The following is a 124,078-nucleotide window of genomic DNA, read 5'->3' on the forward strand; positions in this document are numbered from 1 at the left end:
AAAATTCCATTTCCAAGGAAAAAATTCCAAACCGACAAGATTTGAACCCATGCGTGCAGAACACAATGGATTAGCAGTCCATCGCCTTAACCACTCGGCCACCTCGTCTTTCTGGCACAAATAAAGATGAGTTGTCTGACACCACTTGTCATATTTTAAATCATTTCTTTATACATTGTTGGTTGTGTTCTCAGCAATATCACAGGCTTGTTAGCAAGTCCTCTTTCAAGTGAGCCTTTGCTTAAAGAACATTTATTTTACTTTAAACGTAACCTATATTTGTGAACTACTACACCATCATGTTGATCCATCACAAACGACAAAAAATCATAACACACACATTTGGCTTCGATTTTCACTAAATGACATGACTTCTACTATAACAGTAATGGTAGATTTTCACTAAATGTGTTCTATGTATGTCTTTAATGAAAAGCATTGTTCATTGAAGTAGATTTCTTAATTGAAATAGTTTATTTTTGACATTTGAGTGTCAGCTTCACTTATGAAGCATTATTTGCAAAAATTCCATTTCCAAGCAAACAATTCCAAACCGACGAGGATGGGATTGGAACCCATGAATGCAGAGCACAATGGATTGTGCTCTGCATGCATGGGTTCAAATCCAATCCTTGTCAGTTTGGAATTGTTTGCTTGGAAAAGGAATTTTTACAAATAATGCTTCATAAGTAAAGTGAAGTGAAGTGAAGTTCATCGCCTTAACCACTCGGCCACCTCATCTTTCTGGCACAAATAAAGAAGGGTTTTCTAACACCAGTTGTCATATTTTAAATCAATTCTTTATACATCGTAGGTTGTGTTCTCAGCAATATCACTGGCTTGTCAGCAAGTCCACTTTCAAGTGAGCTTTTGCTTAAAGAACATTTATTTTACTTTAAACGTAACCTATATTTGTGAACTACTACACCATCATGTTGATCCAGCACAAATGACAAAAAATCATAACTTACAGATCTGGCCAATGACATCACTTCTACTATAACAGTAATGGTAGATTTCACTAAATGTGTGCTATGTATGTCTTTAATGAAAAGCATTGTTCTTTGATGTAGATTTCTTAATTGAATTAGTTTATTTTTGACATTTGAGTGTTGGCTTCACTTATGAAGCATTATTTGCAAAAATTCCATTTCCAAGCAAACAACTCCAAACCGACGAGGATGGGATTTAAACCCATGCGTGCAGAGCACAATGGATTAGCAGTCCATCGCCTTATCCACTCGGCCACCTCATCTTTCTGGCACAAACAAAGAAGGGTTTTCTAACACCACTTGTCTTGTTTTAAATCAATTCTTTATACATTATTGGTTGTGTTCTCATCAATATCACAGGCTTGTTAGCATGTCCCCTTTCAAGTGAGCCTTAGCTTAAAGAACATTTATTTTACTTTAGACATAACCTATATTTGTGAACTAATACACCATCATGTTGATCCATCACAAACGACAAAAAATCATAACATACACATTTGGCCAATGACATGACTTCTACTATAACAGTAATGGTAGATTTTCCTTAAATGTGTTCTATGTATGTCTTTAATGAAAAGCATTGTTCATTGACGTAGATTTCTTAATTGAATTAGTTTATTTTTGACATTTGAGTGTCAGCTTCACTTATGAAGCATTATTTGCAAAATTCCATTTCCAAGGAAAAAATTCCAAACCGACAAGATTTGAACCAATGCGTGCAGAACACAATGGATTAGCAGTCCATCGCCTTAACCACTCGGCCACCTCGTCTTTCTGGCACAAATAAAGATGAGTTGTCTGACACCACTTGTCATATTTTAAATCATTTCTTTATACATTGTTGGTTGTGTTCTCAGCAATATCACAGGCTTGTTAGCAAGTCCTCTTTCAAGTGAGCCTTTGCTTAAAGAACATTTATTTTACTTTAAACGTAACCTATATTTGTGAACTACTACACCATCATGTTGATCCATCACAAATGACAAAAAATCATAACACACACATTTGGCTTAGATTTTCACTAAATGACATGACTTCTACGACTTCTACTATAACAGTAATGGTAGATTTTCACTAAATGTGTTCTATGTATGTCTTTAATGAAAAGCATTGTTCATTGAAGTAGATTTCTTAATTGAAATAGTTTATTTTTGACATTTGAGTGTCAGCTTCACTTATGAAGCATTATTTGCAAAAATTCCATTTCCAAGCAAACAATTCCAAACCGACGAGGATGGGATTGGAACCCATGAATGCAGAGCACAATGGATTGTGCTCTGCACGCATGGGTTCAAATCCAATCCTCGTTGGTTTGGAATTGTTTGCTTGGAAAAGGAATTTTTACAAATAATGCTTCATAAGTAAAGTGAAGTGAAGTGAAGTCCATCGCCTTAACCACTCGGCCACCTCATCTTTCTGGCACAAATAAAGAAGGGTTTTCTAACACCAGTTGTCATATTTTAAATCAATTCTTTATACATCGTAGGTTGTGTTCTCAGCAATATCACTGGCTTGTCAGCAAGTCCACTTTCAAGTGAGCTTTTGCTTAAAGAACATTTATTTTACTTTAAACGTAACCTATATTTGTGAACTACTACACCATCATGTTGATCCAGCACAAATGACAAAAAATCATAACTTACAGATCTGGCCAATGACATCACTTCTACTATAACAGTAATGGTAGATTTCACTAAATGTGTGCTATGTATGTCTTTAATGAAAAGCATTGTTCTTTGATGTAGATTTCTTAATTGAATTAGTTTTTTTTTGTCATTTGAGTGTTGGCTTCACTTATGAAGCATTATTTGCAAAAATTCCATTTCCAAGCAAACAACTCCAAACCGACGAGGATGGGATTTGAACCCATGCGCGCGGAGCACAATGGATTAGCAGTCCATCACCTTAACCACTCGGCCACCTCGTCTTTCTGGCACAAACAAAGATGGGTTTTCTAACACCACTTGTCTTGTTTTCAATCAATTCTTTATACATTATTGGTTGTGTTCTAATCAATATCACAGGCTTGTTAGCATGTCCCCTTTCAAGTGAGCCTTTGCTTAAAGAACATTTATTTTACTTTAGACATAACCTATATTTGTGAACTACTACACCATCATGTTGATCCATCACAAATGACAAAAAATCATAACATACACATTAGGCCAATGACATGACTTCTACTATAACAGTAATGGTAGATTTTCCTTAAATGTGTTCTATGTATGTCTTTAATGAAAAGCATTGTTCATTGACGTAGATTTCTTAATTGAATTAGTTTATTTTTGACATTTGAGTGTCAGCTTCACTTATGAAGCATTATTTGCAAAATTCCATTTCCAAGGAAAAAATTCCAAACCAACAAGATTTGAACCCATGCGTGCAGAACACAATGGATTAGCAGTCCATCGCCTTAACCACTCGGCCACCTCGTCTTCCTGGCACAAATAAAGATGAGTTGTCTGACACCACTTGTCATATTTTAAATCATTTCTTTATACATTGTTGGTTGTGTTCTCAGCAATATCACAGGCTTGTTAGCAAGTCCTCTTTCAAGTGAGCCTTTGCTTAAAGAACATTTATTTTACTTTAAACGTAACCTATATTTGTGAACTACTACACCATCATGTTGATCCATCACAAACGACAAAAAATCATAACACACACATTTGGCTTAGATTTTCACTAAATTACATGACTTCTACGACTTCTACTATAACAGTAATGGTAGATTTTCACTAAATGTGTTCTATGTATGTATTTAATGAAAAGCATTGTTCATTGAAGTAGATTTCTTAATTGAAATAGTTTATTTTTGACATTTGAGTGTCAGCTTCACTTATGAAGCATTATTTGCAAAAATTCCACTTCCAAGCAAACAATTCCAAACCGACGAGGATGGGATTGGAACCCATGAATGCAGAGCACAATGGATTGTGCTCTGCACGCATGGGTTCAAATCCAATCCTTGTCGGTTTGGAATTGTTTGCTTGGAAAAGGAATTTTTACAAATAATGCTTCATAAGTAAAGTGAAGTGAAGTGAAGTCAATCGCCTTAACCACTCGGCCACCTCATCTTTCTGGCACAAATAAAGAAGGATTTTCTGACACCACTTGTCTTGTTTTAAATCAATTCTTTATACATTATTGGTTGTGTTCTCATCAATATCACAGGCTTGTTAGCACGTCCACTTTCAAGTGAGCCTTTGCTTAAAGAACATTTATTTTACTTTAGAAGTAAACTATATTTGTGAACTACTACACCATCTTGTTGATCCATCACAAATGACAAAAAATCATAACATACACATTTGGCCAATGACATGACTTCTACTATAACAGTAATGGTAGATTTTCACTAAATGTGTTCTATGTATGTCTTTAATGAAAAGCATTGTTCATTGAAGTAGATTTCTTAATTGAATTAGTTTATTTTTGACATTTGAGTGTTAGCTTCACTTATGAAGCATTATTTGCAAAAATTCAATTTCCAAGCAAACAACTCCAAACCGACAAGGATGGGATTTGAACCCATGCGTGCAGAGCACAATGGATTAGCAGTCCATCGCCTTAACCTCTCGGCCACCTCGTCTTTCTGGCACAAATAAAGAAGGGTTTTCTAACACCACTTGTCTTGTTTTAAATCAATTCTTTATACATTATTGGTTGTGTTCTCATCAATATCACAGGCTTGTTAGCATGTCCGCTTTCAAGTGAGCCTTTGCTTAAAGAACATTTATTTTACTTTAGACATAACCAATATTTGTGAACTACTACACCATCATGTTGATCCATCACAAACGACAAAAAATCATAACATACACATTTGGCCAATGACATGACTTCTACTATAACAGTAATGGTAGATTTTCCTTAAATGTGTTCTATGTATGTCTTTAATGAAAAGCATTGTTCATTGACGTAGATTTCTTAATTGAATTAGTTTATTTTTGACATTTGAGTGTCAGCTTCACTTATGAAGCATTATTTGCAAAATTCCATTTCCAAGGAAAAAATTCCAAACCGACAAGATTTGAACCCATGCGTGCAGAACACAATGGATTAGCAGTCCATCGCCTTAACCACTCGGCCACCTCGTCTTTCTGGCACAAATAAAGATGAGTTGTCTGACACCACTTGTCATATTTTAAATCATTTCTTTATACATTGTTGGTTGTGTTCTCAGCAATATCACAGGCTTGTTAGCAAGTCCTCTTTCAAGTGATCCTTTGCTTAAAGAACATTTATTTTACTTTAAAAGTAACCTATATTTGTGAACTACTACACCATCATGTTGATCCATCACAAACGACAAAAAATCATAACACACACATTTGGCTTAGATTTTCACTAAATGACATGACTTCTACGACTTCTACTATAACAGTAATGGTAGATTTTCACTAAATGTGTTCTATGTATGTCTTTAATGAAAAGCATTGTTCATTGAAGTAAATTTCTTAATTGAAATAGTTTATTTTTGACATTTGAGTGTCAGCTTCACTTATGAAGCATTATTTGCAAAAATTCCATTTCCAAGCAAACAATTCCAAACCGACGAGGATGGGATTGGAACCCATGAATGCAGAGCACAATGGATTGTGCTCTGCACGCATGGGTTCAAATCCCATCCTCGTCGGTTTGGAATTGTTTGCTTGGAAAAGGAATTTTTACAAATAATGCTTCATAAGTAAAGTGAAGTGAAGTGAAGTCAATCGCCTTAACCACTCGGCCACCTCATCTTTCTGGCACAAATAAAGAAGGATTTTCTGACACCACTTGTCTTGTTTTAAATCAATTCTTTATACATTATTGGTTGTGTTCTCATCAATATCACAGGCTTGTTAGCATGTCCACTTTCAAGTGAGCCTTTGCTTAAAGAACATTTATTTTACTTTAGACATAAACTATATTTGTGAACTACTACACCATCTTGTTGATCCATCACAAACGACAAAAAATCATAACATACACATTTGGCCAATGACATGACTTCTACTATAACAGTAATGGTAGATTTTCACTAAATGTGTTCTATGTATGTCTTTAATGAAAAGCATTGTTCATTGAAGTAGATTTCTTAATTGAAATAGTTTATTTTTGACATTTGAGTGTCAGCTTCACTTATGAAGCATTATTTGCAAAAATTCCATTTCCAAGCAAACAATTCCAAACCGACGAGGATGGGATTGGAACCCATGAATGCAGAGCACAATGGATTGTGCTCTGCACGCATGGGTTCAAATCCAATCCTCATCGGTTTGGAATTGTTTGCTTGGAAAAGGAATTTTTACAAATAATGCTTCATAAGTAAAGTGAAGTGAAGTGAAGTCCATCGCCTTAACCACTCGGCCACCTCTTCTTTCTGGCACAAATAAAGAAGGGTTTTCTAACACCAGTTGTCATATTTTAAATCAATTCTTTATACATTGTAGGTTGTGTTCTCAGCAATATCACAGGCTTGTTAGCAAGTCCACTTTCAAGTGAGCTTTTGCTTAAAGAACATTTATTTTACTTTAAACGTAACCTATATTTGTGAACTACTACACCATCATGTTGATCCATCACAAACGACAAAAAATCATAACACACACATTTGGCTTCGATTTTCACTAAATGACATGACTTCTACGACTTCTACTATAACAGTAATGGTAGATTTTCACTAAATGTGTTCTATGTATGTCTTTATTGAAAAGCATTGTTCATTGAAGTAGATTTCTTAATTGAAATAGTTTATTTTTGACATTTGAGTGTCAGCTTCACTTATGAAGCATTATTTGCAAAAATTCCATTTCCAAGCAAACAATTCCAAACCGACGAGGATGGGATTGGAACCCATGAATGCAGAGCACAATGGATTGTGCTCTGCACGCATGGGTTCAAATCCAATCCTCGTCGGTTTGGAATTGTTTGCTTGGAAAAGGAATTTTTACAAATAATGCTTCATAAGTAAAGTGAAGTGAAGTGAAGTTCATCGCCTTAACCACTCGGCCACCTCATCTTTCTGGCACAAATAAAGAAGGGTTTTCTAACACCAGTTGTCATATTTTAAATCAATTCTTTATACATCGTAGGTTGTGTTCTCAGCAATATCACTGGCTTGTCAGCAAGTCCACTTTCAAGTGAGCTTTTGCTTAAAGAACATTTATTTTACTTTAAACGTAACCTATATTTGTGAACTACTACACCATCATGTTGATCCAGCACAAATGACAAAAAATCATAACTTACAGATCTGGCCAATGACATCACTTCTACTATAACAGTAATGGTAGATTTCACTAAATGTGTGCTATGTATGTCTTTAATGAAAAGCATTGTTCTTTGATGTAGATTTCTTAATTGAATTAGTTTATTTTTGACATTTGAGTGTTGGCTTCACTTATGAAGCATTATTTGCAAAAATTCCATTTCCAAGCAAACAACTCCAAACCGACGAGGATGGGATTTGAACCCATGCGTGCAGAGCACAATGGATTAGCAGTCCATCGCCTTAACCACTCGGCCACCTCATCTTTCTGGCGCAAACAAAGAAGGGTTTTCTAACACCACTTGTCTTGTTTTAAATCAATTCTTTATACATTATTGGTTGTGTTCTCATCAATATCACAGGCTTGTTAGCATGTCCCCTTTCAAGTGAGCCTTAGCTTAAAGAACATTTATTTTACTTTAGACATAACCTATATTTGTGAACTAATACACCATCATGTTGATCCATCACAAACGACAAAAAATCATAACATACACATTTGGCCAATGACATGACTTCTACTATAACAGTAATGGTAGATTTTCCTTAAATGTGTTCTATGTATGTCTTTAATGAAAAGCATTGTTCATTGACGTAGATTTCTTAATTGAATTAGTTTATTTTTGACATTTGAGTGTCAGCTTCACTTATGAAGCATTATTTGCAAAATTCCATTTCCAAGGAAAAAATTCCAAACCGACAAGATTTGAACCCATGCGTGCAGAACACAATGGATTAGCAGTCCATCGCCTTAACCACTCGGCCACATCGTCTTTCTGGCACAAATAAAGATGAGTTGTCTGACACCACTTGTCATATTTTAAATCATTTCTTTATACATTGTTGGTTGTGTTCTCAGCAATATCACAGGCTTGTTAGCAAGTCCTCTTTCAAGTGAGCCTTTGCTTAAAGAACATTTATTTTACTTTAAACGTAACCTATATTTGTGAACTACTACACCATCATGTTGATCCATCACAAACGACAAAAAATCATAACACACACATTTGGCTTAGATTTTCACTAAATGACATGACTTCTACGACTTCTACTATAACAGTAATGGTAGATTTTCACTAAATGTGTTCTATGTATGTCTTTAATGAAAAGCATTGTTCATTGAAGTAGATTTCTTAATTGAAATAGTTTATTTTTGACATTTGAGTGTCAGCTTCACTTATGAAGCATTATTTGCAAAAATTCCATTTCCAAGCAAACAATTCCAAACCGACGAGGATGGGATTGGAACCCATGAATGCAGAGCACAATGGATTGTGCTCTGCACGCATGGGTTCAAATCCAATCCTCGTCGGTTTGGAATTGTTTGCTTGGAAAAGGAATTTTTACAAATAATGCTTCATAAGTAAAGTGAAGTGAAGTGAAGTCCATCGCCTTAACCACTCGGCCACCTCATCTTTCTGGCACAAATAAAGAAGGGTTTTCTAACACCAGTTGTCATATTTTAAATCAATTCTTTATACATCGTAGGTTGTGTTCTCAGCAATATCACTGGCTTGTCAGCAAGTCCACTTTCAAGTGAGCTTTTGCTTAAAGAACATTTATTTTACTTTAAACGTAACCTATATTTGTGAACTACTACACCATCATGTTGATCCAGCACAAATGACAAAAAATCATAACTTACAGATCTGGCCAATGACATCACTTCTACTATAACAGTAATGGTAGATTTCACTAAATGTGTGCTATGTATGTCTTTAATGAAAAGCATTGTTCTTTGATGTAGATTTCTTAATTGAATTAGTTTATTTTTGACATTTGAGTGTTGGCTTCACTTATGAAGCATTATTTGCAAAAATTCCATTTCCAAGCAAACAACTCCAAACCGACGAGGATGGGATTTGAACCCATGCGTGCGGAGCACAATGGATTAGCAGTCCATCGCCTTAACCACTCGGCCACCTCGTCTTTCTGGCACAAACAAAGATGGGTTTTCTAACACCACTTGTCTTGTTTTCAATCAATTCTTTATACATTATTGGTTGTGTTCTAATCAATATCACAGGCTTGTTAGCATGTCCCCTTTCAAGTGAGCCTTTGCTTAAAGAAAATTTATTTTACTTTAGACATAACCTATATTTGTGAACTACAACACCATCATGTTGATCCATCACAAATGACAAAAAATCATAACATACACATTAGGCCAATGACATGACTTCTACTATAACAGTAATGGTAGATTTTCCTTAAATGTGTTCTATGTATGTCTTTAATGAAAAGCATTGTTCATTGACGTAGATTTCTTAATTGAATTAGTTTATTTTTGACATTTGAGTGTCAGCTTCACTTATGAAGCATTATTTGCAAAATTCCATTTCCAAGGAAAAAATTCCAAACTGACAAGATTTGAACCCATGCGTGCAGAACACAATGGATTAGCAGTCCATCGCCTTAACCACTCGGCCACCTCGTCTTCCTGGCACAAATAAAGATGAGTTGTCTGACACCACTTGTCATATTTTAAATCATTTCTTTATACATTGTTGGTTGTGTTCTCAGCAATATCACAGGCTTGTTAGCAAGTCCTCTTTCAAGTGAGCCTTTGCTTAAAGAACATTTATTTTACTTTAAACGTAACCTATATTTGTGAACTACTACACCATCATGTTGATCCATCACAAACGACAAAAAATCATAACACACACATTTGGCTTAGATTTTCACTAAATGACATGACTTCTACGACTTCTACTATAACAGTAATGGTAGATTTTCACTAAATGTGTTCTATGTATGTCTTTAATGAAAAGCATTGTTCATTGAAGTAGATTTCTTAATTGAAATAGTTTATTTTTGACATTTGAGTGTCAGCTTCACTTATGAAGCATTATTTGCAAAAATTCCATTTCCAAGCAAACAATTATAAAACCGACGAGGATGGGATTGGAACCCATGAATGCAGAGCACAATGGATTGTGCTCTGCACGCATGGGTTCAAATCCAATCCTCGTCGGTTTGGAATTGTTTGCTTGGAAAAAGAATTTTTACAAATAATGCTTCATAAGTAAAGTGAAGTGAAGTGAAGTCAATCGCCTTAACCACTCGGCCACCTCATCTTTCTGGCACAAATAAAGAAGGATTTTCTGACACCACTTGTCTTGTTTTAAATCAATTCTTTATACATTATTGGTTGTGTTCTCATCAATATCACATGCTTGTTAGCATGTCCCCTTTCAAGTGAGCCTTTGCTTAAAGAACATTTATTTTACTTTAGACATAACCTATATTTGTGAACTACTACACCATCATGTTGATCCATCACAAATGACAAAAAATCATAACATACACATTAGGCCAATGACATGACTTCTACTATAACAGTAATGGTAGATTTTCCTTAAATGTGTTCTATGTATGTCTTTAATGAAAAGCATTGTTCATTGACGTAGATTTCTTAATTGAATTAGTTTATTTTTGACATTTGAGTGTCAGCTTCACTTATGAAGCATTATTTGCAAAATTCCATTTCCAAGGAAAAAATTCCAAACCGACAAGATTTGAACCCATGCGTGCAGAACACAATAGATTAGCAGTCCATCGCCTTAACCACTCGGCCACCTCGTCTTTCTGGCACAAATAAAGATGAGTTGTCTGACACCACTTGTCATATTTTAAATCATTTCTTTATACATTGTTGGTTGTGTTCTCAGCAATATCACAGGCTTGTTAGCAAGTCCTCTTTCAAGTGAGCCTTTGCTTAAAGAACATTTATTTTACTTTAAACGTAACCTATATTTGTGAACTACTACACCATCATGTTGATCCATCACAAACGACAAAAAATCATAACACACACATTTGGCTTAGATTTTCACTAAATGACATGACTTCTACGACTTCTACTATAACAGTAATGGTAGATTTTCACTAAATGTGTTCTATGTATGTCTTTAATGAAAAGCATTGTTCATTGAAGTAGATTTCTTAATTGAAATAGTTTATTTTTGACATTTGAGTGTCAGCTTCACTTATGAAGCATTATTTGCAAAAATTCCATTTCCAAGCAAACAATTCCAAACCGACGAGGATGGGATTGGAACCCATGAATGCAGAGCACAATGCATTGTGCTCTGCACGCATGGGTTCAAATCCAATCCTCGTCGGTTTGGAATTGTTTGCTTGGAAAAGGAATTTTTACAAATAATGCTTCATAAGTAAAGTGAAGTGAAGTGAAGTCCATCGCCTTAACCACTCGGCCACCTCTTCTTTCTGGCACAAATAAAGAAGGGTTTTCTAACACCAGTTGTCATATTTTAAATCAATTCTTTATACATTGTAGGTTGTGTTCTCAGCAATATCACAGGCTTGTTAGCAAGTCCACTTTCAAGTGAGCTTTTGCTTAAAGAACATTTATTTTACTTTAAACGTAACCTATATTTGTGAACTACTACACCATCATGTTGATCCATCACAAATGACAAAAAATCATAACTTACAGTTCTGGCCAATGACATCACTTCTACTATAACAGTAATGGTAGATTTCACTAAATGTGTGCTATGTATGTCTTTAATGAAAAGCATTGTTCTTTGAAGTAGATTTCTTAATTGAATTAGTGTATTTTTGACATTTGAGTGTTGGCTTCACTTATGAAGCATTATTTGCAAAAATTCCATTTCCAAGCAAACAACTCCAAACCGACGAGGATGGGATTTGAACCCATGCGTGCAGATCACAATGGATTAGCAGTCCATCGCCTTAACCACTCGGCCACCTCGTCTTTCTGGCACAAACAAAGAAGGGTTTTCTAACACCACTTGTCTTGTTTTCAATCAATTCTTTATACATTATTGGTTGTGTTCTCATCAATATCACAGGCTTGTTAGCATTTCTGCTTTCAAGTGAGCCTTTGCTTAAAGAACATTTATTTTACTTTAGACATAACCTATATTTGTGAACTACTACACCATCATGTTGATCCATCACAAACGACAAAAAATCATAACATACACATTTGGCCAATGACATGACTTCTACTATAACAGTAATGGTAGATTTTCCTTAAATGTGTTCTATGTATGTCTTTAATGAAAAGCATTGTTCATTGACGTAGATTTCTTAATTGAATTAGTTTATTTTTGACATTTGAGTGTCAGCTTCACTTATGAAGCATTATTTGCAAAATTCCATTTCCAAGGAAAAAATTCCAAACCGACAAGATTTGAACCCATGCGTGCAGAACACAACGGATTAGCAGTCCATCGCCTTAACCACTCGGCCACCTCGTCTTTCTGGCACAAATAAAGATGAGATGTCTGACACCACTTGTCATATTTTAAATCATTTCTTTATACATTGTTGGTTGTGTTCTCAGCAATATCACAGGCTTGTTAGCAAGTCCTCTTTCAAGTGAGCCTTTGCTTAAAGAACATTTATTTTACTTTAAACGTAACCTATATTTGTGAACTACTACACCATCATGTTGATCCATCTCAAACGACAAAAAAGCATAACACACACATTTGGCTTCGATTTTCACTAAATGACATGACTTCTACGACTTCTACTATAACAGTAATGGTAGATTTTCACTAAATGTGTTCTATGTATGTCTTTAATGAAAAGCATTGTTCATTGAAGTAGATTTCTTAATTGAAATAGTTTATTTTTGACATTTGAGTGTCAGCTTCACTTATGAAGCATTATTTGCCAAAATTCCATTTCCAAGCAAACAATTCCAAACCGACGAGGATGGGATTGGAACCCATGAATGCAGAGCACAATGGATTGTGCTCTGCACGCATGGGTTCAAATCCAATCCTCGTCGGTTTGGAATTGTTTGCTTGGAAAAGGAATTTTTACAAATAATGCTTCATAAGTAAAGTGAAGTGAAGTGAAGTCAATCGCCTTAACCACTCGGCCACCTCATCTTTCTGGCACAAATAAAGAAGGATTTTCTGACACCACTTGTCTTGTTTTAAATCAATTCTTTATACATTATTGGTTGTGTTCTCATCAATATCACAGGCTTGTTAGCATGTCCCCTTTCAAGTGAGCCTTTGCTTAAAGAACATTTATTTTACTTTAGACATAACCTATATTTGTGAACTACTACACCATCATGTTGATCCATCACAAATGACAAAAAATCATAACATACACATTAGGCCAATGACATGACTTCTACTATAACAGTAATGGTAGATTTTCCTTAAATGTGTTCTATGTATGTCTTTAATGAAAAGCATTGTTCATTGACGTAGATTTCTTAATTGAATTAGTTTATTTTTGACATTTGAGTGTCAGCTTCACTTATGAAGCATTATTTGCAAAATTCCATTTCCAAGGAAAAAATTCCAAACCGACAAGATTTGAACCCATGCGTGCAGAACACAATGGATTAGCAGTCCATCGCCTTAACCACTCGGCCACCTCGTCTTTCTGGCACAAATAAAGATGAGATGTCTGACACCACTTGTCATATTTTAAATCATTTCTTTATACATTGTTGGTTGTGTTCTCAGCAATATCACAGGCTTGTTAGCAAGTCCTCTTTCAAGTGAGCCTTTGCTTAAAGAACATTTATTTTACTTTAAACGTAACCTATATTTGTGAACTACTACACCATCATGTTGATCCATCACAAACGACAAAAAATCATAACACACACATTTGGCTTCGATTTTCACTAAATGACATGACTTCTACGACTTCTACTATAACAGTAATGGTAGATTTTCACTAAATGTGTTCTATGTATGTCTTTAATGAAAAGCATTGTTCATTGAAGTAGATTTCTTAATTGAAATAGTTTATTTTTGACATTTGAGTGTCAGCTTCACTTATGAAGCATTATTTGCCAAAATTCCATTTCCAAGCAAACAATTCCAAACCGACGAGGATGGGATTGGAACCCATGAATGCAGAGCACAATGGATTGTGCTCTGCACGCATGGGTTCAAATCCAATCCTCGTCGGTTTGGAATTGTTTGCTTGGAAAAGGAATTTTTACAAATAATGCTTCATAAGTAAAGTGAAGTGAAGTGAAGTCAATCGCCTTAACCACTCGGCCACCTCATCTTTCTGGCACAAATAAAGAAGGATTTTCTGACACCACTTGTCTTGTTTTAAATCAATTCTTTATACATTATTGGTTGTGTTCTCATCAATATCACAGGCTTGTTAGCATGTCCCCTTTCAAGTGAGCCTTTGCTTAAAGAACATTTATTTTACTTTAGACATAACCTATATTTGTGAACTACTACACCATCATGTTGATCCATCACAAATGACAAAAAATCATAACATACACATTAGGCCAATGACATGACTTCTACTATAACAGTAATGGTAGATTTTCCTTAAATGTGTTCTATGTATGTCTTTAATGAAAAGCATTGTTCATTGACGTAGATTTCTTAATTGAATTAGTTTATTTTTGACATTTGAGTGTCAGCTTCACTTATGAAGCATTATTTGCAAAATTCCATTTCCAAGGAAAAAATTCCAAACCGACAAGATTTGAACCCATGCGTGCAGAACACAATGGATTAGCAGTCCATCGCCTTAACCACTCGGCCACCTCGTCTTTCTGGCACAAATAAAGATGAGATGTCTGACACCACTTGTCATATTTTAAATCATTTCTTTATACATTGTTGGTTGTGTTCTCAGCAATATCACAGGCTTGTTAGCAAGTCCTCTTTCAAGTGAGCCTTTGCTTAAAGAACATTTATTTTACTTTAAACGTAACCTATATTTGTGAACTACTACACCATCATGTTGATCCATCACAAACGACAAAAAATCATAACACACACATTTGGCTTCGATTTTCACTAAATGACATGACTTCTACGACTTCTACTATAACAGTAATGGTAGATTTTCACTAAATGTGTTCTATGTATGTCTTTAATGAAAAGCATTGTTCATTGAAGTAGATTTCTTAATTGAAATAGTTTATTTTTGACATTTGAGTGTCAGCTTCACTTATGAAGCATTATTTGCCAAAATTCCATTTCCAAGCAAACAATTCCAAACCGACGAGGATGGGATTGGAACCCATGAATGCAGAGCACAATGGATTGTGCTCTGCACGCATGGGTTCAAATCCAATCCTCGTCGGTTTGGAATTGTTTGCTTGGAAAAGGAATTTTTACAAATAATGCTTCATAAGTAAAGTGAAGTGAAGTGAAGTCAATCGCCTTAACCACTCGGCCACCTCATCTTTCTGGCACAAATAAAGAAGGATTTTCTGACACCACTTGTCTTGTTTTAAATCAATTCTTTATACATTATTGGTTGTGTTCTCATCAATATCACAGGCTTGTTAGCATGTCCCCTTTCAAGTGAGCCTTTGCTTAAAGAACATTTATTTTACTTTAGACATAACCTATATTTGTGAACTACTACACCATCATGTTGATCCATCACAAATGACAAAAAATCATAACATACACATTAGGCCAATGACATGACTTCTACTATAACAGTAATGGTAGATTTTCCTTAAATGTGTTCTATGTATGTCTTTAATGAAAAGCATTGTTCATTGACGTAGATTTCTTAATTGAATTAGTTTATTTTTGACATTTGAGTGTCAGCTTCACTTATGAAGCATTATTTGCAAAATTCCATTTCCAAGGAAAAAATTCCAAACCGACAAGATTTGAACCCATGCGTGCAGAACACAATGGATTAGCAGTCCATTGCCTTAACCACTCGGCCACCTCGTCTTTCTGGCACAAATAAAGATGAGTTGTCTGACACCACTTGTCATATTTTAAATCATTTCTTTATACATTGTTGGTTGTGTTCTCAGCAATATCACAGGCTTGTTAGCAAGTCCTCTTTCAAGTGAGCCTTTGCTTAAAGAACATTTATTTTACTTTAAACGTAACCTATATTTGTGAACTACTACACCATCATGTTGATCCATCACAAACGACAAAAAATCATAACACACACATTTGGCTTAGATTTTCACTAAATGACATGACTTCTACGACTTCTACTATAACAGTAATGGTAGATTTTCACTAAATGTGTTCTATGTATGTCTTTAATGAAAAGCATTGTTCATTGAAGTAGATTTCTTAATTGAAATAGTTTATTTTTGACATTTGAGTGTCAGCTTCACTTATGAAGCATTATTTGCAAAAATTCCATTTCCAAGCAAACAATTCCAAACCGACGAGGATGGGATTGGAACCCATGAATGCAGAGCACAATGCATTGTGCTCTGCACGCATGGGTTCAAATCCAATCCTCGTCGGTTTGGAATTGTTTGCTTGGAAAAGGAATTTTTACAAATAATGCTTCATAAGTAAAGTGAAGTGAAGTGAAGTCCATCGCCTTAACCACTCGGCCACCTCTTCTTTCTGGCACAAATAAAGAAGGGTTTTCTAACACCAGTTGTCATATTTTAAATCAATTCTTTATACATTGTAGGTTGTGTTCTCAGCAATATCACAGGCTTGTTAGCAAGTCCACTTTCAAGTGAGCTTTTGCTTAAAGAACATTTATTTTACTTTAAACGTAACCTATATTTGTGAACTACTACACCATCATGTTGATCCATCACAAATGACAAAAAATCATAACTTACAGTTCTGACCAATGACATCACTTCTACTATAACAGTAATGGTAGATTTCACTAAATGTGTGCTATGTATGTCTTTAATGAAAAGCATTGTTCTTTGAAGTAGATTTCTTAATTGAATTAGTTTAGTTTTGACATTTGAGTGTTGGCTTCACTTATGAAGCATTATTTGCAAAAATTCCATTTCCAAGCAAACAACTCCAAACCGACGAGGATGGGATTTGAACCCATGCGTGCAGAGCACAATGGATTAGCAGTCCATCGCCTTAACCACTCGGCCACCTCGTCTTTCTGGCACAAACAAAGAAGGGTTTTCTAACACCACTTGTCTTGTTTTCAATCAATTCTTTATACATTATTGGTTGTGTTCTCATCAATATCACAGGCTTGTTAGCATTTCCGCTTTCAAGTGAGCCTTTGCTTAAAGAACATTTATTTTACTTTAGACATAACCTATATTTGTGAACTACTACACCATCATGTTGATCCATCACAAACGACAAAAAATCATAACATACACATTTGGCCAATGACATGACTTCTACTATAACAGTAATGGTAGATTTTCCTTAAATGTGTTCTATGTATGTCTTTAATGAAAAGCATTGTTCATTGACGTAGATTTCTTAATTGAATTAGTTTATTTTTGACATTTGAGTGTCAGCTTCACTTATGAAGCATTATTTGCAAAATTCCATTTCCAAGGAAAAAATTCCAAAGCGACAAGATTTGAACCCATGCGTGCAGAACACAATGGATTAGCAGTCCATCGCCTTAACCACTCGGCCACCTCGTCTTTCTGGCACAAATAAAGATGAGATGTCTGACACCACTTGTCATATTTTAAATCATTTCTTTATACATTGTTGGTTGTGTTCTCAGCAATATCACAGGCTTGTTAGCAAGTCCTTTTTCAAGTGAGCCTTTGCTTAAAGAACATTTATTTTACTTTAAACGTAACCTATATTTGTGAACTACTACACCATCATGTTGATCCATCACAAACGACAAAAAATCATAACACACACATTTGGCTTCGATTTTCACTAAATGACATGACTTCTACGACTTCTACTATAACAGTAATGGTAGATTTTCACTAAATGTGTTCTATGTATGTCTTTAATGAAAAGCATTGTTCATTGAAGTAGATTTCTTAATTGAAATAGTTTATTTTTGACATTTGAGTGTCAGCTTCACTTATGAAGCATTATTTGCAAAAATTCCATTTCCAAGCAAACAATTCCAAACCGACGAGGATGGGATTGGAACCCATGAATGCAGAGCACAATGGATTGTGCTCTGCACGCATGGGTTCAAATCCAATCCTCGTCGGTTTGGAATTGTTTGCTTGGAAAAGGAATTTTTACAAATAATGCTTCATAAGTAAAGTGAAGTGAAGTGAAGTCAATTGCCTTAACCACTCGGCCACCTCATCTTTCTGGCACAAATAAAGAAGGATTTTCTGACACCACTTGTCTTGTTTTAAATCAATTCTTTATACATTATTGGTTGTGTTCTCATCAATATCACAGGCTTGTTAGCATGTCCCCTTTCAAGTGAGCCTTTGCTTAAAGAACATTTATTTTACTTTAGACATAACCTATATTTGTGAACTACTACACCATCATGTTGATCCATCACAAATGACAAAAAATCATAACATACACATTAGGCCAATGACATGACTTCTACTATAACAGTAATGGTAGATTTTCCTTAAATGTGTTCTATGTATGTCTTTAATGAAAAGCATTGTTCATTGACGTAGATTTCTTAATTGAATTAGTTTATTTTTGACATTTGAGTGTCAGCTTCACTTATGAAGCATTATTTGCAAAATTCCATTTCCAAGGAAAAAATTCCAAACCGACAAGATTTGAACCCATGCGTGCAGAACACAATGGATTAGCAGTCCATCGCCTTAACCACTCGGCCACCTCGTCTTTCTGGCACAAATAAAGATGAGTTGTCTGACACCACTTGTCATATTTTAAATCATTTCTTTATACATTGTTGGTTGTGTTCTCAGCAATATCACAGGCTTGTTAGCAAGTCCTCTTTCAAGTGAGCCTTTGCTTAAAGAACATTTATTTTACTTTAAACGTAACCTATATTTGTGAACTACTACACCATCATGTTGATCCATCACAAACGACAAAAAATCATAACACACACATTTGGCTTAGATTTTCACTAAATGACATGACTTCTACGACTTCTACTATAACAGTAATGGTAGATTTTCACTAAATGTGTTCTATGTATGTCTTTAATGAAAAGCATTGTTCATTGAAGTAGATTTCTTAATTGAAATAGTTTATTTTTGACATTTGAGTGTCAGCTTCACTTATGAAGCATTATTTGCAAAAATTCCATTTCCAAGCAAACAATTCCAAACCGACGAGGATGGGATTGGAACCCATGAATGCAGAGCACAATGCATTGTGCTCTGCACGCATGGGTTCAAATCCAATCCTCGTCGGTTTGGAATTGTTTGCTTGGAAAAGGAATTTTTACAAATAATGCTTCATAAGTAAAGTGAAGTGAAGTGAAGTCCATCGCCTTAACCACTCGGCCACCTCTTCTTTCTGGCACAAATAAAGAAGGGTTTTCTAACACCAGTTGTCATATTTTAAATCAATTCTTTATACATTGTAGGTTGTGTTCTCATCAATATCACAGGCTTGTTAGCAAGTCCACTTTCAAGTGAGCTTTTGCTTAAAGAACATTTATTTTACTTTAAACGTAACCTATATTTGTGAACTACTACACCATCATGTTGATCCATCACAAATGACAAAAAATCATAACTTACAGTTCTGGCCAATGACATCACTTCTACTATAACAGTAATGGTAGATTTCACTAAATGTGTGCTATGTATGTCTTTAATGAAAAGCATTGTTCTTTGAAGTAGATTTCTTAATTGAATTAGTGTATTTTTGACATTTGAGTGTTGGCTTCACTTATGAAGCATTATTTGCAAAAATTCCATTTCCAAGCAAACAACTCCAAACCGACGAGGATGGGATTTGAACCCATGCGTGCAGATCACAATGGATTAGCAGTCCATCGCCTTAACCACTCGGCCACCTCGTCTTTCTGGCACAAACAAAGAAGGGTTTTCTAACACCACTTGTCTTGTTTTCAATCAATTCTTTATACATTATTGGTTGTGTTCTCATCAATATCACAGGCTTGTTAGCATTTCTGCTTTCAAGTGAGCCTTTGCTTAAAGAACATTTATTTTACTTTAGACATAACCTATATTTGTGAACTACTACACCATCATGTTGATCCATCACAAACGACAAAAAATCATAACATACACATTTGGCCAATGACATGACTTCTACTATAACAGTAATGGTAGATTTTCCTTAAATGTGTTCTATGTATGTCTTTAATGAAAAGCATTGTTCATTGACGTAGATTTCTTAATTGAATTAGTTTATTTTTGACATTTGAGTGTCAGCTTCACTTATGAAGCAATATTTGCAAAATTCCATTTCCAAGGAAAAAATTCCAAACCGACAAGATTTGAACCCATGCGTGCAGAACACAATGGATTAGCAGTCCATCGCCTTAACCACTCGGCCACCTCGTCTTTCTGGCACAAATAAAGATGAGATGTCTGACACCACTTGTCATATTTTAAATCATTTCTTTATACATTGTTGGTTGTGTTCTCAGCAATATCACAGGCTTGTTAGCAAGTCCTCTTTCAAGTGAGCCTTTGCTTAAAGAACATTTATTTTACTTTAAACGTAACCTATATTTGTGAACTACTACACCATCATGTTGATCCATCACAAACGACAAAAAATCATAACACACACATTTGGCTTCGATTTTCACTAAATGACATGACTTCTACGACTTCTACTATAACAGTAATGGTAGATTTTCACTAAATGTGTTCTATGTATGTCTTTAATGAAAAGCATTGTTCATTGAAGTAGATTTCTTAATTGAAATAGTTTATTTTTGACATTTGAGTGTCAGCTTCACTTATGAAGCATTATTTGCCAAAATTCCATTTCCAAGCAAACAATTCCAAACCGACGAGGATGGGATTGGAACCCATGAATGCAGAGCACAATGGATTGTGCTCTGCACGCATGGGTTCAAATCCAATCCTCGTCGGTTTGGAATTGTTTGCTTGGAAAAGGAATTTTTACAAATAATGCTTCATAAGTAAAGTGAAGTGAAGTGAAGTCAATCGCCTTAACCACTCGGCCACCTCATCTTTCTGGCACAAATAAAGAAGGATTTTCTGACACCACTTGTCTTGTTTTAAATCAATTCTTTATACATTATTGGTTGTGTTCTCATCAATATCACAGGCTTGTTAGCATGTCCCCTTTCAAGTGAGCCTTTGCTTAAAGAACATTTATTTTACTTTAGACATAACCTATATTTGTGAACTACTACACCATCATGTTGATCCATCACAAATGACAAAAAATCATAACATACACATTAGGCCAATGACATGACTTCTACTATAACAGTAATGGTAGATTTTCCTTAAATGTGTTCTATGTATGTCTTTAATGAAAAGCATTGTTCATTGACGTAGATTTCTTAATTGAATTAGTTTATTTTTGACATTTGAGTGTCAGCTTCACTTATGAAGCATTATTTGCAAAATTCCATTTCCAAGGAAAAAATTCCAAACTGACAAGATTTGAACCCATGCGTGCAGAACACAATGGATTAGCAGTCCATCGCCTTAACCACTCGGCCACCTCGTCTTTCTGGCACAAATAAAGATGAGTTGTCTGACACCACTTGTCATATTTTAAATCATTTCTTTATACATTGTTGGTTGTGTTCTCAGCAATATCACAGGCTTGTTAGCAAGTCCTCTTTCAAGTGAGCCTTTGCTTAAAGAACATTTATTTTACTTTAAACGTAACCTATATTTGTGAACTACTACACCATCATGTTGATCCATCACAAACGACAAAAAATCATAACACACACATTTGGCTTAGATTTTCACTAAATGACATGACTTCTACGACTTCTACTATAACAGTAATGGTAGATTTTCACTAAATGTGTTCTATGTATGTCTTTAATGAAAAGCATTGTTCATTGAAGTAGATTTCTTAATTGAAATAGTTTATTTTTGACATTTGAGTGTCAGCTTCACTTATGAAGCATTATTTGCAAAAATTCCATTTCCAAGCAAACAATTCCAAACCAACGAGGATGGGATTGGAACCCATGAATGCAGAGCACAATGGATTGTGCTCTGCACGCATGGGTTCAAATCCAATCCTCGTCGGTTTGGAATTGTTTGCTTGGAAAAGGAATTTTTACAAATAATGCTTCATAAGTAAAGTGAAGTGAAGTGAAGTCAATCGCCTTAACCACTCGGCCACCTCATCTTTCTGGCACAAATAAAGAAGGATTTTCTGACACCACTTGTCTTGTTTTAAATCAATTCTTTATACATTATTGGTTGTGTTCTCATCAATATCACAGGCTTGTTAGCATGTCCCCTTTCAAGTGAGCCTTTGCTTAAAGAACATTTATTTTACTTTAGACATAACCTATATTTGTGAACTACTACACCATCATGTTGATCCATCACAAATGACAAAAAATCATAACATACACATTAGGCAAATGACATGACTTCTACTATAACAGTAATGGTAGATTTTCCTTAAATGTGTTCTATGTATGTCTTTAATGAAAAGCATTGTTCATTGACGTAGATTTCTTAATTGAATTAGTTTATTTTTGACATTTGAGTGTCAGCTTCACTTATGAAGCATTATTTGCAAAATTCCATTTCCAAGGAAAAAATTCCAAACCGACAAGATTTGAACCCATGCGTGCAGAACACAATAGATTAGCAGTCCATCGCCTTAACCACTCGGCCACCTCGTCTTTCTGGCACAACTAAAGATGAGTTGTCTGACACCACTTGTCATATTTTAAATCATTTCTTTATACATTGTTGGTTGTGTTCTCAGCAATATCACAGGCTTGTTAGCAAGTCCTCTTTCAAGTGAGCCTTTGCTTAAAGAACATTTATTTTACTTTAAACGTAACCTATATTTGTGAACTACTACACCATCATGTTGATCCATCACAAACGACAAAAAATCATAACACACACATTTGGCTTAGATTTTCACTAAATGACATGACTTCTACGACTTCTACTATAACAGTAATGGTAGATTTTCACTAAATGTGTTCTATGTATGTCTTTAATGAAAAGCATTGTTCATTGAAGTAGATTTCTTAATTGAAATAGTTTATTTTTGACATTTGAGTGTCAGCTTCACTTATGAAGCATTATTTGCAAAAATTCCATTTCCAAGCAAACAATTCCAAACCGACGAGGATGGGATTGGAACCCATGAATGCAGAGCACAATGCATTGTGCTCTGCACGCATGGGTTCAAATCCAATCCTCGTCGGTTTGGAATTGTTTGCTTGGAAAAGGAATTTTTACAAATAATGCTTCATAAGTAAAGTGAAGTGAAGTGAAGTCCATCGCCTTAACCACTCGGCCACCTCTTCTTTCTGGCACAAATAAAGAAGGGTTTTCTAACACCAGTTGTCATATTTTAAATCAATTCTTTATACATTGTAGGTTGTGTTCTCAGCAATATCACAGGCTTGTTAGCAAGTCCACTTTCAAGTGAGCTTTTGCTTAAAGAACATTTATTTTACTTTAAACGTAACCTATATTTGTGAACTACTACACCATCATGTTGATCCATCACAAATGACAAAAAATCATAACTTACAGTTCTGGCCAATGACATCACTTCTACTATAACAGTAATGGTAGATTTCACTAAATGTGTGCTATGTATGTCTTTAATGAAAAGCATTGTTCTTTGAAGTAGATTTCTTAATTGAATTAGTTTATTTTTGACATTTGAGTGTTGGCTTCACTTATGAAGCATTATTTGCAAAAATTCCATTTCCAAGCAAACAACTCCAAACTGACGAGGATGGGATTTGAACCCATGCGTGCAGAGCACAATGGATTAGCAGTCCATCGCCTTAACCACTCGGCCACCTCGTCTTTCTGGCACAAACAAAGAAGGGTTTTTTAACACCACTTGTCTTGTTTTCAATCAATTCTTTATACATTATTGGTTGTGTTCTCATCAATATCACAGGCTTGTTAGCATTTCCGCTTTCAAGTGAGCCTTTGCTTAAAGAACATTTATTTTACTTTAGACATAACCTATATTTGTGAACTACTACACCATCATGTTGATCCATCACAAACGACAAAAAATCATAACATACACATTTGGCCAATGACATGACTTCTACTATAACAGTAATGGTAGATTTTCCTTAAATGTGTTCTATGTATGTCTTTAATGAAAAGCATTGTTCATTGACGTAGATTTCTTAATTGAATTAGTTTATTTTTGACATTTGAGTGTCAGCTTCACTTATGAAGCATTATTTGCAAAATTCCATTTCCAAGGAAAAAATTCCAAAGCGACAAGATTTGAACCCATGCGTGCAGAACACAATGGATTAGCAGTCCATCGCCTTAACCACTCGGCCACCTCGTCTTTCTGGCACAAATAAAGATGAGATGTCTGACACCACTTGTCATATTTTAAATCATTTCTTTATACATTGTTGGTTGTGTTCTCAGCAATATCACAGGCTTGTTAGCAAGTCCTTTTTCAAGTGAGCCTTTGCTTAAAGAACATTTATTTTACTTTAAACGTAACCTATATTTGTGAACTACTACACCATCATGTTGATCCATCACAAACGACAAAAAATCATAACACACACATTTGGCTTCGATTTTCACTAAATGACATGACTTCTACGACTTCTACTATAACAGTAATGGTAGATTTTCACTAAATGTGTTCTATGTATGTCTTTAATGAAAAGCATTGTTCATTGAAGTAGATTTCTTAATTGAAATAGTTTATTTTTGACATTTGAGTGTCAGCTTCACTTATGAAGCATTATTTGCAAAAATTCCATTTCCAAGCAAACAATTCCAAACCGACGAGGATGGGATTGGAACCCATGAATGCAGAGCACAATGGATTGTGCTCTGCACGCATGGGTTCAAATCCAATCCTCGTCGGTTTGGAATTGTTTGCTTGGAAAAGGAATTTTTACAAATAATGCTTCATAAGTAAAGTGAAGTGAAGTGAAGTCAATTGCCTTAACCACTCGGCCACCTCATCTTTCTGGCACAAATAAAGAAGGATTTTCTGACACCACTTGTCTTGTTTTAAATCAATTCTTTATACATTATTGGTTGTGTTCTCATCAATATCACAGGCTTGTTAGCATGTCCCCTTTCAAGTGAGCCTTTGCTTAAAGAACATTTATTTTACTTTAGACATAACCTATATTTGTGAACTACTACACCATCATGTTGATCCATCACAAATGACAAAAAATCATAACATACACATTAGGCCAATGACATGACTTCTACTATAACAGTAATGGTAGATTTTCCTTAAATGTGTTCTATGTATGTCTTTAATGAAAAGCATTGTTCATTGACGTAGATTTCTTAATTGAATTAGTTTATTTTTGACATTTGAGTGTCAGCTTCACTTATGAAGCATTATTTGCAAAATTCCATTTCCAAGGAAAAAATTCCAAACCGACAAGATTTGAACCCATGCGTGCAGAACACAATGGATTAGCAGTCCATCGCCTTAACCACTCGGCCACCTCGTCTTTCTGGCACAAATAAAGATGAGTTGTCTGACACCACTTGTCATATTTTAAATCATTTCTTTATACATTGTTGGTTGTGTTCTCAGCAATATCACAGGCTTGTTAGCAAGTCCTCTTTCAAGTGAGCCTTTGCTTAAAGAACATTTATTTTACTTTAAACGTAACCTATATTTGTGAACTACTACACCATCATGTTGATCCATCACAAACGACAAAAAATCATAACACACACATTTGGCTTAGATTTTCACTAAATGACATGACTTCTACGACTTCTACTATAACAGTAATGGTAGACTTTCACTAAATGTGTTCTATGTATGTCTTTAATGAAAAGCATTGTTCATTGAAGTAGATTTCTTAATTGAAATAGTTTATTTTTGACATTTGAGTGTCAGCTTCACTTATGAAGCATTATTTGCAAAAATTCCATTTCCAAGCAAACAATTCCAAACCGACGAGGATGGGATTGGAACCCATGAATGCAGAGCACAATGCATTGTGCTCTGCACGCATGGGTTCAAATCCAATCCTCGTCGGTTTGGAATTGTTTGCTTGGAAAAGGAATTTTTACAAATAATGCTTCATAAGTAAAGTGAAGTGAAGTGAAGTCCATCGCCTTAACCACTCGGCCACCTCTTCTTTCTGGCACAAATAAAGAAGGGTTTTCTAACACCAGTTGTCATATTTTAAATCAATTCTTTATACATTGTAGGTTGTGTTCTCATCAATATCACAGGCTTGTTAGCAAGTCCACTTTCAAGTGAGCTTTTGCTTAAAGAACATTTATTTTACTTTAAACGTAACCTATATTTGTGAACTACTACACCATCATGTTGATCCATCACAAATGACAAAAAATCATAACTTACAGTTCTGGCCAATGACATCACTTCTACTATAACAGTAATGGTAGATTTCACTAAATGTGTGCTATGTATGTCTTTAATGAAAAGCATTGTTCTTTGAAGTAGATTTCTTAATTGAATTAGTGTATTTTTGACATTTGAGTGTTGGCTTCACTTATGAAGCATTATTTGCAAAAATTCCATTTCCAAGCAAACAACTCCAAACCGACGAGGATGGGATTTGAACCCATGCGTGCAGATCACAATGGATTAGCAGTCCATCGCCTTAACCACTCGGCCACCTCGTCTTTCTGGCACAAACAAAGAAGGGTTTTCTAACACCACTTGTCTTGTTTTCAATCAATTCTTTATACATTATTGGTTGTGTTCTCATCAATATCACAGGCTTGTTAGCATTTCTGCTTTCAAGTGAGCCTTTGCTTAAAGAACATTTATTTTACTTTAGACATAACCTATATTTGTGAACTACTACACCATCATGTTGATCCATCACAAACGACAAAAAATCATAACATACACATTTGGCCAATGACATGACTTCTACTATAACAGTAATGGTAGATTTTCCTTAAATGTGTTCTATGTATGTCTTTAATGAAAAGCATTGTTCATTGACGTAGATTTCTTAATTGAATTAGTTTATTTTTGACATTTGAGTGTCAGCTTCACTTATGAAGCAATATTTGCAAAATTCCATTTCCAAGGAAAAAATTCCAAACCGACAAGATTTGAACCCATGCGTGCAGAACACAATGGATTAGCAGTCCATCGCCTTAACCACTCGGCCACCTCGTCTTTCTGGCACAAATAAAGATGAGATGTCTGACACCACTTGTCATATTTTAAATCATTTCTTTATACATTGTTGGTTGTGTTCTCAGCAATATCACAGGCTTGTTAGCAAGTCCTCTTTCAAGTGAGCCTTTGCTTAAAGAACATTTATTTTACTTTAAACGTAACCTATATTTGTGAACTACTACACCATCATGTTGATCCATCACAAACGACAAAAAATCATAACACACACATTTGGCTTCGATTTTCACTAAATGACATGACTTCTACGACTTCTACCATAACAGTAATGGTAGATTTTCACTAAATGTGTTCTATGTATGTCTTTAATGAAAAGCATTGTTCATTGAAGTAGATTTCTTAATTGAAATAGTTTATTTTTGACATTTGAGTGTCAGCTTCACTTATGAAGCATTATTTGCCAAAATTCCATTTCCAAGCAAACAATTCCAAACCGACGAGGATGGGATTGGAACCCATGAATGCAGAGCACAATGGATTGTGCTCTGCACGCATGGGTTCAAATCCAATCCTCGTCGGTTTGGAATTGTTTGCTTGGAAAAGGAATTTTTACAAATAATGCTTCATAAGTAAAGTGAAGTGAAGTGAAGTCAATCGCCTTAACCACTCGGCCACCTCATCTTTCTGGCACAAATAAAGAAGGATTTTCTGACACCACTTGTCTTGTTTTAAATCAATTCTTTATACATTATTGGTTGTGTTCTCATCAATATCACAGGCTTGTTAGCATGTCCCCTTTCAAGTGAGCCTTTGCTTAAAGAACATTTATTTTACTTTAGACATAACCTATATTTGTGAACTACTACACCATCATGTTGATCCATCACAAATGACAAAAAATCATAACATACACATTAGGCCAATGACATGACTTCTACTATAACAGTAATGGTAGATTTTCCTTAAATGTGTTCTATGTATGTCTTTAATGAAAAGCATTGTTCATTGACGTAGATTTCTTAATTGAATTAGTTTATTTTTGACATTTGAGTGTCAGCTTCACTTATGAAGCATTATTTGCAAAATTCCATTTCCAAGGAAAAAATTCCAAACTGACAAGATTTGAACCCATGCGTGCAGAACACAATGGATTAGCAGTCCATCGCCTTAACCACTCGGCCACCTCGTCTTTCTGGCACAAATAAAGATGAGTTGTCTGACACCACTTGTCATATTTTAAATCATTTCTTTATACATTGTTGGTTGTGTTCTCAGCAATATCACAGGCTTGTTAGCAAGTCCTCTTTCAAGTGAGCCTTTGCTTAAAGAACATTTATTTTACTTTAAACGTAACCTATATTTGTGAACTACTACACCATCATGTTGATCCATCACAAACGACAAAAAATCATAACACACACATTTGGCTTAGATTTTCACTAAATGACATGACTTCTACGACTTCTACTATAACAGTAATGGTAGATTTTCACTAAATGTGTTCTATGTATGTCTTTAATGAAAAGCATTGTTCATTGAAGTAGATTTCTTAATTGAAATAGTTTATTTTTGACATTTGAGTGTCAGCTTCACTTATGAAGCATTATTTGCAAAAATTCCATTTCCAAGCAAACAATTCCAAACCAACGAGGATGGGATTGGAACCCATGAATGCAGAGCACAATGGATTGTGCTCTGCACGCATGGGTTCAAATCCAATCCTCGTCGGTTTGGAATTGTTTGCTTGGAAAAGGAATTTTTACAAATAATGCTTCATAAGTAAAGTGAAGTGAAGTGAAGTCAATCGCCTTAACCACTCGGCCACCTCATCTTTCTGGCACAAATAAAGAAGGATTTTCTGACACCACTTGTCTTGTTTTAAATCAATTCTTTATACATTATTGGTTGTGTTCTCATCAATATCACAGGCTTGTTAGCATGTCCCCTTTCAAGTGAGCCTTTGCTTAAAGAACATTTATTTTACTTTAGACATAACCTATATTTGTGAACTACTACACCATCATGTTGATCCATCACAAATGACAAAAAATCATAACATACACATTAGGCAAATGACATGACTTCTACTATAACAGTAATGGTAGATTTTCCTTAAATGTGTTCTATGTATGTCTTTAATGAAAAGCATTGTTCATTGACGTAGATTTCTTAATTGAATTAGTTTATTTTTGACATTTGAGTGTCAGCTTCACTTATGAAGCATTATTTGCAAAATTCCATTTCCAAGGAAAAAATTCCAAACCGACAAGATTTGAACCCATGCGTGCAGAACACAATAGATTAGCAGTCCATCGCCTTAACCACTCGGCCACCTCGTCTTTCTGGCACAACTAAAGATGAGTTGTCTGACACCACTTGTCATATTTTAAATCATTTCTTTATACATTGTTGGTTGTGTTCTCAGCAATATCACAGGCTTGTTAGCAAGTCCTCTTTCAAGTGAGCCTTTGCTTAAAGAACATTTATTTTACTTTAAACGTAACCTATATTTGTGAACTACTACACCATCATGTTGATCCATCACAAACGACAAAAAATCATAACACACACATTTGGCTTAGATTTTCACTAAATGACATGACTTCTACGACTTCTACTATAACAGTAATGGTAGATTTTCACTAAATGTGTTCTATGTATGTCTTTAATGAAAAGCATTGTTCATTGAAGTAGATTTCTTAATTGAAATAGTTTATTTTTGACATTTGAGTGTCAGCTTCACTTATGAAGCATTATTTGCAAAAATTCCATTTCCAAGCAAACAATTCCAAACCGACGAGGATGGGATTGGAACCCATGAATGCAGAGCACAATGCATTGTGCTCTGCACGCATGGGTTCAAATCCAATCCTCGTCGGTTTGGAATTGTTTGCTTGGAAAAGGAATTTTTACAAATAATGCTTCATAAGTAAAGTGAAGTGAAGTGAAGTCCATCGCCTTAACCACTCGGCCACCTCTTCTTTCTGGCACAAATAAAGAAGGGTTTTCTAACACCAGTTGTCATATTTTAAATCAATTCTTTATACATTGTAGGTTGTGTTCTCAGCAATATCACAGGCTTGTTAGCAAGTCCACTTTCAAGTGAGCTTTTGCTTAAAGAACATTTATTTTACTTTAAACGTAACCTATATTTGTGAACTACTACACCATCATGTTGATCCATCACAAATGACAAAAAATCATAACTTACAGTTCTGGCCAATGACATCACTTCTACTATAACAGTAATGGTAGATTTCACTAAATGTGTGCTATGTATGTCTTTAATGAAAAGCATTGTTCTTTGAAGTAGATTTCTTAATTGAATTAGTTTATTTTTGACATTTGAGTGTTGGCTTCACTTATGAAGCATTATTTGCAAAAATTCCATTTCCAAGCAAACAACTCCAAACTGACGAGGATGGGATTTGAACCCATGCGTGCAGAGCACAATGGATTAGCAGTCCATCGCCTTAACCACTCGGCCACCTCGTCTTTCTGGCACAAACAAAGAAGGGTTTTTTAACACCACTTGTCTTGTTTTCAATCAATTCTTTATACATTATTGGTTGTGTTCTCATCAATATCACAGGCTTGTTAGCATTTCCGCTTTCAAGTGAGCCTTTGCTTAAAGAACATTTATTTTACTTTAGACATAACCTATATTTGTGAACTACTACACCATCATGTTGATCCATCACAAACGACAAAAAATCATAACATACACATTTGGCCAATGACATGACTTCTACTATAACAGTAATGGTAGATTTTCCTTAAATGTGTTCTATGTATGTCTTTAATGAAAAGCATTGTTCATTGACGTAGATTTCTTAATTGAATTAGTTTATTTTTGACATTTGAGTGTCAGCTTCACTTATGAAGCATTATTTGCAAAATTCCATTTCCAAGGAAAAAATTCCAAACCGACAAGATTTGAACCCATGCGTGCAGAACACAATGGATTAGCAGTCCATCGCCTTAACCACTCGGCCACCTCGTCTTTCTGGCACAAATAAAGATGAGATGTCTGACACCACTTGTCATATTTTAAATCATTTCTTTATACATTGTTGGTTGTGTTCTCAGCAATATCACAGGCTTGTTAGCAAGTCCTTTTTCAAGTGAGCCTTTGCTTAAAGAACATTTATTTTACTTTAAACGTAACCTATATTTGTGAACTACTACACCATCATGTTGATCCATCACAAACGACAAAAAATCATAACACACACATTTGGCTTCGATTTTCACTAAATGACATGACTTCTACGACTTCTACTATAACAGTAATGGTAGATTTTCACTAAATGTGTTCTATGTATGTCTTTAATGAAAAGCATTGTTCATTGAAGTAGATTTCTTAATTGAAATAGTTTATTTTTGACATTTGAGTGTCAGCTTCACTTATGAAGCATTATTTGCAAAAATTCCATTTCCAAGCAAACAATTCCAAACCGACGAGGATGGGATTGGAACCCATGAATGCAGAGCACAATGGATTGTGCTCTGCACGCATGGGTTCAAATCCAATCCTCGTCGGTTTGGAATTGTTTGCTTGGAAAAGGAATTTTTACAAATAATGCTTCATAAGTAAAGTGAAGTGAAGTGAAGTCAATCGCCTTAACCACTCGGCCACCTCATCTTTCTGGCACAAATAAAGAACGATTTTCTGACACCACTTGTCTTGTTTTAAATCAATTCTTTATACATTATTGGTTGTGTTCTCATCAATATCACAGGCTTGTTAGCATGTCCCCTTTCAAGTGAGCCTTTGCTTAAAGAACATTTATTTTACTTTAGACATAACCTATATTTGTGAACTACTACACCATCATGTTGATCCATCACAAATGACAAAAAATCATAACATACACATTAGGCCAATGACATGACTTCTACTATAACAGTAATGGTAGATTTTCCTTAAATGTGTTCTATGTATGTCTTTAATGAAAAGCATTGTTCATTGACGTAGATTTCTTAATTGAATTAGTTTATTTTTGACATTTGAGTGTCAGCTTCACTTATGAAGCATTATTTGCAAAATTCAATTTCCAAGGAAAAAATTCCAAACCGACAAGATTTGAACCCATGCGTGCAGAACACAATGGATTAGCAGTCCATCGCCTTAACCACTCGGCCACCTCGTCTTTCTGGCACAAATAAAGATGAGTTGTCTGACACCACTTGTCATATTTTAAATCATTTTTTTTATACATTGTTGGTTGTGTTCTCAGCAATATCACAGGCATGTTAGCAAGTCCTCTTTCAAGTGAGCCTTTGCTTAAAGAACATTTATTTTACTTTAAACGTAACCTATATTTGTGAACTACTACACCATCATGTTGATCCATCACAAAAAACAAAAAATCATAACACACACATTTGGCTTAGATTTTCACTAAATGACATGACTTCTACGACTTCTACTATAACAGTAATGGTAGATTTTCACTAAATGTGTTCTATGTATGTCTTTAATGAAAAGCATTGTTCATTGAAGTAGATTTCTTAATTGAAATAGTTTATTTTTGAAATTTGAGTGTCAGTTTCACTTATGAAGCATTATTTGCAAAAATTCCATTTCCAAGCAAACAATTCCAAACCGACGAGGATGGGATTGGAACCCATGAATGCAGAGCACAATGCATTGTGCTCTGCACGCATGGGTTCAAATCCAATCCTTGTCGGTTTGGAATTGTTTGCTTGGAAAAGGAATTTTTACAAATAATGCTTCATAAGTAAAGTGAAGTGAAGTGAAGTCCATCGCCTTAACCACTCGGCCACCTCGTCTTTCTGGCACAAACAAAGAAATGTTTTCTAACACCACTTGTCTTGTTTTCAATCAATTCTTTATACATTATTGGTTGTGTTCTCATCAATATCACAGGCTTGTTAGCATTTCCGCTTTCAAGTGAGCCTTTGCTTAAAGAACATTTATTTTACTTTAGACATAACCTATATTTGTGAACTACTACACCATCATGTTGATCCATCACAAACGACAAAAAATCATAACATACACATTTGGCCAATGACATGACTTCTACTATAACAGTAATGGTAGATTTTCCTTAAATGTGTTCTATGTATGTCTTTAATGAAAAGCATTGTTCATTGACGTAGATTTCTTAATTGAATTAGTTTATTTTTGACATTTGAGTGTCAGCTTCATTTATGAAGCATTATTTGCAAAATTCCATTTCCAAGGAAAAAATTCCAAACCGACAAGATTTGAACCCATGCGTGCAGAACACAATGTATTAGCAGTCCATCGCCTTAACCACTCGGCCACCTTGTCTTTCTGGCACAAATAAAGATGAGATGTCTGACACCACTTGTCATATTTTAAATCATTTCTTTATACATTGTTGGTTGTGTTCTCAGCAATATCACAGGCTTGTTAGCAAGTCCTCTTTCAAGTGAGCCTTTGCTTAAAGAACATTTATTTTACTTTAAACGTAACCTATATTTGTGAACTACTACACCATCATGTTGATCCATCACAAACGACAAAAAATCATAACACACACATTTGGCTTCGATTTTCACTAAATGACATGACTTCTACGACTTCTACTATAACAGTAATGGTAGATTTTCACTAAATGTGTTCTATGTATGTCTTTAATGAAAAGCATTGTTCATTGAAGTAGATTTCTTAATTGAAATAGTTTATTTTTGACATTTGAGTGTCAGCTTCACTTATGAAGCATTATTTGCAAAAATTCCATTTCCAAACAAACAATTCCAAACTGACGAGGATGGGATTGGAACCCATGAATGCAGAGCACAATGGATTGTGCTCTGCACGCATGGGTTCAAATGCAATCCTCGTCAGTTTGGAATTGTTTGCTTGGAAAAGGAATTTTTACAAATAATGCTTCATAAGTAAAGTGAAGTGAAGTGAAGTCAATCGCCTTAACCACTCGGCCACCTCATCTTTCTGGCACAAATAAAGAAGGATTTTCTGACACCACTTGTCTTGTTTTAAATCAATTCTTTATACATTATTGGTTGTGTTCTCATCAATATCACAGGCTTGTTAGCATGTCCACTTTCAAGTGAGCCTTTGCTTAAAGAACATTTATTTTACTTTAGACATAAACTATATTTGTGAACTACTACACCATCTTGTTGATCCATCACAAACGACAAAAAATCATAACATACACATTTGGCCAATGTCATGACTTCTACTATAACAGTAATGGTAGATTTTCACTAAATGTGTTCTATGTATGTCTTTAATGAAAAGCATTGTTCATTGAAGTAGATTTCTTAATTGAATTAGTTTATTTTTGACATTTGAGTGTTAGCTTCACTTATGAAGCATTATTTGCAAAAATTCCATTTCCAAGCAAACAACTCCAAACCGACGCGGATGGGATTTGAACCCATGCGTGCAGAGCACAATGGATTAGCAGTCCATCGCCTTAACCTCTCGGCCACCTCGTCTTTCAGGCACAAATAAAGAAGGGTTTTCTAATACCACTTGTCTTGTTTTAAATCAATTCTTTATACATTATTGGTTGTGTTCTCATCAATAGCACAGGCTTGTTAGCATGTCCCCTTTCAAGTGAGCCTTAGCTTAAAGAACATTTATTTTACTTTAGACATAACCTGTATTTGTGAACTACTACACCATCATGTTGATCCATCACAAACGACAAAAAATCATAACATACACATTTGGCCAATGACATGACTTCTACTATAACAGTAATGGTAGATTTTCCTTAAATGTGTTCTATGTATGTCTTTAATGAGAAGCATTGTTCATTGATGTAGATTTCTTAATTGAATTAGTTTATTTTTGACATTTGAGTGTCAGCTTCACTTATGAAGCATTATTTGCAAAAATTCCATTTCCAAGCAAACAATTCCAAAATGACGAGGATGGGATTGGAACCCATGAATGCAGAGCACAATGGATTGTGCTCTGCACGCATGGGTTCAAATCCAATCCTCGTCGGTTTGGAATTGTTTGCTTGGAAAAGGAATTTTTACAAATAATGCTTCATAAGTAAAGTGAAGTGAAGTGAAGTCAATCGCCTTAACCACTCGACCACCTCATCTTTCTGGCACAAATAAAGAAGGATTTTCTGACACCACTTGTCTTGTTTTAAATCAATTCTTTATACATTATTGGTTGTGTTCTCATCAATATCACAGGCTTGTTAGCATGTCCCCTTTCAAGTGAGCCTTTGCTTAAAGAACATTTATTTTACTTTAGACATAACCTATATTTGTGAACTACTACACCATCATGTTGATCCATCACAAATGACAAAAAATCATAACATACACATTAGGCCAATGACATGACTTCTACTATAACAGTAATGGTAGATTTTCCTTAAATGTGTTCTATGTATGTCTTTAATGAAAAGCATTGTTCATTGACGTAGATTTCTTAATTGAATTAGTTTATTTTTGACATTTGAGTGTCAGCTTCACTTATGAAGCATTATTTGCAAAATTCCATTTCCAAGGAAAAAATTCCAAACCGACAAGATTTGAACCCATGCGTGCAGAACACAATGGATTAGCAGTCCATCGCCTTAACCACTCGGCCACCTCGTCTTTCTGGCACAAATAAAGATGAGCTGTCTGACACCACTTGTCATATTTTAAATCATTTCTTTATACATTGTTGGTTGTGTTCTCAGCAATATCACAGGCTTGTTAGCAAGTCCTCTTTCAAGTGAGCCTTTGCTTAAAGAACATTTATTTTACTTTAAACGTAACCTATATTTGTGAACTACTACACCATCATGTTGATCCATCACAAACGACAAAAAATCATAACACACACATTTGGCTTAGATTTTCACTAAATGACATGACTTCTACGACTTCTACTATAACAGTAATGGTAGATTTTCACTAAATGTGTTCTATGTATGTCTTTAATGAAAAGCATTGTTCATTGAAGTAGATTTCTTAATTGAAATAGTTAATTTTTGACATTTGAGTGTCAGCTTCACTTATGAAGCATTATTTGCAAAAATTCCATTTCCAAGCAAACAATTCCAAACCGACGAGGATGGGATTGGAACCCATGAATGCAGAGCACAATGCATTGTGCTCTGCACGCATGGGTTCAAATCCAATCCTCGTCGGTTTGGAATTGTTTGCTTGGAAAAGGAATTTTTACAAATAATGCTTCATAAGTAAAGTGAAGTGAAGTGAAGTCCATCGCCTTAACCACTCGGCCACCTCTTCTTTCTGGCACAAATAAAGAAGGGTTTTCTAACACCAGTTGTCATATTTTAAATCAATTCTTTATACATTGTAGGTTGTGTTCTCAGCAATATCACAGGCTTGTTAGCAAGTCCACTTTCAAGTGAGCTTTTGCTTAAAGAACATTTATTTTACTTTAAACGTAACCTATATTTGTGAACTACTACACCATCATGTTGATCCATCACAAATGACAAAAAATCATAACTTACAGTTCTGGCCAATGACATCACTTCTACTATAACAGTAATGGTAGATTTCACTAAATGTGTGCTATGTATGTCTTTAATGAAAAGCATTGTTCTTTGAAGTAGATTTCTTAATTGAATTAGTTTATTTTTGACATTTGAGTGTTGGCTTCACTTATGAAGCATTATTTGCAAAAATTCCATTTCCAAGCAAACAACTCCAAACTGACGAGGATGGGATTTGAACCCATGCGTGCAGAGCACAATGGATTAGCAGTCCATCGCCTTAACCACTCGGCCACCTCGTCTTTCTGGCACAAACAAAGAAGGGTTTTCTAACACCACTTGTCTTGTTTTCAATCAATTCTTTATACATTATTGGTTGTGTTCTCATCAATATCACAGGCTTGTTAGCATTTCCGCTTTCAAGTGAGCCTTTGCTTAAAGAACATTTATTTTACTTTAGACATAACCTATATTTGTGAACTACTACACCATCATGTTGATCCATCACAAACGACAAAAAATCATAACATACACATTTGGCCAATGACATGACTTCTACTATAACAGTAATGGTAGATTTTCCTTAAATGTGTTCTATGTATGTCTTTAATGAAAAGCATTGTTCATTGACGTAGATTTCTTAATTGAATTAGTTTATTTTTGACATTTGAGTGTCAGCTTCACTTATGAAGCATTATTTGCAAAATTCCATTTCCAAGGAAAAAATTCCAAACCGACAAGATTTGAACCCATGCGTGCAGAACACAATGGATTAGCAGTCCATCGCCTTAACCACTCGGCCACCTCGTCTTTCTGGCACAAATAAAGATGAGATGTCTGACACCACTTGTCATATTTTAAATCATTTCTTTATACATTGTTGGTTGTGTTCTCAGCAATATCACAGGCTTGTTAGCAAGTCCTTTTTCAAGTGAGCCTTTGCTTAAAGAACATTTATTTTACTTTAAACGTAACCTATATTTGTGAACTACTACACCATCATGTTGATCCATCACAAACGACAAAAAATCATAACACACACATTTGGCTTCGATTTTCACTAAATGACATGACTTCTACGACTTCTACTATAACAGTAATGGTAGATTTTCACTAAATGTGTTCTATGTATGTCTTTAATGAAAAGCATTGTTCATTGAAGTAGATTTCTTAATTGAAATAGTTTATTTTTGACATTTGAGTGTCAGCTTCACTTATGAAGCATTATTTGCAAAAATTCCATTTCCAAGCAAACAATTCCAAACCGACGAGGATGGGATTGGAACCCATGAATGCAGAGCACAATGGATTGTGCTCTGCACGCATGGGTTCAAATCCAATCCTCGTCGGTTTGGAATTGTTTGCTTGGAAAAGGAATTTTTACAAATAATGCTTCATAAGTAAAGTGAAGTGAAGTGAAGTCAATCGCCTTAACCACTCGGCCACCTCATCTTTCTGGCACAAATAAAGAAGGATTTTCTGACACCACTTGTCTTGTTTTAAATCAATTCTTTATACATTATTGGTTGTGTTCTCATCAATATCACAGGCTTGTTAGCATGTCCCCTTTCAAGTGAGCCTTTGCTTAAAGAACATTTATTTTACTTTAGACATAACCTATATTTGTGAACTACTACACCATCATGTTGATCCATCACAAATGACAAAAAATCATAACATACACATTAGGCCAATGACATGACTTCTACTATAACAGTAATGGTAGATTTTCCTTAAATGTGTTCTATGTATGTCTTTAATGAAAAGCATTGTTCATTGACGTAGATTTCTTAATTGAATTAGTTTATTTTTGACATTTGAGTGTCAGCTTCACTTATGAAGCATTATTTGCAAAATTCCATTTCCAAGGAAAAAATTCCAAACCGACAAGATTTGAACCCATGCGTGCAGAACACAATGGATTAGCAGTCCATCGCCTTAACCACTCGGCCACCTCGTCTTTCTGGCACAAATAAAGATGAGTTGTCTGACACCACTTGTCATATTTTAAATCATTTTTTTATACATTGTTGGTTGTGTTCTCAGCAATATCACAGGCATGTTAGCAAGTCCTCTTTCAAGTGAGCCTTTGCTTAAAGAACATTTATTTTACTTTAAACGTAACCTATATTTGTGAACTACTACACCATCATGTTGATCCATCACAAAAAACAAAAAATCATAACACACACATTTGGCTTAGATTTTCACTAAATGACATGACTTCTACGACTTCTACTATAACAGTAATGGTAGATTTTCACTAAATGTGTTCTATGTATGTCTTTAATGAAAAGCATTGTTCATTGAAGTAGATTTCTTAATTGAAATAGTTTATTTTTGAAATTTGAGTGTCAGTTTCACTTATGAAGCATTATTTGCAAAAATTCCATTTCCAAGCAAACAATTCCAAACCGACGAGGATGGGATTGGAACCCATGAATGCAGAGCACAATGCATTGTGCTCTGCACGCATGGGTTCAAATCCAATCCTTGTCGGTTTGGAATTGTTTGCTTGGAAAAGGAATTTTTACAAATAATGCTTCATAAGTAAAGTGAAGTGAAGTGAAGTCCATCGCCTTAACCACTCGGCCACCTCGTCTTTCTGGCACAAACAAAGAAATGTTTTCTAACACCACTTGTCTTGTTTTCAATCAATTCTTTATACATTATTGGTTGTGTTCTCATCAATATCACAGGCTTGTTAGCATTTCCGCTTTCAAGTGAGCCTTTGCTTAAAGAACATTTATTTTACTTTAGACATAACCTATATTTGTGAACTACTACACCATCATGTTGATCCATCACAAACGACAAAAAATCATAACATACACATTTGGCCAATGACATGACTTCTACTATAACAGTAATGGTAGATTTTCCTTAAATGTGTTCTATGTATGTCTTTAATGAAAAGCATTGTTCATTGACGTAGATTTCTTAATTGAATTAGTTTATTTTTGACATTTGAGTGTCAGCTTCATTTATGAAGCATTATTTGCAAAATTCCATTTCCAAGGAAAAAATTCCAAACCGACAAGATTTGAACCCATGCGTGCAGAACACAATGTATTAGCAGTCCATCGCCTTAACCACTCGGCCACCTTGTCTTTCTGGCACAAATAAAGATGAGATGTCTGACACCACTTGTCATATTTTAAATCATTTCTTTATACATTGTTGGTTGTGTTCTCAGCAATATCACAGGCTTGTTAGCAAGTCCTCTTTCAAGTGAGCCTTTGCTTAAAGAACATTTATTTTACTTTAAACGTAACCTATATTTGTGAACTACTACACCATCATGTTGATCCATCACAAACGACAAAAAATCATAACACACACATTTGGCTTCGATTTTCACTAAATGACATGACTTCTACGACTTCTACTATAACAGTAATGGTAGATTTTCACTAAATGTGTTCTATGTATGTCTTTAATGAAAAGCATTGTTCATTGAAGTAGATTTCTTAATTGAAATAGTTTATTTTTGACATTTGAGTGTCAGCTTCACTTATGAAGCATTATTTGCAAAAATTCCATTTCCAAACAAACAATTCCAAACTGACGAGGATGGGATTGGAACCCATGAATGCAGAGCACAATGGCTTGTGCTCTGCACGCATGGGTTCAAATGCAATCCTCGTCAGTTTGGAATTGTTTGCTTGGAAAAGGAATTTTTACAAATAATGCTTCATAAGTAAAGTGAAGTGAAGTGAAGTCAATCGCCTTAACCACTCGGCCACCTCATCTTTCTGGCACAAATAAAGAAGGATTTTCTGACACCACTTGTCTTGTTTTAAATCAATTCTTTATACATTATTGGTTGTGTTCTCATCAATATCACAGGCTTGTTAGCATGTCCACTTTCAAGTGAGCCTTTGCTTAAAGAACATTTATTTTACTTTAGACATAAACTATATTTGTGAACTACTACACCATCTTGTTGATCCATCACAAACGACAAAAAATCATAACATACACATTTGGCCAATGTCATGACTTCTACTATAACAGTAATGGTAGATTTTCACGAAATGTGTTCTATGTATGTCTTTAATGAAAAGCATTGTTCATTGAAGTAGATTTCTTAAATGAATTAGTTTATTTTTGACATTTGAGTGTTGGCTTCACTTATGAAGCATTATTTGCAAAAATTCCATTTCCAAGCAAACAACTCCAAACCGACAAGGATGGCATTTGAACCCATGCATGCAGAGCACAATGGATTAGCAGTCCATCGCCTTAACCACTCGGCCACCTCGTCTTTCTGGCACAAATAAAGATGAGTTGTCTGACACTACTTGTCATATTTTAAATCATTTCTTTATACATTGTTGGTTGTGTTCTCAGCAATATCACAGGCTTGTTAGCAAGTCCTCTTTCAAGTGAGCCTTTGCTTAAAGAACATTTATTTTACTTTAAACGTAACCTATATTTGTGAACTACTACACCATCATGTTGATCCATCACAAACGACAAAAAATCATAACACACACATTTGGCTTAGATTTTCACTAAATGACATGACTTCTACGACTTCTACTATAACAGTAATGGTAGATTTTCACTAAATGTGTTCTATGTATGTCTTTAATGAAAAGCATTGTTCATTGAAGTAGATTTCTTAATTGAAATAGTTTATTTTTGACATTTGAGTGTCAGCTTCACTTATGAAGCATTATTTGCAAAAATTCCATTTCCAAGCAAACAATTCCAAACCGACGAGGATGGGATTGGAACCCATGAATGCAGAGCACAATCCATTGGATTGTGCTCTGCACGCATGGGTTCAAATCCAATCCTCGTCGGTTTGGAATTGTTTGCTTGGAAAAGGAATTTTTACAAATAATGCTTCATAAGTAAAGTGAAGTGAAGTGAAGTCCATCGCCTTAACCACTCGGCCACCTCATCTTTCTGGCACAAATAAAGAAGGGTTTTCTAACACCAGTTGTCATATTTTAAATCAATTCTTTATACATTGTAGGTTGTGTTCTCAGCAATATCACAGGCTTGTTAGCAAGTCCACTTTCAAGTGAGCTTTTGCTTAAAGAACATTTATTTTACTTTAAACGTAACCTATATTTGTGAACTACTACACCATCATGTTGATCCATCACAAATGACAAAAAATCATAACTTACAGATCTGGCCAATGACATCACTTCTACTATAACAGTAATGGTAGATTTCACTAAATGTGTGCTATGTATGTCTTTAATGAAAAGCATTGTTCTTTGAAGTAGATTTCTTAATTGAAGTAGTTTATTTTTGACATTTGAGTGTTGGCTTCACTTATGAAGCATTATTTGCAAAAATTCCATTTCCAAGCAAACAACTCCAAACCGACAAGGATGGGATTTGAACCCATGTGTGCAGAGCACAATGGATTAGCAGTCCATCGCCTTAACCACTCGGCCACCTCGTCTTTCTGGCACAAACAAAGAAGGGTTTTCTAACACCACTTGTCTTGTTTTCAATCAATTCTTTATACATTATTGGTTGTGTTCTCATCAATATCACAGGCTTGTTAGCATGTCCGCTTTCAAGTGAGCCTTTGCTTAAAGAACATTTATTTTACTTTAGACATAACCTATATTTGTGAACTACTACACCATCATGTTGATCCATCACAAACGACAAAAAATCATAACATACACATTTGGCCAATGACATGACTTCTACTATAACAGTAATGGTAGATTTTCCTTAAATGTGTTCTATGTATGTCTTTAATGAAAAGCATTGTTCATTGACGTAGATTTCTTAATTGAATTAGTTTATTTTTGACATTTGAGTGTCAGCTTCACTTATGAAGCATTATTTGCAAAATTCCATTTCCAAGGAAAAAATTCCAAACCGACAAGATTTGAACCCATGCGTGCAGAACACAATGGATTAGCAGTCCATCGCCTTAACCACTCGGCCACCTCGTCTTTCTGGCACAAATAAAGATGAGTTGTCTGACACCACTTGTCATATTTTAAATCATTTCTTTATACATTGTTGGTTGTGTTCTCAGCAATATCACAGGCATGTTAGCAAGTCCTCTTTCAAGTGAGCCTTTGCTTAAAGAACATTTATTTTACTTTAAACGTAACCTATATTTGTGAACTACTACACCATCATGTTGATCCATCACAAAAAACAAAAAATCATAACACACACATTTGGCTTAGATTTTCACTAAATGACATGACTTCTACGACTTCTACTATAACAGTAATGGTAGATTTTCACTAAATGTGTTCTATGTATGTCTTTAATGAAAAGCATTGTTCATTGAAGTAGATTTCTTAATTGAAATAGTTTATTTTTGACATTTGAGTGTCAGTTTCACTTATGAAGCATTATTTGCAAAAATTCCATTTCCAAGCAAACAATTCCAAACCGACGAGGATGGGATTGGAACCCATGAATGCAGAGCACAATGCATTGTGCTCTGCACGCATGGGTTCAAATCCAATCCTCGTCGGTTTGGAATTGTTTGCTTGGAAAAGGAATTTTTACAAATAATGCTTCATAAGTAAAGTGAAGTGAAGTGAAGTCCATCGCCTTAACCACTCGGCCACCTCGTCTTTCTGGCACAAACAAAGAAATGTTTTCTAACACCACTTGTCTTGTTTTCAATCAATTCTTTATACATTATTGGTTGTGTTCTCATCAATATCACAGGCTTGTTAGCATTTCCGCTTTCAAGTGAGCCTTTGATTAAAGAACATTTATTTTACTTTAGACATAACCTATATTTGTGAACTACTACACCATCATGTTGATCCATCACAAACGACAAAAAATCATAACATACACATTTGGCCAATGACATGACTTCTACTATAACAGTAATGGTAGATTTTCCTTAAATGTGTTCTATGTATGTCTTTAATGAAAAGCATTGTTCATTGACGTAGATTTCTTAATTGAATTAGTTTATTTTTGACATTTGAGTGTCAGCTTCATTTATGAAGCATTATTTGCAAAATTCCATTTCCAAGGAAAAAATTCCAAACCGACAAGATTTGAACCCATGCGTGCAGAACACAATGGATTAGCAGTCCATCGCCTTAACCACTCGGCCACCTTGTCTTTCTGGCACAAATAAAGATGAGATGTCTGACACCACTTGTCATATTTTAAATCATTTCTTTATACATTGTTGGTTGTGTTCTCAGTAATATCACAGGCTTGTTAGCAAGTCCTCTTTCAAGTGAGCCTTTGCTTAAAGAACATTTATTTTACTTTAAACGTAACCTATATTTGTGAACTACTACACCATCATGTTGATCCATCACAAACGACAAAAAATCATAACACACACATTTGGCTTCGATTTTCACTAAATGACATGACTTCTACGACTTCTACTATAACAGTAATGGTAGATTTTCACTAAATGTGTTCTATGTATGTCTTTAATGAAAAGCATTGTTCATTGAAGTAGATTTCTTAATTGAAATAGTTTATTTTTGACATTTGAGTGTCAGCTTCACTTATGAAGCATTATTTGCAAAAATTCCATTTCCAAAAAAACAATTCCAAACTGACGAGGATGGGATTGGAACCCATGAATGCAGAGCACAATGGATTGTGCTCTGCACGCATGGGTTCAAATGCAATCCTCGTCAGTTTGGAATTGTTTGCTTGGAAAAGGAATTTTTGCAAATAATGCTTCATAAGTAAAGTGAAGTGAAGTGAAGTCAATCGCCTTAACCACTCGGCCACCTCATCTTTCTGGCACAAATAAAGAAGGATTTTCTGACACCACTTGTCTTGTTTTAAATCAATTCTTTATACATTATTGGTTGTGTTCTCATCAATATCACAGGCTTGTTAGCAAGTCCACTTTCAAGTGAGCTTTTGCTTAAAGAACATTTATTTTACTTTAAACGTAACCTATATTTGTGAACTACTACACCATCATGTTGATCCATCACAAATGACAAAAAATCATAACTTACAGATCTGGCCAATGACATCACTTCTACTATAACAGTAATGGTAGATTTCACTAAATGTGTGCTATGTATGTCTTTAATGAAAAGCATTGTTCATTGAAGTAGATTTCTTAATTGAAATAGTTTATTTTTGACATTTGAGTGTCAGCTTCACTTATGAAGCATTATTTGCAAAAATTCCATTTCCAAGCAAACAACTCCAAACCGACACGGATGGGATTTGAACCCATGCGTGCAGAGCACAATGGATTAGCAGTCCATCGCCTTAACCTCTCGGCCACCTCGTCTTTCAGGCACAAATAAAGAAGTGTTTTCTAATACCACTTGTCTTGTTTTAAATCAATTCTTTATACATTATTGGTTGTGTTCTCATCAATAGCACAGGCTTGTTAGCATGTCCCCTTTCAAGTGAGCCTTAGCTTAAAGAACATTTATTTTACTTTAGACATAACCTGTATTTGTGAACTACTACACCATCATGTTGATCCATCACAAACGACAAAAAACCATAACATACACATTTGGCCAATGACATGACTTCTACTATAACAGTAATGGTAGATTTTCCTTAAATGTGTTCTATGTATGTCTTTAATGAGAAGCATTGTTCATTGACGTAGATTTCTTAATTGAATTAGTTTATTTTTGACATTTGAGTGTCAGCTTCACTTATGAAGCATTATTTGCAAAAATTCCATTTCCAAGCAAACAATTCCAAAATGACGAGGATGGGATTGGAACCCATGAATGCAGAGCACAATGGATTGTGCTCTGCACGCATGGGTTCAAATCCAATCCTCGTCGGTTTGGAATTGTTTGCTTGGAAAAGGAATTTTTACAAATAATGCTTCATAAGTAAAGTGAAGTGAAGTGAAGTCAATCGCCTTAACCACTCGGCCACCTCATCTTTCTGGCACAAATAAAGAAGGATTTTCTGACACCACTTGTCTTGTTTTAAATCAATTCTTTATACATTATTGGTTGTGTTCTCATCAATATCACAGGCTTGTTAGCAAGTCCACTTTCAAGTGAGCTTTTGCTTAAAGAACATTTATTTTACTTTAAACGTAACCTATATTTGTGAACTACTACACCATCATGTTGATCCATCACAAATGACAAAAAATCATAACTTACAGATCTGGCCAATGACATCACTTCTACTATAACAGTGATGGTAGATTTCACTAAATGTGTGCTATGTATGTCTTTAATGAAAAGCATTGTTCTTTGAAGTAGATTTCTTAAATGAATTAGTTTATTTTTGACATTTGAGTGTTGGCTTCACTTATGAAGCATTATTTGCAAAAATTCCATTTCCAAGCAAACAACTCCAAACCGACAAGGATGGCATTTGAACCCATGCATGCAGAGCACAATGGATTAGCAGTCCATCGCCTTAACCACTCGGCCACCTCGTCTTTCTGGCACAAATAAAGAAGGGTTTTCTAACACCACTTGTCTTGTTTTCAATCAATTCTTTATACATTATTGGTTGTGTTCTCATCAATATCACAGGCTTGTTAGCATGTCCGCTTTCAAGTGAGCCTTTGCTTAAAGAACATTTATTTTACTTTAGACATAACATATATTTGTGAACTACTACACCATCATGTTGATCCATCACAAACGACAAAAAATCATAACATACACATTTGGCCAATGACATGACTTCTACTATAACAGTAATGGTAGATTTTCCTTAAATGTGTTCTATGTATGTCTTTAATGAAAAGCATTGTTCATTGACGTAGATTTCTTAATTGAATTAGTTTATTTTTGACATTTGAGTGTCAGCTTCACTTATGAAGCATTATTTGCAAAATTCCATTTCCAAGGAAAAAATTCCAAACCGACAAGATTTGAACCCATGCGTGCAGAACACAATGGATTAGCAGTCCATCGCCTTAACCACTCGGCCACCTCGTCTTTCTGGCACAAATAAAGATGAGTTGTCTGACACCACTTGTCATATTTTAAATCATTTCTTTATACATTGTTGGTTGTGTTCTCAGCAATATCACAGGCTTGTTAGCAAGTCCTCTTTCAAGTGAGCCTTTGCTTAAAGAACATTTATTTTACTTTAAACGTAACCTATATTTGTGAACTACTACACCATCATGTTGATCCATCACAAACGACAAAAAATCATAACACACACATTTGGCTTAGATTTTCACTAAATGACATGACTTCTACGACTTCTACTATAACAGTAATGGTAGATTTTCACTAAATGTGTTCTATGTATGTCTTTAATGAAAAGCATTGTTCATTGAAGTAGATTTCTTAATTGAAATAGTTTATTTTTGACATTTGAGTGTCAGCTTCACTTATGAAGCATTATTTGCAAAAATTCCATTTCCAAGCAAACAATTCCAAACCGACGAGGATGGGATTGGAACCCATGAATGCAGAGCACAATGGATTGTGCTCTGCACGCATGGGTTCAAATCCAATCCTCGTCGGTTTGGAATTGTTTGCTTGGAAAAGGAATTTTTACAAATAATGCTTCATAAGTAAAGTGAAGTGAAATGAAGTCCATCGCCTTAACCACTCGGCCACCTCATCTTTCTGGCACAAATAAAGAAGGGTTTTCTAACACCAGTTGTCATATTTTAAATCAATTCTTTATACATCGTAGGTTGTGTTCTCAGCAATATCACTGGCTTGTCAGCAAGTCCACTTTCAAGTGAGCTTTTGCTTAAAGAACATTTATTTTACTTTAAACGTAACCTATATTTGTGAACTACTACACCATCATGTTGATCCAGCACAAATGACAAAAAATCATAACTTACAGATCTGGCCAATGACATCACTTCTACTATAACAGTAATGGTAGATTTCACTAAATGTGTGCTATGTATGTCTTTAATGAAAAGCATTGTTCTTTGAAGTAGATTTCTTAATTGAAGTAGTTTATTTTTGACATTTGAGTGTTGGCTTCACTTATGAAGCATTATTTGCAAAAATTCCATTTCCAAGCAAACAACTCCAAAACGACAAGGATGGGATTTGAACCCATGCGTGCAGAGCACAATGGATTAGCAGTCCATCGCCTTAACCACTCAGCCACCTCGTCTTTCTGGCACAAATAAAGATGAGTTGTCTGACACCACTTGTCATATTTTAAATAATTTCTTTATACATTGTTGGTTGTGTTCTCAGCAATATCACAGGCTTGTTAGCAAGTCCTCTTTCAAGTGAGCCTTTGCTTAAAGAACATTTATTTTACTTTAAACGTAACCTATATTTGTGAACTACTACACCATCATGTTGATCCATCACAAACGACAAAAAATCATAACACACACATTTGGCTTAGATTTTCACTAAATGACATGACTTCTACGACTTCTACTATAACAGTAATGGTAGATTTTCACTAAATGTGTTCTATGTATGTCTTTAATGAAAAGCATTGTTCATTGAAGTAGATTTCTTAATTGAAATAGTTTATTTTTGACATTTGAGTGTCAGCTTCACTTATGAAGCATTATTTGCAAAAATTCCATTTCCAAGCAAACAATTCCAAACCGACGAGGATGGGATTGGAACCCATGAATGCAGAGCACAATGGATTGTGCTCTGCACGCATGGGTTCAAATCCAATCCTCGTCGGTTTGGAATTGTTTGCTTGGAAAAGGAATTTTTACAAATAATGCTTCATAAGTAAAGTGAAGTGAAGTGAAGTCCATCGCCTTAACCACTCGGCCACCTCATCTTTCTGGCACAAATAAAGAAGGGTTTTCTAACACCAGTTGTCATATTTTAAATCAATTCTTTATACATTGTAGGTTGTGTTCTCAGCAATATCACAGGCTTGTTAGCAAGTCCACTTTCAAGTGAGCTTTTGCTTAAAGAACATTTATTTTACTTTAAACGTAACCTATATTTGTGAACTACTACACCATCATGTTGATCCATCACAAATGACAAAAAATCATAACTTACAGATCTGGCCAATGACATCACTTCTACTATAACAGTAATGGTAGATTTCACTAAATGTGTGCTATGTATGTCTTTAATGAAAAGCATTGTTCTTTGAAGTAGATTTCTTAATTGAAGTAGTTTATTTTTGACATTTGAGTGTTGGCTTCACTTATGAAGCATTATTTGCAAAAATTCCATTTCCAAGCAAACAACTCCAAACCGACAAGGATGGGATTTGAACCCATGCGTGCAGAGCACAATGGATTAGCAGTCCATCGCCTTAACCAATCGGCCACCTCGTCTTTCTGGCACAAACAAAGAAGGGTTTTCTAACACCACTTGTCTTGTTTTCAATCAATTCTTTATACATTATTGGTTGTGTTCTCATCAATATCACAGGCTTGTTAGCATGTCCGCTTTCAAGTGAGCCTTTGCTTAAAGAACATTTATTTTACTTTAGACATAACCTATATTTGTGAACTACTACACCATCATGTTGATCCATCACAAACGACAAAAAATCATAACATACACATTTGGCCAATGACATGACTTCTACTATAACAGTAATGGTAGATTTTCCTTAAATGTGTTCTATGTATGTCTTTAATGAAAAGCATTGTTCATTGACGTAGATTTCTTAATTGAATTAGTTTATTTTTGACATTTGAGTGTCAGCTTCACTTATGAAGCATTATTTGCAAAATTCCATTTCCAAGGAAAAAATTCCAAACCGACAAGATTTGAACCCATGCGTGCAGAACACAATGGATTAGCAGTCCATCGCCTTAACCACTCGGCCACCTCGTCTTTCTGGCACAAATAAAGATGAGATGTCTGACACCACTTGTCATATTTTAAATCATTTCTTTATACATTGTTGGTTGTGTTCTCAGCAATATCACAGGCTTGTTAGCAAGTCCTTTTTCAAGTGAGCCTTTGCTTAAAGAACATTTATTTTACTTTAAACGTAACCTATATTTGTGAACTACTACACCATCATGTTGATCCATCACAAACGACAAAAAATCATAACACACACATTTGGCTTCGATTTTCACTAAATGACATGACTTCTACGACTTCTTCTATAACAGTAATGGTAGATTTTCACTAAATGTGTTCTATGTATGTCTTTAATGAAAAGCATTGTTCATTGAAGTAGATTTCTTAATTGAAATAGTTTATTTTTGACATTTGAGTGTCAGCTTCACTTATGAAGCATTATTTGCAAAAATTCCATTTCCAAGCAAACAATTCCAAACCGACGAGGATGGGATTGGAACCCATGAATGCAGAGCACAATGGATTGTGCTCTGCACGCATGGGTTCAAATCCAATCCTCGTCGGTTTGGAATTGTTTGCTTGGAAAAGGAATTTTTACAAATAATGCTTCATAAGTAAAGTGAAGTGAAGTGAAGTCAATCGCCTTAACCACTCGGCCACCTCATCTTTCTGGCACAAATAAAGAAGGATTTTCTGACACCACTTGTCTTGTTTTAAATCAATTCTTTATACATTATTGGTTGTGTTCTCATCAATATCACAGGCTTGTTACCATGTCCCCTTTCAAGTGAGCCTTTGCTTAAAGAACATTTATTTTACTTTAGACATAACCTATATTTGTGAACTACTACACCATCATGTTGATCCATCACAAATGACAAAAAATCATAACATACACATTAGGCCAATGACATGACTTCTACTATAACAGTAATGGTAGATTTTCCTTAAATGTGTTCTATGTATGTCTTTAATGAAAAGCATTATTCATTGACGTAGATTTCTTAATTGAATTAGTTTATTTTTGACATTTGAGTGTCAGTTTCACTTATGAAGCATTATTTGCAAAAATTCCATTTCCAAGCAAACAATTCCAAACCGACGAGGATGGGATTGGAACCCATGAATGCAGAGCACAATGCATTGTGCTCTGCACGCATGGGTTCAAATCCAATCCTTGTCGGTTTGGAATTGTTTGCTTGGAAAAGGAATTTTTTACAAATAATGCTTCATAAGTAAAGTGAATTGAAGTGAAGTCCATCGCCTTAACCACTCGGCCACCTCGTCTTTCTGGCACAAACAAAGAAATGTTTTCTAACACCACTTGTCTTGTTTTCAATCAATTCTTTATACATTATTGGTTGTGTTCTCATCAATATCACAGGCTTGTTAGCATTTCCGCTTTCAAGTGAGCCTTTGCTTAAAGAACATTTATTTTACTTTAGACATAACCTATATTTGTGAACTACTACACCATCATGTTGATCCATCACAAACGACAAAAAATCATAACATACACATTTGGCCTATGACATGACTTCTACTATAACAGTAATGGTAGATTTTCCTTAAATGTGTTCTATGTATGTCTTTAATAAAAAGCATTGTTCATTGACGTAGATTTCTTAATTGAATTAGTTTATTTTTGTCATTTGAGTGTCAGCTTCATTTATGAAGCATTATTTGCAAAATTCCATTTCCAAGGACAAAATTCCAAACCGACAAGATTTGAACCCATGCGTGCAGAACACAATGGATTAGCAGTCCATCGCCTTAACCACTCGGCCACCTTGTCTTTCTGGCACAAATAAAGATGAGATGTCTGACACCGCTTGTCATATTTTAAATCATTTCTTTATACATTGTTGGTTGTGTTCTCAGCAATATCACAGGCTTGTTAGCAAGTCCTCTTTCAAGTGAGCCTTTGCTTAAAGAACATTTATTTTACTTTAAACGTAACCTATATTTGTGAACTACTACACCATCATGTTGATCCATCACAAACGACAAAAAATCATAACACACACATTTGGCTTCGATTTTCACTAAATGACATGACTTCTACGACTTCTACTATAACAGTAATGGTAGATTTTCACTAAATGTGTTCTATGTATGTCTTTAATGAAAAGCATTGTTCATTGAAGTAGATTTCTTAATTGAAATAGTTTATTTTTGACATTTGAGTGTCAGCTTCACTTATGAAGCATTATTTGCAAAAATTCCATTTCCAAACAAACAATTCCAAACTGACGAGGATGGGATTGGAACCCATGAATGCAGAGCACAATGGATTGTGCTCTGCACGCATGGGTTCAAATGCAATCCTCGTCAGTTTGGAATTGTTTGCTTGGAAAAGGAATTTTTACAAATAATGCTTCATAAGTAAAGTGAAGTGAAGTGAAGTCAATCGCCTTAACCACTCGGCCACCTCATCTTTTTGGCACAAATAAAGAAGGATTTTCTGACACCACTTGTCTTGTTTTAAATCAATTCTTTATACATTATTGGTTGTGTTCTCATCAATATCACAGGCTTGTTAGCATGTCCACTTTCAAGTGAGCCTTTGCTTAAAGAACATTTATTTTACTTTAGACATAAACTATATTTGTGAACTACTACACCATCTTGTTGATCCATCAAAAACGACAAAAAATCATAACATACACATTTGGCCAATGTCATGACTTCTACTATAACAGTAATGGTAGATTTTCACTAAATGTGTTCTATGTATGTCTTTAATGAAAAGCATTGTTCATTGAAGTAGATTTCTGTATTGAATTAGTTTATTTTTGACATTTGAGTGTTAGCTTCACTTATGAAGCATTATTTGTAAAAATTCCATTTCCAAGCAAACAACTCCAAACCGACGCGGATGGGATTTGAACCCATGCGTGCAGAGCACAATGGATTAGCAGTCCATCGCCTTAACCTCTCGGCCACCTCGTCTTTCAGGCACAAATAAAGAAGGGTTTTCTAATACCACTTGTCTTGTTTTAAATCAATTCTTTATACATTATTGGTTGTGTTCTCATCAATAGCACAGGCTTGTTAGCATGTCCCCTTTCAAGTGAGCCTTAGCTTAAAGAACATTTATTTTACTTTAGACATAACCTGTATTTGTGAACTACTACACCATCATGTTGATCCATCACAAACGACAAAAAATCATAACATACACATTTGGCCAATGACATGACTTCTACTATAACAGTAATGGTAGATTTTCCTTAAATGTGTTCTATGTATGTCTTTAATGAGAAGCATTGTTCATTGACGTAGATTTCTTAATTGAATTAGTTTATTTTTGACATTTGAGTGTCAGCTTCACTTATGAAGCATTATTTGCAAAAATTCCATTTCCAAGCAAACAATTCCAAAATGACGAGGATGGGATTGGAACCCATGAATGCAGAGCACAATGGATTGTGCTCTGCACGCATGGGTTCAAATCCAATCCTCGTCGGTTTGGAATTGTTTGCTTGGAAAAGGAATTTTTACAAATAATGCTTCATAAGTAAAGTGAAGTGAAGTGAAGTCAATCGCCTTAACCACTCGGCCACCTCATCTTTCTGGCACAAATAAAGAAGGATTTTCTGACACCACTTGTCTTGTTTTAAATCAATTCTTTATACATTATTGGTTGTGTTCTCATCAATATCACAGGCTTGTTAGCAAGTCCACTTTCAAGTGAGCTTTTGCTTAAAGAACATTTATTTTACTTTAAACGTAACCTATATTTGTGAACTACTACACCATCATGTTGATCCATCACAAATGACAAAAAATCATAACTTACAGATCTGGCCAATGACATCACTTCTACTATAACAGTGATGGTAGATTTCACTAAATGTGTGCTATGTATGTCTTTAATGAAAAGCATTGTTCTTTGAAGTAGATTTCTTAAATGAATTAGTTTATTTTTGACATTTGAGTGTTGGCTTCACTTATGAAGCATTATTTGCAAAAATTCCATTTCCAAGCAAACAACTCCAAACCGACAAGGATGGCATTTGAACCCATGCATGCAGAGCACAATGGATTAGCAGTCCATCGCCTTAACCACTCGGCCACCTCGTCTTTCTGGCACAAATAAAGAAGGGTTTTCTAACACCACTTGTCTTGTTTTCAATCAATTCTTTATACATTATTGGTTGTGTTCTCATCAATATCACAGGCTTGTTAGCATGTCCGCTTTCAAGTGAGCCTTTGCTTAAAGAACATTTATTTTACTTTAGACATAACATATATTTGTGAACTACTACACCATCATGTTGATCCATCACAAACGACAAAAAATCATAACATACACATTTGGCCAATGACATGACTTCTACTATAACAGTAATGGTAGATTTTCCTTAAATGTGTTCTATGTATGTCTTTAATGAAAAGCATTGTTCATTGACGTAGATTTCTTAATTGAATTAGTTTATTTTTGACATTTGAGTGTCAGCTTCACTTATGAAGCATTATTTGCAAAATTCCATTTCCAAGGAAAAAATTCCAAACCGACAAGATTTGAACCCATGCGTGCAGAACACAATGGATTAGCAGTCCATCGCCTTAACCACTCGGCCACCTCGTCTTTCTGGCACAAATAAAGATGAGTTGTCTGACACCACTTGTCATATTTTAAATCATTTCTTTATACATTGTTGGTTGTGTTCTCAGCAATATCACAGGCTTGTTAGCAAGTCCTCTTTCAAGTGAGCCTTTGCTTAAAGAACATTTATTTTACTGAAAACATAACCTATATTTGTGAACTACTACACCATCATGTTGATCCATCACAAACGACAAAAAATCATAACACACACATTTGGCTTAGATTTTCACTAAATTACATGACTTCTACGACTTCTACTATAACAGTAATGGTAGATTTTCACTAAATGTGTTCTATGTATGTCTTTAATGAAAAGCATTGTTCATTGAAGTAGATTTCTTAATTGAAATAGTTTATTTTTGACATTTGAGTGTCAGCTTCACTTATGAAGCATTATTTGCAAAAATTCCATTTCCAAGCAAACAATTCCAAACCGACGAGGATGGGATTGGAACCCGTGAATGCAGAGCACAATGGATTGTGCTCTGCACGCATGGGTTCAAATCCAATCCTCGTCGGTTTGGAATTGTTTGCTTGGAAAAGGAATTTTTACAAATAATGCTTCATAAGTAAAGTGAAGTGAAGTGAAGTCCATCGCCTTAACCACTCGGCCACCTCATCTTTCTGGCACAAATAAAGAAGGGTTTTCTAACACCAGTTGTCATATTTTAAATCAATTCTTTATACATCGTAGGTTGTGTTCTCAGCAATATCACTGGCTTGTCAGCAAGTCCACTTTCAAGTGAGCTTTTGCTTAAAAAACATTTATTTTACTTTAAACGTAACCTATATTTGTGAACTACTACACGATCATGTTGATCCAGCACAAATGACAAAAAATCATAATTTACAGATCTGGCCAATGACATCACTTCTACTATAACAGTAATGGTAGATTTCACTAAATGTGTGCTATGTATGTCTTTAATGAAAAGCATTGTTCTTTGAAGTAGATTTCTTAATTGAAGTAGTTTATTTTTGACATTTGAGTGTTGGCTTCACTTATGAAGCATTATTTGCAAAAATTCCATTTCCAAGCAAACAACTCCAAACCGACAAGGATGGGATTTGAACCCATGCGTGCAGAGCACAAAGGATTAGCAGTCCATCGCCTTAACCACTCGGCCACCTCTTCTTTCTGGCACAAATAAAGATGAGTTGTCTGACACCACTTGTCATATTTTAAATCATTTCTTTATACATTGTTGGTTGTGTTCTCAGCAATATCACAGGCTTGTTAGCAAGTCCTCTTTCAAGTGAGCCTTTGCTTAAAGAACATTTATTTTACTTTAAACGTAACCTATATTTGTGAACTACTACACCATCATGTTGATCCATCACAAACGACAAAAAATCATAACACACACATTTGGCTTAGATTTTCACTAAATGACATGACTTCTACGACTTCTACTATAACAGTAATGGTAGATTTTCACTAAATGTGTTCTATGTATGTCTTTAATGAAAAGCATTGTTCATTGAAGTAGATTTCTTAATTGAAATAGTTTATTTTTGACATTTGAGTGTCAGCTTCACTTATGAAGCATTATTTGCAAAAATTCCATTTCCAAGCAAACAATTCCAAACCGACGAGGATGGGATTGGAACCCATGAATGCAGAGCACAATGGATTGTGCTCTGCATGCATGGGTTCAAATCCAATCCTCGTCGGTTTGGAATTGTTTGCTTGGAAAAGGAATTTTTACAAATAATGCTTCATAAGTAAAGTGAAGTGAAGTGAAGTCCATCGCCTTAACCACTCGGCCACCTCATCTTTCTGGCACAAATAAAGAAGGGTTTTCTAACACCAGTTGTCATATTTTAAATCAATTCTTTATACATTGTAGGTTGTGTTCTCAGCAATATCACAGGCTTGTTAGCAAGTCCACTTTCAAGTGAGCTTTTGCTTAAAGAACATTTATTTTACTTTAAACGTAACCTATATTTGTGAACTACTACACCATCATGTTGATCCATCACAAATGACAAAAAATCATAACTTACAGATCTGGCCAATGACATCACTTCTACTATAACAGTAATGGTAGATTTCACTAAATGTGTGCTATGTATGTCTTTAATGAAAAGCATTGTTCTTTGAAGTAGATTTCTTAATTGAAGTAGTTTATTTTTGACATTTGAGTGTTGGCTTCACTTATGAAGCATTATTTGCAAAAATTCCATTTCCAAGCAAACAACTCCAAACCAACAAGGATGGGATTTGAACCCATGCGTGCAGAGCACAATGGATTAGCAGTCCATCGCCTTAACCACTCGGCCACCTCGTCTTTCTGGCACAAACAAAGAAGGGTTTTCTAACACCACTTGTCTTGTTTTCAATCAATTCTTTATACATTATTGGTTGTGTTCTCATCAATATCACAGGCTTGTTAGCATGTCCGCTTTCAAGTGAGCCTTTGCTTAAAGAACATTTATTTTACTTTAGACATAACCTATATTTGTGAACTACTACACCATCATGTTGATCCATCACAAATGACAAAAAATCATAACATACACATTTGGCCAATGACATGACTTCTACTATAACAGTAATGGTAGATTTTCCTTAAATGTGTTCTATGTATGTCTTTAATGAAAAGCATTGTTCATTGACATAGATTTCTTAATTGAATTAGTTTATTTTTGACATTTGAGTGTCAGCTTCACTTATGAAGCATTATTTGCAAAATTCCATTTCCAAGGAAAAAATTCCAAACCGATAAGATTTGAACCCATGCATGCAGAACACAATGGATTAGCAGTCCATCGCCTTAACCACTCGGCCACCTCGTCTTTCTGGCACAAATAAAGATGAGTTGTCTGACACCACTTGTCATATTTTAAATCATTTCTTTATACATTGTTGGTTGTGTTCTCAGCAATATCACAGGCTTGTTAGCAAGTCCTCTTTCAAGTGAGCCTTTGCTTAAAGAACATTTATTTTACTGAAAACATAACCTATATTTGTGAACTACTACACCATCATGTTGATCCATCACAAACGACAAAAAATCATAACACACACATTTGGCTTCGATTTTCACTAAATGACATGACTTCTACGACTTCTACTATAACAGTAATGGTAGATTTTCACTAAATGTGTTCTATGTATGTCTTTAATGAAAAGCATTGTTCATTGAAGTAGATTTCTTAATTGAAATTGTTTATTTTTGACATTTGAGTGTCAGCTTCACTTATGAAGCATTATTTGCAAAAATTCCATTTCCAAGCAAACAATTCCAAACCGACGAGGATGGGATTGGAACCCATGAATGCAGAGCACAATGGATTGTGCTCTGCACGCATGGGTTCAAATCCAATCCTCGTCGGTTTGGAATTGTTTGCTTGGAAAAGGAATTTTTACAAATAATGCTTCATAAGTAAAGTGAAGTGAAGTGAAGTCCATCGCCTTAACCACTCGGCCACCTCATCTTTCTGGCACAAATAAAGAAGGGTTTTCTAACACCAGTTGTCATATTTTAAATCAATTCTTTATACATTGTAGGTTGTGTTCTCAGCAATATCACAGGCTTGTTAGCAAGTCCACTTTCAAGTGAGCTTTTGCTTAAAGAACATTTATTTTACTTTAGACATAACCTGTATTTGTGAACTACTACACCATCATGTTGATCCATCACAAACGACAAAAAATCATAACATACACATTTGGCCAATGACATGACTTCTACTATAACAGTAATGGTAGATTTTCCTTAAATGTGTTCTATGTATGTCTTTAATGAGAAGCATTGTTCATTGACGTAGATTTCTTAATTGAATTAGTTTATTTTTGACATTTGAGTGTCAGCTTCACTTATGAAGCATTATTTGCAAAAATTCCATTTCCAAGCAAACAATTCCAAAATGACGAGGATGGGATTGGAACCCATGAATGCAGAGCACAATGGATTGTGCTCTGCATGCATGGGTTCAAATCCAATCCTCGTCGGTTTGGAATTGTTTGCTTGGAAAAGGAATTTTTACAAATAATGCTTCATAAGTAAAGTGAAGTGAAGTGAAGTCAATCGCCTTAACCACTCGGCCACCTCATCTTTCTGGCACAAATAAAGAAGGATTTTCTGAAACCACTTGTCTTGTTTTAAATCAATTCTTTATACATTATTGGTTGTGTTCTCATCAATATCACAGGCTTGTTAGCAAGTCCACTTTCAAGTGAGCTTTTGCTTAAAGAACATTTATTTTACTTTAAACGTAACCTATATTTGTGAACTACTACACCATCATGTTGATCCATCACAAATGACAAAAAATCATAACTTACAGATCTGGCCAATGACATCACTTCTACTATAACAGTGATGGTAGATTTCACTAAATGTGTGCTATGTATGTCTTTAATGAAAAGCATTGTTCTTTGAAGTAGATTTCTTAAATGAATTAGTTTATTTTTGACATTTGAGTGTTGGCTTCACTTATGAAGCATTATTTGCAAAAATTCCATTTCCAAGCAAACAACTCCAAACCGACAAGGATGGCATTTGAACCCATGCATGCAGAGCACAATGGATTAGCAGTCCATCGCCTTAACCACTCGGACACCTCGTCTTTCTGGCACAAATAAAGAAGGGTTTTCTAACACCACTTGTCTTGTTTTCAATCAATTCTTTATACATTATTGGTTGTGTTCTCATCAATATCACAGGCTTGTTAGCATGTCCGCTTTCAAGTGAGCCTTTGCTTAAAGAACATTTATTTTACTTTAGACATAACATATATTTGTGAACTACTACACCATCATGTTGATCCATCACAAACGACAAAAAATCATAACATACACATTTGGCCAATGACATGACTTCTACTATAACAGTAATGGTAGATTTTCCTTAAATGTGTTCTATGTATGTCTTTAATGAAAAGCATTGTTCATTGACGTAGATTTCTTAATTGAATTAGTTTATTTTTGACATTTGAGTGTCAGCTTCACTTATGAAGCATTATTTGCAAAATTCCATTTCCAAGGAAAAAATTCCAAACCGACAAGATTTGAACCCATGCGTGCAGAACACAATGGATTAGCAGTCCATCGCCTTAACCACTCGGCCACCTCGTCTTTCTGGCACAAATAAAGATGAGTTGTCTGACACCACTTGTCATATTTTAAATCATTTCTTTATACATTGTTGGTTGTGTTCTCAGCAATATCACAGGCTTGTTAGCAAGTCCTCTTTCAAGTGAGCCTTTGCTTAAAGAACATTTATTTTACTTTAAACGTAACCTATATTTGTGAACTACTACACCATCATGTTGATCCATCACAAACGACAAAAAATCATAACACACACATTTGGCTTCGATTTTCACTAAATGACATGACTTCTACGACTTCTACTATAACAGTAATGGTAGATTTTCACTAAATGTGTTCTATGTATGTCTTTATTGAAAAGCATTGTTCATTGAAGTAGATTTCTTAATTGAAATAGTTTATTTTTGACATTTGAGTGTCAGCTTCACTTATGAAGCATTATTTGCAAAAATTCCATTTCCAAGCAAACAATTCCAAACCGACGAGGATGGGATTGGAACCCATGAATGCAGAGCACAATGGATTGTGCTCTGCACGCATGGGTTCAAATCCAATCCTCGTCGGTTTGGAATTGTTTGCTTGGAAAAGGAATTTTTACAAATAATGCTTCATAAGTAAAGTGAAGTGAAGTGAAGTTCATCGCCTTAACCACTCGGCCACCTCATCTTTCTGGCACAAATAAAGAAGGGTTTTCTAACACCAGTTGTCATATTTTAAATCAATTCTTTATACATCGTAGGTTGTGTTCTCAGCAATATCACTGGCTTGTCAGCAAGTCCACTTTCAAGTGAGCTTTTGCTTAAAGAACATTTATTTTACTTTAAACGTAACCTATATTTGTGAACTACTACACCATCATGTTGATCCAGCACAAATGACAAAAAATCATAACTTACAGATCTGGCCAATGACATCACTTCTACTATAACAGTAATGGTAGATTTCACTAAATGTGTGCTATGTATGTCTTTAATGAAAAGCATTGTTCTTTGATGTAGATTTCTTAATTGAATTAGTTTATTTTTGACATTTGAGTGTTGGCTTCACTTATGAAGCATTATTTGCAAAAATTCCATTTCTAAGCAAACAACTCCAAACCGACGAGGATGGGATTTGAACCCATGCGTGCAGAGCACAATGGATTAGCAGTCCATCGCCTTAACCACTCGGCCACCTCATCTTTCTGGCGCAAACAAAGAAGGGTTTTCTAACACCACTTGTCTTGTTTTAAATCAATTCTTTATACATTATTGGTTGTGTTCTCATCAATATCACAGGCTTGTTAGCATGTCCCCTTTCAAGTGAGCCTTAGCTTAAAGAACATTTATTTTACTTTAGACATAACCTATATTTGTGAACTAATACACCATCATGTTGATCCATCACAAACGACAAAAAATCATAACATACACATTTGGCCAATGACATGACTTCTACTATAACAGTAATGGTAGATTTTCCTTAAATGTGTTCTATGTATGTCTTTAATGAAAAGCATTGTTCATTGACGTAGATTTCTTAATTGAATTAGTTTATTTTTGACATTTGAGTGTCAGCTTCACTTATGAAGCATTATTTGCAAAATTCCATTTCCAAGGAAAAAATTCCAAACCGACAAGATTTGAACCCATGCGTGCAGAACACAATGGATTAGCAGTCCATCGCCTTAACCACTCGGCCACATCGTCTTTCTGGCACAAATAAAGATGAGTTGTCTGACACCACTTGTCATATTTTAAATCATTTCTTTATACATTGTTGGTTGTGTTCTCAGCAATATCACAGGCTTGTTAGCAAGTCCTCTTTCAAGTGAGCCTTTGCTTAAAGAACATTTATTTTACTTTAAACGTAACCTATATTTGTGAACTACTACACCATCATGTTGATCCATCACAAACGACAAAAAATCATAACACACACATTTGGCTTAGATTTTCACTAAATGACATGACTTCTACGACTTCTACTATAACAGTAATGGTAGATTTTCACTAAATGTGTTCTATGTATGTCTTTAATGAAAAGCATTGTTCATTGAAGTAGATTTCTTAATTGAAATAGTTTATTTTTGACATTTGAGTGTCAGCTTCACTTATGAAGCATTATTTGCAAAAATTCCATTTCCAAGCAAACAATTCCAAACCGACGAGGATGGGATTGGAACCCATGAATGCAGAGCACAATGGATTGTGCTCTGCACGCATGGGTTCAAATCCAATCCTCGTCGGTTTGGAATTGTTTGCTTGGAAAAGGAATTTTTACAAATAATGCTTCATAAGTAAAGTGAAGTGAAGTGAAGTCCATCGCCTTAACCACTCGGCCACCTCATCTTTCTGGCACAAATAAAGAAGGGTTTTCTAACACCAGTTGTCATATTTTAAATCAATTCTTTATACATCGTAGGTTGTGTTCTCAGCAATATCACTGGCTTGTCAGCAAGTCCACTTTCAAGTGAGCTTTTGCTTAAAGAACATTTATTTTACTTTAAACGTAACCTATATTTGTGAACTACTACACCATCATGTTGATCCAGCACAAATGACAAAAAATCATAACTTACAGATCTGGCCAATGACATCACTTCTACTATAACAGTAATGGTAGATTTCACTAAATGTGTGCTATGTATGTCTTTAATGAAAAGCATTGTTCTTTGATGTAGATTTCTTAATTGAATTAGTTTATTTTTGACATTTGAGTGTTGGCTTCACTTATGAAGCATTATTTGCAAAAATTCCATTTCCAAGCAAACAACTCCAAACCGACAAGGATGGGATTTGAACCCATGCGTGCAGAGCACAATGGATTAGCAGTCCATCGCCTTAACCACTCGGCCACCTCGTCTTTCTGGCACAAATAAAGATGAGTTGTCTGACACCACTTGTCATATTTTAAATCATTTCTTTATACATTGTTGGTTGTGTTCTCAGCAATATCACAGGCTTGTTAGCAAGTCCTCTTTCAAGTGAGCCTTTGCTTAAAGAACATTTATTTTACTTTAAACGTAACCTATATTTGTGAACTACTACACCATCATGTTGATCCATCACAAACGACAAAAAATCATAACACACACATTTGGCTTAGATTTTCACTAAATGACATGACTTCTACGACTTCTACTATAACAGTAATGGTAGATTTTCACTAAATGTGTTCTATGTATGTCTTTAATGAAAAGCATTGTTCATTGAAGTAGATTTCTTAATTGAAATAGTTTATTTTTGACATTTGAGTGTCAGCTTCACTTATGAAGCATTATTTGCAAAAATTCCATTTCCAAGCAAACAATTCCAAACCGACGAGGATGGGATTGGAACCCATGAATGCAGAGCACAATGGATTGTGCTCTGCATGCATGGGTTCAAATCCAATCCTCGTCGGTTTGGAATTGTTTGCTTGGAAAAGGAATTTTTACAAATAATGCTTCATAAGTAAAGTGAAGTGAAGTGAAGTCCATCGCCTTAACCACTCGGCCACCTCATCTTTCTGGCACAAATAAAGAAGGGTTTTCTAACACCAGTTGTCATATTTTAAATCAATTCTTTATACATTGTAGGTTGTGTTCTCAGCAATATCACAGGCTTGTTAGCAAGTCCACTTTCAAGTGAGCTTTTGCTTAAAGAACATTTATTTTACTTTAAACGTAACCTATATTTGTGAACTACTACACCATCATGTTGATCCATCACAAATGACAAAAAATCATAACTTACAGATCTGGCCAATGACATCACTTCTACTATAACAGTAATGGTAGATTTCACTAAATGTGTGCTATGTATGTCTTTAATGAAAAGCATTGTTCTTTGAAGTAGATTTCTTAATTGAAGTAGTTTATTTTTGACATTTGAGTGTTGGCTTCACTTATGAAGCATTATTTGCAAAAATTCCATTTCCAAGCAAACAACTCCAAACCGACAAGGATGGGATTTGAACCCATGCGTGCAGAGCACAATGGATTAGCAGTCCATCGCCTTAACCACTCGGCCACCTCGTCTTTCTGGCACAAACAAAGAAGGGTTTTCTAACACCACTTGTCTTGTTTTCAATCAATTCTTTATACATTATTGGTTGTGTTCTCATCAATATCACAGGCTTGTTAGCATGTCCGCTTTCAAGTGAGCCTTTGCTTAAAGAACATTTATTTTACTTTAGACATAACCTATATTTGTGAACTACTACACCATCATGTTGATCCATCACAAACGACAAAAAATCATAACATACACATTTGGCCAATGACATGACTTCTACTATAACAGTAATGGTAGATTTTCCTTAAATGTGTTCTATGTATGTCTTTAATGAAAAGCATTGTTCATTGACGTAGATTTCTTAATTGAATTAGTTTATTTTTGACATTTGAGTGTCAGCTTCACTTATGAAGCATTATTTGCAAAATTCCATTTCCAAGGAAAAAATTCCAAACCGATAAGATTTGAACCCATGCGTGCAGAACACAATGGATTAGCAGTCCATCGCCTTAACCACTCGGCCACCTCGTCTTTCTGGCACAAATAAAGATGAGTTGTCTGACACCACTTGTCATATTTTAAATCATTTCTTTATACATTGTTGGTTGTGTTCTCAGCAATATCACAGGCTTGTTAGCAAGTCCTCTTTCAAGTGAGCCCTTGCTTAAAGAACATTTATTTTACTGAAAACATAACCTATATTTGTGAACTACTACACCATCATGTTGATCCATCACAAACGACAAAAAATCATAACACACACATTTGGCTTCGATTTTCACTAAATGACATGACTTCTACGACTTCTACTATAACAGTAATGGTAGATTTTCACTAAATGTGTTCTATGTATGTCTTTAATGAAAAGCATTGTTCATTGAAGTAGATTTCTTAATTGAAATAGTTTATTTTTGACATTTGAGTGTCAGCTTCACTTATGAAGCATTATTTGCAAAAATTCCATTTCCAAGCAAACAATTCCAAAACGACGAGGATGGGATTGGCACGCATGGGTTCAAATCCAATCCTCGTCGGTTTGGAATTGTTTGCTTGGAAAAGGAATTTTTACAAATAATGCTTCATAAGTAAAGTGAAGTGAAGTGAAGTCCATCGCCTTAACCACTCGGCCACCTCATCTTTCTGGCACAAATAAAGAAGGGTTTTCTAACACCAGTTGTCATATTTTAAATCAATTCTTTATACATTGTAGGTTGTGTTCTCAGCAGTATCACAGGCTTGTTAGCAAGTCCACTTTCAAGTGAGCTTTTGCTTAAAGAACATTTATTTTACTTTAAACGTAACCTATATTTGTGAACTACTACACCATCATGTTGATCCATCACAAATGACAAAAAATCATAACTTACAGATCTGGCCAATGACATCACTTCTACTATAACAGTAATGGTAGATTTCACTAAATGTGTGCTATGTATGTCTTTAATGAAAAGCATTGTTCTTTGAAGTAGATTTCTTAATTGAATTAGTTTATTTTTGACATTTGAGTGTTGGCTTCACTTATGAAGCATTATTTGCAAAAATTCCATTTCCAAGCAAACAACTCCAAACCGACGAGGATGGGATTTGAACCCATGCGTGCAGAGCACAATGGATTAGCAGTCCATCACCTTAACCACTCGGCCACCTCGTCTTTCTGGCACAAGTAAAGAAGGGTTTTCTAACACCACTTGTCTTGTTTTCAATCAATTCTTTATACATTATTGGTTGTGTTCTCATCAATATCACAGGCTTGTTAGCATGTCCGCTTTCAAGTGAGCCTTTGCTTAAAGAACATTTATTTTACTTTAGACATAACCTATATTTGTGAACTAATACACCATCATGTTGATCCATCACAAACGACAAAAAATCATAACATACACATTTGGCCAATGACATGACTTCTACTATAACAGTAATGGTAGATTTTCCTTAAATGTGTTCTATGTATGTCTTTAATGAAAAGCATTGTTCATTGACGTAGATTTCTTAATTGAATTAGTTTATTTTTGACATTTGAGTGTCAGCTTCACTTATGAAGCATTATTTGCAAAATTCCATTTCCAAGGAAAAAATTCCAAACCGACAAGATTTGAACCCATGCGTGCAGAACACAATGGATTAGCAGTCCATCGCCTTAACCACTCGGCCACCTCGTCTTTCTGGCACAAATAAAGATGAGTTGTCTGACACCACTTGTCATATTTTAAATCATTTCTTTATACATTGTTGGTTGTGTTCTCAGCAATATCACAGGCTTGTTAGCAAGTCCTCTTTCAAGTGAGCCTTTGCTTAAAGAACATTTATTTTACTTTAAACGTAACCTATATTTGTGAACTACTACACCATCATGTTGATCCATCACAAACGACAAAAAATCATAACACACACATTTGGCTTAGATTTTCACTAAATGACATGACTTCTACGACTTCTACTATAACAGTAATGGTAGATTTTCACTAAATGTGTTCTATGTATGTCTTTAATGAAAAGCATTGTTCATTGAAGTAGATTTCTTAATTGAAATAGTTTATTTTTGACATTTGAGTGTCAGCTTCACTTATGAAGCATTATTTGCAAAAATTCCATTTCCAAGCAAACAATTCCAAACCGACGAGGATGGGATTGGAACCCATGAATGCAGAGCACAATGGATTGTGCTCTGCACGCATGGGTTCAAATCCAATCCTCGTCGGTTTGGAATTGTTTGCTTGGAAAAGGAATTTTTACAAATAATGCTTCATAAGTAAAGTGAAGTGAAGTGAAGTCCATCGCCTTAACCACTCGGCCACCTCATCTTTCTGGCACAAATAAAGAAGGGTTTTCTAACACCAGTTGTCATATTTTAAATCAATTCTTTATACATTGTAGGTTGTGTTCTCAGCAATATCACAGGCTTGTTAGCAAGTCCACTTTCAAGTGAGCTTTTGCTTAAAGAACATTTATTTTACTTTAAACGTAACCTATATTTGTGAACTACTACACCATCATGTTGATCCATCACAAATGACAAAAAATCATAACATACACATTTGGCCAATGACATGACTTCTACTATAACAGTAATGGTAGATTATCCTTGAATGTGTTCTATGTATGTCTTTAATGAAAAGCATTGTTCATTGATGTAGATTTCTTAATTGAATTAGTTTATTTTTGACATTTGAGTGTCAGCTTCACTTATGAAGCATTATTTGCAAAAATTCCATTTCCAAGCAAACAATTCCAAACCGACGAGGATGGGATTGGAACCCATGAATGCAGAGCACAATGGATTGTTCTCTGCACGCATGGGTTCAAATCCAATCCTCGTCGGTTTGGAATTGTTTGCTTGGAAAAGGAATTTTTACAAATAATGCTTCATAAGTAAAGTGAAGTGAAGTGAAGTCAATCGCCTTAACCACTCGGCCACCTCATCTTTCTGGCACAAATAAAGAAGGATTTTCTGACACCACTTGTCTTGTTTTAAATCAATTCTTTATACATTATTGGTTGTGTTCTCATCAATATCACAGGCTTGTTAGCATGTCCACTTTCAAGTGAGCCTTTGCTTAAAGAACATTTATTTTTACTTTAGACATAAACTATATTTGTGAACTACTACACCATCTTGTTGATCCATCACAAACGACAAAAAATCATAACATACACATTTGGCCAATGACATGACTTCTACTATAACAGTAATTGTAGATTTTCACTAAATGTGTTCTATGTATGTCTTTAATGAAAAGCATTGTTCATTGAAGTAGATTTCTTAATTGAATTAGTTTATTTTTGACATTTGAGTGTTAGCTTCACTTATGAAGCATTATTTGCAAAAATTCCATTTCCAAGCAAACAACTCCAAACCGACGAGAATGGGATTTGAACCCATGCGTGCAGAGCACAATGGATTAGCAGTCCATCGCCTTAACCACTCGGCCACCTCGTCTTTCTGGCACAAATAAAGATGAGTTGTCTGACACCACTTGTCATATTTTAAATCATTTCTTTATACATTGTTGGTTGTGTTCTCAGCAATATCACAGGCTTGTTAGCAAGTCCTCTTTCAAGTGAGCCTTTGCTTAAAGAACATTTATTTTACTTTAAACATAACCTATATTTGTGAACTACTACACCATCATGTTGATCCATCACAAACGACAAAAAATCATAACACACACATTTGGCTTAGATTTTCACTAAATGACATGACTTCTACGACTTCTACTATAACAGTAATGGTAGATTTTCACTAAATGTGTTCTATGTATGTCTTTAATGAAAAGCATTGTTCATTGAAGTAGATTTCTTAATTGAAATAGTTTATTTTTGACATTTGAGTGTCAGCTTCACTTATGAAGCATTATTTGCAAAAATTCCATTTCCAAGCAAACAATTCCAAACCGACGAGGATGGGATTGGAACCCATGAATGCAGAGCACAATGGATTGTGCTCTGCACGCATGGGTTCAAATCCAATCCTCGTCGGTTTGGAATTGTTTGCTTGGAAAAGGAATTTTTACAAATAATGCTTCATAAGTAAAGTGAAGTGAAGTGAAGTCCATCGCCTTAACCACTCGGCCACCTCGTCTTTCTGGCACAAATAAAGATGAGTTGTCTGACACCACTTGTCATATTTTAAATCATTTCTTTATACATTGTTGGTTGTGTTCTCAGCAATATCACAGGCTTGTTAGCAAGTCCTCTTTCAAGTGAGCCTTTGCTTAAAGAACATTTATTTTACTTTAAACGTAACCTATATTTGTGAACTACTACACCATCATGTTGATCCATCACAAACGACAAAAAATCATAACACACACATTTGGCTTAGATTTTCACTAAATGACATGACTTCTACGACTTCTACTATAACAGTAATGGTAGATTTTCACTAAATGTGTTCTATGTATGTCTTTAATGAAAAGCATTGTTCATTGAAGTAGATTTCTTAATTGAAATAGTTTATTTTTGACATTTGAGTGTCAGCTTCACTTATGAAGCATTATTTGCAAAAATTCCATTTCCAAGCAAACAATTCCAAACCGACGAGGATGGGATTGGAACCCATGAATGCAGAGCACAATGGATTGTGCTCTGCATGCATGGGTTCAAATCCAATCCTCGTCGGTTTGGAATTGTTTGCTTGGAAAAGGAATTTTTACAAATAATGCTTCATAAGTAAAGTGAAGTGAAGTGAAGTCCATCGCCTTAACCACTCGGCCACCTCATCTTTCTGGCACAAATAAAGAAGGGTTTTCTAACACCAGTTGTCATATTTTAAATCAATTCTTTATACATTGTAGGTTGTGTTCTCAGCAATATCACAGGCTTGTTAGCAAGTCCACTTTCAAGTGAGCTTTTGCTTAAAGAACATTTATTTTACTTTAAACGTAACCTATATTTGTGAACTACTACACCATCATGTTGATCCATCACAAATGACAAAAAATCATAACTTACAGATCTGGCCAATGACATCACTTCTACTATAACAGTAATGGTAGATTTCACTAAATGTGTGCTATGTATGTCTTTAATGAAAAGCATTGTTCTTTGAAGTAGATTTCTTAATTGAAGTAGTTTATTTTTGACATTTGAGTGTTGGCTTCACTTATGAAGCATTATTTGCAAAAATTCCATTTCCAAGCAAACAACTCCAAACCGACAAGGATGGGATTTGAACCCATGCGTGCAGAGCACAATGGATTAGCAGTCCATCGCCTTAACCACTCGGCCACCTCGTCTTTCTGGCACAAACAAAGAAGGGTTTTCTAACACCACTTGTCTTGTTTTCAATCAATTCTTTATACATTATTGGTTGTGTTCTCATCAATATCACAGGCTTGTTAGCATGTCCGCTTTCAAGTGAGCCTTTGCTTAAAGAACATTTATTTTACTTTAGACATAACCTATATTTGTGAACTACTACACCATCATGTTGATCCATCACAAACGACAAAAAATCATAACATACACATTTGGCCAATGACATGACTTCTACTATAACAGTAATGGTAGATTTTCCTTAAATGTGTTCTATGTATGTCTTTAATGAAAAGCATTGTTCATTGACGTAGATTTCTTAATTGAATTAGTTTATTTTTGACATTTGAGTGTCAGCTTCACTTATGAAGCATTATTTGCAAAATTCCATTTCCAAGGAAAAAATTCCAAACCGATAAGATTTGAACCCATGCGTGCAGAACACAATGGATTAGCAGTCCATCGCCTTAACCACTCGGCCACCTCGTCTTTCTGGCACAAATAAAGATGAGTTGTCTGACACCACTTGTCATATTTTAAATCATTTCTTTATACATTGTTGGTTGTGTTCTCAGCAATATCACAGGCTTGTTAGCAAGTCCTCTTTCAAGTGAGCCCTTGCTTAAAGAACATTTATTTTACTGAAAACATAACCTATATTTGTGAACTACTACACCATCATGTTGATCCATCACAAACGACAAAAAATCATAACACACACATTTGGCTTCGATTTTCACTAAATGACATGACTTCTACGACTTCTACTATAACAGTAATGGTAGATTTTCACTAAATGTGTTCTATGTATGTCTTTAATGAAAAGCATTGTTCATTGAAGTAGATTTCTTAATTGAAATAGTTTATTTTTGACATTTGAGTGTCAGCTTCACTTATGAAGCATTATTTGCAAAAATTCCATTTCCAAGCAAACAATTCCAAAACGACGAGGATGGGATTGGCACGCATGGGTTCAAATCCAATCCTCGTCGGTTTGGAATTGTTTGCTTGGAAAAGGAATTTTTACAAATAATGCTTCATAAGTAAAGTGAAGTGAAGTGAAGTCCATCGCCTTAACCACTCGGCCACCTCATCTTTCTGGCACAAATAAAGAAGGGTTTTCTAACACCAGTTGTCATATTTTAAATCAATTCTTTATACATTGTAGGTTGTGTTCTCAGCAGTATCACAGGCTTGTTAGCAAGTCCACTTTCAAGTGAGCTTTTGCTTAAAGAACATTTATTTTACTTTAAACGTAACCTATATTTGTGAACTACTACACCATCATGTTGATCCATCACAAATGACAAAAAATCATAACTTACAGATCTGGCCAATGACATCACTTCTACTATAACAGTAATGGTAGATTTCACTAAATGTGTGCTATGTATGTCTTTAATGAAAAGCATTGTTCTTTGAAGTAGATTTCTTAATTGAATTAGTTTATTTTTGACATTTGAGTGTTGGCTTCACTTATGAAGCATTATTTGCAAAAATTCCATTTCCAAGCAAACAACTCCAAACCGACGAGGATGGGATTTGAACCCATGCGTGCAGAGCACAATGGATTAGCAGTCCATCACCTTAACCACTCGGCCACCTCGTCTTTCTGGCACAAGTAAAGAAGGGTTTTCTAACACCACTTGTCTTGTTTTCAATCAATTCTTTATACATTATTGGTTGTGTTCTCATCAATATCACAGGCTTGTTAGCATGTCCGCTTTCAAGTGAGCCTTTGCTTAAAGAACATTTATTTTACTTTAGACATAACCTATATTTGTGAACTAATACACCATCATGTTGATCCATCACAAACGACAAAAAATCATAACATACACATTTGGCCAATGACATGACTTCTACTATAACAGTAATGGTAGATTTTCCTTAAATGTGTTCTATGTATGTCTTTAATGAAAAGCATTGTTCATTGACGTAGATTTCTTAATTGAATTAGTTTATTTTTGACATTTGAGTGTCAGCTTCACTTATGAAGCATTATTTGCAAAATTCCATTTCCAAGGAAAAAATTCCAAACCGACAAGATTTGAACCCATGCGTGCAGAACACAATGGATTAGCAGTCCATCGCCTTAACCACTCGGCCACCTCGTCTTTCTGGCACAAATAAAGATGAGTTGTCTGACACCACTTGTCATATTTTAAATCATTTCTTTATACATTGTTGGTTGTGTTCTCAGCAATATCACAGGCTTGTTAGCAAGTCCTCTTTCAAGTGAGCCTTTGCTTAAAGAACATTTATTTTACTTTAAACGTAACCTATATTTGTGAACTACTACACCATCATGTTGATCCATCACAAACGACAAAAAATCATAACACACACATTTGGCTTAGATTTTCACTAAATGACATGACTTCTACGACTTCTACTATAACAGTAATGGTAGATTTTCACTAAATGTGTTCTATGTATGTCTTTAATGAAAAGCATTGTTCATTGAAGTAGATTTCTTAATTGAAATAGTTTATTTTTGACATTTGAGTGTCAGCTTCACTTATGAAGCATTATTTGCAAAAATTCCATTTCCAAGCAAACAATTCCAAACCGACGAGGATGGGATTGGAACCCATGAATGCAGAGCACAATGGATTGTGCTCTGCACGCATGGGTTCAAATCCAATCCTCGTCGGTTTGGAATTGTTTGCTTGGAAAAGGAATTTTTACAAATAATGCTTCATAAGTAAAGTGAAGTGAAGTGAAGTCCATCGCCTTAACCACTCGGCCACCTCATCTTTCTGGCACAAATAAAGAAGGGTTTTCTAACACCAGTTGTCATATTTTAAATCAATTCTTTATACATTGTAGGTTGTGTTCTCAGCAATATCACAGGCTTGTTAGCAAGTCCACTTTCAAGTGAGCTTTTGCTTAAAGAACATTTATTTTACTTTAAACGTAACCTATATTTGTGAACTACTACACCATCATGTTGATCCATCACAAATGACAAAAAATCATAACATACACATTTGGCCAATGACATGACTTCTACTATAACAGTAATGGTAGATTATCCTTGAATGTGTTCTATGTATGTCTTTAATGAAAAGCATTGTTCATTGATGTAGATTTCTTAATTGAATTAGTTTATTTTTGACATTTGAGTGTCAGCTTCACTTATGAAGCATTATTTGCAAAAATTCCATTTCCAAGCAAACAATTCCAAACCGACGAGGATGGGATTGGAACCCATGAATGCAGAGCACAATGGATTGTTCTCTGCACGCATGGGTTCAAATCCAATCCTCGTCGGTTTGGAATTGTTTGCTTGGAAAAGGAATTTTTACAAATAATGCTTCATAAGTAAAGTGAAGTGAAGTGAAGTCAATCGCCTTAACCACTCGGCCACCTCATCTTTCTGGCACAAATAAAGAAGGATTTTCTGACACCACTTGTCTTGTTTTAAATCAATTCTTTATACATTATTGGTTGTGTTCTCATCAATATCACAGGCTTGTTAGCATGTCCACTTTCAAGTGAGCCTTTGCTTAAAGAACATTTATTTTTACTTTAGACATAAACTATATTTGTGAACTACTACACCATCTTGTTGATCCATCACAAACGACAAAAAATCATAACATACACATTTGGCCAATGACATGACTTCTACTATAACAGTAATTGTAGATTTTCACTAAATGTGTTCTATGTATGTCTTTAATGAAAAGCATTGTTCATTGAAGTAGATTTCTTAATTGAATTAGTTTATTTTTGCCATTTGAGTGTTAGCTTCACTTATGAAGCATTATTTGCAAAAATTCCATTTCCAAGCAAACAACTCCAAACCGACAAGAATGGGATTTGAACCCATGCGTGCAGAGCACAATGGATTAGCAGTCCATCGCCTTAACCACTCGGCCACCTCGTCTTTCTGGCACAAATAAAGATGAGTTGTCTGACACCACTTGTCATATTTTAAATCATTTCTTTATACATTGTTGGTTGTGTTCTCAGCAATATCACAGGCTTGTTAGCAAGTCCTCTTTCAAGTGAGCCTTTGCTTAAAGAACATTTATTTTACTTTAAACATAACCTATATTTGTGAACTACTACACCATCATGTTGATCCATCACAAACGACAAAAAATCATAACACACACATTTGGCTTAGATTTTCACTAAATGACATGACTTCTACGACTTCTACTATAACAGTAATGGTAGATTTTCACTAAATGTGTTCTATGTATGTCTTTAATGAAAAGCATTGTTCATTGAAGTAGATTTCTTAATTGAAATAGTTTATTTTTGACATTTGAGTGTCAGCTTCACTTATGAAGCATTATTTGCAAAAATTCCATTTCCAAGCAAACAATTCCAAACCGACGAGGATGGGATTGGAACCCATGAATGCAGAGCACAATGGATTGTGCTCTGCACGCATGGGTTCAAATCCAATCCTCGTCGGTTTGGAATTGTTTGCTTGGAAAAGGAATTTTTACAAATAATGCTTCATAAGTAAAGTGAAGTGAAGTGAAGTCCATCGCCTTAACCACTCGGCCACCTCGTCTTTCTGGCACAAATAAAGATGAGTTGTCTGACACCACTTGTCATATTTTAAATCATTTCTTTATACATTGTTGGTTGTGTTCTCAGCAATATCACAGGCTTGTTAGCAAGTCCTCTTTCAAGTGAGCCTTTGCTTAAAGAACATTTATTTTACTGAAAACATAACCTATATTTGTGAACTACTACACCATCATGTTGATCCATCACAAACGATAAAAAATCATAACACACACATTTGGCTTCGATTTTCACTAAATGACATGACTTCTACGACTTCTACTATAACAGTAATGGTAGATTTTCACTAAATGTGTTCTATGTATGTCTTTAATGAAAAGCATTGTTCATTGAAGTAGATTTCTTAATTGAAATAGTTTATTTTTGACATTTGAGTGTCAGCTTCACTTATGAAGCATTATTTGCAAAAATTCCATTTCCAAGCAAACAATTCCAAACCGACGAGGATGGGATTGGAACCCATGAATGCAAAGCACAATGGATTGTGCTCTGCACGCATGGGTTTCAAATCCAATCCTCGTCGGTTTGGAATTGTTTGCTTGGAAAAGGAATTTTTACAAATAATGCTTCATAAGTAAAGTGAAGTGAAGTGAAGTCCATCGCCTTAACCACTCGGCCACCTCATCTTTCTGGCACAAATAAAGAAGGGTTTTCTAACACCAGTTGTCATATTTTAAATCAATTCTTTATACATTGTAGGTTGTGTTCTCAGCAATATCACAGGCTTGTTAGCAAGTCCACTTTCAAGTGAGCTTTTGCTTAAAGAACATTTATTTTACTTTAAACGTAACCTATATTTGTGAACTACTACACCATCATGTTGATCCATCACAAATGACAAAAAATCATAACTTACAGATCTGGCCAATGACATCACTTCTACTATAACAGTAATGGTAGATTTCACTAAATGTGTGCTATGTATGTCTTTAATGAAAAGCATTGTTCTTTGAAGTAGATTTCTTAATTGAATTAGTTTATTTTTGACATTTGAGTGTTGGTTTCACTTATGAAGCATTATTTGCAAAAATTCCATTTCCAAGCAAACAACTCCAAACCGACGAGGATGGGATTTGAACCCATGCGTGCAGAGCACAATGGATTAGCAGTCCATCACCTTAACCACTCGGCCACCTCGTCTTCCTGGCACAAGTAAAGAAGGGTTTTCTAACACCACTTGTCCTGTTTTCAATCAATTCTTTATACATTATTGGTTGTGTTCTCATCAATATCACAGGCTTGTTAGCATGTCCGCTTTCAAGTGAGCCTTTGCTTAAAGAACATTTATTTTACTTTAGACATAACCTATATTTGTGAACTACTACACCATCATGTTGATCCATCACAAACGACAAAAAATCATAACATACACATTTGGCCAATGACATGAATTCTACTATAACAGTAATGGTAGATTTTCCTTAAATGTGTTCTATGTATGTCTTTAATGAAAAGCATTGTTCATTGAAGTAGATTTCTTAATTGAATTAGTTTATTTTTGACATTTGAGTGTCAGCTTCACTTATGAAGCATTATTTGCAAAATTCCATTTCCAAGGAAAAAATTCCAAACCGACAAGATTTGAACCCATGCGTGCAGAACACAATGGATTAGCAGTCCATCGCCTTAACCACTCGGCCACCTCGTCTTTCTGGCAGAAATAAAGATGAGTTGTCTGACACCACTTGTCATATTTTAAATCATTTCTTTATACATTGTTGGTTGTGTTCTCAGCAATATCACAGGCTTGTTAGCAAGTCCTCTTTCAAGTGAGCCTTTGCTTAAATTACATTTATTTTACTTTAAACGTAACCTATATTTGTGAACTACTACACCATCTTGTTGATCCATCACAAACGACAAAAAATCATAACATACACATTTGGCCAATGACTTGAGTTCTACTATAACAGTAATGGTAGATTTTCACTAAATGTGTTCTATGTATGTCTTTAATGAAAAGCATTGTTCTTTGAAGTAGATTTCTTAATTGAATTAGCTTATTTTTGACATTTGAGAGTTAGCTTCACTTATGAAGCATTATTTGCAAAAATTCCATTTCCAAGCAAACAACTCCAAACTGACGAGGATGGGATTTGAACCCATGCGTGCAGAGCACAATGGATTAGCAGTCCATCTCCTTAACCACTTGGCCACCTCGTCTTTCTGGCACAAATAAAGAAGGGTTTTCTAACACCACTTGTCTTGTTTTAAATCAATTCTTTATACATTATTGGTTGTGTTCTCATCAATATCACAGGCTTGTTAGCATGTCCACTTTCAAGTGAGCCTTTGCTTAAAGAACATTTATTTTACTTTAGACATAACCTATATTTGTGAACTACTACACCATCATGTTGATCCATCACAAATGACAAAAAATCATAACATACACATTTGGCCAATGACATGACTTCTACTATAACAGTAATGGTAGATTTTCCTTAAATGTGTTCTATGTATGTCTTTAATGAAAAGCATTGTTCATAGACGTAGATTTCTTAATTGAATTAGTTTATTTTTGACATTTGAGAGTCAGCTTCACTTAAGAAGCATTATTTGCAAAATTCCATTTCCAAGGAAAAAATTCCAAACCAACAAGATTTGAACCCATGCGTGCAGAACACAATGGATTAGCAGTCCATCACCTTAACCACTCGGCCACCTCATCTTTCTGGCACAAATAAAGAAGGGTTTTCTAACACCACTTGTCTTGTTTTAAATCAATTCTTTATATATTATTGGTTGTGTTCTCATCAATATCACAGGCTTGTTAGCATGTCCCCTTTCAAGAGAGCCTTTGCTTAAAGAACATTTATTTTACTTTGGATATAACCTATATTTGTGAACTACTACACCATCTTGTTGATCCATCACAAACGACAAAAAATCATAACATACACATTTGGCCAATGACATGACTTCTACTATAACAGTAATGGTAGATTTTCACTAAATGTGTTCTATGTATGTCTTTAATGAAAAGCATTGTTCATTGAAGTAGATTTCTTAATTGAATTAGTTTATTTTTGACATTTGAGTGTTAGCTTCACTTATGAAGCATTATTTGCAAAAATTCCATTTCCAAGCAAACAACTCCAAACAAACGAGGATGGGATTTGAACCCATGCGCGCAGAGCACAACGGATTAGCAGTCCATCGCCTTAACCACTTGGCCACCTGGTCTTTCTGGCACAAATAAAGAAGGGTTTTCTAACACCACTTGTCTTGTTTTCAATCAATTCTTTATATATTATTGGTTGTGTTCTCATCAATATCACAGGCTTGTTAGCATGTCCCCTTTCAAGAGAGCCTTTGCTTAAAGAACATTTATTTTACTTTAGATATAACCTATATTTGTGAACTACTACACCATCTTGTTGATCCATCACAAACGACAAAAAATCATAACATACACATTTGGCCAATGACATGACTTCTACTATAACAGTAATGGTAGATTTTCACTAAATGTGTTCTATGTATGTCTTTAATGAAAAGCATTGTTCATTGAAGTAGATTTCTTAATTGAATTAGTTTATTTTTGACATTTGAGTGTTAGCTTCACTTATGAAGCATTATTTGCAAAAATTCCATTTCCAAGCAAACAACTCCAAACCGACGAGGATGGGATTTGAACCCATGCGCGCAGAGCACAACGGATTAGCAGTCCATCGCCTTAACAACTCGGCCACCTCGTCTTTCTGGCACAAATGAAGAAGGGTTTTCTGACACCACTTGTCATATTTTAAATCATTACTTTATACATTGTTGGTTGTGTTCTCAGCAATATCACAGGCTTGTTAGCAAGTCCACTTTCAAGTGAGCTTTTGCTTAAAGAACATTTATTTTACTTTAAACGTAACCTATATTTGTGAACTACTACACCATCATGTTGATCCATCACAAATGACAAAAAATCATAACATACACATCTTGCCAATGACATGACTACTACTATAACAGTAATGGTAGATTTTCACTAAATGTGTTCTATGTATGTCTTTAATGAAAAGCATTGTTCATTGAAGTAGATTTCTTAATTGAATTAGTTTATTTTTGACATTTGAGTGTTAGCTTCACTTATGAAGCATTATTTGCAAAAATTCCATTTCCAAGCAAACAACTCCAAACCGACGAGGATGGGATTTGAACCCATGCGTGCAGAGCACAATGGATTAGCAGTCCATCGCCTTAACCACTTGGCCACCTGGTCTTTCTGGCACAAATAAAGAAGGGTTTTCTAACACCACTTGTCTTGTTTTAAATCAATTCTTTATACATTATTGGTTGTGTTCTCATCAATATCACAGGCTTGGTAGCATGTCCCCTTTCAAGTGAGCCTTTGCTTAAAGAACATTTATTTTACTTTAGACATAACCTATATTTGTGAACTACTACACCATCATGTTGATCCATCACATATGACAAAAAATCATAACATACACATTAGGCCAATTACATGACTTCTACTATAACAGTAATGGTAGATTTTCCTTAAATGTGTTCTATGTATGTCTTTAATGAAAAGCATTGTTCATTGACGTAGATTTCTTAATTGAATTAGTTTATTTTTGACATTTGAGTGTCAGCTTCACTTATGAAGCATTATTTGCAAAATTCCATTTCCAAGGAAAAAATTCCAAACCGACAAGATTTGAACCCATGCGTGCAGAACACAATGGATTAGCAGTCCATCGCCTTAACCACTCGGCCACCTCATCTTTCTGGCACAAATAAAGATGAGTTGTCTGACACCACTTGTCATATTTTAAATCATTTCTTTATACATTGTTGGTTGTGTTCTCAGCAATATCACAGGCTTGTTAGCAAGTCCTCTTTCAAGTGAGCCTTTGCTTAAAGAACATTTATTTTACTTTAAACGTAACCTATATTTGTGAACTACTACACCATCATGTTGATCCATCACAAACGACAAAAAATCATAACACACACATTTGGCTTCGATTTTCACTAAATGACATGACTTCTACGACTTCTACTATAACAGTAATGGTAGATTTTCACTAAATGTGTTCTATGTATGTCTTTAATGAAAAGCATTGTTCATTGAAGTAGATTTCTTAATTGAAATAGTTTATTTTTGACATTTGAGTGTCAGCTTCACTTATGAAGCATTATTTGCAAAAATTCCATTTCCAAGCAAACAATTCCAAACCGATGAGGATGGGATTGGAACCCATGAATGCAGAGCACAATGCATTGTGCTCTGCACGCATGGGTTCAAATCCAATCCTCATCGGTTTGGAATTGTTTGCTTGGAAAAGGAATTTTTACAAATAATGCTTCATAAGTAAAGTGAAGTGAAGTGAAGTCAATCGCCTTAACCACTCGGCCACCTCATCTTTCTGGCACAAATAAAGAAGGATTTTCTGACACCACTTGTCTTGTTTTAAATCAATTCTTTATACATTATTGGTTGTGTTCTCATCAATATCACAGGCTTGTTAGCATGTCCACTTTCAAGTGAGCCTTTGCTTAAAGAACATTTATTTTACTTTAGACATAAACTATATTTGTGAACTACTACACCATCTTGTTGATCCATCACAAACGACAAAAAATCATAACATACACATTTGACCAATGACATGACTTCTACTATAACAGTAATGGTAGATTTTCACTAAATGTGTTCTATGTATGTCTTTAATGAAAAGCATTGTTCATTGAAGTAGATTTCTTAATTGAATTAGTTTATTTTTGACATTTGAGTGTTAGCTTCACTTATGAAGCATTATTTGCAAAAATTCCATTTCCAAGCAAACAACTCCAAACCGACGAGGATGGGATTTGAACCCATGCGTGCAGAGCACAATGGATTAGCAGTCCATCGCCTTAACCTCTCGGCCACCTCGTCTTTCGGGCACAAATAAAGAAGGGTTTTCTAACACCACTTGTCTTGTTTTAAATAAATTCTTTATACATTATTGGTTGTGTTCTCATCAATATCACAGGCTTGTTAGCATGTCCCCTTTCAAGTGAGCCTTAGCTTAAAGAACATTTATTTTACTTTAGACATAACCTGTATTTGTGAACTACTACATCATCATGTTGATCCATCACAAACGACAAAAAATCATAACATACACATTTGGCCAATGACATGACTTCTACTATAACAGTAATGGTAGATTTTCCTTAAATGTGTTCTATGTATGTCTTTAATGAAAAGCATTGTTCATTGACGTAGATTTCTTAATTGAATTAGTTTATTTTTGACATTTGAGTGTCAGCTTCACTTATGAAGCATTATTTGCAAAAATTCCATTTCCAAGCAAACAATTCCAAACCGATGAGGATGCGATTGGAACCCATGAATGCAGAGCACAATGGATTGTACTCTGCACGCATGGGTTCAAATCCAATCCTCGTCGGTTTGGAATTGTTTGCTTGGAAAAGGAATTTTTACAAATAATGCTTCATAAGTAAAGTGAAGTGAAGTGAAGTCAATCGCCTTAACCACTCGGCCACCTCATCTTTCTGGCACAAATAAAGAAGGATTTTCTGACACCACTTGTCTTGTTTTAAATCAATTCTTTATACATTATTGGTTGTGTTCTCATCAATATCACAGGCTTGTTAGCATGTCCACTTTCAAGTGAGCCTTTGCTTAAAGAACATTTATTTTACTTTAGACATAAACTATATTTGTGAACTACTACACCATCTTGTTGATCCATCACAAACGACAAAAAATCATAACATACACATTTGGCCAATGACTTGAGTTCTACTATAACAGTAATGGTAGATTTTCACTAAATGTGTTCTATGTATGTCTTTAATGAAAAGCATTGTTCTTTGAAGTAGATTTCTTAATTGAATTAGCTTATTTTTGACATTTGAGAGTTAGCTTCACTTATCAAGCATTATTTGCAAAAATTCCATTTCCAAGCAAACAACTCCAAACCAACGAGGATGGGATTTGAACCCATGCGTGCAGAGCACAATGGATTAGCAGTCCATCTCCTTAACGACTTGGCCACCTCGTCTTTCTGGCACAAATAAAGAAGGGTTTTCTAACACCACTTGTCTTGTTTTAAATCAATTCTTTATACATTATTGGTTGTGTTCTCATCAATATCACAGGCTTGTTAGCATGTCCACTTTCAAGTGAGCCTTTGTTTAAAGAAAATTTATTTTACTTTAGACATAACCTATATTTGTGAACTACTACACCATCATGTTGATCCATCACAAACGACAAAAAATCATAACATACACATTTGGCCAATGACTTGACTTCTACTATAACAGTAATGGTAGATTTTTCTTAAATGTGTTCTATGTATGTCTTTAATGAAAAGCAATGTTCATTGACGTAGATTTCTTAATTGAATTAGTTTATTTTTGACATTTGAGAGTCAGTTCACTTATGAAGCATTATTTGCAAAATTCCATTTCCAAGGAAAAAATTCCAAACCAACAAGATTTGAACCCATGCGTGCATAACACAATGGATTAGCAGTCCATCGCCTTAACCACTCGGCCACCTCGTCTTTCTGGCACAAATAAAGAAGGGTTTTCTAACACAACTTGTCTTGTTTTAAATCAATTCTTTATATATTATTGGTTGTGTTCTCATCAATATTACAGGCTTGTTAGCATGTCCCCTTTCAAGAGAGCCTTTGCTTAAAGAACATTTATTTTACTTTAGATATAACCTATATTTGTGAACTACTACACCATCTTGTTGATCCATCACAAACGACAAAAAATCATAACATACACATTTGGCCAATGACATGACTTCTACTATAACAGTAGTATAACTGATAACTATAACTGATGAGGATGCGATTGGAACCCATGAATGCAGAGCACAATGGATTGTACTCTGCACGCATGGGTTCAAATCCAATCCTCGTCGGTTTGGAATTGTTTGCTTGGAAAAGGAATTTTTACAAATAATGCTTCATAAGTAAAGTGAAGTGAAGTGAAGTCAATCGCCTTAACCACTCGGCCACCTCATCTTTCTGGCACAAATAAAGAAGGATTTTCTGACACCACTTGTCTTGTTTTAAATCAATTCTTTATACATTATTGGTTGTGTTCTCATCAATATCACAGGCTTGTTAGCATGTCCACTTTCAAGTGAGCCTTTGTTTAAAGAAAATTTATTTTACTTTAGACATAACCTATATTTGTGAACTACTACACCATCATGTTGATCCATCACAAACGACAAAAAATCATAACATACACATTTGGCCAATGACTTGACTTCTACTATAACAGTAATGGTAGATTTTTCTTAAATGTGTTCTATGTATGTCTTTAATGAAAAGCAATGTTCATTGACGTAGATTTCTTAATTGAATTAGTTTATTTTTGACATTTGAGAGTCAGTTCACTTATGAAGCATTATTTGCAAAATTCCATTTCCAAGGAAAAAATTCCAAACCAACAAGATTTGAACCCATGCGTGCATAACACAATGGATTAGCAGTCCATCGCCTTAACCACTCGGCCACCTCGTCTTTCTGGCACAAATAAAGAAGGGTTTTCTAACACAACTTGTCTTGTTTTAAATCAATTCTTTATATATTATTGGTTGTGTTCTCATCAATATTACAGGCTTGTTAGCATGTCCCCTTTCAAGAGAGCCTTTGCTTAAAGAACATTTATTTTACTTTAGATATAACCTATATTTGTGAACTACTACACCATCTTGTTGATCCATCACAAACGACAAAAAATCATAACATACACATTTGGCCAATGACATGACTTCTACTATAACAGTAGTATAACTGATAACTATAACTGATGAGGATGCGATTGGAACCCATGAATGCAGAGCACAATGGATTGTACTCTGCACGCATGGGTTCAAATCCAATCCTCGTCGGTTTGGAATTGTTTGCTTGGAAAAGGAATTTTTACAAATAATGCTTCATAAGTAAAGTGAAGTGAAGTGAAGTCAATCGCCTTAACCACTCGGCCACCTCATCTTTCTGGCACAAATAAAGAAGGATTTTCTGACACCACTTGTCTTGTTTTAAATCAATTCTTTATACATTATTGGTTGTGTTCTCATCAATATCACAGGCTTGTTAGCATGTCCACTTTCAAGTGAGCCTTTGCTTAAAGAACATTTATTTTACTTTAGACATAAACTATATTTGTGAACTACTACACCATCTTGTTGATCCATCACAAACGACAAAAAATCATAACATACACATTTGGCCAATGACTTGAGTTCTACTATAACAGTAATGGTAGATTTTCACTAAATGTGTTCTATGTATGTCTTTAATGAAAAGCATTGTTCTTTGAAGTAGATTTCTTAATTGAATTAGCTTATTTTTGACATTTGAGAGTTAGCTTCACTTATCAAGCATTATTTGCAAAAATTCCATTCCCAAGCAAACAACTCCAAACCAACGAGGATGGGATTTGAACCCATGCGTGCAGAGCACAATGGATTAGCAGTCCATCTCCTTAACGACTTGGCCACCTCGTCTTTCTGGCACAAATAAAGAAGGGTTTTCTAACACCACTTGTCTTGTTTTAAATCAATTCTTTATACATTATTGGTTGTGTTTTCATCAATATCACAGGCTTGTTAGCATGTCCACTTTCAAGTGAGCCTTTGTTTAAAGAAAATTTATTTTACTTTAGACATAACCTATATTTGTGAACTACTACACCATCATGTTGATCCATCACAAACGACAAAAAATCATAACATACACATTTGGCCAATGACTTGACTTCTACTATAACAGTAATGGTAGATTTTTCTTAAATGTGTTCTATGTATGTCTTTAATGAAAAGCAATGTTCATTGACGTAGATTTCTTAATTGAATTAGTTTATTTTTGACATTTGAGAGTCAGTTCACTTATGAAGCATTATTTGCAAAATTCCATTTCCAAGGAAAAAATTCCAAACCAACAAGATTTGAACCCATGCGTGCATAACACAATGGATTAGCAGTCCATCGCCTTAACCACTCGGCCACCTCGTCTTTCTGGCACAAATAAAGAAGGGTTTTCTAACACAACTTGTCTTGTTTTAAATCAATTCTTTATATATTATTGGTTGTGTTCTCATCAATATTACAGGCTTGTTAGCATGTCCCCTTTCAAGAGAGCCTTTGCTTAAAGAACATTTATTTTACTTTAGATATAACCTATATTTGTGAACTACTACACCATCTTGTTGATCCATCACAAACGACAAAAAATCATAACATACACATTTGGCCAATGACATGACTTCTACTATAACAGTAATGGTAGATTTTCACTAAATGTGTTCTATGTATGTCTTTAATGAAAAGCATTGTTCATTGAAGTAGATTTCTTAATTGAAATAGTTTATTTTTGACATTTGAGTGTTAGCTTCACTTATGAAGCATTATTTGCAAAAATTCCATTTCCAAGCAAACAACTCCAAACCGACGAGGATGGAATTTGAACCCATGCGCGCAGAGCACAATGGATTAGCAGTCCATCGCCTTAACAACTCGGCCACCTCGTCTTTACTTATGAAGCATTATTTGCAAAAATTCCATTTCCAAGCAAACAATTCCAAACCGATGAGGATGCGATTGGAACCCATGAATGCAGAGCACAATGGATTGTACTCTGCACACATGGGTTCAAATCCAATCCTCGTCGGTTTGGAATTGTTTGCTTGGAAAAGGAATTTTTACAAATAATGCTTCATAAGTAAAGTGAAGTGAAGTGAAGTCAATCGCCTTAACCACTCGGCCACCTCATCTTTCTGGCACAAATAAAGAAGGATTTTCTGACACCACTTGTCTTGTTTTAAATCAATTCTTTATACATTATTGGTTGTGTTCTCATCAATATCACAGGCTTGTTAGCATGTCCACTTTCAAGTGAGCCTTTGCTTAAAGAACATTTATTTTACTTTAGACATAAACTATATTTGTGAACTACTACACCATCTTGTTGATCCATCACAAACGACAAAAAATCATAACATACACATTTGGCCAATGACTTGAGTTCTACTATAACAGTAATGGTAGATTTTCACTAAATGTGTTCTATGTATGTCTTTAATGAAAAGCATTGTTCTTTGAAGTAGATTTCTTAATTGAATTAGCTTATTTTTGACATTTGAGAGTTAGCTTCACTTATGAAGCATTATTTGCAAAAATTCCATTTCCAAGCAAACAACTCCAAACCGACGAGGATGGGATTTGAACCCATGCGTGCAGAGCACAATGGATTAGCAGTCCATCTCCTTAACCACTTGGCCACCTCGTCTTTCTGGCACAAATAAAGAAGGGTTTTCTAACACCACTTGTCTTGTTTTAAATCAATTCTTTATACATTATTGGTTGTGTTCTCATCAATATCACAGGCTTGTTAGCATGTCCACTTTCAAGTGAGCCTTTGCTTAAAGAAAATTTATTTTACTTTAGACATAACCTATATTTGTGAACTACTACACCATCATGTTGATCCATCACAAACGACAAAAAATCATAACATACACATTTGGCCAATGACTTGACTTCTACTATAATAGTAATGGTAGATTTTTCTTAAATGTGTTCTATGTATGTCTTTAATGAAAAGCATTGTTCATTGACGTAGATTTCTTAATTGAATTAGTTTATTTTTGACATTTGAGAGTCAGCTTCACTTATGAAGCATTATTTGCAAAATTCCATTTCCAAGGAAAAAATTCCAAACCAACAAGATTTGAACCCATGCGTGCAGAACACAATGGATTAGCAGTCCATCGCCTTAACCACTCGGCCACCTCGTCTTTCTGGTACAAATAAAGAAGGGTTTTCTAACACCACTTGTCTTGTTTTAAATTAATTCTTTATATATTATTGGTTGTGTTCTCATCAATATCACAGGCTTGTTAGCATGTCCCCTTTCAAGAGAGCCTTTGCTTAAAGAACATTTATTTTACTTTAGATATAACCTATATTTGTGAACTACTACAACATCTTGTTGATCCATCACAAACGACAAAAAATCATAACATACACATTTGGCCAATGACATGACTTCTACTATAACAGTAATGGTAGATTTTCACTAAATGTGTTCTATGTATGTCTTTAATGAAAAGCATTGTTCATTGAAGTAGATTTCTTAATTGAAATAGTTTATTTTTGACATTTGAGTGTTAGCTTCACTTATGAAGCATTATTTGCAGAAATTCCATTTCCAAGCAAACAACTCCAAACCGACGAGGATGGAATTTGAACCCATGCGCGCAGAGCACAATGGATTAGCAGTCCATCGCCTTAACAACTCGGCCACCTCGTCTTTTTGGCACAAATGAAGAAGGGTTTTCTGACACCACTTGTCATATTTTAAATCATTACTTTATACATTGTTGGTTGTGTTCTCAGCAATATCACAGGCTTGTTAGCAAGTCCACTTTCAAGTGAGCTTTTGCTTAAAGAACATTTATTTTACTTTAAACGTAACCTATATTTGTGAACTACTACACCATCATGTTGATCCATCACAAATGACAAAAAATCATAACATACACATCTTGCCAATGACATGACTACTACTATAACAGTAATGGTAGATTTTCACTAAATGTGTTCTATGTATGTCTTTACTGAAAAGCATTGCTCATTGAAGTAGATTTCTTAATTGAATTAGTTTATTTTTGACATTTGAGTGTTAGCTTCACTTATGAAGCATTATTTGCAAAAATTCCATTTCCAAGCAAACAACTCCAAACCGACGAGGATGGGATTTGAACCAATGTGTGCAGAGCACAATGGATTAGCAGTCCATCGCCTTAACCACATGGCCACCTGGTCTTTCTGGCACAAATAAAGAAGGGTTTTCTAACACCACTTGTCTTGTTTTAAATCAATTCTTTATACATTATTGGTTGTGTTCTCATCAATATCACAGGCTTGTTAGCATGTCCCCTTTCAAGTGAGCCTTTGCTTAAAGAACATTTATTTTACTTTAGACATAAACTATATTTGTGAACTACTACACCATCTTGTTGATCCATCACAAACGACAAAAAATCATAACATACACATTTGGCCAATGACTTGAGTTCTACTATAACAGTAATGGTAGATTTTCACTAAATGTGTTCTATGTATGTCTTTAATGAAAAGCATTGTTCTTTGAAGTAGATTTCTTAATTGAATTAGCTTATTTTTGACATTTGAGAGTTAGCTTCACTTATCAAGCATTATTTGCAAAAATTCCATTCCCAAGCAAACAACTCCAAACCAACGAGGATGGGATTTGAACCCATGCGTGCAGAGCACAATGGATTAGCAGTCCATCTCCTTAACGACTTGGCCACCTCGTCTTTCTGGCACAAATAAAGAAGGGTTTTCTAACACCACTTGTCTTGTTTTAAATCAATTCTTTATACATTATTGGTTGTGTTCTCATCAATATCACAGGCTTGTTAGCATGTCCACTTTCAAGTGAGCCTTTGTTTAAAGAAAATTTATTTTACTTTAGACATAACCTATATTTGTGAACTACTACACCATCATGTTGATCCATCACAAACGACAAAAAATCATAACATACACATTTGGCCAATGACTTGACTTCTACTATAACAGTAATGGTAGATTTTTCTTAAATGTGTTCTATGTATGTCTTTAATGAAAAGCAATGTTCATTGACGTAGATTTCTTAATTGAATTAGTTTATTTTTGACATTTGAGAGTCAGTTCACTTATGAAGCATTATTTGCAAAATTCCATTTCCAAGGAAAAAATTCCAAACCAACAAGATTTGAACCCATGCGTGCATAACACAATGGATTAGCAGTCCATCGCCTTAACCACTCGGCCACCTCGTCTTTCTGGCACAAATAAAGAAGGGTTTTCTAACACAACTTGTCTTGTTTTAAATCAATTCTTTATATATTATTGGTTGTGTTCTCATCAATATTACAGGCTTGTTAGCATGTCCCCTTTCAAGAGAGCCTTTGCTTAAAGAACATTTATTTTACTTTAGATATAACCTATATTTGTGAACTACTACACCATCTTGTTGATCCATCACAAACGACAAAAAATCATAACATACACATTTGGCCAATGACATGACTTCTACTATAACAGTAATGGTAGATTTTCACTAAATGTGTTCTATGTATGTCTTTAATGAAAAGCATTGTTCATTGAAGTAGATTTCTTAATTGAAATAGTTTATTTTTGACATTTGAGTGTTAGCTTCACTTATGAAGCATTATTTGCAAAAATTCCATTTCCAAGCAAACAACTCCAAACCGACGAGGATGGAATTTGAACCCATGCGCGCAGAGCACAATGGATTAGCAGTCCATCGCCTTAACAACTCGGCCACCTCGTCTTTACTTATGAAGCATTATTTGCAAAAATTCCATTTCCAAGCAAACAATTCCAAACCGATGAGGATGCGATTGGAACCCATGAATGCAGAGCACAATGGATTGTACTCTGCACGCATGGGTTCAAATCCAATCCTCGTCGGTTTGGAATTGTTTGCTTGGAAAAGGAATTTTTACAAATAATGCTTCATAAGTAAAGTGAAGTGAAGTGAAGTCAATCGCCTTAACCACTCGGCCACCTCATCTTTCTGGCACAAATAAAGAAGGATTTTCTGACACCACTTGTCTTGTTTTAAATCAATTCTTTATACATTATTGGTTGTGTTCTCATCAATATCACAGGCTTGTTAGCATGTCCACTTTCAAGTGAGCCTTTGCTTAAAGAACATTTATTTTACTTTAGACATAAACTATATTTGTGAACTACTACACCATCTTGTTGATCCATCACAAACGACAAAAAATCATAACATACACATTTGGCCAATGACTTGAGTTCTACTATAACAGTAATGGTAGATTTTCACTAAATGTGTTCTATGTATGTCTTTAATGAAAAGCATTGTTCTTTGAAGTAGATTTCTTAATTGAATTAGCTTATTTTTGACATTTGAGAGTTAGCTTCACTTATGAAGCATTATTTGCAGAAATTCCATTTCCAAGCAAACAACTCCAAACCGACGAGGATGGAATTTGAACCCATGCGCGCAGAGCACAATGGATTAGCAGTCCATCGCCTTAACAACTCGGCCACCTCGTCTTTTTGGCACAAATGAAGAAGGGTTTTCTGACACCACTTGTCATATTTTAAATCATTACTTTATACATTGTTGGTTGTGTTCTCAGCAATATCACAGGCTTGTTAGCAAGTCCACTTTCAAGTGAGCTTTTGCTTAAAGAACATTTATTTTACTTTAAACGTAACCTATATTTGTGAACTACTACACCATCATGTTGATCCATCACAAATGACAAAAAATCATAACATACACATCTTGCCAATGACATGACTACTACTATAACAGTAATGGTAGATTTTCACTAAATGTGTTCTATGTATGTCTTTACTGAAAAGCATTGCTCATTGAAGTAGATTTCTTAATTGAATTAGTTTATTTTTGACATTTGAGTGTTAGCTTCACTTATGAAGCATTATTTGCAAAAATTCCATTTCCAAGCAAACAACTCCAAACCGACGAGGATGGGATTTGAACCAATGTGTGCAGAGCACAATGGATTAGCAGTCCATCGCCTTAACCACATGGCCACCTGGTCTTTCTGGCACAAATAAAGAAGGGTTTTCTAACACCACTTGTCTTGTTTTAAATCAATTCTTTATACATTATTGGTTGTGTTCTCATCAATATCACAGGCTTGTTAGCATGTCCCCTTTCAAGTGAGCCTTTGCTTAAAGAACATTTATTTTACTTTAGATATAACCTATATTTGTGAACTACTACACCATCTTGTTGATCCATCACAAACGACAAAAAATCATAACATACACATTTGGCCAATGACATGACTTCTACTATAACAGTAATGGTAGATTTTCACTAAATGTGTTCTATGTATGTCTTTAATGAAAAGCATTGTTCATTGAAGTAGATTTCTTAATTGAATTAGTTTATTTTTGACATTTGAGTGTTAGCTTCACTTATGAAGCATTATTTGCAAAATTCCATTTGCAAGGAAAAAATTCCAAACCGACAAGATTTGAACCCATGCGTGCAGAACACAATGGATTAGCAGTCCATCGCCTTAACCACTCGGCCACCTCGTCTTTCTGGCACAAATAAAGATGAGTTGTCTGACACCACTTGTCATATTTTAAATCATTTCTTTATACATTGTTGGTTGTGTTCTCAGCAATATCACAGGCTTGTTAGCAAGTCCACTTTCAAGTGAGCTTTTGCTTAAAGAACATTTATTTTACTTTAGACATAACCTATATTTGTGAACTACTACACCATCATGTTGATCCATCACAAACGACAAAAAATCATAACATACACATTTGGCCAATGACATGACTTCTACTATAACAGTAATGGTAGATTTTCCTTAAATGTGTTCTATGTATGTCTTTAATGAAAAGCATTGTTCATTGATGTAGATTTCTTAATTGAATTAGTTTATTTTTGACATTTGAGTGTCAGCTTCACTTATGAAGCATTATTTGCAAAATTCCATTTCCAATGAAAAAATTCCAAACCGACAAGATTTGAATCCATGCGTGCAGAACACAATGGATTAGCAGTCCATCGCCTTAACCACTCGGCCACCTCGTCTTTCTGGCACAAATAAAGATGAGTTGTCTGACACCACTTGTCATATTTTAAATCATTTCTTTATACATTGTTGGTTGTGTTCTCAGCAATATCACAGGCTTGTTAGCAAGTCCCCTTTCAAGTGAGCCTTTGCTTAAATTACATTTATTTTACTTTAAACGTAACCTATATTTGTGAACTACTACACCATCATGTTGATCCATCACAAACGACAAAAAATCATAACACACACATTTGGCTTAGATTTTCACTAAATGACATGACTTCTACGACTTCTACTATAAAAGTAATGGTAGATTTTCACTAAATGTGTTCTGTGTATGTCTTTAATGAAAAGCATTGTTCATTGAAGTAGATTTCTTAATTGAATTAGTTTATTTTTGACATTTGAGTGTCAGCTTCACTTATGAAGCATTATTTGCAAAAATTCCATTTCAAAGCAAACAATTCCAAACCGACGAGGATGGGATTGGAACCCATGAATGCAGAGCACAATGGATTGTGCTCTGCACGCATGGGTTCAAATCCAATCCTCGTCAGTTTGGAATTGTTTGCTTGGAAAAGGAATTTTTACAAATAGTGCTTCATAAGTAAAGTGAAGTGAAGTGAAGTCAATCGCCTTAACCACTCGGCCACCTCATCTTTCTGGCACAAATAAAGAAGGATTTTCTGACACCACTTGTCTTGTTTTAAATCAATTCTTTATACATTATTGGTTGTGTTCTCATCAATATCACAGGCTTGTTAGCATGTCCACTTTCAAGTGAGCCTTTGCTTAAAGAACATTTATTTTACTTTAGACATAAACTATATTTGTGAACTACTACACCATCTTGTTGATCCATCACAAACGACAAAAAATCATAACATACACATTTGGCCAATGACTTGAGTTCTACTATAACAGTTATGGTAGATTTTCACTAAATGTGTTCTATGTATGTCTTTAATGAAAAGCATTGTTCTTTGAAGTAGATTTCTTAATTGAATTAGCTTATTTTTGACATTTGAGAGTTAGCTTCACTCATGAAGCATTATTTGCAAAAATTCCATTTCCAAGCAAAGAACTCCAAACCGACGAGGATGGGATTTGAACCCATGCGTGCAAAGCACAATGGATTAGCACTCCATCTCCTTAACCACTTGGCCACCTCGTCTTTCTGGCACAAATAAAGAAGGGTTTTCTAACACCACTTGTCTTGTTTTAAATCAATTCTTTATACATTATTGGTTGTGTTCTCATCAATATCACAGGCTTGTTAGCATGTCCACTTTCAAGTGAGCCTTTGCTTAAAGAACATTTATTTTACTTTAGACATAACCTATATTTGTGAACTACTACACCATCATGTTGATCCATCACAAATGACAAAAAATCATAACATACACATTTGGCCAATGACATGACTTCTCCTATAACAGTAATGGTAGATTTTCCTTAAATGTGTTCTATGTATGTCTTTAATGAAGAGCATTGTTCATTGACGTAGATTTCTTAATTGAATTAGTTTATTTTTGACATTTGAGAGTCAGCTTCACTTAAGAAGCATTATTTGCAAAATTCCATTTCCAAGGAAAAAATTCCAAACCAACAAGATTTGAACCCATGCGTGCAGAACACAATGGATTAGCAGTCCATCGCCTTAAACACTCGGCCACCTCGTCTTTCTGGCACAAATAAAGAAGGGTTTTCTAACACCACTTGTCTTGTTTTAAATCAATTCTTTATATATTATTGGTTGTGTTCTCATCAATATCACAGGCTTGTTAGCATGTCCCCTTTCAAGAGAGCCTTTGCTTAAAGAACATTTATTTTACTTTAGATATAACCTATATTTGTGAACTACTACACCATCTTGTTGATCCATCACAAACGACAAAAAATCATAACATACACATTTGGCCAATGACATGACTTCTACTATAACAGTAATGGTAGATTTTCACTAAATGTGTTCTATGTATGTCTTTAATGAAAAGCATTGTTCATTGAAGTAGATTTCTTAATTGAATTAGTTTATTTTTGACATTTGAGTGTTAGCTTCACTTATGAAGCATTATTTGCAAAAATTCCATTTCCAAGCAAACAACTCCAAACCGACAAGGATGGGATTTGAACCCATGCGCGCAGAGCACAATGGATTAGCAGTCCATCGCCATAACAACTCGGCCACCTCGTCTTTCTGGCACAAATTAAGAAGGGTTTTCTGACACCACTTGTCATATTTTAAATCATTACTTTATACATTGTTGGTTGTGTTCTCAGCAATATCTCAGGCTTGTTAGCAAGTCCACTTTCAAGTGAGCTTTTGCTTAAAGAACATTTATTTTACTTTAAACGTAACCTATATTTGTGAACTACTACACCATCATGTTGATCCATCACAAATGACAAAAAATCATAACATACACATCTTGCCAATGACATGACTACTACTATAACAGTAATGGTAGATTTTCACTAAATGTGTTCTATGTATGTCTTTACTGAAAAGCATTGCTCATTGAAGTAGATTTCTTAATTGAATTAGTTTATTTTTGACATTTGAGTGTTAGCTTCACTTATGAAGCATTATTTGCAAAAATTCCATTTCCAAGCAAACAACTCCAAACCGACGAGGATGGGATTTGAACCAATGTGTGCAGAGCACAATGGATTAGCAGTCCATCGCCTTAACCACATGGCCACCTGGTCTTTCTGGCACAAATAAAGAAGGGTTTTCTAACACCACTTGTCTTGTTTTAAATCAATTCTTTATACATTATTGGTTGTGTTCTCATCAATATCACAGGCTTGTTAGCATGTCCCCTTTCAAGTGAGCCTTTGCTTAAAGAACATTTATTTTACTTTAGATATAACCTATATTTGTGAACTACTACACCATCTTGTTGATCCATCACAAACGACAAAAAATCATAACATACACATTTGGCCAATGACATGACTTCTACTATAACAGTAATGGTAGATTTTCACTAAATGTGTTCTATGTATGTCTCTAATGAAAAGCATTGTTCATTGAAGTAGATTTCTTAATTGAATTAGTTTATTTTTGACATTTGAGTGTTAGCTTCACTTATGAAGCATTATTTGCAAAATTCCATTTGCAAGGAAAAAATTCCAAACCGACAAGATTTGAACCCATGCGTGCAGAACACAATGGATTAGCAGTCCATCGCCTTAACCACTCGGCCACCTCGTCTTTCTGGCACAAATAAAGATGAGTTGTCTGACACCACTTGTCATATTTTAAATCATTTCTTTATACATTGTTGGTTGTGTTCTCAGCAATATCACAGGCTTGTTAGCAAGTCCACTTTCAAGTGAGCTTTTGCTTAAAGAACATTTATTTTACTTTAGACATAACCTATATTTGTGAACTACTACACCATCATGTTGATCCATCACAAACGACAAAAAATCATAACATACACATTTGGCCAATGACATGACTTCTACTATAACAGTAATGGTAGATTTTCCTTAAATGTGTTCTATGTATGTCTTTAATGAAAAGCATTGTTCATTGATGTAGATTTCTTAATTGAATTAGTTTATTTTTGACATTTGAGTGTCAGCTTCACTTATGAAGCATTATTTGCAAAATTCCATTTCCAATGAAAAAATTCCAAACCGACAAGATTTGAATCCATGCGTGCAGAACACAATGGATTAGCAGTCCATCGCCTTAACCACTCGGCCACCTCGTCTTTCTGGCACAAATAAAGATGAGTTGTCTGACACCACTTGTCATATTTTAAATCATTTCTTTATACATTGTTGGTTGTGTTCTCAGCAATATCACAGGCTTGTTAGCAAGTCCCCTTTCAAGTGAGCCTTTGCTTAAATTACATTTATTTTACTTTAAACGTAACCTATATTTGTGAACTACTACACCATCATGTTGATCCATCACAAACGACAAAAAATCATAACACACACATTTGGCTTAGATTTTCACTAAATGACATGACTTCTACGACTTCTACTATAAAAGTAATGGTAGATTTTCACTAAATGTGTTCTGTGTATGTCTTTAATGAAAAGCATTGTTCATTGAAGTAGATTTCTTAATTGAATTAGTTTATTTTTGACATTTGAGTGTCAGCTTCACTTATGAAGCATTATTTGCAAAAATTCCATTTCAAAGCAAACAATTCCAAACCGACGAGGATGGGATTGGAACCCATGAATGCAGAGCACAATGGATTGTGCTCTGCACGCATGGGTTCAAATCCAATCCTCGTCAGTTTGGAATTGTTTGCTTGGAAAAGGAATTTTTACAAATAGTGCTTCATAAGTAAAGTGAAGTGAAGTGAAGTCAATCGCCTTAACCACTCGGCCACCTCATCTTTCTGGCACAAATAAAGAAGGATTTTCTGACACCACTTGTCTTGTTTTAAATCAATTCTTTATACATTATTGGTTGTGTTCTCATCAATATCACAGGCTTGTTAGCATGTCCACTTTCAAGTGAGCCTTTGCTTAAAGAACATTTATTTTACTTTAGACATAAACTATATTTGTGAACTACTACACCATCTTGTTGATCCATCACAAACGACAAAAAATCATAACATACACATTTGGCCAATGACTTGAGTTCTACTATAACAGTTATGGTAGATTTTCACTAAATGTGTTCTATGTATGTCTTTAATGAAAAGCATTGTTCTTTGAAGTAGATTTCTTAATTGAATTAGCTTATTTTTGACATTTGAGAGTTAGCTTCACTCATGAAGCATTATTTGCAAAAATTCCATTTCCAAGCAAAGAACTCCAAACCGACGAGGATGGGATTTGAACCCATGCGTGCAAAGCACAATGGATTAGCACTCCATCTCCTTAACCACTTGGCCACCTCGTCTTTCTGGCACAAATAAAGAAGGGTTTTCTAACACCACTTGTCTTGTTTTAAATCAATTCTTTATACATTATTGGTTGTGTTCTCATCAATATCACAGGCTTGTTAGCATGTCCACTTTCAAGTGAGCCTTTGCTTAAAGAACATTTATTTTACTTTAGACATAACCTATATTTGTGAACTACTACACCATCATGTTGATCCATCACAAATGACAAAAAATCATAACATACACATTTGGCCAATGACATGACTTCTCCTATAACAGTAATGGTAGATTTTCCTTAAATGTGTTCTATGTATGTCTTTAATGAAGAGCATTGTTCATTGACGTAGATTTCTTAATTGAATTAGTTTATTTTTGACATTTGAGAGTCAGCTTCACTTAAGAAGCATTATTTGCAAAATTCCATTTCCAAGGAAAAAATTCCAAACCAACAAGATTTGAACCCATGCGTGCAGAACACAATGGATTAGCAGTCCATCGCCTTAACAACTCGGCCACCTCGTCTTTCTGGCACAAATAAAGAAGGGTTTTCTGACACCACTTGTCATATTTTAAATCATTACTTTATACATTGTTGGTTGTGTTCTCAGCAATATCACAGGCTTGTTAGCAAGTCCACTTTCAAGTGAGCTTTTGCTTAAAGAACATTTATTTTACTTTAAACTTAACCTATATTTGTGAACTACTACACCATCATGTTGATCCATCACAAATGACAAAAAATCATAACCTACACATCTTGCCAATGACATGACTACTACTAGAACAGTAATGGTAGATTTTCACTAAATGTGTTCTATGTATGTCTTTAATGAAAAGCATTGTTCATTGAAGTAGATTTCTTAATTGAATTAGTTTATTTTGACATTTGAGTGCTAGCTTCACTTATGAAGAATTAAATGCAAAAATACCATTTCCAAGCAAACAACTCCAAACCGACGAGGACGGGATTTGAACCCATGTGTGCAGAGCACAATGGATTAGCAGTCCATCGCCTTAACCACTTGGCCACCTGGTCTTTCTGGCACAAATGAAGAAGGGTTTTCCGACACCACTTGTCATATTTTAAATCATTACTTTATACATTGTTGGTTGTGTTCTCAGCAATATCACAGGCTTGTTAGCAAGTCCACTTTCAAGTGAGCCTTTGCTTAAAGAACATTTATTTTACTTTAGATATAACCTACATTTGTGAACTACTACACCATCTTGTTGATCCATCACAAACGACAAAAAATCATAACATACACATTTGGCCAATGACATGACTTCTACTATAGCAGTAATGGTAGATTTTCCTTAAATGTGTTCTATGTATGTCTTTAATGAAAAGTATTGTTCATTGACAAAGATTTCTTAATTGAATTAGTTTATTTTTGACATTTGAGTGTCAGCTTCACTTATGAAGCATTATTTGGAAAATTCCATTTCCAAGGAAAAAATTCCAAACTGACAAGATTTGAACCCATGTGTGCAGAACTCAATGGATTAGCAGTCCATCGCCTTTACCACTCGGCCACCTCATCTTTCTGGCATAAATAAAGATGAGTTGTCTGTCACCACTTGTCATATTTTATATCATTTCTTTATACATTGTTGGTTGTGTTCTCAGCAATATCACAGGCTTGTTAGCAAGTCCACTTTCAAGTGAGCCTTTGCTTAAAGAACATTTATTTTACTTTAAATGTAACCTATATTTGTGAACTACTACACGATCATGTTGATCCATCACAAACGACAAAAAATCATAACACACACATTTGGCTTTGATTTTCACTAAATGACATGACTTCTACGACTTCTACTATAACAGTAATGGTAGATTTTCACTAAATGTGTTCTATGTATGTCTTTATTGAAAAGCATTGTTCATTGAAGTAGATTTCTTAATTGAATTAGTTTATTTTTGACATTTGAGTATCAGCTTCACTTATGAAGCATTATTTGCAAAAATTCCATTTCCAAGCAAACAATTCCAAACTGACGAGGATGGGATTGGAACCCATGAATGCAGAGCACAATAGATTGTGCTCTGCACGCATGGGTTCAAATCCAATCCTCGTCGGTTTGGAATTGTTTGCTTGGAAAAGGAATTTTTACAAATAATGCTTCATAAGTAAAGTGAAGTGAAGTGAAGTCAATAGCCTTAACCACTCGGCCACCTCATCTTTCTGGCACAAATAAAGAAGGATTTTCTGACACCACTTGTCTTGTTTTAAATCAATTCTTTATACATTATTGGTTGTGTTCTCATCAATATCACAGGCTTGTTAGCATGTCCACTTTCAAGTGAGCCTTTGCTTAAAGAACATTTATTTTACTTTAGACATAAACTATATTTGTGAACTACTACACCATCTTGTTGATCCATCACAAACGACAAAAAATCATAACATAGACATTTGGCCAATGACATGACTTCTACTATAACAGTAATGGTAGATTTTCACTAAATGTGTTCTATGTATGTCTTTAATGAAAAGCATTGTTCATTGAAGTAGATTTCTTAATTGAATTAGCTCATTTTTGACATTTGAGTGTTAGCTTCACTTATGAAGCATTATTTGCAAAAATTCCATTTCCAAGCAAACAACTCCAAACCAACGAGGATGGGATTTGAACCCATGCGTGCAGAGCACAATGGATTAGCAGTCCATCGCCTTAACAACTCGGCCACCTCGTCTTTCTGGCACAAATAAAGAAGGGTTTTCTAACACCACTTGTCTTGTTTTAAGTCAATTCTTTATACATTATTGGTTGTGTTCTCATCAATATCACAGGCTTGTTAGCATGTCCCCTTTCAAGTGAGCCTTTACTTAAAGAACATTTATTTTTCTTTAGACATAACCTATATTTGTGAAATACTACACCATCATGTTAATCCATCACAAACGACAAAAAATCATAACATACACATTTGGCCAATGACATGACTTCTACTATAACAGTAATGGTAGATTTTCCTTAAATATGTTCTATGTATGTCTTTAATGAAAAGCATTGTTCATTGACGTAGATTTCTTAATTGGATTAGTTTATTTTTGACCTTTGAGTGTCAGCTTCACTTATGAAGCATTATTTGCAAAATTCCATTTTCAAGGAAAAAATTCCAAACCGACAAGATTTGAACCCATGCGTGCAGAACACAATGGATTAGCAGTCCATCGCCTTAACCACTCGGCCACCTCATCTTTCAGGCACAAATAAAGATGAGTTGTCTGACACCACTTGTCATATTTTAAATCATTTCTTTATACATTGTTGGTTGTGTTCTCAGCAATATCACAGGCTTGTTAGCAAGTCCACTTTCAAGTGAGCCTTTGCTTAAAGAACCATTTATTTTACTTTAAATGTAACCTATATTTGTGAACTACTACACGATCATGTTGATCCATCACAAACGACAAAAAATCAAAGCACTCACATTTGGCTTAGATTTTCACTAAATGACATGACTTCTACGACTTCTACTATGAAAGTAATGGTAGATTTTCACTAAATGTGTTCTATGTATGTCTTTAATGAAAAGCTTTGTTCATTGAAGTAGATTTCTTAATTGAATTAGTTTATTTTTGACATTTAAGTGTTAGCTTCACTTATGAAGCATTATTTGCAAAAATTCAATTTCCAAGCAAACAACTCCAAACCGACGAGGATGGGATTTGAACCCATGCGTGCAGAACACAATGGATTAGCAGTCCATCGCCTTAACCACTTTGCCACCTCGTCTTTCTGGCACAAATGAAGAAGGGTTTTCTGACACCACTTGTCATATTTTAAATCATTACTTTATACATTGTTGGTTGTGTTCTCAGCAATATCACAGGCTTGTTAGCAAGTCCACTTTCAAGAGAGCTTTTGCTTAAAGAACATTTATTTTACTTTAAACGTAACCTATATTTGTGAACTACTACACCATCATGTTGATCCATCACAAATGACAAAAAATCATAACATACACATCTGGCCAATGACATGACTACTACTATAACAGTAATGGTAGATTTTCACTAAATGTGTTCTATGTATGTCTTTAATGAAAAGCTTTGTTCATTGAAGTAGATTTCTTAATTGAATTAGTTTATTTTTGACATTTGAGTGTTAGCTTCACTTATGAAGCATTATTTGCAAAAATTCCATTTCCAAGCAAACAATTCCAAACCGACGAGGATGGGATTGGAACCCATGAATGCAGAGCACAATGGATTGTGCTCTGCACGCATGGGTTCAAATCCAATCCTCGTCGGTTTGGAATTGTTTGCTTGGAAAAGGAATTTTTACAAATAATGCTTCGTAAGTAAAGTGAAGTCAATCGCCTTAACCACTCGGCCACCTCATCTTTCTGGCACAAATAAAGAAGGATTTTCTGACACCACTTGTCTTGTTTTAAATCAATTCTTTATACATTATTGGTTGTGTTCTCATCAATATCACAGGCTTGTTAGCATGTCCACTTTCAAGTGAGCCTTTGCTTAAAGAACATTTATTTTACTTTAGACATAAACTATATTTGTGAACTACTACACCATCTTGTTGATCCATCACAAACGACAAAAAATCATAACATACACATTTGGCCAATGACATGACTTCTACTATAACAGTAATGGTAGATTTTCACTAAATGTGTGCTATGTATGTCTTTAATGAAAAGCATTGTTCATTGAAGTAGATTTCTTAATTGAATTAGTTTATTTTTGACATTTAAGTGTTAGCTTCACTTATGAAGCATTATTTGCAAAAATTCCATTTCCAAGCAAACAACTCCAAACCGACGAGGATGGGATTTGAACCGATGCATGCAGAGCACAATGGATTAGCAGTCCATCGCCTTAACCACTCGGCCACCTTGTCTTTCTGGCACAAATGAAGAAGGGTTTTCTGACACCACTTGTCATATTTTTAATAATTTCTTTATACATTGTTGGTTGTGTTCTCAGCAATATCACAGGCTTGTTAGCAAGACCACTTTCAAGTGAGCTTTTGCTTAAAGAACATTTATTTTACTTTAAACTTAACCTATATTTGTGAACTACTACACCATCATGTTGATCCATCACAAATGACAAAAAATCATAACATACACATCTTGCCAATGACATGACTTCTACTATAACAGTAATGGTAGTTTTTCCCTAAATGTGTGCTATGAATGTCTTTAATGAAAAGCATTGTTCATTGAAGTAGATTTCTTAATTGAATTAGTTTTTTTTTTACATTTGAGTGTCAGCTTCACTTATGAAACATTATTTGCAAAAATTCCATTTCCAAGCAAACAATTCCAAACCGACGAAGATGGGATTGGAACCCATGAATGCAGAGCACAATGGATTGTGCTCTGCATGCATGGGTTCCAATCCCATCCTCGTCGGTTTGGAATTGTTTGCTTGGAAATGGAATTTTTGCAAATAATGCTTCATAAGTAAAGTGAAGAGAAGTGAAGTCCATCGCCTTAACCACTCGGCCACCTCATCTTTCTGGCACAAATAAAGAAGGGTTTTCTAACACCAGTTGTCATATTTTAAATCAATTCTTTATACATTGTTGGTTGTGTTCTCAGCAATATCACAGGCTTGTTAGCAAGTCCACTTTCAAGTGAGCTTTTGCTTAAAGAACATTTATTTTACTTTAAACGTAACCTATATTTGTGAACTACTACACCATCATGTTGATCCATCACAAATGACAAAAAATCATAACTTACAGATCTGGCCAATGACATCACTTCTACTATAACAGTAATGGTAGATTTCACTAAATGTGTGCTATGTATGTCTTTAATGAAAAGCATTGTTCTTTGAAGTAGATTTCTTAATTGAATTAGTTTATTTTTGACATTTGAGTGTTAGCTTCACTTATGAAGCATTATTTGCAAAAATTCCATTTCCAAGCAAACAACTCCAAACCAACAAGGATGGGATTTGAACCCATGCGTGCAGAGCACAAAGGATTAGCAGTCCATCGCCTTAACCACTCGGCCACCTCGTCTTTCTGGAACACATAAAGAAGGGTTTTCTAACACCACTTGTCTTGCTTTAAATCAATTCTTTATACATTATTGGTTGTGTTCTCATCAATATAACAGGCTTGTTAGCATGTCCCCTTTCAAGTGAGCCTTTGCTTAAAGAACATTTATTTTACTTTAGACATAACCTATATTTGTGAACTACTACACCATCTTGTTGATCCATCACAAACGACAAAAAATCATAACATACACATTTGGCCAATGACATGACTTCTACTATAACAGTAATGGTAGATTTTCACTATATGTGTGCTATGTATGTCTTTAATGAAAAGCATTGTTCATTGAAGTAGATTTCTTAATTGAATTAGTTTATTTTTGACATTTAAGTGTTAGCTTCACTTATGAAGCATTATTTGCAAAAATTCCATTTCCAAGCAAACAATTCCAAACCGACGAGGATGGGATTGGAACCCATGCATGCAGAGCACAATGGATTGTGATCTGCATGCATGAGTTCCAATCCCATCCTCGTCGGTTTGGAATTGCTTGCTTGGAAATGGAATTTTTGCAAATAATGCTTCATAAGTAAAGTGAAGTGAAGTGAAGTCCATCGCCTTAACCACTCTGCCACCTCATCTTTCTGGCACAAATAAAGAAGGGTTTTCTAACACCAGTTGTCATATTTTAAATCAATTCTTTATACATTGTTGGTTGTGTTCTCAGCAATATCACAGGCTTGTTAGCAAGTCCACTTTCAAGTGAGCTTTTGCTTAAAGAACATTTATTTTACTTTAAACGTAACCTATATTTGTGAACTACTACACCATCATGTTGATCCATCACAAATGACAAAAAATCATAATTTACAGATCTGGCCAATGACATCACTTCTACTATAACAGTAATGGTAGATTTCACTAAATGTGTGCTATGTATGTCTTTAATGAAAAGCATTGTTCTTTGAAGTAGATTTCTTAATTGAATTAGTTTATTTTTTACATTTGAGTGTTAGCTTCACTTATGAAGCATTATTTGCAAAAATTCCATTTCCAAGCAAACAACTCCAAACCGACAAGGATGAGATTTGAACCCATGCGTGCAGAGCACAATGGATTAGCAGTCCATCGCCTTAACCACTCGGCCACCACGTCTTTCTGGCACAAACAAAGAAGGGTTTTCTAACACCACTTGTCTTGCTTTAAATCAATTCTTTATACATTATTGGTTGTGTTCTCATCAATATCTCAGGCTTGTTAGCATGTCCCCTTTCAAGTGAGCCTTTGCTTAAAGAACATTTATTTTACTTTAGACATAACCTATATTTGTGAACTACTACACCATCATGTTGATCCATCACAAACGACAAAAAATCATAACATACACATTTGGCCAATGACATGACTTCTACTATAACAGTAATGGTAGATTTTCCTTAAATGTGTTCTATGTATGTCTTTAATGAAAAGCATTGTTCATTGACGTAGATTTCTTAATTGAATTAGTTTATTTTTGACATTTGAGTGTCAGCTTCACTTATGAAGCATTATTTGCAAAATTCCATTTTCAAGGAAAAAATTCCAAACCGACAAGATTTGAACCCATGCGTGCAGAACACAATGGATTAGCAGTCCATCGCCTTAACCACTCGGCCACCTCGTCTTTCTTGCACAAATAAAGATGAGTTGTCTGACACCACTTGTCATATTTTAAATCATTTCTTTATACATTGTTGGTTGTGTTCTCAGCAATATCACAGGCTTGTTAGCAAGTCCTCTTTCAAGTGAGCCTTTGCTTAAAGAACATTTACTTTACTTTAAACGTAACCTATATTTGTGAACTACTACACCATCATGTTGATCCATCACAAACGACAAAAAATCATAACACACACATTTGGCTTAGATTTTCACTAAATGACATGACTTCTACGACTTCTACTATAACAGTAATGGTAAATTTTCACTAAGTGTGTTCTATATATGTCTTTAATGAAAAGCATTGTTCATTGAAGTAGATTTCTTAATTGAATTAGTTTATTTTTGACATTTCAGTGTCAGCTTCACTTATGAAGCGTTATTTGCAAAAATTCCATTTCCAAGCAAACAATTCCAAACCGACGAGGATGGGATTGGAACCCATGAATGCAGAGCACAATGGATTGTGCTCTGCACGCATGGGTTCAAATACAATCCTCGTCGGTTTGGAATTGTTGGCTTGGAAAAGGAATTTTTACAAATAATGCTTCATAAGTAAAGTGAAGTGAAGTGAAGTCAATCGCCTTAACCACTCGGCCACCTCATCTTGCTGGCACAAATAAAGAAGGATTTTCTGACACCACTTGTCTTGTTTTAAATCAATTCTTTATACATTATTGGTTGTGTTCTCATCAATATCACAGGCTTGTTAGCATGTCCACTTTCAAGTGAGCCTTTGCTTAAAGAACATTTATTTTACTTTAGACATAAACTATATTTGTGAACTACTACACCATCTTGTTGATCCATCACAAACGACAAAATATCATAACATACACATTTGGCCAATGACATGACTTCTACTATAACAGTAATGGTAGATTTTCACTAAATGTGTGCTATGTATGTCTTTAATGAAAAGCATTGTTCATTGAAGTAGATTTCTTAATTGAATTAGTTTATTTTTGACATTTAAGTGTTAGCTTCACTTAAGAAGCATTATTTGCAAAATTCCATTTCCAAGGAAAAAATTCCAAACCAACAAGATTTGAACCCATGCGTGCAGAACACAATGGATTAGCAGTCCATCGCCTTAACCACTCGGCCACCTCGTCTTTCTGGCATAAATAACGATGAGTTGTTTGACACCACTTGTCATATTTTAAATCATTTCTTTATACATTGTTGGTTGTGTTCTCAATAATATCACAGGCTTGTTAGCAAGTCCACTTTCAAGTGAGCTTTTGCTTAAAGAACATTTCTTTTACTTTAAACTTAACCTATATTTGTGAACTACTACACCATCATGTTGATCCATCACAAACGACAAAAAATCATAACAAACACATCTGGCCAATGACATGACTACTACTATAACAGTAATGGTAGATTTTCACTAAATGTGTTCTATGTATGTCTTTAATGAAAAGCATTGTTCATTGAAGTAGATTTCTTAATTGAATTAGTTTTTTTTTTACATTTGAGTGTCAGCTTCACTTATGAAGCATTATTTGCAAAAATTCCATTTCCAAGCAAACAACTCCAAACCGACGAGGATGGGATTTGAACCCATGCGTGCAGAGCACAATGGATTAGCAGTCCATCGCCTTAACCACTCGGCCACCTCGTCTTTCTGGCAGAAATAACAAAGTGTTTTCTAACACCACTTGTCTTGTTTTAAATCAATTCTTTATACATTATTTGTTGTGTTCTCATCAATATCACAGGCTTGTTAGCATGTCCCCTTTCAAGTGAGCCTTTGCTTAAAGAACATTTATTTTACTTTAGACACCTATATTTGTGAACTACCTACACCATCATGTTGATCCATCACAAATGACAAAAAATCATAACATACACATTTGGCCAATGACATGACTTCTACTATAACAGTAATGGAAGATTTTCCTTAAATGTGTTCTATGTATGTCTTTAAAGAAAAGCATTGTTCATTGACGTAGATTTCTTAATTGAATTAGTTTATTTTTGACATTTGAGTGTCAGCTTCACTTAAGAAGCATTATTTGCTAAATTCCTTTTCCAAAGAAAAAAATTCCAAACTGACAAGATTTGAACCCATGTGTGCAGAACACAATGGATTAGCAGTCCATCGCCTTAACCACTCGGCCACCTCGTCTTTCTGGCACATATAAAGATGAGTTGTCTCACACCACTTGTCATATTTTAAATCATTTCTTGATACATTGTTGGTTGTGTTCTCAGCAATATCACAGGCTTGTTAGCAAGTCCACTTTCAAGTGAGCATTTGCTTAAAGAACATTTATTTTACTTTAAAACGTAACCTATATTTGTGAACTACTACACGATCATGTTGATCCATCACAAACAACAAAAAATCATAACACACACATTTGGCTTTGATTTTCACTAAATGACATGACTTCTACGACTTCTACTATAACAGTAATGGTAGATTTTCACTAAATGTGTTCTATGTATGTCTTTAATGAAAAGCATTGTTCATTGAAGTAGATTTCTTAATTGAATTAGTTTATTTTTGACATTTCAGTGTCAGCTTCACTTATGAAGCATTATTTGCAAAAATTCCATTTCCAAGCAAACAATTCCAAACCGACGAGGATGGGATTGGAACCCATGAATGCAGAGCACAATGGATTGTGCTCTGCATGCATGGGTTCAAATCCAATCCTCGTCGGTTTGGATTTGTTTGCTTGGAAAAGGAATTTTTACAAATAATGCTTCATAAGTAAAGTGAAGTGAAGTGAAGTCAATCGCCTTAACCACTCGGCCACCTCATCTTTCTGGCACAAATAAAGAAGGATTTTCTGACACCACTTGTCTTGTTTTAAATCAATTCTTTATACATTATTGGTTGTGTTCTCATCAATATCACAGGCTTGTTAGCATGTCCACTTTCAAGTGAGCCTTTGCTTAAAGAACATTTATTTTACTTTAGACATAAACTATATTTGTGAACTACTACACCATCTTGTTGATCCATCACAAACGACAAAAAATCATAACATACACATTTGGCCAATGACATGACTTCTACTATAACAGTAATGGTAGATTTTCCTTAAATGTGTTCTATGTATGTCTTTAATGAAAAGTATTGTTCATTGAAGTAGATTTCTTAATTGAATTAGTTTATTTTTGACATTTGAGTGTCAGCTTCACTTATGAAGCATTATTTGCAAAAATTCCATTTCCAAGCAAACAACTCCAAACCGACGAGGATGGGATTTGAACCCATGCGTGCAGAGCACAACGGATTAGCAGTCCATCGCCTTAACCACTCGGCCACCTCGTCTTTCTGGCACAAATGAAGAAGGGTTTTCCGACACCACTTGTCATATTTTAAATCATTACTTTATACATTGTTGGTTGTGTTCTCAGCAATATCACAGGCTTGTTAGCAAGTCCACTTTCAAGTGAGCCTTTGCTTAAAGAACATTTATTTTACTTTAGATATAACCTACATTTGTGAACTACTACACCATCTTGTTGATCCATCACAAACGACAAAAAATCATAACATACACATTTGGCCAATGACATGACTTCTACTATAGCAGTAATGGTAGATTTTCCTTAAATGTGTTCTATGTATGTCTTTAATGAAAAGTATTGTTCATTGACAAAGATTTCTTAATTGAATTAGTTTATTTTTGACATTTGGGTGTCAGCTTCACTTATGAAGCATTATTTGGAAAATTCCATTTCCAAGGAAAAAATTCCAAACTGACAAGATTTGAACCCATGCGTGCAGAACTCAATGGATTAGCAGTCCATCGCCTTTACCACTCGGCCACCTCATCTTTCTGGCATAAATAAAGATGAGTTGTCTGTCACCACTTGTCATATTTTATATCATTTCTTTATACATTGTTGGTTGTGTTCTCAGCAATATCACAGGCTTGTTAGCAAGTCCACTTTCAAGTGAGCCTTTGCTTAAAGAACATTTATTTTACTTTAAATGTAACCTATATTTGTGAACTACTACACGATCATGTTGATCCATCACAAACGACAAAAAATCATAACACACACATTTGGCTTTGATTTTCACTAAATGACATGACTTCTACGACTTCTACTATAACAGTAATGGTAGATTTTCACTAAATGTGTTCTATGTATGTCTTTATTGAAAAGCATTGTTCATTGAAGTAGATTTCTTAATTGAATTAGTTTATTTTTGACATTTGAGTATCAGCTTCACTTATGAAGCATTATTTGCAAAAATTCCATTTCCAAGCAAACAATTCCAAACTGACGAGGATGGGATTGGAACCCATGAATGCAGAGCACAATAGATTGTGCTCTGCACGCATGGGTTCAAATCCAATCCTCGTCGGTTTGGAATTGTTTGCTTGGAAAAGGAATTTTTACAAATAATGCTTCATAAGTAAAGTGAAGTGAAGTGAAGTCAATAGCCTTAACCACTCGGCCACCTCATCTTTCTGGCACAAATAAAGAAGGATTTTCTGACACCACTTGTCTTGTTTTAAATCAATTCTTTATACATTATTGGTTGTGTTCTCATCAATATCACAGGCTTGTTAGCATGTCCACTTTCAAGTGAGCCTTTGCTTAAAGAACATTTATTTTACTTTAGACATAAACTATATTTGTGAACTACTACACCATCTTGTTGATCCATCACAAACGACAAAAAATCATAACATAGACATTTGGCCAATGACATGACTTCTACTATAACAGTAATGGTAGATTTTCACTAAATGTGTTCTATGTATGTCTTTAATGAAAAGCATTGTTCATTGAAGTAGATTTCTTAATTGAATTAGCTCATTTTTGACATTTGAGTGTTAGCTTCACTTATGAAGCATTATTTGCAAAAATTCCATTTCCAAGCAAACAACTCCAAACCAACGAGGATGGGATTTGAACCCATGCGTGCAGAGCACAATGGATTAGCAGTCCATCGCCTTAACAACTCGGCCACCTCGTCTTTCTGGCACAAATAAAGAAGGGTTTTCTAACACCACTTGTCTTGTTTTAAGTCAATTCTTTATACATTATTGGTTGTGTTCTCATCAATATCACAGGCTTGTTAGCATGTCCCCTTTCAAGTGAGCCTTTACTTAAAGAACATTTATTTTTCTTTAGACATAACCTATATTTGTGAAATACTACACCATCATGTTAATCCATCACAAACGACAAAAAATCATAACATACACATTTGGCCAATGACATGACTTCTACTATAACAGTAATGGTAGATTTTCCTTAAATATGTTCTATGTATGTCTTTAATGAAAAGCATTGTTCATTGACGTAGATTTCTTAATTGGATTAGTTTATTTTTGACATTTGAGTGTCAGCTTCACTTATGAAGCATTATTTGCAAAATTCCATTTTCAAGGAAAAAATTCCAAACCGACAAGATTTGAACCCATGCGTGCAGAACACAATGGATTAGCAGTCCATCGCCTTAACCACTCGGCCACCTCGTCTTTCTGGCACAAATAAAGATGAGTTGTCTGACACCACTTGTCATATTTTAAATCATTTCTTTATACATTGTTGGTTGTGTTCTCAGCAATATCACAGGCTTGTTAGCAAGTCCACTTTCAAGTGAGCCTTTGCTTAAAGAACCATTTATTTTACTTTAAATGTAACCTATATTTGTGAACTACTACACGATCATGTTGATCCATCACAAACGACAAAAAATCAAAGCACACACATTTGGCTTAGATTTTCACTAAATGACATGACTTCTACGACTTCTACTATAAAAGTAATGGTAGATTTTCACTAAATGTGTTCTATGTATGTCTTTAATGAAAAGCTTTGTTCATTGAAGTAGATTTCTTAATTGAATTAGTTTATTTTTGACATTTAAGTGTTAGCTTCACTTATGAAGCATTATTTGCAAAAATTCAATTTCCAAGCAAACAACTCCAAACCGACGAGGATGGGATTTGAACCCATGCGTGCAGAACACAATGGATTAGCAGTCCATCGCCTTAACCACTCTGCCACCTCGTCTTTCTGGCACAAATGAAGAAGGGTTTTCTGACACCACTTGTCATATTTTAAATCATTACTTTATACATTGTTGGTTGTGTTCTCAGCAATATCACAGGCTTGTTAGCAAGTCCACTTTCAAGAGAGCTTTTGCTTAAAGAACATTTATTTTACTTTAAACGTAACCTATATTTGTGAACTACTACACCATCATGTTGATCCATCACAAATGACAAAAAATCATAACATACACATCTGGCCAATGACATGACTACTACTATAACAGTAATGGTAGATTTTCACTAAATGTGTTCTATGTATGTCTTTAATGAAAAGCTTTGTTCATTGAAGTAGATTTCTTAATTGAATTAGTTTATTTTTGACATTTGAGTGTTAGCTTCACTTATGAAGCATTATTTGCAAAAATTCCATTTCCAAGCAAACAATTCCAAACCGACGAGGATGGGATTGGAACCCATGAATGCAGAGCACAATGGATTGTGCTCTGCATGCATGGGTTCCAATCCCATCCTCGTCGGTTTGGAATTGTTTGCTTGGAAATGGAATTTTTGCAAATAATGCTTCATAAGTAAAGTGAAGAGAAGTGAAGTCCATCGCCTTAACCACTCGGCCACCTCATCTTTCTGGCACAAATAAAGAAGGGTTTTCTAACACCAGTTGTCATATTTTAAATCAATTCTTTATACATTGTTGGTTGTGTTCTCAGCAATATCACAGGCTTGTTAGCAAGTCCACTTTCAAGTGAGCTTTTGCTTAAAGAACATTTATTTTACTTTAAACGTAACCTATATTTGTGAACTACTACACCATCATGTTGATCCATCACAAATGACAAAAAATCATAACTTACAGATCTGGCCAATGACATCACTTCTACTATAACAGTAATGGTAGATTTCACTAAATGTGTGCTATGTATGTCTTTAATGAAAAGCATTGTTCTTTGAAGTAGATTTCTTAATTGAATTAGTTTATTTTTGACATTTGAGTGTTAGCTTCACTTATGAAGCATTATTTGCAAAAATTCCATTTCCAAGCAAACAACTCCAAACCAACAAGGATGGGATTTGAACCCATGCGTGCAGAGCACAAAGGATTAGCAGTCCATCGCCTTAACCACTCGGCCACCTCGTCTTTCTGGAACAAATAAAGAAGGGTTTTCTAACACCACTTGTCTTGCTTTAAATCAATTCTTTATACATTATTGGTTGTGTTCTCATCAATATCACAGGCTTGTTAGCATGTCCCCTTTCAAGTGAGCCTTTGCTTAAAGAACATTTATTTTACTTTAGACATAACCTATATTTGTGAACTACTACACCATCTTGTTGATCCATCACAAACGACAAAAAATCATAACATACACATTTGGCCAATGACATGACTTCTACTATAACAGTAATGGTAGATTTTCACTATATGTGTGCTATGTATGTCTTTAATGAAAAGCATTGTTCATTGAAGTAGATTTCTTAATTGAATTAGTTTATTTTTGACATTTAAGTGTTAGCTTCACTTATGAAGCATTATTTGCAAAAATTCCATTTCCAAGCAAACAATTCCAAACCGACGAGGATGGGATTGGAACCCATGCATGCAGAGCACAATGGATTGTGATCTGCATGCATGAGTTCCAATCCCATCCTCGTCGGTTTGGAATTGCTTGCTTGGAAATGGAATTTTTGCAAATAATGCTTCATAAGTAAAGTGAAGTGAAGTGAAGTCCATCGCCTTAACCACTCTGCCACCTCATCTTTCTGGCACAAATAAAGAAGGGTTTTCTAACACCAGTTGTCATATTTTAAATCAATTCTTTATACATTGTTGGTTGTGTTCTCAGCAATATCACAGGCTTGTTAGCAAGTCCACTTTCAAGTGAGCTTTTGCTTAAAGAACATTTATTTTACTTTAAACGTAACCTATATTTGTGAACTACTACACCATCATGTTGATCCATCACAAATGACAAAAAATCATAATTTACAGATCTGGCCAATGACATCACTTCTACTATAACAGTAATGGTAGATTTCACTAAATGTGTGCTATGTATGTCTTTAATGAAAAGCATTGTTCTTTGAAGTAGATTTCTTAATTGAATTAGTTTATTTTTTACATTTGAGTGTTAGCTTCACTTATGAAGCATTATTTGCAAAAATTCCATTTCCAAGCAAATGACTCCAAACCGACAAGGATGGGATTTGAACCCATGCGTGCAGAGCACAATGGATTAGCAGTCCATCGCCTTAACCACTCGGCCACCACGTCTTTCTGGCACAAACAAAGAAGGGTTTTCTAACACCACTTGTCTTGCTTTAAATCAATTCTTTATACATTATTGGTTGTGTTCTCATCAATATCTCAGGCTTGTTAGCATGTCCCCTTTCAAGTGAGCCTTTGCTTAAAGAACATTTATTTTACTTTAGACATAACCTATATTTGTGAACTACTACACCATCATGTTGATCCATCACAAACGACAAAAAATCATAACATACACATTTGGCCAATGACATGACTTCTACTATAACAGTAATGGTAGATTTTCCTTAAATGTGTTCTATGTATGTCTTTAATGAAAAGCATTGTTCATTGACGTAGATTTCTTAATTGAATTAGTTTATTTTTGACATTTGAGTGTCAGCTTCACTTATGAAGCATTATTTGCAAAATTCCATTTTCAAGGAAAAAATTCCAAACCGACAAGATTTGAACCCATGCGTGCAGAACACAATGGATTAGCAGTCCATCGCCTTAACCACTCGGCCACCTCGTCTTTCTTGCACAAATAAAGATGAGTTGTCTGACACCACTTGTCATATTTTAAATCATTTCTTTATACATTGTTGGTTGTGTTCTCAGCAATATCACAGGCTTGTTAGCAAGTCCTCTTTCAAGTGAGCCTTTGCTTAAAGAACATTTACTTTACTTTAAACGTAACCTATATTTGTGAACTACTACACCATCATGTTGATCCATCACAAACGACAAAAAATCATAACACACACATTTGGCTTAGATTTTCACTAAATGACATGACTTCTACGACTTCTACTATAACAGTAATGGTAAATTTTCACTAAGTGTGTTCTATATATGTCTTTAATGAAAAGCATTGTTCATTGAAGTAGATTTCTTAATTGAATTAGTTTATTTTTGACATTTCAGTGTCAGCTTCACTTATGAAGCGTTATTTGCAAAAATTCCATTTCCAAGCAAACAATTCCAAACCGACGAGGATGGGATTGGAACCCATGAATGCAGAGCACAATGGATTGTGCTCTGCACGCATGGGTTCAAATACAATCCTCGTCGGTTTGGAATTGTTGGCTTGGAAAAGGAATTTTTACAAATAATGCTTCATAAGTAAAGTGAAGTGAAGTGAAGTCAATCGCCTTAACCACTCGGCCACCTCATCTTGCTGGCACAAATAAAGAAGGATTTTCTGACACCACTTGTCTTGTTTTAAATCAATTCTTTATACATTATTGGTTGTGTTCTCATCAATATCACAGGCTTGTTAGCATGTCCACTTTCAAGTGAGCCTTTGCTTAAAGAACATTTATTTTACTTTAGACATAAACTATATTTGTGAACTACTACACCATCTTGTTGATCCATCACAAACGACAAAATATCATAACATACACATTTGGCCAATGACATGACTTCTACTATAACAGTAATGGTAGATTTTCACTAAATGTGTGCTATGTATGTCTTTAATGAAAAGCATTGTTCATTGAAGTAGATTTCTTAATTGAATTAGTTTATTTTTGACATTTAAGTGTTAGCTTCACTTAAGAAGCATTATTTGCAAAATTCCATTTCCAAGGAAAAAATTCCAAACCAACAAGATTTGAACCCATGCGTGCAGAACACAATGGATTAGCAGTCCATCGCCTTAACCACTCGGCCACCTCGTCTTTCTGGCATAAATAACGATGAGTTGTTTGACACCACTTGTCATATTTTAAATCATTTCTTTATACATTGTTGGTTGTGTTCTCAATAATATCACAGGCTTGTTAGCAAGTCCACTTTCAAGTGAGCTTTTGCTTAAAGAACATTTCTTTTACTTTAAACTTAACCTATATTTGTGAACTACTACACCATCATGTTGATCCATCACAAACGACAAAAAATCATAACAAACACATCTGGCCAATGACATGACTACTACTATAACAGTAATGGTAGATTTTCACTAAATGTGTTCTATGTATGTCTTTAATGAAAAGCATTGTTCATTGAAGTAGATTTCTTAATTGAATTAGTTTTTTTTTTACATTTGAGTGTCAGCTTCACTTATGAAGCATTATTTGCAAAAATTCCATTTCCAAGCAAACAACTCCAAACCGACGAGGATGGGATTTGAACCCATGCGTGCAGAGCACAATGGATTAGCAGTCCATCGCCTTAACCACTCGGCCACCTCGTCTTTCTGGCAGAAATAACAAAGTGTTTTCTAACACCACTTGTCTTGTTTTAAATCAATTCTTTATACATTATTGGTTGTGTTCTCATCAATATCACAGGCTTGTTAGCATGTCCCCTTTCAAGTGAGCCTTTGCTTAAAGAACATTTATTTTACTTTAGACATAACCTATATTTGTGAACTACTACACCATCATGTTGATCCATCACAAATGACAAAAAATCATAACATACACATTTGGCCAATGACATGACTTCTACTATAACAGTAATGGAAGATTTTCCTTAAATGTGTTCTATGTATGTCTTTAAAGAAAAGCATTGTTCATTGACGTAGATTTCTTAATTGAATTAGTTTATTTTTGACATTTGAGTGTCAGCTTCACTTAAGAAGCATTATTTGCTAAATTCCTTTTCCAAAGAAAAAATTCCAAACTGACAAGATTTGAACCCATGTGTGCAGAACACAATGGATTAGCAGTCCATCGCCTTAACCACTCGGCCACCTCGTCTTTCTGGCACATATAAAGATGAGTTGTCTCACACCACTTGTCATATTTTAAATCATTTCTTGATACATTGTTGGTTGTGTTCTCAGCAATATCACAGGCTTGTTAGCAAGTCCACTTTCAAGTGAGCATTTGCTTAAAGAACATTTATTTTACTTTAAATGTAACCTATATTTGTGAACTACTACACGATCATGTTGATCCATCACAAACAACAAAAAATCATAACACACACATTTGGCTTTGATTTTCACTAAATGACATGACTTCTACGACTTCTACTATAACAGTAATGGTAGATTTTCACTAAGAGTGTTCTATGTATGTCTTTAATGAAAAGCATTGTTCATTGAAGTAGATTTCTTAATTGAATTAGTTTATTTTTGACATTTCAGTGTCAGCTTCACTTATGAAGCATTATTTGCAAAAATTCAATTTCCAAGCAAACAATTCCAAACCGACGAGGATGGGATTGGAACCCATGAATGCAGAGCACAATGGATTGTGCTCTGCATGCATGGGTTCCAATCCCATCCTCGTCGGTTTGGAATTGTTTGCTTGGAAAAGGAATTTTTACAAATAATTCTTCATAAGTAAAGCGAAGTGAAGTGAAGTCAATCGCCTTAACCACTCGGCCACCTCATCTTTCTGGCACAAATAAAGAAGGATTTTCTGACACCACTTGTCTTGTTTTAAATCAATTCTTTGTACATTATTGGTTGTGTTCTCATCAATATCACAGGCTTGTTAGCAAGTCCTCTTTCAAGTGAGCCTTTGCTTAAAGAACATTTATTTTACTTTAGACATAAACTACATTTGTGAACTACTACACCATCTTGTTGATCCATCACAAATGACAAAAAATCATAACATACACATTTGGCCAATGACATGACTTCTACTATAACAGTAATGGTAGATTTTCACTAAATGTGTTCTATGTATGTCTTTAATGAAAAGCATTGTTCATTGACGTAGATTTCTTAATTGAATTAGTTTATTTTTGACATTTGAGTGTCAGCTTCACTTAAGAAGCATTATTTGCAAAATTCCATTTCCAAGGAAAAAATTCCAAACCAACAAGATTTGAACCCATGCGTGCAGAACACAATGGATTAGCAGTCCATCGCCTTAACCACTCGGCCACCTCGTCTTTCTGGCACAAATAAAGATGAGTTGTCTGACACCACTTGTCATATTTTAAATAATTTCTTTATACATTGTTGGTTGTGTTCTCAGCAATATCACAGGCTTGTTAGCAAGTCCTCTTTCAAGTGAGCCTTTGCTTAAATTACATTTATTTTACATTAAACGTAACCTATATTTGTGAACTACTACACCATCATGTTGATCCATCACAAACGACAAAAAATCATAACACACATTTGGCTTAGACTTTCACTAAATGACATGACTTCTACGACTTCTACTATAACAGTAATGGTAGATTTTCACTAAGTGTGTTCTATGTATGTCTTTAATGAAAAGCATTGTTCATTGAAGTAGATTTCTTTATTGAATTAGTTAATTTTTTACATTTCAGTGTCAGCTTCACTTATGAAGCATTATTTGCAAAAATTCCATTTCCAAGCAAACAATTCCAAACCGACGAGGATGGGATTGGAACCCATGAATGCAAAACACAATGGATTGTGCTCTGCACGCATGGGTTCAAATCCAATCCTCGTCGGTTTGGAATTGTTTGCTTGGAAAAGGAATTTTTACATATAATGCTTCATAAGTAAAGTGAAGTGAAGTGAAGTGAAGTCAATCGCCTTAACCACTCGGCCACCTCATCTTTCTGGCACAAATAAAGAAGGATTTTCTGACACCACTTGTCTTGTTTTAAATCAATTCTTTATACATTATTGGTTGTGTTCTCATCAATATCACAGGCTTGTTAGCATGTCCACTTTCAAGTGAGCCTTTGCTTAAAGAACATTTATTTTACTTTAGACATAACCTATATTTGTGAACTACTACACCATCATTTTGATCCATCACAAATGACAAAAAATCATAACATACACATTTGGCCAATGACATGACTTCTACTATAACAGTAATGGAAGATTTTCCTTAAATGTGTTCTATGTATGTCTTTAATGAAAAGCATTGTTCATTGACGTAGATTTCTTAATTGAATTAGTTTATTTTTGACATTTGAGTGTCAGCTTCACTTAAGAAACATTATTTGCAAAATTCCATTTCCAAGGAAAAAATTCCAAACCAACAAGATTTGAACCCATGCGTGCAGAACACAATGGATTAGCAGTCCATCGCCTTAACCACTCGGCCACCTCATCTTTCTGGCACAGATAACGATGAGTTGTTTGACACCACTTGTCATATTTTAAATCATTTCTTTATACATTGTTGGTTGTGTTCTCAGCAATATCACAGGCTTGTTAGCAAGTCCTCTTTCAAGTGAGCCTTTGCTTAAATTACATTTATTTTACTTTAAACGTAACCTATATTTGTGAACTACTACACCATCATGTTGATCCATCACAAATGACAAAAAATCATAACACACACATTTGGCTTAGATTTTCACTAAATGACATGACTTCTACGACTTCTACTATAACAGTAATGGTAGATTTTCACTAAGTGTGTTCTATGTATGTCTTTAATGAAAAACATTGTTCATTGAAGTAGATTTCTTAATTGAATTAGTTTATTTTTGACATTTCAGTGTCAGCTTCACTTATGAAGCATTATTTGCAAAAATTCGATTTCCAAGCAAACAATTCCAAACCGACGAGGATGGGATTGGAACCCATGAATGCAGAGCACAATGGATTGTGCTCTGCACGCATGGGTTCAAATCCAATCCTCGTCGGTTTGGAATTGTTTGCTTGGAAAAGGAATTTTTACATATAATGCTTCATAAGTAAAGTGAAGTGAAGTGAAGTGAAGTCAATCGCCTTAACCACTCGGCCACCTCATCTTTCTGGCACAAATAAAGAAGGATTTTCTGACACCACTTGTCTTGTTTTAAATCAATTCTTTATACATTATTGGTTGTGTTCTCATCAATATCACAGGCTTGTTAGCATGTCCACTTTCAAGTGAGCCTTTGCTTAAAGAACATTTATTTTACTTTAGACATAAACTATATTTGTGAACTACTACACCATCTTGTTGATCCATCACAAACGACAAAAAATCATAACTTACAGATTTGGCCAATGACATGACTTCTACTATAACATTAATGGTAGATTTTCGCTAAATGTGTGCTATGTATGTCTTTAATGAAAAGCATTGTTCTTTGAAGTAGATTTCTTAATTGAATTAGTTTATTTTTGACATTTGAGTGTTAGCTTCACTTATGAAGCATTATTTGCAAAAATTCCATTTCCAAGCAAACAACTCCAAACTGACGAGGATGGGATTTGAACCCATGCGTGCAGAGCACAATGGATTAGCAGTCCATCGCCTTAACCACTCGGCCACCTTGTCTTTCCGGCACAAATAAAGAAGGGTTTTCTAACACCACTTGTCTTGTTTTAAATCAATTCTTTATACATTGTTGGTTGTGTTCTCATCAATATCACAGGCTTGTTAGCATGTCCCCTTTCAAGTGAGCCTTTGCTTATAGAACATTTATTTTACTTTAGACATAACCTATATTTGTGAACTACTACACCATCATGTTGATCCATCACAAACGACAAAAAATCATAACATTCACATTTGGCCAATGACATGACTTCTACTATAACAGTAATGGTAGATTTTCCTTAAATGTGTTCTATGTATGTCTTTAATGAAAAGCATTGTTCATTGACATAGATTTCTTAATTGAATTAGTTTATTTTTGACATTTGAGTGTCAGCTTCACTTATGAAGCATTATTTGCTAAATTCCTTTTCCAAAGAAAAAATTCCAAACTGACAAGATTTGAACCCATGCGTGCAGAACACAATGGATTAGCAGTCCATCGCCTTAACCACTCGGCCACCTCGTCTTTCTGGCACATATAAAAATGAGTTGTCTCACACCACTTGTCATATTTTAAATCATTTCTTGATACATTGTTGGTTGTGTTCTCAGCAATATCACAGGCTTGTTAGCAAGTCCACTTTCAAGTGAGCATTTGCTTAAAGAACATTTATTTTACTTTAAATGTAACCTATATTTGTGAACTACTACACGATCATGTTGATCCATCACAAACAACAAAAAATCATAACACACACATTTGGCTTTGATTTTAACTAAATGACATGACTTCTACGACTTCTACTATAACAGTAATGGTAGATTTTCACTAAGAGTGTTCTATGTATGTCTTTAATGAAAAGCATTGTTCATTGAAGTAGATTTCTTAATTGAATTAGTTTATTTTTGACATTTCAGTGTCAGCTTCACTTATGAAGCATTATTTGCAAAAATTCCATTTCCAAGCAAACAATTCCAAACCGACGAGGATGGGATTGGAACCCATGAATGCAGAGCACAATGGATTGTGCTCTGCATGCATGGGTTCCAATCCAATCCTCGTCGGTTTGGAATTGTTTGCTTGGAAAAGGAATTTTTACAAATAATTCTTCATAAGTAAAGCGAAGTGAAGTGAAGTCAATCGCCTTAACCACTCGGCCACCTCATCTTTCTGGCACAAATAAAGAAGGATTTTCTGACACCACTTGTCTTGTTTTAAATCAATTCTTTATACATTATTGGTTGTGTTCTCATCAATATCACAGGCTTGTTATCAAGTCCTCTTTCAAGTGAGCCTTTGCTTAAAGAACATTTATTTTACTTTAGACATAAACTACATTTGTGAACTACTACACCATCTTGTTGATCCATCACAAATGACAAAAAATGATAACATACACATTTGGCCAATGACATGACTTCTACTATAACAGTAATGGTAGATTTTCACTAAATGTGTTCTATGTATGTCTTTAATGAAAAGCATTGTTCATTGACGTAGATTTCTTAATTGAATTAGTTTATTTTTGACATTTGAGTGTCAGCTTCACTTAAGAAGCATTATTTGCAAAATTCCATTTCCAAGGAAAAAATTCCAAACCAACAAGATTTGAACCCATGCGTGCAGAACACAATGGATTAGCAGTCCATCGCCTTAACCACTCGGCCACCTCGTCTTTCTGGCACAAATAAAGATGAGTTGTCTGACACCACTTGTCATATTTTAAATCATTTCTTTATACATTGTTGGTTGTGTTCTCAGCAATATCACAGGCTTGTTAGCAAGTCCTCTTTCAAGTGAGCCTTTGCTTAAATTACATTTATTTTACATTAAACGTAACCTATATTTGTGAACTACTACACCATCATGTTGATCCATCACAAACGACAAAAAATCATAACACACATTTGGCTTAGATTTTCACTAAATGACATGACTTCTACGACTTCTACTATAACAGTAATGGTAGATTTTCACTAAGTGTGTTCTATGTATGTCTTTAATGAAAAGCATTGTTCATTGAAGTAGATTTCTTTATTGAATTAGTTAATTTTTTACATTTCAGTGTCAGCTTCACTTATGAAGCATTATTTGCAAAAATTCCATTTCAAAGCAAACAATTCCAAACCGACGAGGATGGGATTGGAACCCATGAATGCAAAACACAATGGATTGTGCTCTGCACGCATGGGTTCAAATCCAATCCTCGTCGGTTTGGAATTGTTTGCTTGGAAAAGGAATTTTTACATATAATGCTTCATAAGTAAAGTGAAGTGAAGTGAAGTCAATCGCCTTAACCACTCGGCCACCTCATCTTTCTGGCACAAATAAAGAAGGATTTTCTGTCACCACTTGTCTTGTTTTAAATCAATTCTTTATACATTATTGGTTGTGTTCTCATCAATATCACAGGCTTGTTAGCATGTCCACTTTCAAGTGAGCCTTTGCTTAAAGAACATTTATTTTACTTTAGACATAACCTATATTTGTGAACTACTACACCATCATGTTGATCCATCACAAACGACAAAAAATCATAACATACACATTTGGCCAATGACATGACTTCTACTATAACAGTAATGGTAGATTTTCCTTAAATGTGTTCTATGTATGTCTTTAATGAAAAGCATTGTTCATTGATGTAGATTTCTTAATTGAATTAGTTTATTTTTGACATTTGAGTGTCAGCTTCACTTAAGAAGCATTATTTGCAAAATTCCATTTCCAAGGAAAAAATTCCAAACCAACAAGATTTGAACCCATGCGTGCAGAACACAATGGATTAGCAGTCCATCGCCTTAACCACTCGGCCACCTCGTCTTTCTGGCACAAATAAAGATGAGTTGTCTGACACCACTTGTCATATTTTAAATCATTTCTTTATACATTGTTGGTTGTGTTCTCAGCAATATCACAGGCTTGTTAGCAAGTCCTCTTTCAAGTGAGCCTTTGCTTAAATTACATTTATTTTACATTAAACGTAACCTATATTTGTGAACTACTACACCATCATGTTGATCCATCACAAACGACAAAATTCATAACACACATTTGGCTTAGATTTTCACTAAATGACATGACTTCTACGACTTCTACTATAACAGTAATGGTAGATTTTCACTAAGTGTGTTCTATGTATGTCTTTAATGAAAAGCATTGTTCATTGAAGTAGATTTCTTAATTGAATTAGTTTATTTTTGACATTTCAGTGTCAGCTTCACTTATGAAGCATTATTTGCAAAAATTCGATTTCCAAGCAAACAATTCCAAACCGACGAGGATGGGATTGGAACCCATGAATGCAGAGCACAATGGTTTGTGCTCTGCACGCATGTGTTCAAATCCAATCCTCGTCGGTTTGGAATTGTTTGCTTGGAAAAGGAATTTTTACATATAATGCTTCATAAGTAAAGTGAAGTGAAGTCAATCGCCTTAACCACTCGGCCACCTCATCTTTCTGGCACAAATAAAGAAGGATTTTCTGACACCACTTGTCTTGTTTTAAATCAATTCTTTATACATTATTGGTTGTGTTCTCATCAATATCACAGGCTTGTTAGCAAGTCGTCTTTCAAGTGAGCCTTTGCTTAAAGAACATTTATTTTACTTTAGACATAAACTACATTTGTGAACTACTACACCATCTTGTTGATCCATCACAAATGACAAAAAATGATAACATACACATTTGGCCAATGACATGACTTCTACTATAACAGTAATGGTAGATTTTCACTAAATGTGTTCTATGTATGTCTTTAATGAAAAGCATTGTTCATTGACGTAGATTTCTTAATTGAATTAGTTTATTTTTGACATTTGAGTGTCAGCTTCACTTAAGAAGCATTATTTGCAAAATTCCATTTCCAAGGAAAAAATTCCAAACCAACAAGATTTGAACCCATGCGTGCAGAACACAATGGATTAGCAGTCCATCGCCTTAACCACTCGGCCACCTCGTCTTTCTGGCACAAATAAAGATGAGTTGTCTGACACCACTTGTCATATTTTAAATCATTTCTTTATACATTGTTGGTTGTGTTCTCAGCAATATCACAGGCTTGTTAGCAAGTCCTCTTTCAAGTGAGCCTTTGCTTAAATTACATTTATTTTACATTAAACGTAACCTATATTTGTGAACTACTACACCATCATGTTGATCCATCACAAACGGCAAAAAATCATAACACACATTTGGCTTAGATTTTCACTAAATGACATGACTTCTACGACTTCTACTATAACAGTAATGGTAGATTTTCACTAAGTGTGTTCTATGTATGTCTTTAATGAAAAGCATTGTTCATTGAAGTAGATTTCTTTATTGAATTAGTTAATTTTTTACATTTCAGTGTCAGCTTCACTTATGAAGCATTATTTGCAAAAATTCCATTTCCAAGCAAACAATTCCAAACCGACGAGGATGGGATTGGAACCCATGAATGCAAAACACAATGGATTGTGCTCTGCACACATGGGTTCAAATCCAATCCTCGTCGGTTTGGAATTGTTTGCTTGGAAAAGGAATTTTTACATATAATGCTTCATAAGTAAAGTGAAGTGAAGTGAAGTCAATCACCTTAACCACTCGGCCACCTCATCTTTCTGGCACAAATAAAGAAGGATTTTCTGTCACCACTTGTCTTGTTTTAAATCAATTCTTTATACATTATTGGTTGTGTTCTCATCAATATCACAGGCTTGTTAGCATGTCCACTTTCAAGTGAGCCTTTGCTTAAAGAACATTTATTTTACTTTAGACATAACCTATATTTGTGAACTACTACACCATCATGTTGATCCATCACAAACGACAAAAAATCATAACATACACATTTGGCCAATGACATGACTTCTACTATAACAGTAATGGTAGATTTTCCTTAAATGTGTTCTATGTATGTCTTTAATGAAAAGCATTGTTCATTGACGTAGATTTCTTAATTGAATTAGTTTATTTTTGACATTTGAGTGTCAGCTTCACTTAAGAAGCAATTATTTGCAAAATTCCATTTCCAAGGAAAAAATTCCAAACCAACAAGATTTGAACCCATGCGTGCAGAACACAATGGATTAGCAGTCCATCGCCTTAACCACTCGGCCACCTCGTCTTTCTGGCACAAATAAAGATGAGTTGTCTGACACCACTTGTCATATTTTAAATGATTTCTTTATACATTGTTGGTTGTGTTCTCAGCAATATCACAGGATTGTTAGCAAGTCCTCTTTCAATTGAGCCTTTGCTTAAATTACATTTATTTTACATTAAACGTAACCTATATTTGTGAACTACTACACCATCATGTTGATCCATCACAAACGACAAAAAATCATAACACACATTTGGCTTAGATTTTCACTAAATGACATGACTTCTACGACTTCTACTATAACAGTAATGGTAGATTTTCACTAAGTGTGTTCTATGTATGTCTTTAATGAAAAGCATTGTTCATTGAAGTAGATTTCTTAATTGAATTAGTTTATTTTTGACATTTCAGTGTCAGCTTCACTTATGAAGCATTATTTGCAAAAATTCGATTTCCAAGCAAACAATTCCAAACCGACGAGGATGGGATTGGAACCCATGAATGCAGAGCACAATGGTTTGTGCTCTGCACGCATGTGTTCAAATCCAATCCTCGTCGGTTTGGAATTGTTTGCTTGGAAAAGGAATTTTTACATATAATGCTTCATAAGTAAAGTGAAGTGAAGTGAAGTGAAGTCAATCGCCTTAACCACTCGGCCACCTCATCTTTCTGGCACAAATAAAGAAGGATTTTCTGACACCACTTGTCTTGTTTTAAATCAATTCTTTATACATTATTGGTTGTGTTCTCATCAATATCACAGGCTTGTTAGCATGTCCACTTTCAAGTGAGCCTTTGCTTAAAGAACATTTATTTTACTTTAGACATAAACTATATTTGTGAACTACTACACCATCTTGTTGATCCATCACAAACGACAAAAAATCATAACATACACATTTGGCCAATGACATGACTTCTACTATAACAGTAATGGTAGATTTTCACTAAATGTGTGCTATGTATGTGTTTAATGAAAAGCATTGTTCATTGAAGTAGATTTCTTAATTGAATTAGTTTATTTTTGACATTTAAGTGTTAGCTTCACTTATGAAGCATTATTTGCAAAAATTCCATTTCCAAGCAAAGAACTCCAAACCGACGAGGATGGGATTTGAACCCATGCATGCAGAGCACAATGGATTAGCAGTCCATCGCCTTAACCACTCGGCCACCTCGTCTTTCTGGCACAAATGAAGAAGGGTTTTCTGACACCACTTGTCATATTTTAAATCATTTCTTTATACATTGTTGGTTGTGTTCTCAGCAATATCACAGGCTTGTTAGCAAGTCCACTTTCAAGTGAGCTTTTGCTTAAAGAACATTTATTTTACTTTAAACTTAACCTATATTTGTGAACTACTACACCATCATGTTGATCCATCACAAACGACAAAAAATCATAACATACACATCTGGCCAATGACATGACTACTACTATAACAGTAATGGTAGATTTTCACTAAATGTGTTCTATGTATGTCTTTAATGAAAAGTATTGTTCATTGAAGTAGATTTCTTAATTGAATTAGGTTTTTTTTTACATTTGAGTGTCAGCTTCACTTATGAAGCATTATTTGCAAAAATTCCATTTCCAAGCAAACAATTCCAAACCGACGAGGATGGGATTGGAACCCATGAATGCAGAGCACAATGGATTGTGATCTGCATGCATGGGTTCCAATCCCATCCTCGTCGGTTTGGAATTGTTTGCTTGGAAATGGAATTTTTGCAAATAATGCTTCATAAGTAAAGTGAAGTGAAGTGAAGTCCATCGCCTTAACCACTCGGCCACCTCATCTTTCTGGCACAAATAAAGAAGGGGTTTTCTAACACCAGTTGTCATATTTGTAATCAATTCTTTATACATTGTTGGTTGTGTTCTCAGCAATATCACAGGCTTGTTAGCAAGTCCACTTTCAAGTGAGCCTTTGCTTAAAGAACATTTATTTTACTTTAGACATAACCTATATTTGTGAACTACTACACCATCATGTTGATCCATCACAAACGACAAAAAATCATAACATACACATTTGGCCAATGACATGACTTCTACTATAACAGTAATGGTAGATTTTCCTTAAATGTGTTCTATGTATGTCTTTAATGAAAAGCATTGTTCATTGACGTAGATTTCTTAATTGAATTAGTTTATTTTT

The 124,078-nt window shown here is 34.8% G+C and overlaps 32 non-coding genes across 32 annotated transcripts; all 32 read right to left on the bottom strand.

Annotated features, from left to right (window-relative positions):
- Window positions 1-2,837: 2,837 nt before the first annotated feature.
- TRNAS-GCU (transfer RNA serine (anticodon GCU)) lies at window positions 2,838-2,919 on the bottom strand. Its single transcript has one exon. It is a non-coding gene; the product is annotated as a tRNA-Ser (tRNA).
- Window positions 2,920-4,502: 1,583 nt separating this feature from the next.
- On the bottom strand, window positions 4,503-4,584 carry TRNAS-GCU (transfer RNA serine (anticodon GCU)). The gene has a single exon. It is a non-coding gene; the product is annotated as a tRNA-Ser (tRNA).
- Window positions 4,585-7,428: 2,844 nt separating this feature from the next.
- TRNAS-GCU (transfer RNA serine (anticodon GCU)) lies at window positions 7,429-7,510 on the bottom strand. The gene has a single exon. It is a non-coding gene; the product is annotated as a tRNA-Ser (tRNA).
- A 1,582-nt stretch (window positions 7,511-9,092) lies between these two features.
- TRNAS-GCU (transfer RNA serine (anticodon GCU)) lies at window positions 9,093-9,174 on the bottom strand. Its single transcript has one exon. It is a non-coding gene; the product is annotated as a tRNA-Ser (tRNA).
- Window positions 9,175-11,907: 2,733 nt separating this feature from the next.
- Window positions 11,908-11,989, bottom strand: TRNAS-GCU (transfer RNA serine (anticodon GCU)). Its single transcript has one exon. It is a non-coding gene; the product is annotated as a tRNA-Ser (tRNA).
- A 5,032-nt stretch (window positions 11,990-17,021) lies between these two features.
- On the bottom strand, window positions 17,022-17,103 carry TRNAS-GCU (transfer RNA serine (anticodon GCU)). The gene has a single exon. It is a non-coding gene; the product is annotated as a tRNA-Ser (tRNA).
- A 2,732-nt stretch (window positions 17,104-19,835) lies between these two features.
- TRNAS-GCU (transfer RNA serine (anticodon GCU)) lies at window positions 19,836-19,917 on the bottom strand. Its single transcript has one exon. It is a non-coding gene; the product is annotated as a tRNA-Ser (tRNA).
- Window positions 19,918-23,799: 3,882 nt separating this feature from the next.
- On the bottom strand, window positions 23,800-23,881 carry TRNAS-GCU (transfer RNA serine (anticodon GCU)). The gene has a single exon. It is a non-coding gene; the product is annotated as a tRNA-Ser (tRNA).
- Window positions 23,882-26,613: 2,732 nt separating this feature from the next.
- On the bottom strand, window positions 26,614-26,695 carry TRNAS-GCU (transfer RNA serine (anticodon GCU)). The gene has a single exon. It is a non-coding gene; the product is annotated as a tRNA-Ser (tRNA).
- Window positions 26,696-30,577: 3,882 nt separating this feature from the next.
- Window positions 30,578-30,659, bottom strand: TRNAS-GCU (transfer RNA serine (anticodon GCU)). Its single transcript has one exon. It is a non-coding gene; the product is annotated as a tRNA-Ser (tRNA).
- Window positions 30,660-36,827: 6,168 nt separating this feature from the next.
- On the bottom strand, window positions 36,828-36,909 carry TRNAS-GCU (transfer RNA serine (anticodon GCU)). Its single transcript has one exon. It is a non-coding gene; the product is annotated as a tRNA-Ser (tRNA).
- Window positions 36,910-41,953: 5,044 nt separating this feature from the next.
- On the bottom strand, window positions 41,954-42,035 carry TRNAS-GCU (transfer RNA serine (anticodon GCU)). Its single transcript has one exon. It is a non-coding gene; the product is annotated as a tRNA-Ser (tRNA).
- A 5,530-nt stretch (window positions 42,036-47,565) lies between these two features.
- On the bottom strand, window positions 47,566-47,647 carry TRNAS-GCU (transfer RNA serine (anticodon GCU)). Its single transcript has one exon. It is a non-coding gene; the product is annotated as a tRNA-Ser (tRNA).
- A 1,074-nt stretch (window positions 47,648-48,721) lies between these two features.
- Window positions 48,722-48,803, bottom strand: TRNAS-GCU (transfer RNA serine (anticodon GCU)). Its single transcript has one exon. It is a non-coding gene; the product is annotated as a tRNA-Ser (tRNA).
- Window positions 48,804-56,111: 7,308 nt separating this feature from the next.
- Window positions 56,112-56,193, bottom strand: TRNAS-GCU (transfer RNA serine (anticodon GCU)). Its single transcript has one exon. It is a non-coding gene; the product is annotated as a tRNA-Ser (tRNA).
- A 3,866-nt stretch (window positions 56,194-60,059) lies between these two features.
- On the bottom strand, window positions 60,060-60,141 carry TRNAS-GCU (transfer RNA serine (anticodon GCU)). Its single transcript has one exon. It is a non-coding gene; the product is annotated as a tRNA-Ser (tRNA).
- A 1,582-nt stretch (window positions 60,142-61,723) lies between these two features.
- Window positions 61,724-61,805, bottom strand: TRNAS-GCU (transfer RNA serine (anticodon GCU)). The gene has a single exon. It is a non-coding gene; the product is annotated as a tRNA-Ser (tRNA).
- A 1,074-nt stretch (window positions 61,806-62,879) lies between these two features.
- Window positions 62,880-62,961, bottom strand: TRNAS-GCU (transfer RNA serine (anticodon GCU)). The gene has a single exon. It is a non-coding gene; the product is annotated as a tRNA-Ser (tRNA).
- Window positions 62,962-64,507: 1,546 nt separating this feature from the next.
- TRNAS-GCU (transfer RNA serine (anticodon GCU)) lies at window positions 64,508-64,589 on the bottom strand. Its single transcript has one exon. It is a non-coding gene; the product is annotated as a tRNA-Ser (tRNA).
- Window positions 64,590-66,793: 2,204 nt separating this feature from the next.
- TRNAS-GCU (transfer RNA serine (anticodon GCU)) lies at window positions 66,794-66,875 on the bottom strand. The gene has a single exon. It is a non-coding gene; the product is annotated as a tRNA-Ser (tRNA).
- A 1,716-nt stretch (window positions 66,876-68,591) lies between these two features.
- Window positions 68,592-68,673, bottom strand: TRNAS-GCU (transfer RNA serine (anticodon GCU)). Its single transcript has one exon. It is a non-coding gene; the product is annotated as a tRNA-Ser (tRNA).
- A 1,546-nt stretch (window positions 68,674-70,219) lies between these two features.
- Window positions 70,220-70,301, bottom strand: TRNAS-GCU (transfer RNA serine (anticodon GCU)). Its single transcript has one exon. It is a non-coding gene; the product is annotated as a tRNA-Ser (tRNA).
- A 2,204-nt stretch (window positions 70,302-72,505) lies between these two features.
- TRNAS-GCU (transfer RNA serine (anticodon GCU)) lies at window positions 72,506-72,587 on the bottom strand. Its single transcript has one exon. It is a non-coding gene; the product is annotated as a tRNA-Ser (tRNA).
- Window positions 72,588-74,304: 1,717 nt separating this feature from the next.
- Window positions 74,305-74,386, bottom strand: TRNAS-GCU (transfer RNA serine (anticodon GCU)). Its single transcript has one exon. It is a non-coding gene; the product is annotated as a tRNA-Ser (tRNA).
- Window positions 74,387-79,045: 4,659 nt separating this feature from the next.
- On the bottom strand, window positions 79,046-79,127 carry TRNAS-GCU (transfer RNA serine (anticodon GCU)). The gene has a single exon. It is a non-coding gene; the product is annotated as a tRNA-Ser (tRNA).
- Window positions 79,128-103,968: 24,841 nt separating this feature from the next.
- Window positions 103,969-104,050, bottom strand: TRNAS-GCU (transfer RNA serine (anticodon GCU)). Its single transcript has one exon. It is a non-coding gene; the product is annotated as a tRNA-Ser (tRNA).
- A 1,583-nt stretch (window positions 104,051-105,633) lies between these two features.
- TRNAS-GCU (transfer RNA serine (anticodon GCU)) lies at window positions 105,634-105,715 on the bottom strand. The gene has a single exon. It is a non-coding gene; the product is annotated as a tRNA-Ser (tRNA).
- A 2,629-nt stretch (window positions 105,716-108,344) lies between these two features.
- Window positions 108,345-108,426, bottom strand: TRNAS-GCU (transfer RNA serine (anticodon GCU)). The gene has a single exon. It is a non-coding gene; the product is annotated as a tRNA-Ser (tRNA).
- Window positions 108,427-110,612: 2,186 nt separating this feature from the next.
- TRNAS-GCU (transfer RNA serine (anticodon GCU)) lies at window positions 110,613-110,694 on the bottom strand. The gene has a single exon. It is a non-coding gene; the product is annotated as a tRNA-Ser (tRNA).
- Window positions 110,695-112,785: 2,091 nt separating this feature from the next.
- Window positions 112,786-112,867, bottom strand: TRNAS-GCU (transfer RNA serine (anticodon GCU)). Its single transcript has one exon. It is a non-coding gene; the product is annotated as a tRNA-Ser (tRNA).
- A 3,891-nt stretch (window positions 112,868-116,758) lies between these two features.
- TRNAS-GCU (transfer RNA serine (anticodon GCU)) lies at window positions 116,759-116,840 on the bottom strand. Its single transcript has one exon. It is a non-coding gene; the product is annotated as a tRNA-Ser (tRNA).
- Window positions 116,841-123,015: 6,175 nt separating this feature from the next.
- On the bottom strand, window positions 123,016-123,097 carry TRNAS-GCU (transfer RNA serine (anticodon GCU)). The gene has a single exon. It is a non-coding gene; the product is annotated as a tRNA-Ser (tRNA).
- Between the last annotated feature and the right edge of the window lie 981 nt (window positions 123,098-124,078).

Source organism: Taudactylus pleione, unplaced genomic scaffold, assembly GCF_031769625.1.
Source record: "Taudactylus pleione unplaced genomic scaffold, aTauple2 ptg000994l, whole genome shotgun sequence".
NCBI classification, from domain to species: domain Eukaryota; kingdom Metazoa; phylum Chordata; class Amphibia; order Anura; family Myobatrachidae; genus Taudactylus; species Taudactylus pleione.